At 39.1% G+C, this 144,179-nt stretch overlaps 1 protein-coding gene across 1 annotated transcript; it reads right to left on the bottom strand.

Annotated features, from left to right (window-relative positions):
- Positions 1-75,601: 75,601 nt before the first annotated feature.
- LOC145105523 (uncharacterized) lies at positions 75,602-76,383 on the bottom strand. The gene is made up of 3 exons (XM_079042612.1): positions 75,934-76,383; positions 75,717-75,827; positions 75,602-75,607 (listed from the first exon to the last, which is right to left on the bottom strand). The coding sequence occupies exons 1-3, from the start codon at positions 76,381-76,383 to the stop codon at positions 75,602-75,604; spliced, it is 567 nt and encodes a 188-aa protein (XP_078898738.1).
- Between the last annotated feature and the right edge of the window lie 67,796 nt (positions 76,384-144,179).

The raw sequence follows: 144,179 nt of genomic DNA, 5'->3' as shown, positions 1-144,179 counted from the left end.
GATATTCTTTATATATCCGGAATCCTTCTCACGACAACTACAACTTTGTTAATAGATATCGTATTTATCTAATATTTATTTTCGACGTTCATTTTTATTCTTAGTTAATTAAATCCTAATAATTATGCATAAAACACATAATTCACATAATAATCACATAATTCCTCTTCATTTCTTCAAAATGAGTTACAAAGGTTAACCTAGACTATTATGTCAATATTAATGCCTAGCCTAGAAACACGGGCGTTACAATTCTCTCCCCCTTAGAATGATTCCGTCCACGTAATCACACATCAGCAAACAAATATGGGTAGCGACTCATCATTTTACTCTCCGTTTCGCATGTGAGATTTGGCCCATTCGTATGTTTCCATCGCACAAGCACTAAATTGACCATCTTGCGTCGCAACTTCTTAGTCTTACGGTTAACGATTGCCTCTGGTTCTTCAATTAACCTCTTGTTTTCATCCAACCTTAATTCAGAAATTAGAATTATGTCGGGCACATCTCCCGTGAACTTCCTCAAATAACACACATTTAAGGTGTTATGAATACCCTCTAGTTCTTCTGGTAATTCTAGCTTGTAAGCTTGATTCCCGATCCTCTGAAGAACTTTAAACGGTCTAATAAACCTTGGACTCAACTTTCCCGAACCACGTAACATACCTATCTTAGTCGGACTCAATTTGATATGACCTCTAGGGTCGGAATAACAATCTTCTTCTTAGTCATTACCGAAACGAAGGTAATGAAATACTCGAACAATAACAGAATCAATTTCTAGCTTCTTGGTAACCTTGTGATTTTCCTTGATCCAAGTACGAGTCCTGCGCTTCCGGTAGTATAGGCCTCTACTACCATTCACACCTACTCCTACTCGTCCCAAGTATTGTCTCGCAGTTCTCCAAGTCACCATACAAGAATTTCACATAGTCATTCAATTCATCAGATGACAAAACCAGGCTTTATATTATTTCTTAAAATAATTACACAGAGGTTCGAGTTTACCCTATACTACGCCTCTAATAGGCTACACCACAAGTTACTAACTGCATTACTACTTTATATCTTAGCTTTGGGAATATAAGGTCCTTACTCTTGATCCCTTGTATTTCCATCTGCTTCATTAAGGATCATTTGGAATGCCTTTGGTTTTGGTTTTGGTGGAACATTGGGCCTTGCTGCCTCTTTCTTCTTTGGGAAGTCTTTCAAAATGTGCCCTTCCTCGTTACATCCATAGCACATCCTCTTGTTGGACGGACACTCGTTGGCATAATGCCCAATCTTCCCACACTTGTAGCAGGTCACCTCTTCGCCACATTTCCCGAAGTGCTTCTTTTTGCACTTCTCGCACCATTTTGCTTCGCCTCCTCCTCCTCCAGACTTCGAGAATTTTCTTTTCTCGTTGGACCCTGAAGTCCCTTCAAACTTTCTTTTCTCGCCAACTTCTGCCCTCTCCAGACCCTTCTCTCTGATCTGAGTCTCAACATTCTTAGCAGCCCAGATGGCAACTTTCAAAGTGGTTGCTTGCTTGACCATCGGACCAAAGTCTGCTGGTAATCCGAGGGCAAGCTTGTTGAACTTGGAGAGTTCAATTGGAACTAGGTAAGGAACAAGCTTCATCTTTTCCGTAAAACTAGCAACGTATTCAGTAACGCTCATCTTTCCCTTCTTCAAATTCTGGAACTCATTATTGATTTCCAGAAGATCCTGCTCAGAGCAGTATTGCAATTTCAGTTGCACCACAAAATATTCCCAATACATCTTGCTAGCTTCTCCCTTGGGCATCGAATCAGCTACTAACTTCCACCAGCTCAATACACCAGATTTTAACAGAGGAATTGCAAGTGCAGTCTTCTGTTTGTTGCTGCACTCACAACTTTCAAACATTGTCTCCATTTCGGAGATCTAATTCATGACTTCTACCGGTGTCGGGCTTCCAGATAGACACGGTGGTTTGGATGTCATGAAATCTTTGTATTTGCATCCACGTCAGTCTAACTACCGGTGGGTTGGCTTGGGCTGTTCAACAGGTATCGTAGTTTCTTCCCTATTCTGTTGTAGTAATCGCCTTGTCTCCTCCATTTGGCGATTCAACATCATCTGCATCATTGCTTGTACCCCAGCCATCGTCATTGGCTCAGGTGCATCTCCTGCAACAGGTACTTGCTCAAGTACTTGGGGTTGAGGTTGTTGATTCCTGTTTCCGTTTGCATTTCCAACTCCAGTGCGAGTTCTTGCCATTATAATCTATATACTGAATAAGGCGAATTTAGGTCTTTATCCTCGACAGGTATTTAAATTCTCTTATCACTCCGAAACGTTTACATGTTAGTTCTAATATCGTAATCATACACTTAGAATCCTACACACATAAGGTTTCCAGATCCAGTCGACAACAGACCATAGATCCGAATAAATAATATCATATATGGCAATCATATAGCATTTAGCACTTAAAAGCATTTTAGGCATCTTTCCTAAAATATACTAGTGCTCGTGTCCAAAATATGGTAGACACGCATCTCACCATCATCACTTAGCATTCTAAGTTTAAGTCTAGAAATCCTACAAATTCGTAGTTCGCTTAAACTAATGCTCTGATACCAACTGTGACATCCCCAATTTCACGGCCAGAAAAGACCGATTTCGTTTATGCTTTTTAAAATAAAATCAGAGTAATCCATTTAAAAGATGTTGTGGAATTTGTTCCCAAAACAAAACATGATAAAAAGTTTATCAAAACCTCGAGATTTCATGTTCCGATACATATCAAAAGCATAAACAAGACATTATAAGCCTTACAACGGTTATTTACAACTACTGGCCTATAATCCAAAAATTCTCTCATCATCATCCGACTATGCTCGGGGTCCACTACCTGTAAGATAAAAAGGATGAGTGGGTCAGGCTTGGGAGCCTGGTGAGCATATAGGGTTTTCAACCCACAATAAATAATAAACTTTTTAAGTTCATCAATCAAAAAATAATTTATTAATTTCATCAACCAAAAATAACCCTAATTACCCATTCCCGTTATCCTCACCTTACGTCCCTAAAACAACTATCACAAGGGACCTAGCCTAAAGATTTTCATTAGGGGGACAACATTGTTTCGGGGGTTCCTCAACAATTTATGTCAAATAAGGCAACCATCGGGGTGACAACACTGCTTTCCTCAGCAATTTATGTCAAATAAGGGAACCATCGGGGTCACAACACTGTTTTCCTCAACAATTTATGTCAAATAAGGCGACCAATGGGGTGACAACATTGCTTTCCTCAACAATTTATGTCAAACAAGACAACCAATAGGGTGATAACATGCCTTCCTCAGAAATTTATGTCAAACAAGACAACCAATAGGGTGACAACATTGCTTTCCTCAACAATTTATGTCAAACAAGACAACCATCCGAGTGACAACACTGCTTTTCCTCTGCAATTTATATTAAACAGGCACGAAGTCACATCGTCGCCAAGGTTTATACAATAGGCACTAAGTCCATAGATGCCAATGTACTAAATCCATAGCTACCAACGTACATCTATACTGTACTAAATTTATAGGTACCAACGTACATCTATACAGTACTTTTATCCCTCATTCTTTATCCACCCATGTTTTACCCAACATATTTGAACATAAAATATATATACATTTTAAATCATTTTAAACATGTATAAAACATCCATTCAACATCCATCCCAAGTAACGAAACAACATATATATACATAGCACGTATTTTCTATAAAATACTTCATATCTATGTGTAAGATGAAAGTGACTATACACTCACATGATTTAATGATAATCGGGCAGCACTTCGTTTCCTAAAATGATCGTTTCTAATAAAACCGAGTGTTTTATTGAGAAACCGGGCTCTGCGAGGGTCGGGCTTCAAAACCAAAAAGATAAGTTTTTCGGGCTTCTCGGGAACTTCGGGGCGTGTTCCGGGTGCTAAAATTGATACCGGGGCTTCGGGGGATGTCAAAATAGTGAAAATATTGAAAAAGGGGTGTAAAATGGCAATTTCTCAAAATTACCCGAGAAGGCTCGCAGGCCTTGTATTTATAGGGGTGAAGTCCGAAGATCAGCGGCTGAGAGGACTCCACGCATCAGCAGATGCGAGGCTTGGATCCGAGAAGGGTGAGTCTGCGAAGGCAGGTGGCGGCGAGGAAGAGAGACACGTATTCGAGGTCGAACGCGGGCACCTGTGCGAGGCATGTCGGACGCGCACTGGTCCGTCGTTTGGTCCAATCAGAAGGCGTCAGGTGTGCGACACACGGCGGAGCCAGCTTCGGATGTGTCATGGATCGGACACGGGGCAGGTGACTCACCGAGATCGGACTTATCCATGCGAAATTTCTTGATTTTTGTGCCCCAAACTTCTAAAATCCATAACTTTGGCATACGGGCTCCGTTTTTGACGTTCTTTATATGCACGCGTAGGTAAAATTACGCTCTACAACTTTGTTTAGACTTCGTCGGCTAATTTTGACTTTAATTTTTATATTATTATTTTTAACAAACCGGGACAGGAAATCCGTTAAAAATTCATAACTTCTTCATCTGACGTCCGTTTTCGTCTGTCTTTTTACCGCTGTACTACTATTGACGAGACCTTCGATTCTCGTTTAGGTTGTATCGGCTAAAAATCACTCGATCTAAAATTCGAGTTTTTAGCTGTCTACCGCTAAGCTGAAACTTAAAAAATTATAACTTGCTCATACGAAGTCAGATTTGGGCGTTCTTTTTATACATACTCTCGGTTTAACGAACACTACGACTTTCGTTTAGATCACTCAGGCTAAAAAGTAGTTTATCAAAAACTCACTTTTTACGTCATTCGGCACCGTGCCGGTTTTGTCGCGAAACTTCGACAGGTCATAACTTCTTCGTTATAACTCGGATTTCGGTATTCTTTATATATCCGGAATCCTTGTCACGACCACTACAACTTTGTTAATAGATATCGTATTTATCTAATATTTATTTTCGACGCTCATTTTTATTCTTAGTTAATTAAATCATAATAATTATGCATAAAACACATAATTCACATAATAATCACATAATTCCTCTTCATTTCTTCAAAATGAGTTACAAAGGTTAACCTAGACTATTATGTCAATATTAATGCCTAGCCTAGAAACACGGGCGTTACACCAGGTGTCACCACCTGGTGGCTTGCCTCGGGGAGAAAGCTTTGGCCCATATTCAGCCACGTCACCCGATTTCATACAGCACTCTGCCGACTTCTAAACCCCTTAAATTTCGCATACGAGCTCCGTTTTCAACGTGCTTTATATCCACGCGTAGGTAAGAACAAGATCTACAGCTTTCATTTAGACTTCATCGGCTAATTCTCGACCGATCTTAAATTTAACAGTAGGATGAGATTAGACTGTTAAATGACCGCGAAGAATTCGTAACTCCTTCATACGGACTCCGTTTTTGTCTGTCTGTTTACCGTTGAGTTCCTATTAATGGGATCTTCAACTCTCATTTAGGTCGCGTAAGCCAAAAACCGCTCGAACTAAAATTCGAGTTTCGGACCGTGCACTGCTAAGCCGAATCTTAGAAAAATTGTAACTTCCTCATACGAAGTCAGATTTGGGCGTTCTTTTTATGGATGTTCTTGGTTTAACATATACTACAACTTTTGTTTAGATCACTAAGGCTAAAAAGTTCTCTATCGTAAATTCACTATTTACGTCTCCCGGTGCCGTGTCGGTTTTGCCGAAAAACTTCGACATGCCATAACTTCTTCGTTATAACTCGGATTTCGGCGTTCTTTATATGTACGGAACCCTTGAGACATATTATACAACTTGGTTAAATAATCTTTTGTCGAAAAGTCGTTTTCGACCCCTATTATCTCTAAATTGACTAGCCCGGATCTACGGGCGTTACATCGGGGCCGCTGTGGCAAGTACGGTAGGATGCATGAGGGGGTTTTTAGGGCGGGGATTCGGGCTGTTATATGTGCGGAAATACAGGGCATTTCAACAGGGATTGAACTTCCACCACCACCACTACCCATGCTTCAGGTCTGATTTCCTTTCATTGCAATCACAGAGGCCACAAGAAGGACGATAGCCCAAGTTTGACTGTAGGAGCGGTTGCAACATCCAATCCGGCGACATTGAGAATCATAGAAGGAGGGGAGGGTAAGTCGGCGACCCCTGCAGTGACAAGTAAGGCTTTTCAGCTGACGGATGAGGAGGCGCGTGCGACTCCTGACATAGTTACGGGTATGTTTTCCATTTATTTACGCACTTTTATTATTTTTATGCTTATGTTATATGTTGTAATTTTTAGGGACGTTCTTAGTGAACGAATTGTCTGTTCTGGTTTGTTTTTATTCGGGTGCTACCCGGTCGTTCGTGTCCCTTGCGCTCAGCACGAGATTTGGAGATGCTCCTGGGGATCTTGATTATCCATTGGAGATAGAGACCGTTGATGATCGTTTAGTGAGAGTATCGAGGGTACATCGAGGTTGTACTCTTGAGCTATTCCGTGAGAGATACTGATGGGTTTTGAGCATAACATCATTCCTATGGTGTACATGCAACCCTAATTGCTTTGGATCTAGGTTTTTCTAATTTGAACATACAACTATGAATACCAAAGCAATAACCCTATGACTAGCATACATATATCAAAAATCACATATGATTAGGGTTAGAATCTTTACCTCTCTTGTTATGTAGCAATAACAAGTTTAATCCTTCTTGATCTTGACTTCTAAAAGCCTAGTGCCCCAAGTGTTGCACCTCTAATGGAGTCACAAACACCCAATGCAAGAAGATGACTTGATAGAGAAGGATTTTCGGCTAGGGTTTCTTTTCTAGAATGCATAGGCCGAAAATCCCCTTGTATGGGGTCCTATATATAGTTGTGGCTGCTAGGGTTTTTAGGTGGAAACCCTAATACCTAACTTAGGCAACAAGCAGCCCATGAACTCCTTCCTTAGAGCCCATGGTCGAAATCTATAGGGCTTCCCTATAGGATTTCGTCCACTCCACTCTATGAAGTTCATCAGCCCATTTATGCAACTATCAATGATTTGCATAACAGTCCTCCAATTATTTAATCAGTCTCTTTTGACCACTAAATTAATTCCAAATTAATTTATGATCAATACTAATTAAATAATATGATTTCGAAATAATATATTAATCTTTTAATATATTAACAAAACCATTTTGAGTACAAATTTATTATTCACATAATAAATTCCACTCCATCCTCTTGTTATCCTATCAAGTTGCATAAGTGAAGGCAACCTAAAAGGACCATGCTCATAATCAAATCAAGTACATACCAAGAATAATTATGGGCTTAGACACCTAATCCAACAGTCTCCCACTTGGATAAGTCTAATAACTATTATTGCAAGTACGACTTCAGAATCTTATTAGCAATCATAGCTTTCAAAAGTCGCTGTCGAACTCTAATCTTATCAGCAACACATCCTTTAGATAAGGGATCATATACTCCTTCATTCACAAGATATCGTATAGACATGAGACATGGATTATAATTATTCTCTCTATCTATGTGTTGTTTCCTGATTTCCGATTTAAGATGACTGACAATAGACTTCAGTTGAACACATCAACTTAGTCCAGGCTTGGCCAAGCGCTTAGGTGTCATCACTAAATCATCGAGGGGCCCACATATATCGCTTTTATCCCAATTTGGGTAAAAGGAACAGATAAACATCGACTCATATGCTTGCACTATTTACTCATCAAATCACACACAACAATACGTTTTATAACATCAAGTAGTGCAACCGACTCACAAACAACAACTCACATCTCTCCGTTTCAAGAATATAATATATTATCGTCTCACCAATCACTCGTGATAAAATCCATGAAGTGATTCAGATGAGCGTGGGTTTAATCTAATACTCAAATCTTATTTCAGGAGCACTCATGAACATTGCAGCAAACTTTTGCTATGTCTAAAAGCTTTAGACAGTCTAAAAGCCAATTCATGACAGTCTTGCCTCAATACCTACTTCTAACGTATGATCGACTGTGGATGTTTGAATAATCTTATTATTCGGGAAGTCAAAACATGCGAAGTGAAACACAAGAATAATCGAATCCGATATGGCCTCAACACTTTGAGTATAAATAAAACACCTTTTATTTCATCACTATATCGATTACACATTATTCATTGTATAATGTTTCGGATAATCAACTTTATACTTGAATTGAAACAATAGCCATCCTATGCTCCAAGCATGCACACTATGTTTACCTATGATCCTTACTTTGTGAAATAGATCAATTGAACACATTTCCAATGATGCTCATTTCGCAATTCCCAATCCTTATCACAAGCGTAAGAATACCAAATTCTTGCCACTATTAGAATATGTTAGATTTTAACATTTTACACAATGATCCTTTTGTAATGACATAACACCAAAGTCACAAAGACTTTGCCAATGAAACTACAAAGCGCTCTATTGGAGATTGTTACAAGACAACTCCACAAATATGAAGTCTCACATTCAAAGTACATTCATTTGAACCTCCTTTTTGCATAAAATTGTCTAACCTACACATAGATTCTTAATATCCAACTCCCATTATGGAAACATTTCCATATTTTCCATATGACAACTCATTCTTAATAGAATCCTATCTATTCATAATAATGTCAATATGTTCCATTCAATACTTTACTTCCAACTGCCCACAAGCGACCAATCCTTAGCGAACCTTAGATCGTCCTTGACAGTTGTTTAACTACTTTAGCCATATCCAGTTCTGGTCCTTTTTCCTTCTTAATGCCCTAGGCACTTGGAAAATCAGAACGGTCGAATATTACAACATATGCAATCGATCCTATACCCGAAGCGTATGGGATACGATTCATAATGTCTTACATAAAGACATGATACTTTACCAGTCTCCTGCTATAATATTGCTATATATAGAATTTCCTTATGTTGAACCTTTTCAACATAATGTTCATATATGTCCTTTGACTAAATTTGATTAAAATTTCTCGATCTAAGATTTTAGATTTGAAATGAAGTATAATTTCTTCTCCCTTAATTATAGCAAAACAACATTTCAACTTCTGCAACTTTGCGAATTGAAACTTTTGTTTTCTATAATTAATATTGCTAACTCGCAACACTTAACATAATAATCATGCTCCCACTAACATGATAATTATATCCTTACCAGCATAACACTTATGCTCCCACTAGCTTTGACATGTATTCAGAAATCAGCTGGACTTTCTAGAAATCAATACTTATTGACTTCTTTACCAAAGTTCAGATTTCTAATACGAGATGCTATGAAAAGCTTTATCTAAGCTCATACACCTTTTATTAGAAAGCTCATATGTGTGTCTAAACTATTTCAGAGCTTATAGTAGTAAGTCCCAAATGTTTAAACCTTTTGCTATTTTCTCACAATTCGAACTATGAAGAGGGATGTCGTAATCATAATCGAATTTGAGAATGCAATTTACATAATTGCTATCTCCTTAAAATCTTCTTAGTGAAAGTGTTTCCTCACAATCATTTCCATGAAGTGGAGAGAAACCTTACCACTTAGATTTTATGGTGTATGCGTTCCTATGTGAATTTGTCATCACCATTATCACAAGACAATGTTTGTGACAAATCCAAACTCATATGGACTGAACTTGTCCAATCTTTATTTCTTGCCATCTGGCAGCACAAGCGCCTACCATGTCTTCCAAGTAGTCAAACAACTCACCCATACAGATCAATGAACTTTCACCAATCAAGGTTCGTTGCCTTATACAATCAATTGAGAACTCTTAGGACTCACATGCATAGTTAACTTAACTGGAATGACATGGAAAACAAGAATATGTCAACACGATAGGTTATAAACCTCAAGTCGTGTGCTAGTGATAGACAATAGGTTTATTCTTGATTAGTTCATGAAGCTATTCAAGACCATTAAGACTCCCACTGACCTCATGATATATAAGATTCTCTTGTCAAGAAACTGTTGGATTAATGTCTAAGTCCATAACTATATTTGGTATGTACTTGACCCGACCCGGCATGGTCCATTTGGGTTGCACTTCACCTGCACAATTTATATGGATAGTCTTTTGAGAAAAGTATATTTATGATTTATATTAATATATTATAAGTTCTAATATATTAATATATAATCATATTATTTAATTAGTATTGATCAAGAATTAATTTATAATTAATTAAGTGATCAAAAGGAACTAATTAAATATGGACTCTTAGATATATATGTGTAGTGGGCCAAGTTCATTTAGGTTGGGCTAAGTCTTCATGGATAATCCATGGAGCTTTAACCCATGGATCCTAGGAAATGAAAGGTCATGGGTATTAGGGTTTAACCTTAATCCTCCACACTATATAAAGGGTCTTATGGTTCATGAAATTAGGCTAGTGGCTAGTGTGGATACACTAAAGAGGGCAATAACCGATTTCATAAGTGTGAGCCAAGTATCCATATTCTCTAAAGGTTTTCCAAGGTGTTTTGGTGATTTGTGATTCCACTTGAGGCTTCCACACTATTGGGGCTAAGCTCTTAAAGTTCAAGACTTCAAGCTTCATTAAAAGGTATGTATTCTAACTTGTTATATTACCCAAGTATCAAGGATTGTATGCTAGATAGGGTAATACCTTGGAATATTCATATTTGCATGTATAATAGAGAAAACATAGATCCAAGGTATTTAGGGTTGTATGTACACTTAGGAGTGTTAGAATGCTCAAAAACCCAACAGTGGTATCAGAGCCATGGGTTGTTTTATGTTATATTCATCCAAATGTTTGATTTTCAAAGTTGAAAAAAAAAAGAAAAAAAAACATGAAGTTTGTCAAATTTTAAGATAATTACTTGTTTTGTGAAAAACTAATTATTTGTAAAATTTGAATCATTTGTTATATGAGTTGAGTTAGGTCAAATTTAGTAAAAGATAAAATGATACGATTATTTTATTAGTTTTAAAAGTTTGATCTAAATGTTTTAAGGAGTTACAAATTTTGTCATAAAATTTTGGAGATCAAAAGTTTTTTTAAAGTTGTGATCTTAAGTGTTTTAAAACCTCCATAAGTTATGGATATGAAAAGGTTTTAAAAAAAATTGATTCAAAGTTTTTATGGAGTTACAAAATTTGGTGTTAATGTTTTAAAGAATTCCATAACTTATTCTTAAGTTGTGGAACATGAAAAGTTTCGTCATAAAACAAGCATTTACTCCATAAGTTATGGATTACCAAAAGTGTTTATGTTCCTTGATTTATGAGTTAGTTTAGATTAATGGAAAAAAAAATTGTGTTTTAGTTGTTTTCAATCTTAATTAATCTAGAGGTAGTTCATAACATGTGTTTTTGTAACTTGTCCTCAAGTTATATAAAAGGTCACATTTATGAATCTTAAAACTCATAAAAGTGCCATAGGTTACATAAAAAAAATGAAGAGTCTTTTTCATTAAATAGTATTATTACTCCATAACTTGTCCTCAAGTTATGGATGTTTAAGAGTCACTTCTTTAAAAGTGTTATTAAAGAATAAGAGGTTACATAAAAAATGAAGAGTCTTCATTTTAATGAACCATTAAACTCATAAGTTATGAAATGAAAAGTTTTGAATAGTTTCAAAAACTTGCCCTCAAGTTTTGGAATTTGTAAAGTTTTCACTTATGAATACTTTAATTCCAAGTTAAGCCCTTAGAATTTTAAAAGTTAAAATTCAACCCTTATACTTTATAATATTATAAGTTAATAATATTTATATATATATGTATAAGAGTAAAGTCGTCTTACCATTAGTAGGCCTCATTCACGAAGCCGGTCTATAAGGGGGGGTATAAGGTTACTGCCTATAAAATGGCAGTTTAATGGGTGTCCACTCTCACCCACCGCTTCCTTGACCGGTGGAGGGTCGTTAGCCGAACGGTTAGGACAAGGACTATAATTCTCCCTTCATTAAAAGTATTAATGATAAATACTAAGTAACTAAACTCTTAATAATACCCAATCTTAGTTACTTAGGAAAATGTGAATTTGGTGTTAACCCATGAAATTACACTTTGCACTTTGCTTAAGTCAGTTAGTGGAGCGTGTGTGGTTAACCGGCACACTAGCTTGATTTAACAAGGTAGGCAAAGGGTAACTTAATGTTTATCATAGTATCGGTGGAGCGTGTGTGGTTAACCGACACATCGATTGAGGGGTAAATATTAAGGGTACCAAGTATATTTGCATGGTTATTCACACCTTGTTTTGTGATCCTCGGCATCCCAGTCACAAAACCTGAAGGGCACACTCGAGATTGAAACATGCCTTTGAAAAGTTCAATGAATCTAAAAAGAATATAGGAGTTTCAAAACCAATTAAAACCTAATAATACATTTCGTTTATCTTGGTGGAAATTGGTGAATCGTCATTCACCTACCTTCAAATATTTTATAGCTTGGATTACGGCATCCCTCTTCCAAGTTATAAAATAGTTTGTTGGGTCCTAGCCTTAATATTTCATATTGGGTGTTATATTAAGGACTTTAGATCAACTATCTTGAATATCTCCCAAAAAGATGTCTGGTTCAGACATCTATGATCCTCCCAAATCTCTTGGAACTTCACTTCCTCCACCTCCTCCAATTATTCTCCCTAACCCACAAGTTCAAGGTCACTCAAGCCCTATTGGCAAGCAAGGTCTATGTGTGATCGTATATTTGAGATGAAGTCACATATTGACAAGCCGGGAGAGTTGGGTGTCAAACTCTTGAGAAAGTTGGTGGTTCAATCACTTTCTAAGTCACATAGTGAATTCCTTTGGGACTACTATGAAAGGGATTGACCATAGTCAACTAGGTTGACCAAATGGTAAAGAGAAAGGCTAAGTCTGCGATAGTCCCATGTACCATTCCCAAAGAGTCCCTATGTTTCTCTTGCCAAAGGAAGGGGCATTGATTACGAAGCAGCCTATTTACCTGAAAGATCATAAGGTTGATCAAGTCAAGAAGATTGACTCTACTTCAGGTAAAGTCCACTATCTAACTCTGTTAAATTTCTATTTTGAGATTCTTATTACATGATGTGACTGGGTCACATGTTGATGTTTTAAGAATCAAAGAAAAGTGAAGAAACTTAAAGGAAGTATATGTTGATTCTGATCGTGAAGATGGATCTCGATCGCATGGTTCTGTGATCAGAATTTTGAGCTGTTGCTTAGGAGTTATGATATATTGCTTAGGAATAGATAACAACAAAGTTTTTCATGTGCTTTTGCACTGTAAGGATAGTTTTTCCCGCAAAGTTTTTAAAATAAAAGGAAAAAAAATTTGATTTTATTTATTTTAAAATATCCTTACAATGGCATTTGTGAAAAGGAAAAAAAGTGTTGCTTATATGATTCCATTAATAGCAAGAGTGGAAATATGAATTTGATTCTTTCATTTGTGGTAGTGTCTAAATTTTCCAAATAACGAAAGATTTTCATCACCCAAGTTTCAGTTGGATAGAAACTTGGAATCATGCAAGTTGTATAGTATGATGAATGAGAACTTTCAAGCATTGGAAAATTAAGACTAATTACTTGTTCACATGGATGTATGAGTCAAGTAAAGGACTAAGGGATCGAGTACACATTCTTGTGCACTGATCAAGCCCACCACAAATGTAACTTGAGTGACACATCTTAAAGAAGGTTTATTAACACTAGTGAAATGTAAGAGTAAAAGGTTTTCTACTCTTGTACATTTGAATTTGGTAAGTTGTGATGTTTTGGATAAAACAGAGACCAACTTAGGCCAATTGTGTTAAGTGTTTTTTGTGATTAGAATCCACACTATCTCTTGAATATTTGGCAAGAAAGTCTTATAGGTCAAGGAGACAGTGGGAGTCTAAAAGATCCTGAAAGGGTTTCAAGAAGTAATCAAGAATAAAACCTGTATTTCATCACTAGCACACAACTTGAGATTTATAACCTATCGTGTTGACATTTCTGTGCCCATTCCAGTTAAGTTGGCTATACATTTGAGTTCTACATGTTCTCAATTGTTTGCATAGCTACTTGGAAGCAATGGCAGGCCCTTGAGCGGCCAGGTGGCAAGAAGTTAAGATTGCACAAGTTCAATCCATATGAGTTAGGATTTGTCACTAACCTAGTCTTGTGATTATGGTTTGACAAATTCACATGGATAAGAACACATACACCATAAAATCTAAGTGTCATAAGGTTTCTCTCCGATTCATGAAATTGATGGTGAGGAAATTCTTTCACTAAGTAGATTTTAAGTAGATAGCAATTGTGATATTTTCAGTTCTCAAAGTCGTTAGTGGAGCGTGTGTGGTTAACCGGCACACTAACATGGACTTATAAGAAATGGCAAAAGGTCTAAACAATTGAGACTATGATTATGGCATCCCTTTTCATAGTTCTGAAATTGTTTAGACACACCTGTGATCTATCTAAGATAAGGTGTATGATTTTGATAAAGTTTTATCAAAGCAATCTAGTATCAGAAATCTGAACTTTGGTAAGAATGTCAATAAAGTATTGACTTCTAGAGGTCCAGCTGTTTTCTGGATATATGTCAAAGCTAGTGGAAGCATAAGTGTTATGCTAATAATCATCATGTTAGTGGGAGCATGATAATTATGATAAGTATTGCAAGTTAGCAATGTTAATTATAGAAAACAAAAGTTTCAATTCGTGAGGTTGCAGGGGTTGAAAAAGTTGTTTTGCTATAATTAAGGGAGAGGAAATTATACTTCATTTCAATTCTAAAAAGCTTAGATTGAGTTTATAATCATTCTAAAGAGCTTATATTGAGATTTTAATCACCTTTAGTCAAGAATATATATATGAATTTCATGTTGGATTGGTTCAACTTAAGAAAATTCTATATATTGCGTTCTCAAAATTCGATTATGATTACGGCATCCCTTTTCATAGTCAAATTTTGAGAATATGGCAAACAAAAATTATTATGGAAAAAGACTGGTCTAGAACCATGTCTTTATGTGAAACATCATGAATCGTGTCCCATTTACTTTGGGTACAAGATCGATTACATGTGCTATAATATTTATCCTTTCTGAATTTTCCAAATGCCTTGGGGCATTAAGGGGAACAATGTCTAGAATTGGATATGACTAAAGTGATTAAGCAATTGTCGAGGACAATCTAAGGTTTACCAAAGATTGGTTGCTCAAGGACAGTGGGAAGTATACTGTTAATATTGGAAGGACCATATTGACATAGTCTGAAAAGAGGCAACGCTTGTTCAGAAGTGGTAGTCAAAATGGGAATATAGAGTTGTCTTCATAGGTGGAAGCAATCTGTGTAAGGTTAAAGAAACCTAATGCAAGAAGCATGTTCAAAGAAATGCGCTTTGAATTTGAGACATCGTTTCCATGGAATTGCTCTCCATTGGAATACTCTGTAATGATTGTTGCCAAGTCTTCATGGCTTTGTGCATAATCATTACAAGAGGAACAGTGCATATAAGTTTAAATCTAAACTGATTTCGATAAATGTTAGGAATTCTTACATTTAAGACAAGGATTTGGGAGTGTGAAAAGAGAATCATTGAAATTATGTTTAATTGATCTAGTTCACAAAGAAAAGGATCATAGACAAACATAGAGTGCATACTTGGGGTATGGCAAAGCTATTGTTTAGAAAAACATAGTGTACATGCTTGGAGCATGGGACAACTAGTGTTTTTAATTCAGGTATAAAGTTGATAAAACCGAAACAATGAATAATGAGTAATCAGTATGGTGATAAATAAAAGTGGTCTATTTATATTCATAGGGTTTGATACCATATTTGATTCATTTATTCTCGTGTTTCACTTTGCATGTTTTGACTTCCATAATAACTAGGTTATTCTTCCGGAATGACTAAGTTATTCAAACCATCCACAGTCGGTCATATGTTGGCAGTAGATATGAATCAAGACTATCATGGGTTGGCTTGTAGAGGTCCAAGTTGGTGGACAAACTTGTGCTACAACACTCATGAGTGCTCATAAGTTCTGAGTATTGGATTCAACCCGCGCTCATTTGAATCACTTCATGGATTTTATCACGAGTGATCATGAGACGATAATATCTTATATTCTTCAAACCTAGAGATATGAGTTGTTACTATGAGTTGGTTGTACATTGATTGCACGAAAACACATTCGGTAACTCGATGTTATAAAACATGCCTTTGTGTATGATTCAACAAGTAGTAGAACAAGCCATATGAGTCGAAGTTTATCCATTCCTTTTACCTTCGGGATAAAAGCGATATATGTGGGCCCCTCGATGATTTAGTGATGACACATGTGAGTGCTTGGCCAAGCCAGGACTGATTTGATTTGTTCAATCAGTCAGTCATCATAAATCAGAAATCGGGAAACAACAAATGGACAGAGAGAATGATTGATAATCCATGTCTCAGTCCATATGATATCTAGAATGGAGGAATATATGATCCCTTATCTAATGGACAAGTCATTGACAAAGGTCAGAGTTCGTTGACAAGATCAGAGTTCGACAACGACTTTAAGAGCTACGATTGCCAGTTTGTTTTTGAAGTGATACTCAATAATAGTTTTAGACTTATCCAAGTGGGAGACTGTTGGATTAATGTCTAAGTCCATAACTATATTTGGTATGTACTTGACCCGACCCGACATGGTCCATTTGGGTTGCACTTCACCGGCACAATTTATATGGATAGTCTTTTGAGAATAGTATATTTATGATTTATATTAATATATTATAAGTTCTATTATATTAATATATAATCATATTATTTAATTAGTATTGATCAAGAATTAATTTATAAATAATTAAGTGATCAAAAGGAACTAATTAAATATGGACTCTTAGATATATATGTGTAGTGGGCCAAGTTCATTTAGGTTGGGCTAAGTCTTCATGGATAGTCCATGGAGCTTTAACCCATGGATCCTAGGAAATGAAAGGTCATGGGTATTAGGGTTTAACCCTAATCCTCCACACTATATAAAGGGTCTTATGGTTCATGAAATTAGGCTAGTGGCTAGTGTGGATACACTAAAGCGGGCAATAACCGATTTCATAAGTGTGAGCCAAGTATCCATATTCTCTAAAGGTTTTCCAAGGTGTTTTGGTGATTTGTGATTCCACTTGAGGTTTCCACACTATTGGGGCTAAGCTCTTAAAGTTCAAGAATTCAAGCTTCATTAAAAGGTATGTATTCTAACTTGTTATATTACCCAAGTATCAAGGATTGTATGCTAGATAGGGTAATACCTTGGAATATTCATATTTGCATGTATAATAAAGAAAACATAGATCCAAGGTATTTAGGGTTGCATGTACACTTAGGAGTGTTAGAATGCTCAAAAACCCAACAGAAACATTCCTTGGCAAACAAATATTCAAGAGTTAGTGCGGATTCTTATCAAGACAAACACTTCACACAATTGGTCTTAGTTGGTCTTTGTCTTATTCAAGACATCACAATTTACCAATTTCAAACGTGCAGGAGTAAGAAACGTTTCTACTCCACATTTGATGAGTGTTATAAATCTTCTTAAGATGATGTCACTCAAGTCACAATCTTGGAGTACGATTCTATGACTTGATTTTGGAACGAATTATGATTCACTTTTTGACTTAACCATTTCAACAATTGCCAATTCCTCTTCTTAGCCATACTAGTGCACTAAGGTGTCCTTGGATGATCAATTGTGACACGGTTTCATAATCACTAAGTTAGTCATAAAACACGATACATAAGTACTCTCCCTTCCTTTCAGATTAGAGAAACTTTTATCTTTCTGCCTAATTGATTCTTCTTATTCATTCTACCATACATTAAAACTTTTCAATGATTCATACTTACACTTAATCTTGTAAGCATAACCATATTTACTAAACTTTTAGCAAATCATGACGAATATTCTTATCATTCTTTGTGGTGGACTTGACCTAGTGCACAACAATGTGTCCTAGATCCTTTAGTCCTCCACTTGACTCACATACTTATGTGAACAAGGAATTAGTCTTAATTTCCCAAATATGAAGGTTCTCATTCATCATATGCATGATTCCAAGTTTCTGTCCAATTGAAACTTGGGTGATGAGAATCATTCCTTATTTGGTAAATTTTCAACACTACCACAAACAACGTAACTAAGAATCACATCCATTTTCATTATTGCTAACAATAGAAACATACAAACATCAATTTTCACAAACGCCATTGCAAGGAATATAAAATAAGACAAAATCAAAAAATTTCTTTATTTATAGAATGCGGAAAAACTTGTCCTTACAACGCAATTACAAATGAAAACTATGTTACTATCATAACTCCTATGCAGCAGCTCAAAAATCCAATCATCGAACTATGCGATCGAAATCCATCTCTTCGCGATCAGACTCAACATACTTTTCCTTTAAGCTTCCTTTCTTTTCTTCGATCCTACAAAACATCAAAATGCAATCTTATCACATCATGCATTAAGAATCTACAAATAGGAGCTTAATAAAGTTAGATAGTGGATTTTACCTGAAGCAGAGTCATACATATTGACTCTCCCATCCTTGTGATCTTTCAGGTAAGTATGGAAGCTTCCTAACCAATGCCCCTTCTCTTGGCAGTAGAAGCAAACAGGCTCTTTTGGAATAGCACATGGGACAATCTCAGATTCAGCCTTTTTCTTTACCATCCGGCCAAACGGTTTGACCTTGACCAAACCCTTTCCATTAGGAAGAGAAAACTTTTCTGGACTTCCAATGTTGCCATTATCAATGTCCATGGAAGTTTGGGAGGTTGATCTACCGGTCAAAGTTGCTTTACCAGTGCGCCAAATCATTGCTGATTTAGCAGCAATAAGCAAATAGGTAAGATCAATGAGGGCCACGTCGTGGTCCATCATATAGTAATCTTTAATGAACTCACTATATGATCCAGGAAGTGATTGAGGAACCAAGTCAACAACCAATTTCCTAGAGACATCGACACCCAACATTCCCAATCTATCAATGTGTGACTTCATCTCCAAGACGTGTGCACACATAGACTTTCCATCTACATGTTTTCTTGCCAATAGGGCCTGAGTGACCTGGAAGTTTTCAAGTCTTCGAACATGTGGGTCAGGGAGAACTATTGGAGGAGGTGGAGGAAGTGAAGTATGATTTCCATTTCCATGATCTAATCGTGGAACTGATGGGTTTTATACAAACAATCCTATGTGTGAATGCAACCCTAGAATTGGATCTATGTTTTGCTATTAGATATACAACATTATGAACACATGAAAAACCATAGCATGCTCCTAGTAATTTTGAAATTCACAAAGGAGAAAGGTTTACATACCTCTTGTTGTTATGTTGTAATAACAACTCAAATCTTCAATCTTCTTGTCTTTAAAGCAAGTACCACAAGTGTAGTACCTCTAATGGCTCACAAACACCAAGAGCAAATGGAGAGGCAAGAGAGAGAGAGAGAGAGAGAGAGAGAGAGAGGGGGAGAGGTAGAAAATTGGCTCTGGGACTTCTAGTAATCAAGTGGCTGATTTTCCTAAGCCAGGGGGTCTTTATATAGCTGTAGGGATTAGGGTTTCAGTCCTTATCCTTATCTGGTTGCTTGGCCACCAAGCAGCCCAAGGATAATTCTAGAAGCCCTATCCTTGGACGAATTCTAGGGCCTTATCCCCTTGAATTCGTCCACCCTATCCCTTAGGGAATCCTTGCCCTACTTTCCAACTATCACATAATTGCAGTTCAGTCCCCCTAGTTTAGTTAATTACTTTTGATCACAAAATTAATTCTTAATTAATTCTTGAACAATATCAACTAAACAAATATGATTTATCGTTTAATAAATTATTATTTTAATATATTAATAAACCATAATAACCTCTTTCTCTATTATTTCTCCAATCAAGTTGCTTTGGTGAAGGCAACCCAAAAGGACCATGCACAACCGGGTCAAGTACTTACCAAATATGGTTACGGGCTTAGACACTAATCCAAGAGTCTCCCACTTGGATAAGTCTAGTAACCATAAATGCAAGTAGAATCCGATTAGCAATCGTAGCTCTCAAAGACGCTGTCGAACTCTGATCTTATCAGTAACCTGTCCTTTAGATAAGGGATCGTATGATCCTCTGTTTTAGATATCGTGTGGACAATCACATGGAACATAGTCATACTTATTGTCCAGCAGTTTGTTTCTCGATCTCAGATTCATTTGACATAAAACTTAATTGAACACATCAATTTAGTCCTGACTGGGCCCGACACATAAGTCAAATCAAATCAACGAGGGGCCTTGATATCGCTTTTACCCTCTTAGGATAAAAGGAACAGATAAACTTCGACTTATATGCATTTACTATTCACTAATAAAATCATACACAACAATACGTTTTATAACATCAAGTTACTGATGCGTTTACACATTATCAATGCACAACCAACCAACAAACAATAAACCATATATCTAGGTTTTAAGGCCATATGATATTATCGTCTTGCGATCACTCGTGATGAATTCCATGAAGTGATTCCAGCAAGCGTGGGTTTATTCCAATGCTCAAAACTTGTTTATAAGCACTCATGAACGTTGTAGAAAACTTTTTCTATGTCTAATACACTTTAGACAATCTACACACCAATTCATGACAGTCTTCATTAATACCTACTTCCAACATATGAACGACTGTGGATCGTTTGAACAATCTTATTATTCAGGAAGTCAAAACATGCAAAATGAAACAACAGGTAAACAATTAACAAAAGACAGTAACTTTACTTATAAATAATACTCTTTTATTTAATCATCGAATGTTAATTACAATTTATCTATTACACGTTTCTAAACTATCTAATCTAAACTAATATCGTCCTTCAGCCCTATGCTCCTAGCGTGCTGCAAGTGCTTAAACCTACTCAGTCCCTTCGTAAGGGGATCTGCTGGGTTATCCTCCAACGATACCCTCTTTACTACGAGGAGTCCTTCTTCCACCCGATGTCGAATAAAATGATATTTTCTGTCGATATGTTGAGATCTACCATGATCCATCGGTTCCTTCGTCAAGGCAACCGCTCCTTCATTATCAGATAAAATTTCCATAGGCTCTTGTATGGTCGGCACAACTCCAAGGTCTCCGATGAAGTTCTTCAACCATATCGCCTCGTTTGACGCTTCGCTCGCCGCTATATACTCTGATTCGCACGTTGAATCAGCTACGGTCTCTTTTTTGGAACTTTTCCAAGTCATTGCACCTCCATTAAGTGTAAAGACCCAGCCCGACTGCGAACGGTAGTTGTCCCTGTCGGTCTGAAAACTGGCGTCACTGTACCCTCGCACTTTTAAGTCATCACTCCCTCCGAGGACTATAAACCATTCCTTGGTCTTCCGAAGGTACTTAAGAATGTTCTTGACTGCGGTCCAATGTGCTTTGCCAGGGTTCCCTTGATATCTATTGACCATGCTCAAAGCGAAGGCCACATCAGGGCGAGTACAAAAAATAGCATACATGATCGAGCCAACTGCGGAAGCGTAAGGTACTCGGCTCATCTCTGCTATCTCGACTTCAGTACTCGGACTCTGAGTCTTACTCAACTTGGCATTACTTTGGATTGGTGATGGGAAAAAATCCGAGATGACGAATGCGGAATATCAAGAACAATCAGAATCAATCACCACAATATGCAAGTAATCTGATAAAGGTTTTTGTGTATATTGATTATCTCATGAATGTACAAAGAAAAACCCTAATCGGATAAAACGCTTTCACCAAAAGTAAACCTAATGATTATTTATAGGGAACAATAAATATCTACCATAAATATAAAATAAATGCCTAATATAAAACCAATGCCTTAGAAGAGCTCGATTAAGAACTTCTACTGTAAAGGCACCGTAGGAAATCGTAAAATGATTAACCCTAAAAAGGCTTCCCTAAATAATCAAATATGCCATATCAGTTTCAATATCTCAAATACTCAACAATCTCCCCCTTGATGTTGAAACTGATGAAGATCACGATTTCCGATCTTCTTGGCATTTCTCCCCCTAAATTGTGATACTCATCAGCACATGGGGTCTTCAAAGCGAGAGAAATAGAAATAATCTTCCAAATACGAACTCCCCCTTGAAGAATCATCAATCCCCCTTGAATCTTCAACAAATACCATGGAGAGAATCCGGAAAGTTAAGAAGAATCAGCAACAATCTTCAAAACCCGTCAGATATGATGAAATAAATCCCTTTAGAATAAACCCAATTCTCAAAAATTAAAACCGGAAAAATAACAAAAAAATAATTTTGTATTTTTCGATTTTAAATTTAGACAAAAGAATAGAAAAAGAAGCAATAATTTAGAAGGGTTTAAAAAGAATAAGACATTATAAACTAAAATATTTTGGAAAGAAGGGATAAAAATGGTAAAAATCCGAGAAATTTGAAAAGAATTTCGAATATGGGGTAAAATCTGTGAAGTGCTGAAAGTCAGGGGGCAAAATTTGAAAAAATAAGCCATATTCTTCGTTTTAACTCTAAAATTAAGAGCATCTTCCAAAGGGGGTAGAAACTGTAAAGTTTGTAAATATTTGGGGATTAGAACTATCAAAGCGCTGAAGATTTAGGGACCAAGAATGTAACATGTGTCATCTTCTTCACTGGAACGCAAGAATACCCAGTTTGACTTGGGAAAAGTCAAAATCATATTATCGGATGAAATAACTCCGATCAAACTTCAATTCCGAAAATAAACTTCAATCAACTTTCGATTCTGATTTCAAAATCCAATTCTGATTGAAGATTTCCAAATCCGAGTTCAACAAGTCAATTTCGAGTCCGAATCGATAACAATTTCATTCCGATTACAGTTTGTAAATTCCAATCCCAGACCTCCAAACGACTCTGATTCCTTCATTTTGACTGCGTTCATAATCCATTCCGTCTCGTTCCGATTGTATTCCAAACGAGCCATCACGATTCCAAACATTCAATTTCATCATAATTCAAACAAAATATTCACAATTTCGATTTAGTCTCCAAATCATAAATCAAATCTGATTCCTTTATTGAATCTTGAAAACGTTGGCCATCGGAACTCCATACTTGACAAACACCAAATTGATTTTCACAAATCGATTTCAATATTGAGACTGAAATTCTTAACGATTTGATTAGCCTGTGACTTCCGATTCCAACTAAGTTCGTCAATGGAGTGAATCAAGGTAGCCCCGAATCCATAACCTCTCGCTCCCAATTAATTGTGCATGAACCGAAAGCTCTCTGGTTCGCTTCAATTTCAAATGTATATGGACCGAAAGTGAATTGCAGGTTCGCTCTCAATCCGCCAATTACACATCTAAAGCGAAATAGACCGAACGTTCCGTCTATTTCGGTTCCAATTGAGTTTCGCTTCTTAATCTTGAGTTCGGTTCTTATTCGTGAGGTTCACTTCTTTACTGAGACTTTCGCTTGTGAGTTTTCATGACTTTCGCTTTTGGAAGATAGGTTCGCTTCTTGATTTTTCCACTTCAAGGAACGAAACACTGGAACTAGCAATCAGGCGAAACTAACTTTCGCTTCATTACTTTTTCATATTTGGCAATTGCATCTTGAGTTTCGCATCTTGTTTGTTCGTCATCTCCGTTTCATAAGCTTCGTCGATTTACAGGAACCAATTTAATCAATTGACTAAAATTCCACTAAGAGCCCTTTTCGTTTCAATGAAGTTGCAGTTTGTACCCAAAGCCCGAAACTGATAATCATTTTGTCTTTAAATGCAAATTTAACCCCTATTTGCCAATAAAAGCAAATCGGACCCTCCTGAATGCTGTGAACTGACAACTTGTGTCCTTTTAGCTGAAATGTGTCAGGTGGCAGCTTACTTTATGCAGAAAATGTCACTTTTCACCCCATTATATCAAATTTTTCACCTTTTATCAATTCCAACACTTAAAAAATCAATAAAATTGATTTCTTTAACACAATATCATATCTTTGACTCAAATCCACCAGATTTCACCAAGATTTTGTTCCCATTTTCGTTTTTTTTTTTTGGATAAAGGGCAAAACTTTTTATGGGACTTTTGGTACCCATTTAAGGTTTAACATTGAAGTTGGTTTCTTGCACACCCACTTATTTGAAGAAAATCTATCATCTTCTGAAAATAATACCCTCTTTTTAGGTGGAAAACAAAAATTTCCAAAAACTTCATTGAACCAACCATATACTATTTTCTCTTTTCTCCAACTTTTACCATATTCATCTGAAGAAAAATGTGAATGGAACTTTCTTTGAACATTCTTGACTTCAGCTTTCTGAACTTTTCCACAAGCATTGGGTACTTGTACTTTGGGCATCCAAACTTTCTTCATTTTACCCTTGTTCTTTCTCTTCTTCCTCCTTTTCTTATTTCTAGGCTTCAGAAACAAATTTCGGATCTGAACATCTTTTTCTTCTTTATGAATCTGAACATTTGAAGACTTTGACACACAAACTTTTGGAGTTTGGTAAATCTGAATTTCTTGAAGAATTGGCTTTCTGTAAGGAATCATTCCTTCAAAGATATCATCAGAACAAAAAGAATTATCTGTTTGAGTTCCAATAGAACAGAATGTCTTCACTTTCACGATTTCAGATGAATTTCTTTGAGATTCATCTTCTGAAGTACCTGATTCGGAATGTAACTCTTCTGAAAAAACATAAACCACTTGACTCCCCCTCAACAAGAACATCTGGAGTCATCTTTTCTTCAGAAAGATGAGGAACATTATGAACTTCTTCTTTTTCTTTTTCAGCCCTTTTTATCTTCAACATCTGTTTATGTTCCCGATCTAAATGTTCATAGATAACACAAAATTGTTCTACTATTCTCTCATTCTTTTGCAATTCACGTTCATCAACCCGTGAGTATTGATATATTTTCTTATCAACAAAAGAATTATATAACTCAGTAACATTCCTCAATGTAGAATCACCAAGAACATGAAACAAAGTTGATTTGTTTACACCATAGATTGGTTTAATGACCTTTAATCCAAGTTTTAAAATGGAGTTACAGAATAAAAGATCCATTAGATCTTCAACAAATGATAGAACTTGAAGAGAGAGAAAGTAGATCTGATAAGATTCTAGAGAGAGAAAAACGGATCTGGAAGGGTTTTTAGTGAGAGAAAACAGATCTGGAACGATTTTTAGAGAGATAAAGTAGATCTGAACATGAAAATTCAAATAAACACGAAATTTTCTTCTAATTCTCTTCTAGAACACAATTCAAAAACAAATCAGATGAAATAATGAGTTGAAGAAAACAGATCTGAACAAGATTTTTCAATAAAAACGAGGTAAAGACTTTTTCTTTTCAGAAAACTTACAAAACTTGAAGAACAAGGTGAGATTCTTGATAAAATATCGCCATAAACAAGATCGATTCTTGCAAAAATCGCTGAGATCTACAAGAACCCGCTCTGATACCAATTGATGGGAATAAATCCGAGATGACGAATGCGGAATATCAAGAACAATCAGAATCAATCACCACAATATGCAAGTAATCTGATAAAGGTTTTTGTGTATATTGATTATCTCATGAACGTACAAAGAAAAACCCTAATCGGATAAAAAGATTTCACCAAAAGTAAACCTAATGATTAATTATAGGGAACAATAAATATCTACCATAAATATAAAATAAATGCCTAATATAAAACCAATGCCTTAGAAGAGCTCGATTAAGAACTTCTACTGTAAAGGCACCGTAGGAAATCGTAAAATGATTAACCCTAAAAAGGCTTCCCTAAATAACCAAATATGCCATATCAGTTTCAATATCTCAAATACTCAACAATTGGTAACTCCCTTTTCTTTGAATTCTCCATACTAAAACGTTTTAGTACCTTGTCCAAGTAAGTATTCTGACTAAGTCCTATTAGTCTCTTACTTCTGTCTCTCACCATCCTTATTCCCAGGATATAGGCAGCCTCTCCGAGGTCCTTCATAGCGAAGCACTTCCCGAGCCAGGACTTAACTTCCTGCAGTGTCGGGATGTCGTTTCCTATGAGTAGTATGTCATCGACATACAATACGAGGAAGCTAACTATACTTCCACTGGATTTGACATATACACATGATTCATCCTCGCTTCGCAGCAAACCAAACTCTTTGACCTTCTCATCAAAACAAAGATTCCATCTGCGAGATGCTTGCTTAAGTCCATAAATGGACTTCTCAAGCTTACACACTCTATTGGGATGCTTCGCATTGACAGAACCCTCTGGTTGAGCCATGTAAACATCCTCAGCCAACTTCCCATTAAGGAAAGCGGTTTTGACATCCATCTGCCATATTTCATAGTCATGAAATGCAGCAATGGCCAGCATCACCCTGATAGACTTTATATTTGCAACTGGTGAGAAGGTTTCATCATAGTCAACTCCAGGAGTTTGAGTGAAGCCCTTCGCAACCAATCGCGCCTTATAAGTGTGTACGTTTCCATCCATGTCAGTCTTCTTCTTAAATATCCATTTACACCCGACCGTCTTACGACCTAGTACATTGTCAACCAAATTCCAAACTTGGTTGTCATACGTGGACTGAATCTTGTTGTCCATAGCCTCTTTCCATTTCGCAGACTCCAGGCCTTCCATGGCTTCCTTATAGTTGTTAGGCTCATCTTGATTCACTAGTGTACTATCACTAATGAACGTATCCCCTTCCATTGTAATATGAAAACCATAAAACTGGGGTGGAAAACTAACCCTTTCGGAACGTCTAAGAGGTAAGGACTCGTCAATTGGTTTAACCGGATTTTCCTCCTCAGGTTGAGCGCTAGTGTTAGAGATTCCTTCATCGCTCGACTCTTGAAGCTCTTCAAGATCGATTTGCCTCCCACTGTCTCCTTGTCTTATGAGTTCTCGCTCTCGGAAAACCCCTCTCCTCGCAACGAAGACAACATTGTCACTCGGTCTGTAGAATATATATCCAAAGGATTTTTGCGGATAGCCGATGAAAATACATTGCTCACTACGAGGTTCGAGCTTTTCGTGAGTCTCTCGTCCTACGAAAGCCTCGCAACCCCAAACCTTGATATGTGCCAACGAGGGAGCTTTCCCTATCCACATCTCGTGAGGTGTTTTGGCAACCTTCTTCGTAGGGACTAAGTTAAGGATATGGGCGGCAGTATCTAAGGCATACCCCCAGAATGAGATAGGTAGTGAAGCACGACTCATCATGGAACGAACCATGTCTAGCAAGGTTCGATTATGCCTCTCAGCTACACCATTCAACTGTGGTGTCCTAGGTGGCGTCAATTGCGAAACTATTCCACATTCCTTGAGATAGTCGTGGAATTCAAGACTTAGGTACTCTCCACCTCGATCAGATCGAAGCATCTTAATTTTCCTGCCCAACTGATTCTCCACTTCTTGCTTGAACTCTTTGAACTTTTCAAAGGTTTCTGACTTATGTCTGATTAAGTAGATATAACCATATCTGCTATAATCATCGGTAGAAGTCACATAGAAGCGGTTCGCATCCCTTGTGGTGGATCTAAAGGGTCCACATACATCAGTATGTATGAGATCCAATAAACCCTCACCCCTCGCACAAGTGCCAGTGAAGGGTGACTTGGTCATCTTTCCATGTAAACAAGACTCGCACACGTCATCGTCCCTAAGGTCGAATGAATCCAACACTCCATCCTTTTGGAGTTGGGCTATGCGTTTCTTGTTGACATATCCAAGACGACAATGCCACAAGCATGCTTTATCCATACTATTGGAAGAATCCACACATAATACATCATTTCCTAAGTTATCTACAAACATCACAGTCTCATATATTCCATTACAAGGCAATGCTTCAAAATATAAAACATTATTAAGATAAGCATAAATAGAACCCTTTTCATTATCAAATGAATATCTAAAACCTTGTCTATATAAACCATGAAATGAAATGATGTTTCTTACCATATCTGGCGAATAGCAACAATTGTTTAAATCAAAATCTAATCCATTACTAAGCACTAAGGAATAAACTCCAATCTTGGTCACATGCGACGATCTTCTTTTTCCCATGATCAGATTCATCCTTCCTTGCTCCACATCCCTATTTCCTTTTAGTCCCTGCAAATCAAAACATATGTGAAAACCACATCCTGTATCAAGAACCCAAGAAGTAGCCTGTGATAGACTATTATATTTAATCGTGTAAATACCTGCGAAAGATGGCTTGATCTTCCCATCCTTGATGGCCTGTAGATATTCTGGGCAGCTTCTCTTCCAATGCCCTATCTTGTGGCAGTGGTGGCACTCTGACTCCTTAGGGTTAGAGTTGGGTTTAGCAGAACCAAATTTGGTTCCACTAGAAGAGGTACCATCTTGGGACTTTCCCTTGCGGTGGCTCTTTGAGGGAGCCTTCCTCTTCTTACCCTTCCCTTGTCCTATCGCCAAGACAGGGGCAGCAGCAGGAGTTGGAGTTGGTGCAACAGATTTGTCCTTGAGGTTTCTCTCAGCAGTCCTCAACAAGCCCTAAAGCTTGCTCAAAGAGACCTCCTCCTTGTTCATGTGGTAGGTCATGTGGAACTGGATATAGCAGGGAGGCAAGGAGTGAAGGATGATGTCAATTGCCATCTCTTCATCAAAGTTAACATTTAGCTTTAGTAGGCGATCAACATATCTCTGCATCTTTTGCAGATGGGCAGTAAAGGACTCTCCATCACTCATTTTGGTAGTGATCATCGAAGTGATGATCTCGTACCTCTCTTGCCTGGCGCTCTGGTGGTACCGGTCCAGCAGGTCCTGATGCATTTCATAGGGGTACATGTCCTCATAGGACTTCTGGAGTTCTGCAGTCATAGTCTCTAGCATGATGAAATGAACTTTTGTGGCATCACACTCGTCGGCCTTAAAGGCCGCGATCTCTTCAGCAATGGCAGTGTTGATGTCAATCTCCTTCAGCTTTTCATCGAGGACATACTCTTTGTCCTCGTATCGAGTGATCATGTGAATGTTGCGGATCCAATTGTTGAAATTGGTCCCATCAAATATCACTCCCCCACACAAGTTCATGAGTGAGAATGTGCCAGAGGAGTTTGAACCAGAAGCGTTGTTGTTGTTGATCGACATCTGAAAAGGAAAAGAACAAAGTTTGATTAGAAATGAATCCCCAATTAAACACCCAAATGAGAAATTAGGGCTAGGATCAGACAACATTATTTACAAATTAGAAGAGGGATGCCGTAATCTAATAGGTAAATAATTTGAAGGTAAGTGAATGACGATTCACTAATTCTCCACCATGAAAAACAAATTAAAGCTAAGTTTTAAATGTATTGAAAAACTCCTAGATCCTTTAAGATACATTGAACTTTTCAATGGCATGTTTAAATCTCGATGTGCCCCTCTAGTTTGTGACTGGGATGTCGAGGATCACAAAGTGGGTGTGAATAACCATGCAAATGTACATAGTGCCCTCATTGTTACAGTTACCTATTCGATGTGCCGGTTAACCACACACGCTCCATCTAACTATGACAAACAATGAGTCACCATTTGCCACCTATTCTTAGAAACCAATTAGTGTGCCGGTTAACCACACACGCTCCACTAACGTCTTAGCAAGGGTGCAAAGTGTAATTTCATGGGATTGCACCAATTCACTTTTCCTAAAGTAACTAAGATTGAGAATTGTGTATGAAAACATTTAGTTACTTATATAGTTCATTATAATTTTAATGAGGAAGGGTTTGCCCTATCCTACCCGTTCGGCTAACGACCCTCCACCAATCAAGGAAGCGGTGGGTGAGAGTGGACACCCATTAAACGGCCATTTTATAGGCCATAACCTTATACCCCCTTATAGATTGGCTTCGTGAATGAGGCCTATTAACGGTAAGACTAGCATTTTAAGTTATATATATATATATATATATATATATATATATATATATATATATATATATATATATATATATATATATTAATCTTATAATATTATAATAGTATGGGGTGTATTTTAAACATTTTAAAACACTAGGGTTTTAATTTCAATTTAAAATTTTCGAAATTTAAACCTTTTAATTTAAAATTTTAAATATTAAAACTCTCTTGATTTAATAATTATCCTTGAAATAAACAATTTATTTTAATTATCAAATCTTGAAGGATTATCTTTTAAATTAAACAATTAATTTAACCTAATCCCTTAAATCCCCTAAAATCGAAAATTTTGGGAAGGGATAATTCAAAATCTTTAATTACCATATTTTAAACAGTTAAAAGATAATTACAAGATAAGGTATTATCCTAATCCCTAAAATTTAGGATCTTGTCTTGGGGAGGAGGCTAAATTCGAAATCCTAGGGTTTGCAAACCCTAAATTTCGAAATCTTGGGGGCTAAGGAAAGGGTTTGTAAAACCCTTATCAATTTCGAAATTTACGGTTCAAGAAACCTAATTTCGAAAACCATGCCTCCTAGGGTTTATTGGCCATAAACCCTAATTGTCCAATTCATACTTTTGTATAAACTAATTGAAAACAACAAAACCAAAGGCTCTGATACCACTGATGGGTTTATACAAACAATCCTATGTGTGCATGCAACCCTAGAATTGGATCTATGTTTTGCTATTAGATATACAACATTATGAACACATGAAAAACCCTAGCATGCTCCTAGTAATTTCGAAATTCACAAAGGAGAAAGGTTTACATACCTCTTGTTGTTATGTTGTAATAACAACTCAAATCTTCAATCTTCTTGTCTTGAAAGCAAGTACCACAAGTGTAGTACCTCTAATGCTCACAAACACCAAGAGCAAATGGGGAGGAAAGAAAGAGAGAGGGGAGAGGTATAAAATCGGCTCTGGGAATTCTAGTAATCAAGTGGCCGATTTTCCTAAGCCAGGGGGTCTTTATATAGCTGTAGGGATTAGGATTTCAGTCCTTATCCTTATCTGGTTGCTTAGCCACCAAGCAGCCCAAGGATAATTCTAGAATCCCTATCCTTGGACGAATTCTAGGGCCTTATCCCCTTGAATTCGTCCACCCTATCTCTTAGGGCAACCTTTCCCTACTTTCCAACTATCACATAATTGCAGTTTAGTCCCCCTAGTTTAGTTAATTACTTTTGATCATAAAATTAATTCTTGAACAATATCAACTAAACAAATATGATTTCTCCTTTAATATATTATTCTTTTAATATATTAATAAACCATAATAACCTCTTTCTCTATTATTTCTCCAATCAAGTTTCTTTGGTGAAGGCAACCCAAAAGGACCATGCACAACCGGGTCAAGTACTTACCAAATATGGTTACGGGCTTAGACACTAATCCAACAGGAACATCATCTTCATGTGGAAAGCTTTTTCCAAAATATTTGGGAAGACCATAATTGTTAGAATTAGACATCTAGAGAAAGGGAGAAATTCAAGTTAGTTGATTTAAGTCCTTAATATAACACCCAAATGAAATACTAAGGCTAGGACCCGACACAATAATTCACAATTTGGAAGAGGGATGCCGTAATCCAATTGTAAACTATTTGTCGGTAGGTAAATGACGATTTACCAATTCCACCATGAAAAACGAAATTTTAAACGAATTAGGTTTTTAAATGAAACTCCTTGATCTTTTGAGATTCATTGTACTTTTCAGTGGCATGTTTAATCTTGATTATGCCCTTCAAGTTTGTGACTAGGATACCGAGGATCACAAACAAGGTGTGAATAACCATGCAAATTAGCTTGGTACTCTCAATGTCATTTATCATCTAATCAATGTGTCGGTTAACCACACACGCTCCATTGATCAACGATAATTTACGAGCTACCCATTGCCATCCTTTATTAGTCCCAAATTAGTGTGCCGGTTAACCACACACGCTCCACTAATGACCACTAAGGTGCAATGTGCAATTTCATGGGTTAGCATCAAATTCACTTTTTCCTAAAGTAACTAAGATTGAGAATTTATAAAAGGTTTAGTTACTTTATAATTCATTATACTTTTAATGAGAATTTAGTGTCGTATCCTACTGGTTCGGCTAATGACCCTCCACTAGTCAAGAGTGCGGTGGGTAAGAGTGGATACCCAATGGAGGTCATTTTATAGGCCGCTTCCTTAAACACCCCTTATACACCAGATTCGTGAATGATGCCTACTAACGGTAAGACTGACCTTTTACTTATACATATAATATGTTAAACGTTTAATTTTATATGCTATAAGGGTGTATTTTATACATTTAAAATACTAAGTGGTTTAATCTATTAATAAATTATACTTTTAATTTGATTAAACTTAAACCATATTATTATGGATTTATTAATTCTCACTTTTAATTAAACACTTAATTAATTTAATAAAATCCATAAGGGTGTAATTTGAACTTTTCAAAATATTAGGGTTTTAGAATTTAATATTTCAAAATTAATATCTTTCAATTAAATTTTAAATTCCAAAAATTGAGGACACATTTTGAAACTTTTTCAAAATATTAGGGTTTAACTATTTAAATTTCAAAAACTAAAACTTTTAGTTTCAAATTTAAACTATAAAACCTAAAGGGTGTATATTATCCATATTTAACCAAAATAGTCCTATATTATCCATATTTAACCAAATTACTAGGTTAAATATTTGAATCAAAATAGTCCTATATTATCCATATTTAACCAAATCCACCAATTTTGATAAGGATATCTCATACCAATCATAAAAATCGATTTTAGGCAAGAAAAACGAGTTTTGGTAATTATCCTAATAAAAAACTGGCCAAAAAATCGAAAATCCCGGCAACAGAACCCTAGACTCGTCGAGTCCACTATGGAACTCGTCGAGTTCATGAAAATCGTCAAGTCCATACATGGACTCGTCGAGTAGATCTGTCAGATAGCAAAATTTTCGACTTTTTGATCCTTTGGCAGTTCACTTTTGCATCTATTCAATAGAAAAACAACCTAGGCTTTGATACCACTTATGAGTTTTGAGCATAACATTATTCCTATGGTGTACATGCAACCCTAATTGCTTTGGATCTAGGTTTTTCTAATTTGAACATACAACTATGAATACCAAAGTAATAACCCTATGACTAGCATACATACATCGAAAATCACTTATGATTAGGGTTAGAATCTTTACCTCTCTTATTATGTAGCAAAAACAAGTTTAATCCTTCTTGATCTTGACTTCTGAAAGCCTAGTGCCCCAAGTGTTGCACCTCTAATGGAGTCACAAACACCCAATGCAAGAACATGACTTGAGAGAGAAGGATTTTCGGCTAGGGTTTCTTTTCTAGAATGCATAGGCCGAAAATCCCCTTGTATGGGGTCCTATATATAGTTGTGGCTGCTAGGGTTTTCAGTTGAAAACCCTAATACCTAACTTAGGCAACAAGAAGCCCAGGAACTCCTTCCTTAGAGCCCATGGACGAAATCTATAGGGCTTCCCTATAGGATTTCGTCCACTCCACTCTATGCAGTTCATCAACCCATTTATGCAACTATCAATTATTTGCATAACAGTCCCCTAATTATTTTATCAGTCTCTTTTGACCACTAAATTAATTACAAATTAATTTATGATCAATACTAATTAAATAATATGATTTCGATATAATATATTAATCTTGTAATATATTAACAAAACCATTTTGAGTGCCAATTTATTATGTACATAATAATTCTACTGTCTCTCCTCTTATCATCCTATCAAGTTGCATAAGTGAAGGCAACCCAAAAGGACCATGCTCATAATAAAATCAAGTACATACCAAGAATAGTTATGGGCTTAGACACCTAATCCAACAAATACCTGATTGATTTGGTTCCTATTCCTTTGTGCGAGAGCAAGGTGATCGTGGGGATGGATTGGTTGACTCCTAATGGGGCGATGATTAATTGCGGGCACCAGTTAGTTTGGGTTTGAACCCCAAGTGGGGGAGAACTAGGTATTCATGGTGTAGCGACCCAAATTTTCAAAAGAAATTTTTCATTTTTAATTAATCAAACCATTTCCATAAACCATGAAATCTCAAAACAATTGTTTTCAAATTCACATTCATTACAACTTTATTTTAAAACATCAGAGTGTCCCATAAAATGTCGGTAAGAGAGTGCACGCCGCGCCATCAAGCCTTGCCCTTGCCCTTGCCCTTGGGCTCAGATGTACTTGAAACAAATCCACAAACTGTAAGCTAATGCTTAGTGAGTCCCCCAGAGCATACCCGACACACAAGCCACATAACACATACCATATTAGATATAAAAGCTATCTCTACCACATAACATATCATATTAGCCATAAGCTATCTCTACCATATAACATTAGCTATAGAAGCTATCTCTACCACATATCCCTGTATAAGGAAGCCATGGGCTCCCCCACATGGTCTTACACCTAAGTGTCATGGGCTCTCCCATGGTCTTTCGCTGTCGGACCGCCATGGGCTCCCCTACATGGTCTTACATCCAAGTGTCATGGGCTCCCCCCATGGTCTTTCAGGCAAATATCACAAAATAACTAGCATATAACTTAACATAAGGCTAACTATCATACCACATATCTCTACTATAGATAGTGTACCACATATCATAAAATGGGACGGCCTTGGTACCTTAGACCCATTGGTATGGTGAGAAGACTCACCTCTCTCGAATGTTGTGTTGATAAACTAAAATCAGATATGCCCCACGTGCTGCCCCGACTCAACTGCTTGTAAGCATCATAAGATGGACTTGTCAAAAATCCCAAAATTACCCTCAAGGCCAACCCTGGTCAACCATGGTCAAAGTCAAAGTTAACAGTTCATGTTGACCTCAACTCGTCAAGTGCATCTAGCTACTCGTCGAGCTCCTACTGAGTCCAGACAACCTGATCAAACCCTAGCCAACTCGTCGAGTTGTTTCATCAACTCGTCGAGTTCACTTGATATTTAGAAAGCGGGGAAACTCGATCCGACTCATCGAGTTCCTAAAGCAACTCGTCGATTCCTCCTTCCTTTTGCTTGTTGTGATGATCCACCGAGTCCAGGGACTCCAGGGCTTAGATCTAAAACCCTAAGGTGTCTACAAGGATAAAGTTTCCAACTTTACCTTCTAGAACCGTTCCAAATGGTCTAAGGTCCTTAACAAAGGTTGGAAAGCTCCAAAGCTTTACCATATGGTCCAAAACTCTAGGGATCTGAAATCCCTCCTTTCCACAAAGGTTTCTAATGCTCAAAACGTTCCAAAGATGGAGGCTTTATGGACATGCATGTCCAATACATGTCCCAAGGTCATAGTGGCCAAAAAGAGGAAAATATGCCCTAACACCCTTGCATGGTGCCCTTGCTCAACCAAAGGCCAGATCTAGCTCACCTTGGGACCATTTTGCTCTAGGGATTCATAAAGTTGCAAACTTTATGAATCCCATGCATGGATTCAACAAGAAGGGTAGGAAATGAAGGGTAAACTCAAGATCTAGCCATATTCTTTAATAAAATCGAGTCTTGAAGACTTACAGCAGTCCACAAGATGATTAAGCTCAATGATGGGTGCTTGGTTTGCTGGATATTCTCACTATCTCCTTCTTCTTAAGCTTCAAAGGCCACTCTAGCTCACAAAATGGAAGAGAATGAGGATTAGGGTTAACACATACGTTCTTAGGGTTTGGAGGATGATGGGAGGTCAGCCTCAAGGCTCATAAGGAGATTATATAGGGTGCAAACCCTAAAATTAGGGTTTTATCATTACAGTGCCTACTCGTCGAGTTGGCCTTCCAACTCGTCGAATAGGGTGTAGGTTCTGTGTCCTTGAAATGTTCTCTACTCGTCAAGTTGGACTCCCAAATCGCCGAGTCCACATACCAAAACCCTGAATCTTAATTAAATTAAGTAATACCTGGAACAGGTGTTACAAGTCTCCCCCACTTGAACTAGACTTCTTCCTCGAAGTCTGCTGATCCAAACAATTCCGGGTAGAGTTCCCGCATCTCGTCCTCCGGTTCCCAGGTCCACTCGGAGCCCTTGCAGTGCTGCCATTGCACCTTTACCAACTTCACTTCTTTGTTCTGAAGAACCTTAGTCTTCCTTTCTAAGATGGTAACAGGCCTCTCGATGTAGTTCAGGCTCTCATCCTCCTGGATGTCGTCCAGCGAAACGACTGCGGTCTTATCAGTAACACACTTCCGAAGCTGAGACACATGGAAGGTGTTGTGGATCTGGCTAAGCTCATCTGGCAGGTCTTGTCGATATGCTACCTTGCCCACTCGGGCAGAAATCCTGAATGGGTCGATGAATCGAGGTCCTAGCTTGCCCCTCTTCCGAAACCTGATAACCCCCTTCCATGGCGACACTTTTAGTAACACAAAGTCCCCCACCTGGAACTCAAGGTCCGATCTCCGCCGGTCAGCACAACTTTTCTGACGGCTTTGCGCGTCCCGCAGTCGGTCGCGCACCTGCTGAATCTATCCATATTCTTTAATAAAAATCGAGTCTTGAAGACTTACAATAGTCCACAAGATGATTAAGCTCAATGATGGGTGCTTGGTTTGCTGGATCTTCTCACTATCTCCTTCTTCTTAAGCTTCGAAGGTCACTATAGCTCACAAAATGGAAGAGAATGTGGATTAGGGTTAGCACAGACATTCTTAGGATTTGGAGGCTGATGGGAGGTCAGCCTCAAGGCTCAGAAGGAGATTATATAGGGTGCAAACACTAAAATTAGGGTTTTATCATTACAGCGCCTACTCGTTGAGTCGGCCTTCCAACTAGTCGAGTAGGGTGTAGGTTTCGCATCCTTGAAATGTTCTCTACTCGTCGAGTTGGACTCCCAACTCGCCGAGTCCACATACCAAAACCCTGAATCTTAATTAAATTAAGTAATAATTGGAACATGTGTTACACATGGCGAGGGTGCTCAGCACAGACTAGCTCTCTATTCGGCTGTGTGAGCTAGGAGATATATTCAGCAAGGTTGTTCGGGTTTTGTGGCCTATGTATTGGACACCAGGAAGGAGAGAAAGATAAAGATTGAGGATGTGCCAGTCATTTGGAAGTATTCAGATATGTTCCTAGAGGACTTGCTTGGAGTGCCTCCAGAGAGGCAGGTGAAGTTCTGTATTGATATGGTTCCACGTGCAGCCCCGATAGCCAAGGCACCTTATCGGTTAGAACTATCAGAGATACAGGAGTTGTCTAGACAGTGGCAGGAGCTGTGAGACAAGGGGTTTATCATACCGAGTAGTTTACCCTGGGGAGCGTCAATTTTGCTTATGAGGAAGAAGGATGGACCCTACAGGATGTGTATCGATTATCGGGAGCTGAACAAGTTAACGGTGAAGAACCGTTATCCGCTTCCGAGGATAGATGATTTGTTCGACTAGTTATAGGGTGCGTCTTGGTTCTCCAAGATCGATCTGCATTCAGGCTATCATCAGATGAGAGTCAGGGATGAGGATGTTCAAAAAACAACTTTCAGGACTCGTTATGGTCACTACAAGTTCGTGGTAATGCCTTTTGGGCTCACCAATTGTAACATCCCGATGATGATGTATTTCCAATTTTAACCCTAAGTATGAATACTATTTGCATTTTAGCCCTTGTGTTTGAGAAGTGTTGCAAATTGGCCCACAGTGGCATTTTTTGTAAATTATGGGCGGAGCTCACGTACGCTGGGCATATATAGAGTACATTGGGCGTACGTTCTAGAACCTCAAACCCTAATCTTTAGGCTTTGGAACTTATTTAAGCATCCTTTAGTTCCCACCTTGCCTTCTTTCATCAGCCTCCAACCCACTTTCGTCCCGAAGCAAACCCTAATCCATTTTAGAGCATTCTTGGGCATTTTGTGTGTGTTTTGGTAATATTGAAGGAGATAGGAAGAAGAGAAGATCATCTTGGGGGAGTGGGACTCTTTAGATCAAGAATAACAACATTATTTGGCATCATTTGGAGGTAAAAATCTCTGAACTTGATGAAGCTATGCTTAGATCTAGTTTGGCCATGAAGTTTTTGTTTTTTTGTCCCATTAGTTTGGTATTTTGAGTATGAGCTACTCCAATCAATTTAAGTTGCCTTTTCAGATGTTTTGGAGTGTTTAGAAGCATAAAAATGTGGTTTTGATCATAATTTCCTTTCAATGCATGTCCAAATGGGTTAAGAGGATAGAGTTTTTGATATTTAGCACTTATTGGCAACGCAAGACCATAAAGTTGGAAACTTTATGGACAAGGACAACATTTGGGATCTAGATCAGTAATTTGGATGTAAGGGCTTAAGCATTAAGCTCTTAATGAAATGGAAAAGGAACTTGGCGCGTACGCGGTCAAGCCCCCGTTTTTGGTCAATGCCCATGTACGCCCCGCATACAGGCTGAGTATGTCCAACGTACTCAGCTGAGTTGGCTCGGTTGACTTTTTGAATTTTGGTTGTGACCAGGGTTTGACCAAATTTGTCCTAAGGGCATGGTTGCAGAAATCGAGATTAATCGTGGATTAATTGTGACATCCCCATTTTCACGGCCAGAAAAGACCGATTTTGTTTATGCTTTGTTTAAAAATCAGAGTAACATTTTAAATAAAAGTGTTGCGGAATTTGTTCCCAAAATAAAATATGATAAAGATTTATCAAAGCATTTCCGTAGAAATGTATTTCATTAAAAACCTCGGGATGTCATGTTCGATACAGATCAAAAGCATAAACAGTACAATAAAGCCTTACTACATTTATTCATAATCTCTCATCCCAAACATCATATCTATGCTCGTGCGCCACTACCTGTAATACAAGAAACTGAGTGGGTCAGGCTTGGGAGCCGGGTGAGCACATAGGGTTTTCAACCCACAATAAATAAGTTTATTAATTTCATCAATCAACAATAACCCGATTACCCGTTCCCGTTATCCTCACATTACGTCCCTAAAACACCTATCATAAGGGACCTAGACTAAGGATCAATATCGGGATGGACACTACTGCCAAGGGGTTTCCTTAGCAATAAATGTCCTAAAGGCAACCATGAGGGGGATGGAGTACACCGGTGAACACATCGTTCACAAACACCTACAGGTTGCGAGCCTGCTAGCGTTCCACTGGACTGTCTAGAAGAGTTTGTGGTCGTCATCCATACTCCGCTAGATGACAGAATCAACAACAACGACATCGAGGCCTCTCATCAATTTTTTTTTGCACACATCGTCTTATTACATCTACCCATGTTTTACCCCAACATTTTTGTAGATATAAAATACATATACAGTTTAAATTATTTAAAACATGTATAAAAATCTTTCATCAGCATAGGCAGCAAGTATTCAGATAATATGCCCACATAGCACGTAATTAATATAAAATACTTCATATCTATGTGTAAGATGAAAGTAACTATGCACTCACCTGATTAGGTGGTGACTCGGTATTTGAACAGCACTTCGTTATCTCAAAACAATTTTTCCTTGACCAAAACCTAGTATTAATACCACTAGAGTCTAGTTTTAACGTTAACCGTGACTAATTAATAGTCTAGCTATTATTATTATTATATAAGCATTAAATAACACTCAATATATAAATAATAATAGCCCAAATAATTATTTTAAGGACCTAATAACATTACTATAATTATTTAAAAGTTATATTAAAAATTCCGTAGGCGTACCTTACTTACAACGGGTTTTTCTCAAAACCGGGCTTCGCTGGAGCAGCGTTTCCGAGCCGAAAGGTTCTTTTCTCGGGACTCCGGGAGCCTCGGGACTTCCTTCGGGTGCTAGGGGGTTTACCTAGACTTTAGGGGCTCAAGGGAGCTTAGAGAGAGAAAGTGGAAGAGGAAAGGTGTAAGAAATGAGAGAACCCATCACTTCTATTTATAGTGAGTTGGGGCATGTGGTGGCCTTCTGGTGGTGCCACTTGTCCAAATTCTGGTGGTGTCACATGTCCAATTTCTGGTGGTGCCATGTGTCCAATTTCTGGTGGTGCCACATGTCCAATTTCTGGTGGTGCCATGGTACCCAATATCGCGTATCGGCCTCCCGTCTTAGAAAAATCATAACTCTCGCATACGAGCTCCGTTTTTGACGTTATTTATATCCACGCGAAGGCGGGAACGTAATCTACAACTTTCGTTTAGACTCCGTTGGCTAATTTTGAATTTATTTTAAAAGTTATATTTTTAACAGGCCGGGACAGGATTGGTCCGTTAAAAATTCATAACTTCTTCATCCGACGTCCGTTTTCGTCTGTCTTTTTATTGTTACGCCACAATTAAAGAGCTCTTCGATTCTCGTTTAGGTCGTGTCCGCTAAAAACTCGCTTTATCATAAATTCACTATTCACGCTTCCCGGTATCGTGCCGGTTCCGTCGTGAAACTTCGTCGGGTCATAACTTCTTCGTTATAACTCGGATTTCGGCGTTCTTTATATCTCCGGAATCCTTGTTTTGACCACTACAACTTTATGTAAAGATATCGGGCTTATCTCATATTTTAATTTTGACGCTTATTTTTATTCTTTATTAATTATACATTTATAATTAAATAATAAGCACATAAATTCACAAAATAGTCAAATATTTCATTTTTATTACATCAAAAGAGTTACAATAGTTGACCTAGACTATTACATCGTCTAAAAATGCTTAGCCCCGAAACCCGGGCGTTACAATTCTCTCCCCCTTAGGATGATTCCGTCCCGGAATCATGCGTCAGCAAACAGATGCGGATAGCGACTCATCATGTCATCCTCTGTTTCCCAAGTGAGATTCGGCCCATTCGAATGTTTCCATCAGACTAGCACTAAGTCGACCATCTTGCGTCGTAACTTCTTAATCTTACGGTCAATAATTGCCTCGGGCTCTTCGATTAGCCTCTTATTCTCATCCATTCTTAACTCCGAGATCGGAATTATGTCGGGAACTTCTCCCGTGAATTTCCTCAGATAACATACATGGAAGGTGTTATGAATACCATCGAGTTCTTCGGGCAATTCCAGCTTGTAAGCTTGGTTCCCAATCTTCTGAAGAACTTTGAACGGTCCAATAAACCTTGGACTCAGCTTTCCTCGTTTCCCGAATCGTATAAGTCCTTTCCACGGTGAGACTTTAAGCAAAACGGAATCCCCAACTTCGAAGGTCATCGGTCGTCTTTTCTTGTCAGCATAGCTCTTCTGACGATCCTGAGCTGCTAACATCCTTTCCTTTATCACCTTCAGTTTCTCAGCAGTCTCATGGATTATCTCGGGGCCCATAAACTGCTTTTCTCCAGCCTCAAGCCAACAAGAAGGCGTACGACACTTTTATCCGTACAAAGCTTGATAAGGTGCCATCTTGATGCTCGAGTGGAAACTGTTGTTGTAGGAAAATTCTACCAAAGGTAAGTGCTCATCCCAGTTACCTTGGGACTCGAGGGTACATGCTCTCAACATATCTTCAAGCGTTTGAATCGTTCTTTCACTCTGACCATCAGTCTGCGGATGGTAAGCTGTACTCAGACATAACTTCGTACCAAGTTCCTCTTGTAGACTTCTCCAAAACCTTGACGTGAAACGACTATCACGACCCGATACAATTGTTAGAGGAACACCGTGAAGTCTCACAATTTCCTTCACGTAAGCATTTGCAAGCTTATCCATAGACCACCTTTCATTGGCAGCTATGAAGTGTGCACTCTTTGTGAAACGATCCACGACCACCCAAATCATGTCGTGACCGTTCTTCGTCCTGGGTAGTTTAGTCACAAAATCCATGGTGATGTCTTCCCATTTACCCATGGGTACAGGTAAGGGTTCTAAACTTCCATATGGTTTCTGATGTTGTGCCTTAACTCTTGCACAAGTTACACACTCGGCCACATATTTCGCAACGTCGAGCTTCATCATCGGCCACCAGTAGTAGGGTTTTAGGTCCCTATACATTTTAGTGCTACCGGGATGAATCGAGTACATGGTCTTGTGAGCTTCTTCCATCAGAAGATCTCTTATTCCTCCAGTCTTAGGTACCCAAATCCGATCTTGGAATACCTTTAGTCCTTGACTGTTTGTACCAAACACTAATGTTTTTCCCAAACGTTCTTCTTTTCGGTCACTCTTCTCTGAAGCTTCTTCTTGAGCTTCCCTGATACTTTCCACAATGGTCGAGACAACTTCTATTCTCAACGCTCTTGGCCTTTTTCTTTCAAGGTTGACTTTTCGACTGAGAGCATCAGCGACAACGTTTGCTTTACCGGGGTGGTAAAGTATCTCACAGTCATAGTCCTTGAGTAATTCTAGCCAGCGTCGTTGTCTCATGTTCAATTCTTTCTGATTAAAAAGATATTGGAGACTCTTATGGTCGGTGAAAAGTTTGCACTTCGTACCATAGAGGTAATGCCTCCATATTTTTAGAGCGAAAACTACCGCCGCCAACTCCAAGTCATGAGTAGGGTAGTTCTTTTCATGTTCCTTCAACTGTCGAGACGCATATGCGATCACCTTTTCTCTTTGGGTCAAAACACAACCCAACCCAACACCAGACGCATCGCTATAAACAGCGAAGTCTTCAACTCCATTGGGTAGAGAAAGTATCGGTGCCTCGCATAGTTTCTTCTTTAGCTTCTCGAATGCTTCTTTATGCTTATCACTCCAAGCATAGGTAGCTCCTTTGTGGGTTAACGTTGTTAATGGACTAGCGATTGAAGAAAATCCTTGGATAAACCTTCGGTAATATCCGGCTAATCCCAAAAAGCTTCGGATCTCTGTGGGACTTTTTGGTTGTTCCCACTTCATTACCGCTTCAATCTTTGCTGGATCGACCATTATCCCTTCTTGGTTGACCACGTGACCCAAGAATTGGACTTCTCGAATCCAAAAATCACATTTGGAGAATTTAGCATACAGCTTCTCCTTCTTCAAGACTTCTAACACTTCCCGCAAGTGTCTACCATGCTCTTCTTGGCTTTTTGAGTAAATCAGAATGTCATCTATGAACACTATCAAATATTTATCAAGAAACGGATTACAAACCCTGTTCATTAAATCCATGAATGCTGCTGGAGCATTGGTTAGTCCAAACGACATAACCAGAAACTCGTAGTGTCCATATCGTGTTCTGAATGCAGTCTTCTCTATATCTTGCTCTCTTACCTTCAGCTGATGATATCCTGACCTTAGGTCGATCTTTGAAAATAACTTGAACCTTGCAGTTGATCGAACAGGTCATCAATCCTTGGCAACGGATATCTATTCTTTTTTGTTGCCTTGTTCAGCTCTCTGTAATCAATACACATTCTCATACTTCCATCTTTCTTTTTCACGAATAACACCGGAGCTCCCCAGGGTGATGAACTAGGTCTAATGAAACCTTTGTCCAATAACTCCTGAAGTTGCATCATCAGCTCCTTCATCTCCGTCGGTGCTAATCGGTAAGGTGCTTTTGCTATTGGTGTCGTTCCTGGTAACAAGTCAATACGGAATTCTACTTGTTGATCAGGCGGTAATCCGGGAAGATCTTCGGGAAATACTTCCGGATAATCACACACGACAGGAATGCTCTGTATCACCTTCTTTTCCTTCTTAGCATCGATCACGAATGCTAAATATGATGTACATCCCTTGGTCAAACATTTTCTGGCTTTCATTAGAGAAATGATTCCAGAATTTACCCTGCGTTTGTCCCCATACACCATAAACGACTCTTTCCCAGGCGGGTTTACTTTTACGATCTTCTTTTTGCACAGTATTTCCGCATCATTGGTGCTAAGCCAATCCATTCCCAACACGATGTCGAAACCGTTAAGTTCGATAGGCAATAATTCCTCGTGAAACTTATTCCCGTTCAAATCAATTAAGATGTTTTTCATACGATGGCTAACAGGTACAAACTTGCCACTAGCAACTTCGACTAATAAGGCATTATCTAGTCTATCGATAGGCAAAGCTAGCTTTCTACCAAATTCATGCGAAATAAAGGAGTAGTTGGCTCCAGAATCAAATAAAATTTGGGCAGGCAATTTGTTTACGAGAAAGGTACCTGAAGCAACATCAGCTTCTTCCTTAGCAGCTTCCAGTGTCATCTGGAAGGCTCTAGCCTTCGGCTTTGGTGGAATGTTGGGTCTTCCTGCTTCCTTCTTCTTCGGGCAGTCCCTCGAAATGTGCCCCTCCTCGTTTCACTCATAACAGACCTTCTTAGTGAATGTGCATTCATTGGCATAGTGCCCAGGCTTCCCACATTTGAAACAAGTGACCCCTCCGTCGCACTTCCCAGAGTGCTTCTTCTTGCACTTGTCACACCACTTCACTTCGCCTCCTCCACCTCCTTTCGAACTAGACTTTGAGAATTTACCCTTTTTGCTGGACCCCGAGGGTCCGTCAAACTTCCTCTTCTCACCAACCTCTGACCTTTCCAGACCTTTCTCTCTGATCTGGGTCTCAACATTTCTGGCAGCCCAGATGGCGGCTTTCAACGTGGTTGCTTGCTTAACCATTGGACCATAGTCCGCTGGTAGTCCAAGGGCAAACTTATTGACCTTTGAGAGTTCTGTTGGAACTAGGTATGGGATAAGCTTCATTTTCTCCGTGAAACTTGCAGCGTATTCAGCAACGCTCATCTTTCCCTTCTTCAAATTCTGAAACTCGTTATTGATTTCCAGTAGGTCCTGCTCTGAGCAGTATTGCAGTTTCAGTTGTTCCACAAAATCTTCCCAAGACATTTTACTCGCTTCTCCCTTGGGCATAGAATCAGCTAACAGCTTCCACCAACTCAACACGCCAGATTTCAACAACGGGATCGCAAGAGCGGTCTTCTGCCTGTTGCTACATTCGCAACTTTCAAACATTGTCTCCATTTCGGAGATCCAATCCATAATTTGCACCGGCGTCGGGCTTCCGGATAGACACGGTGGCTTAGACGCCATAAAATCCTTGTATTTACATCCTCTTCCATCATTTCCTCCATTACGATTGCCTTGTCTAACAATTTGTGGGTTGTCTTGACCAACGGTACCACTGAAGTTTCCACCTTCCGATGGCCCTCCTTTCACTTCGGGCTCTTCAACTTGGATTGAAAGTTCTTCACGATTTTGTCGAAGCAGACGTCTAGTTTGTTCCATCTGATTATCCAACATCGCCTGAATCATCAATTGTACACCAGCCAACGTTACTGGCTCAGGTGGTGCAGCTACAACAGGTATTTGCTCAATTACAGGTGGTCGATTCCTGTTTTCGTTTGTGTTTCCAGCTCCACTGCGGGTTCTTGCCATTTTGATCTATACACCGAATAAGGTGAATTTAGATCTTTATTCGGGATAGACGTTTAAATCATCCTTATCTCTCCGAAACGTTTACATGTTAGTTCTAATATCGTAGTCGTACGTTTAGAATCTTAAACACATAAGGTTTCCAGATCCGGTCGGCAACAGACCATAGATCCGAACAAATAACAACATATAAGGCATAAATCATTTAGCACATAAAAGCATTTTAGGCACAATTCCTAAAATAAGCTAGTGCTCACACCTCACAATCATCGCTTAGCATTCTAAGTTTAAGTCTAGAAATCCTACAAATTCCTAGTTCGCTTAAACTAATGCTCTGATACCAACTGTGACATCCCCATTTTCACGGCCAGAAAAGACCGATTTTGTTTATGCTTTGTTTAAAAATCAGAGTAACATTTTAAATAAAAGTGTTGCGGAATTTGTTCCCAAAATAAAATATGATAAAGATTTATCAAAGCATTTCCGTAGAAATGTATTTCATTAAAAACCTCGGGATGTCATGTTCGATACAGATCAAAAGCATAAACAGTACAATAAAGCCTTACTACATTTATTCATAATCTCTCATCCCAAACATCATATCTATGCTCGTGCGCCACTACCTGTAATACAAGAAACTGAGTGGGTCAGGCTTGGGAGCCTGGTGAGCACATAGGGTTTTCAACCCACAGTAAATAAGTTTATTAATTTCATCAATCAACAATAACCCGATTACCCGTTCCCGTTATCCTCACATTACGTCCCTAAAACACCTATCATAAGGGACCTAGACTAAGGATCAATATCGGGATGGACACTACTGCCAAGGGGTTTCCTTAGCAATAAATGTCCTAAAGGCAACCATGAGGGGGATGGAGTACACCGGTGAACACATCGTTCACAAACACCTACAGGTTGCGAGCCTGCTAGCGTTCCACTGGACTGTCTAGAAGAGTCTGTGGTTGTCATCCATACTCCGCTAGATGACAGAATCAACAACAACGACATCGAGGCCTCTCATCAATTTTTTTTTGCACACAACGTCTTATTACATCTACCCATGTTTTACCCCAACATTTTTGTAGATATAAAATACATATACAGTTTAAATTATTTAAAACATGTATAAAAATCTTTCATCAGCATAGGCAGCAAGTATTCAGATAATATGCCCACATAGCACGTAATTAATATAAAATACTTCATATCTATGTGTAAGATGAAAGTAACTATGTACTCACCTGATTAGGTGGTGACTCGGTATTTGAACAGCATTTCGTTATCTCAAAACAATTTTTCCTTGACCAAAACCTAGTATTAATACCACTAGAGTTTAGTTTTAACGTTAACCGTGACTAATTAATAGTCTAGCTATTATTATTATTATATAAGCATTAAATAACAATCAATATATAAATAATAATAGCCCAAATAATTATTTTAAGGACCTAATAACATTACTATAATTATTTAAAAGTTATATTAAAAATTTCGTAGGCGTACATTACTTACAGCGGGTTTTTCTCAAAACCGGGCTTCGCTGGAGCAGCGTTTCCGAGCCGAAAGGTTCTTTTCTCGGGACTCCGGGAGCCTCGGGACTTCCTTCGGGTGCTAGGGGGTTTACCTAGACTTTAGGGGCTCAAGGGAGCTTAGAGAGAGAGTTTAGAGAGAGAAAGTGGAAGAGGAAAGGTGTAAGAAATGAGAGAACCCAGCACTTCTATTTATAGTGAGTTGGGGCATGTGGTGGCCTTCTGGTGGTGCCACTTGTCCAAATTCTGGTGGTGTCACATGTCCAATTTCTGGTGGTGCCATGTGTCCAATTTCTGGTGGTGCCACATGTCCAATTTCTGGTGGTGCCATGTCACCCAATATCGCGTATCGGCCTCCCGTCTTAGAAAAATCATAACTCTCGCATACGAGCTCCGCTTTTGACGTTATTTATATCCACGCGAAGGCGGGAACGTAATCTACAACTTTCGTTTAGACTCTGTTGGCTAATTTTGAATTTATTTTAAAAGTTATATTTTTAACAGGCCGGGACAGGATTGGTCCGTTAAAAATTCATAACTTCTTCATCCGACGTCCGTTTTCGTCTGTCTTTTTATTGTTACGCCACAATTAAAGAGCTCTTCGATTCTCGTTTAGGTCGTGTCCGCTAAAAACTCGCTTTATCATAAATTCACTATTCACGCTTCCCGGTATCGTGCCGGTTCCGTCGTGAAACTTCGTCGGGTCATAACTTCTTCGTTATAACTCGGATTTCGGCGTTCTTTATATCTCCGGAATCCTTGTTTTGACCACTACAACTTTATGTAAAGATATCGGGCTTATCTCATATTTTAATTTTGACGCTTATTTTTATTCTTTATTAATTATACATTTATAATTAAATAATAAGCACATAAATTCACAAAATAGTCAAATATTTCATTTTTATTACATCAAAAGAGTTACAATAGTTGACCTAGACTATTACATCGTCTAAAAATGCTTAGCCCCGAAACCCGGGCGTTACATTAATCGCTTGACATTCTCCAACCGACTAGGATTAGTGTGTTTGATGGAAATTATGGATTAATCGTCTTGGCGGGATTAATCGGTCTTGGCGAGATTAGTCGGTCAACAGAAGTCAACAAAAATTTAAAAAAGTCAAAAAAGTCAAAAAAACATTCAAAAAATTAAACTTTTTTTTTACACCAAAATTTTTTAAATTTTTCAAAATTTCAAATATTATACTAAAATGTTCATATTTTCGTATTTTCAAAATTTTAAATTACAAATTCTCTTATTTTCTAATTTCGAAGTACTTATTTTTCTTAAAATATATTAATCTTTGATTAATTTTAATATTTTATTAATAATCTATGATCCCCGATTAATCCTTTAACACCAGTCGACCGTCGAACGTTTCACAACCTTGCCTGATAGTATTTTGGATATTTTGAGTTATGTTTGAGATTGGTCACTATTTGATTAATAGGTGTCTGGTAGAGCTGATATTCGGAGCAGATACCTATTCAACTATTTTTTCGGACTGAGAGGTGAGTTTTCCCTCACTGTACTTATGGGTCGAAGGCACCAAGGCCGGCCCATTGGATTAGATATCATGTTTTGTTGCATACTGTTATGCTGAGATATGTGTTCACTAGTTATGTAATTAGTCTGGTAGATCTATAGGACTACCTGTGTTTTTTATTATTGTTTGTTATTTTATGTGTTGACATGTTATGGTTTGATGGGTTGAGGCGGGCCAGCTGGTGCTGAAGGCCAAGACTCCCAGGGCGGCCCAAATAGACTAAAGGCCTGTGAGGCGGTCCAATAAGGCCGAAGGCCCAGAGAGCGATCCAGATAGTCTGTAGGCCTGTGAGACGGTCCAGTCATGTTGACGGCTCATGTATACATGTTGTTGTTTGTTATGTTGTGTGGTGGTACCTTGGGGGAACTCACTAAGCATTGGCTTACGGTTTCAGTTTATTGTTTCGGGTACTTGAGAGGATCGTAGGAAAGAAAAGTCGTGATCGTGCACATCTTTTTTTTTATGATATTTGATCTTGAGATACTCTGATTATGATTATACTTTTGAAAGAATGGTTTTTGTACACACTTTATGGTTAATGGGTTGTTTTCGAAATATTTAAATTTACCCTGATTTTTGAGATGTTACAAGTTAGTATCAGAACCTTGGTTTGAGAGAATTGGATCGATATTCGTGTCAATCCAGGCTCAAACTAGGGAATGGTAAAAGCTTTAAAAATGGTTTTCAAAAGTAACCAAGGAAGGATGCAATGTATACGATCAGCTAGAGCAAGAAAGTATACCCCAAGTTACCAAACTGTTATTTTATATGATGTTTATGATAGAACAACATGCTAGTGATAGGCTAGGGATCTTCAGGAATTGACATCATTAATTTAGTTACTTAGTGTATGCATCATAGTTGTACATAACTAAGATTTTATAACCTGAGAATGTTTGGTTTAGCCTTATTTCATGTTCCTTGTTTGGTTGTGGGCTTAGGGTAGAATTAAGTATTCGACTGTCTATAGGATCCAGTGTTATGTATGATTAGCATACACGAGTGTCGCAGGGATGATGGACGTTTCATGGATGAGTATATGTGTGAGAAGCCGTCCAAATGAGGAATGTTTAGCCACTCGAGAGAGAGTGAGGATAGGATGTATGTGTATCCTAGTTTTTGTATTTGTGTTGGGCGGTTGTGATGATCCTTGAGACAAATACGGGTAGGTGTGGAAGATAGTATGGGCCCGCACTACTGAAAGCACAAGACCCATACGCGTAGCAAGGAAGTCACAAACCCCAAGGTTTTAGTCTCGTCTCGTGATTGTAGCAATGTGTATTGTGGCATTTCTGATATATTTTGGTTTATTTTTAGTATGGTGTTTACGAGAGGATTTGGTTCTGGGTCTGGAGCGAGTGGCCAGGATTGGCCAGGGTGAACCGATGAGCAGATTCAGGAGATTATCGCCATTGAGGTGGCTGCTGTTGTCTGGAGGTCTATGTCGTAGATGTTTCTATCAAGACCGCCATGATTGAGCTCTTTGATGATCGGTACATTGCTCTTTCTTATGTGGAGGCTTGTTTCTTCACATGCTCTTGCCCTGATGACCAGAAGGTCAAGTGCACCCTGAACCTTCTCAGGTTGGGGGCGAAGGATTGGTGGAGATGGTGACTAGTGCTTACACTCATGAGCAGAGAGTTTCTGTTACTTGGGAGCAGTTCTCATAGATGTTCCGTGCGAAGTACGTTCCCTCGATGGAGAAGGAGAGGTTGGCTCAGGAATATTTGGATTTGAGGCAGAATACTAAGAAGGTGATGAAGATCACCAAGATGTTTACTAAGAGGGCTCTTTTCTGCTCTGAGTTTGCTATTTCTGAGCAGACTCAGATGACTCGGTACTTGAGCATGCTCAAGACGGATATCTGGCAGTTTGTGTCCACCCAACGTTATGCTACCCTCGCTGAGCTTCAAGATGTTAAAAGGAGGATGGAGATTGAGATAGAGATTCAGAGGAGGGAGTTCAAGCAGGCTCTTGTTTAGTCACAGCCTGCAGCGAAGCAGTTCAAACTCTCTGATTCGAGATCTGGGGGACAAAGGGGCCGCACTTGTGGCAAGTGCAGCAACGTTCATGAGGGTGCTTGCAAATCATCTGCTGGATGCCATAAATGTGACAAGGAGGGGCACTTTGCGAGGGATTGTCTCCAGCCGGCCCAAGTGCCGAGCGCCAAGATTTGCTACCACTGTGATCAGGTTAGCCATATAAAGGTCAATTGTCCACTGCTCGCTGCCAAGTCGGCACAGGCTCCAACACCGGCTACTCTGAGGATCACTGATGGACACCAGGGTATGGCAGAGCCCCCAAGGGCTCGAGGTCGTGCTTTCCAGCTCACTACAGAGGAGGTCAGGGCGGCGCCAAACGTTGTTACTGGTATGTTTCTATTTAGTATTATGTGACTTATTTTATGGTATGTTTATATTTATGATTCCGCTAGGTACCTTCTTAGTGAATTCCTTTCCCGTTCTTCTACTTTTTGGCTCGGTTGTTAGTCGGTCATTTGTATCTCAATCTTTTAGTAGGGGTTTTGATATGACTTTTGGAGAGTTGGAGTGTCCATTACGGATTTCTATTGCCAACAAAAACGGGATATATGCATCGAGCGTTTACCAGGGTTGTGTCCTAGAGATGTTTGGAGTTCCTTATCCGATTGATCTTATTACTGTCCCCATGGGGGATGTGTATGTGATAGTAGAGATGGATTGGCTGAGCAGGTTTGGGGCTATGATTGACTGCCAGGGTCAGTGAGTGGTAGTTTGAACCCCAAGTGTGTGTGTGTGTGGGGGGGGGGGGGAATTAGTTATTTTTGGAGAGGGTAACAGGATTGGGTCAACCTTTTGTTCTGCTTCCAGGGCTCGACAGTATATTCAGCATGGTTGTATGGGCTATCTTGCGTATGTGGTGGACACTCGAGCTGGGAAGCAGGTTTCAGTTTCAGATGTGCTTGTTGTTAGAGAGTTCACGGATGTGTTCCCGGAGGAGTGTTGAGTTCAAGATTGATTTGGTTCTAGGTGCGGCTCTGATTGCCAAGGCGCTGTATCGATTGGTATTGCCTGAGATGCAGGAGTTGTCCTCTCAGCTTCAGGAGTTGTTGGGCAAGCAGTTTATTAGACCGAGCAGCTTGTCGTGGGGAGCACCGATTTTGTTCGTCAAGAAGAAGGATGGTTCACATGGGATGTGCATTGATTACTGGGAGTTAAACAAGTTGACGGTAAAGAACCATTATCCCTTTCTGTGGATTTATATCCTCTTCGATTAGTTGCAGGGTGCATCTTGGTTCTCCAAGATCGATTTGAGGTCGGGGTATCATCAGATGAGGGTTAGAGAGGAGGAAGTGGAGAAGACAACGTTCCAGACTCGTTGTCATTACGAGTTCGTGGTGATGCCATTTTGGCTCACCAATACGCCTATGGAATTTATGGATTTGATGAATCAGGTATGCAGGCTGATGATCGCTTGATTAGTCATCATTTTCATTGATGATATCTTGGTATATTCCAAGATTCGTGAGCACCATGAGGAGCACCTTTGAGAGCTACTGGGAGTTTTGAGGCGAGAACGGTTGTATGCCAAGTTCTCGAAGTGTGAGTTTTTGTTATGATAGGTCCAGTTCTTATGGCATCTAGTCAACCAGAACGATATTTTGGTTGATCCAACCAAGATTGAGGTTATGATATAGTGAGAAGTTCTGAAGTCTCCCTCAAAGATCAAGAGTTTCTTGGGATTAGCAGGGTATTATCGGAGATTTATTCAGGACTTCTCCAAGATTGCGGTACCCCTCACTCGTCTGACGAGGAAGGGCTTGCATTTCCGCTGGGGGCCTGAGCAACAGGCTGCATTCGAGACACTGAGACAGAAGTTGTGTAAGGCCCCATTGTTGACCCTCCCTGAGTGTGTTGAGTGTTCTATGGTATTTTGTGATGCATCCATCACCGGATTGGGGTCAGATATTGTGCAGCGAGGTAGGGTTGTTTCTTTTCCTTCTCCACATCTGAAGCCACATGAGGTCCGACATCCAACTCATGATTTGGAGTTGGGAGCAGTGGTGTTTGCTCTCAATATTTAGCGGCATTACTTGTATGGGGTCTGGTGTACTATTTACACAGATCAAAAAAGTTTGATATATCTCATGGATCAGCCGAATCTGAATATGAGACAACATAGGTGGCTTGACGTGGTCAATGATTATGACTACAAGATTATGTATCATCCAGGGAAAGCGAATGTTGTCGCTGATGGTTCGAGCTGCAAGATAGCTAGTTCTGCTATTGAGAGCCTATGCATGAGGATTTCGATTGATTCGCCATTGTTGGATTTGATTAGGGAAGCTCAGGCTAAGGGAGCCAAGAAGGAAATTTGGAAACAGGAGAGACTCGGGGGAGAGATTGACAGGTTTGCTACTGACAGTCGTGGATTATTGACCCGATATGGACGGGTTTGGGTGCTAGATTTTGGTGGGATCAGGAAGATTGTTTTGGAGGAGGCACACAAGTCCAGATTTTCGATACCCTGGAGCCACCAAGATATATTGGGTTTTGTGTAACATCCCGTTTAAAATTAATTCAATAAATAATAAACTCAAAAGCCCCGAGATGTAATTATTATTATTATTTTACAGCCAAATCAATAATATTTAGCGGAGTGTTGGTTTCGGGGAGCCAAATGATATGGGGGTTAAAGTTTAATTTCAGGATTTATTTTGTAATGATTTTTAGAAGACAGGGGGTGTTTGGTAAGTATTGGACTTATTATGAAAGGAATTTCAGAAGGCAGGGTATAAATGGTAAATTATGGACTTAGATTGAATAGATTCTTTGGGGCAGGGTCTAAAGGGTAAATTTCGGGGCTTAGTTTGAAGAAGATCTGGTGGGGAGGGACTAGATGTGACAAAAGTGAATGGAAGTTTGGAAGGAGCGGGATAAAACGTGCCATCCGTTCCCTCTCGTCGCACCATCTAACCCTAACCCTAAAGCATTTCTCCAGCCGCCACCACTTGAGGAGCCTTCTCAGCCGTCAGCTTTGTTGAGTCCAAGCACCACTAAGTCTGCTGCTACCTGTCGCCGAGCGCCGCCATCCATAACCCCGCTGCCGGACGTCGCGGGCAGCCGGAAGAGCACCGATACCGAAGTTATGGAGCTATGAACGGCGAGTCGTAGGTCGTGAGCATCCAGGAAGTTTCTGGTAGGCCTAACTGCCATCTCTCTCTCTCCTACCCATCGTACCCCTTGGTGTTGGATGTCGTGAACGTCATTGTTGCTGCCGGAGACTATTGCGCTGTTGTGGTCGTCAACTCTGGCGACTTCAGCCGTTTAGGAGATGTTTGGGTGAAGGTACGTTCGATTATTTATGTGCTATCGGTGTTAGTGTGATTGTGTGAACCATATTTGGCCTGGAAACCAAGGAAGACCCGCCACCACCACCGTGAGGTGGTGGCTGCCATCTCTTTTGCCGCCACCACCACCGTGAGGTGGTGGCTTCCATCTCTTTTGCCACCACCAGCCACCGTGGGGGGTGGCTGTGTGCGTGATTTGGTGTGTGTATGAGCATAGGTCGTGATTTTAATGATGTATTGATTTTCTTGGCCAGGACCTGCTGCCGCCATTCTGCCACCTTCTGCCGCTGTTTCGTCACTGCTAGCTACCATCTCGGGTGGCTATGGACTTTTGGGTGCGTTTGGATTGATGTTTCGAGTGCTTTTGGTGTTGTGTTGGCCCAAGAACATGATCAACACCACCATGAGGTGGCGGCTGCCGCCGTGAACCACCGCCAACCACCACTGCCCGAGGTGGTAGTGGGTGGTACTCGACTAGATTAGACTTTAATTAATGTAAAAATTGAACTATTGGATTAATTGGTTTTTGATTTGGTTGGAAACCATAATTAGGGTTTAGAAAACCCTAATTTTGGGAATATGTATTTTGGATTTGTCGGGACCCGCATAGGACCATTGGTTTGGAATTTTGAACTACGCCTGACTAAGTTGGTCTAGTGGAGTAATGGACTTAATAGATTAAGTCCTTAATGGATTAAGTCCTTAATGGGTTAAGTAGGAACACTTAACCCTAATCGTCATTTTATGTGAAAACCCCTAATTGGGTTTGGGTTCTTATTGGGCCATTTATTGGACTAAGCTGATGTGGGCCTTCGTGGGCTAACTGGGAACATACTTATGGACTAAGGAAGTTATTGGGCTTTAGGATAAGGCCCATTGGAAAGGCTTGGGCCTAATTTGGAAAATTGGGCCATAAGTGGGCCATAATTGGGCCTTAAAGATTATGAGATATTGGACCATCGGAATGCCAATTGTTTGGACTAGAATAATTGGTTGAGCCTCGAGATAAGTCCATGTAGAGGTTTGGGCCCAATTTGGAAAATTATGCCATATGTTGGGCCTTGGTTGATTATTGGGCTTTTGGGCCTTCAGAGTGTGAGTTTGGGCCTTGGTTTTGAACCAAGATGGGTTAGGGGTAAAATAGTCCATTTACCCCAAGTGTAGACTTATGGTTATGTATTGGAACCAAATTATTAATTGGGTGCCATTTTGATGATTGACAGTTCGAGAATCTGTTAACCAGCAGCTAGAGCTTTATCCGCGGGACTTCAGCAGTGCGAGGTGAGTCTCCTTACTATATCAATGAGTCTAAAGCACCAAGGCCGACCCATTTTATGATATGTGGTACACTAGTTGATGTGGTGTTATGTTGCATGTTAGCTGGTTATGTGTTAGGAGATATGCTAGTTGTATATGTGTTATACTTGTATTAAAGACCATGGGGGAGCCCATGGCACTTGGATGTAAGACCATGTGGAGAGCCCATGGCTTTCCTATTAAAGACCATGGGGGAGCCCATGGCACTTGGATGTAAGACCATGTGGGGGACCCCATGGATTTTCAGGTCAAGACCATGGGGCGAGCCCATGACACTTGGATGTAAGACCATGTAGAAAGCTTGTGGCTTTCCTATTAAAGACCATGGGGGGAGCCCATGGCACTTAGGTGTAAGATCATGTGGGGAGCCCATGGCATCCTGGAGTAAGACCCTGGGGGGAGCCCACGGCATCCTTATATGTTTATATGCTTGGCTTGTGTATGCTAGTTGATTATGTGACATGTGGTACGATAGTTGTTTATGACAGTATGTGATATTCTAGTTGTCTTTGTGATACTTGCATGGAAGACCCCGGGGGGAGCCCGTGGAAGTTGGATATCAGACCATGTGGGGGAGCCCATGGCAATCCTTATATGTTTATATGATATGGCTATGTGATTGATATGGCTTATGTGATTGATATGGTATATGTAGCTTTTATAGCTAGTATGGATTATGTTGTTATGTGGATTGTGTGGGGTATGCTCTGGGGAACTCACTAAGCTTTATGCTTACGGTTTACAGTTTTGGTTTCAGGTATCATCGATTCGGAAAAGAAGGGTCCGGATTGATCGCAGTGCACACACCTATGATTTTCGCAGTGAATGATTTTGGGATGAACTCTGATAAATGTTTTACTTAATTATGTTTTGAAATGTTTGAAATAAATGGGATCAATGTTTTGGCTATATTAAAAATGAATTTTTTACCCTTGATTTTTGGGTCGTTACAATTTGAGACTTAGTTAGTGGTGGTCATTAATGAAAAGAGAGATATCATTGTATGTTGAGAGGTTCCTGGCCTGTCGGATGGTTAAGGCCGAGCACCAGAGGCCGCATGGGAAGTTGCAGCCATTGGAGGTTCCCATGTGGAAATGGGAACATATTACTATGGATTTCATCACCAAGTTACCTCAGACGACTAAGGGATTCGACGCGATATGGGTTATCGTGGACCGTCTGACCAAGAGCGCTCACTTTCTAGCCATTTGAGAGAGTTCTTCGGCCGAGAAATTGGCCGAATTGTACATGCGCGATATTGTTGCTCGACATGGTATACCAATCTCCATTGTATCTTTTCGAGATGGTCGGTTCATATCTCGTTTTTGGCAGAAGTTCCATGAGGAACTGGGCACGAGTTTGCGTCTTAGCACTGTTTATCATTCGCAGACTAACGGTCAAAGTGAGTGGACCATTCAGACACTCGAGGACATGTTGAGGGCCTGTGTCATAGAATTCAGTGGGAGTTGTGACTCCTACCTTCCATTAGCTAAGTTTTCTTACAACAACAATTATTACTCCTATATTGGTGCGCCGCCATTCGAGCTTCTCTATGGGAGGAAGTGTCGTACCCCAGTTTTTTGGGGAGAGATTGGACATAGGTTCATAGGAAGGACGGAGGTAGTCCTTCAGATGTCAGAGCTCATTCAGCAGATTAGGTAGATCCTACAGACAGCTCAGAGCCGACAGAAGAGTTACGCAGACAAGCGTTGATCCGAGTTGGAGTTCCAGGTTGGCGACATGGTTTTGCTGAAGGTATCACCCTGGAAGGGTGTAATATGCTTCAGGAAGAGTGGAAAGTGGGGATCCCGGTATATCGGACCATATCGGGTGATTTCTAGGGTTGTCAGGGTAACTTATAGGTTGGATTTACATAGGGAGCTCAGTCAGATTCACAACACCTTCCATGTTTCTCACCTCCGGAAGTGTGTGGTTGATGATTCAACGGTTGTTCCTTTGGAGGATAATCAGGTTGATGATCGCCTGAATTATGTGGAGAGACCAGTGATGATTTTCGATCAGAAGACGAAGGCCTTGTGTAACAAGGTGGTGTCTTTGATCAAGGTTCAGTGACAGCATCGGAAGGGTTCCGAATGGACGTGGGAACCCGAGTCTGAGATGCGAGAGCATTACCCTGATTTGTTAAAAACAGGATACTTCGAGGAAGAAGTCTAGTTCAAGTGGGGGAGAATTGTAACATCCCGATGATTAGGTATTTCCAATTTTAAGCCTCAGTATGAATATTATTTGCATTTTAGCCCTTGTGTTTGAGAAGTGTTGAAAAATGGCCCATATTGGCATTTTTTGTAGATTCTGGGTGGAGCTCACGTACGCTAGGCGTACATAGAGTACACTGGGCATACGTTCCAGAACCTCAAACCCTAATTTCTAGGGTTTGGACCCTATTTAAGCATCCTTAAGTCCCCAACCTGCCTTCTTTCATCAGCCTCCAACCCACTTTCGTCCCCAAGCAAATCCTAATCCATTTTAAATCATTCTTGAGCATTTTGTGTGTGTTTTGGTAATCTTGAAGGAGAGATGAAGAAGAGAATATCATCTTGGAGGAGTGGGACTCTTTGTATCCAGAATAGAAACATTATTTGGCATCAATTGGAGGTAAAAATATTTGAACTTGATGAAGCTATGCTTAGATCTAGTTTGTCTATGAAGTTTGTGTTTTTGGTCCCATTAGTTTGGTATTTTGAGTATGAACTACTCCAACCCATGTAAGATGTCCTTTTAGACGTTTTGGAGTGTTTAGAAGCATAAAAATTTGGTATTGATCATTATTTCCCTTCCATGCATGTCCTAATGGGTTAAGAGGATAGAGTTTTTGGTATTTAACACTTAATGGCCATGCAAGACAATAAAGTTGGAAACTTTAGTAATTTAAACGTAAGGGCTTAAGCATTAAGCACTTAATGAGATGGAGAAGGAGACCGTCGCGTACGCTGGACGTACCAAGTAGTATGTTGTGAGTACGCGGTTAAGCCCCCATTTATGCTCAATACCTATGTACACCCCACATACAAGCTGAGTACGCCCAATGTACTCAGCTAAGTTGACTCGGTTGACTTTTTGACTTTTGGCTGTGACCAGGGTTTAGTCAAGTTTAACCTAAGGCTATTTTGGGTATTTTGAGTTATGTTTGAGATTGGTCACTATTTGTTTAATAGGTGACAGGTAGAGCTTAGATTCGGAGCGGAGACTTATTCAACTATTTGTTCGGACTGATAGGTGAGTTTTCCCTCACTGTACTTATGGGTCGAAGGCACCAAGGTCGGCCCATTGGATTAGATATTCTATTTTTTTGCATAATGTTATGTTGAGATATGTGTTCACTGGTTATGTGATTAGACTGGTATATCTGTAGGACTACCTGTGTTTGTTGATTATTGTTTGTTATTGTATATGTCGACATGTTATGGTTTGATGGGTTGAGGCGGGCCAGCTAGTGCTAAAGGCCAAGACACCCAGGGCGGCCCGGATAGACTAAAGACTTGCAAGGCGGTCGAGTCAGGACGAAGGCCCGGAGAGCGGTCCAGATAGTCTGTAGGCTTGCGAGGCAGTCCAGTCATGCTGAAGGCTCATGTATACATGTTGTTGTTTGTTATGTTGTATGGTGGTACCTTGGGGGAACTCACTAAGCATTGGCTTACGGTTTCAGTTTATTATTTCGGGTACTTGAGAGGATCATGGGAAAGCAAAGGCGTAATCGTGCACATCTTCCTGTTTTTATGATATTGGATCTTGGGATACTCTGATTATCATTATAATTTTGAAACAATGGTTTTTGTACACACTTTATGGTTAATGGGTTGTTTTCGAAATATTTTAATTTACCCTGATTCTTGAGATGTTACACCAATGCACCAGCGGCGTTCATGGATCTCATGAACAGGTCTTGCAGAACGATGCTAGATCGTTAGTCATTGTGTTTATTGATAAAATATTTGTCTATTCTAAGACCACAGAGCAGCATGAGGATCATCTACGATAGGTTCTAGAGAATATTAGGAGAGAGAGGTTATATGCCAAATTATCCAGATGTGAGTTCTGGTTGCACGATGTACAGTTTCTGGGGCACCTTGTCAATCAAAAGGGTATATTGGTTGATCCGGCCAAGATCGAGGCAATGATGCAGTGGGAGGTTCCGAGGTCTCCATCTGAGATTCGGAGTTTCCTAGGTCTATTTGGGTATTATCAGAGATTTATTAAGAATTTCTCCAGGATTGCAGTTCCGTTGACCAGGTTGACGAAGAAGTCTGTTACTTTCCATTGGGGGCCTGAGCAGCAGGCGACATTTGAGACTTTGAGACAAAAGTTATGCGAGGCTATATGACAACCGGCAAGCTTCTGGTCAAGTCAAAGTCAAGTCAAGGTCAGCAAGTCAATCTTGTCAACTCAACTAGTGTTTATATATTAGGGATTTCTTTATGTTTACTAATGTATAACTATAAATCCTAATGCAAAGTAACATTTGAAAGTTTCAAATGTTCAAGATTTAAAACCCTAACCTGAGTGAAGGAAGTAACAGCTCTATAAAATACTAGTAAGTGCCCTTCGGGGGTGTATAACACTCAAAATAGGGTGTAACTAAGTCTACGGTCTATGAACTACGAAGAAAAACATTAATAAAGACTTCCAGCAAAGTCTCTCTCAATCTCTTCCACTATATATCTCTCTCTCCCAAGTCTCTCCCAAATCTCTCTATGTACCTTCCTCAGTCGAAAACAGCCCAAAACCGGAGGAGAAAACCCAAAAGGACCCTCTTGGTCTGGAACCCTCTTGGTCCTGAACCTCTCGTCCGGAACCCTCTTGGTCCTGAACCTCTTGTCTGGAACCCTCTTGGTCCTGAACCTCTTGTCCGGAACCCTCTTGGTCCTGAATCTATTGTACGGAACCCTCTAGGTCCTGAACCTCTTGTCTGGAACCCTCTTGGTCCTGAACCTCTTGTCCGGAACCCTCTTGATCCTGAACCTGTCGTCCGGAACCCTCTTGGTCCTGAACCTCTTGTCCGGAACCTTCTTAGTCCGGAATGCCTCCTAAGGAACCAAGAGGAATCGCTTCTTCGGAACCCCCCTAGCTTCGGACAATCTCGCACGTCCGTAAGAAATACTCCGGATGGTCTTGCTTAAGGCGTGCTTCGGAAGATCCCAGCCGACTTCGCACCTCGGTCTGGATCAGCTGGTCTCGCATCCGAAGGAAGTACTCCATAATTTAGGGAGCAGCTTCGAAACCCGCCTGATGACTCCGGAACTCCACTGTTTGCTTCGGAAACCCACCCTTGCTCTGGAATTCGCCTCTAAGCTTCGAATTTTTTATCATTTCCGGACCTTTTTTTTATCATTCTAAGGCATTTTGACGACGGGAACACCTCCAAACTCATATTTTTCATGTCTTAGACCCCTTAAACCACTGTTTTATGCCAAAATTAATTATTTCAAACATATTTAAATAAAATAATACCCAAGGTTTTTAAGGAGATTTTTAGAAGATAAAGGGGTTTGACTTTATGATGTGATGTAAATCCCCTATTTCCCCATGCAAATCTCAGTTAAACATACACTACCCACAAAAAATAAGCTTTACCCACCAGCCCTCCATGCAAATTTCAAGTCACTCCCTTTATTCCCCCCATTTAGAATACGCGAAACCTTTCTCCTCAAGTTCCACTTCCCATTTCTCACTTCTAGTAAACTCCCAAAAGGTGCTCTCCATTTACTCAAGCTTCAAGTCTCATCTTCTTCAAAGAAAATTTCCAGATTTCTTATTGTAAGTGTTTTATCTTCCTTGAATAATAATTCTCCACATTATTCCTAAGATTTCATATTATTTACACATAAATATTTTCCTAGAACATCCTAAGAGTTCAAAAGACCTTCCCAGTTTTGGAGCTTGGAAACTGCTTTACATCCCTTCAAACCACCCAACAAGCTAAGCAAGGTGAGCTTCATACCCCACCTTTTTCTAAGTTTTTATTGTTTTTGGGGGAGAATACACGTCAACTCTTGTTCTAAATCCTTGAATAATTTCATGTACTGTATGTTTGGGGTGTGTGTTGAAATATTATTATTTTATTATAATTTTCCATGAACGTGAGAATTCACAAATCTCATGAAATATAAATAATATTTTAATCACCACATAAAGAACACTTGTTTACAAAAGAGCCTCCCAAGTTTTTGGGTGTGTCCAGTATACTCCCTTTATCCATGCCTTCATATCTAGAAATAAAAAGTTGTTGAAATAGACCTTGAAATGTTAATATTATTTCTAGAATTTTCGAAATTTGGAACCTTATGTTCTATTAAGGACTATTTGCAAACTGTTAGGAATTATTTATAAATAATTGATATAAATAATTTCATTAAGAAAATGTACAAATAGAGCCATTATGACAGAAAAATTTGCATGTCATAAAGCTGCTGTCATAAGTGCACACAAGTCATAGTTTACACAAATCATAAATTGACACCTTCCGACAAATGGGATCTTACTTAGTAATTTATAACGGGAAGAGCCATTTTACCGACTTCTCTAATATTGGGTCGATCGATAAATATGCAAAGCGAATTATTTTCAACAAACGAAACGAAACGAAATATCTAGTCAACGAGTACAACTACTATTATTTAATTAATAAATAATGGATTTCACGATTGTTCAAAAATCTGTTGGTATTCTAGTCAGACAATCTTCATAGTACATATATCTATATATGATAGTGTACGCATAAAGTCCTGAAACAGTTATAACCAGAGTCTCCTGGAGGGGGAACGGGAATTTGTGTATAGATCTATACGAGGTTGACACCCCGCACCTTCGTTGTTCGCTACGCCTGAAGAACGTCATAACGGGCACTCCGTCATATTAGTATGGTTATAACGACTCACTAGAATATATCGTAAATGTATTTGTACGGATTTCACTTTTGGTTACAAACAACTATGTTTTGGTTTGTTCAAATGAAACTTTTCTATACAAGTGCTACGGATTTCAAAGCTACTATTTATATACATCAGAAAATATAGGATTTTCTAGAGGAAACGATTATATACGATTTTTGAAAACAACTAACTAAGACATACATGCAACTATACTCGAGTTGAAGCAATACATACAACCATTTGATAAGAAAATATTAGATTTTCTGGATTTCTAAACTATCATCAAAGTTTTTTTCAAAAATGTTTATGAACTCACCAACATATTTTATTTTGATGTTTTTCAAAAGGCTTGTATTCTCAGGAAACCAATAAGCAGGTTGTGGATCGCGGATTCAAGATTATTTTGCTATATTTTGGATTTGCTTACTGATGTCTCTTTTGTGTAAAATTTGTGAACATGAAAATGATGTAAAACAATGTAAGTTTGTTATATTGATGTATGATGTTTTGATTTGCTATGTTTCAATTATATACAATTGTTATGATACTGCAAAATGACGTCACCCGCCTCCAAACGTTTCCGTTGTTCTGGTCTGGGGGTGTGATAGATTGGTATCAGAGCATTGTTTATAGTGAACTAGTATATCTAGCCATACAAGATATACAACTATAAATACAATGGGACTAAAACACTCTGACTAAAAGTATACATACTTGCTTGGACCGTATCATAAAAAGAACAAAACAAGATAACTTAAAGGTTGAACACTACAGTCAAACCTGGGCAGTTATGTAATCATATCTGGGATAAATATGGCCTGATTAACTATATTTATCCGAGATATGACCAACATGTGTTCAGGAGTGGTAGTGGTGTTGCAACAAGTCTAAAGCTTCCCAACTGGTTACCCAAAAGTTTAAGGAACAAACCTAAAATAATTAAAATACTATAGGAGTATTTTGACATTCTATCTATTTTCTCGTACTTATATAATCTTGCACAGACGACATGGAAGACTTTCACTTCCCCGGAGACCCTTACTTTCCCAATCAGGGGAATGGGGGTTGGATTGAGGAAGACCCAGAAGAAGACCCCGAGGAACCCATGGAGGATCCCGCAAAGAACCGATAGAGTTTGAAGAATAGGATATCGATGAAGAAGTCGAGGAGGATGACGAGGACGAGGTTGAGGAGGACGAGGAATCGGACGCAGAATCTGAAGTTATCAACCCTCCCTACATGGAAAGAGTACCACCACATAGGATGGGCTACAATGGCCCTACACCTCCTTGGGCTGATGATATCGAGAAATGGGGCCTACGCTAGGGTCAGCAACCGCCATTTGGGATGAACCGAGGTTACTACAACCTCCAGCATGGGGGACCAGCGGATCGCGCACTCCCTGTCATGGTCAGACGTATTAGGGACATCGGTGACCAGGCTCAAGTGACCACCGACCGGGTAATGCAGATGCTGGCAGCTATGCAGGTTACAGATGCTCGCACGCGAGACCTAGAGCGAGACTTCTACCCAATGGAATGGCTCATAGAAGATCTTGCCACTGCACGAGCTGAAGTTAGGGAATACCAGAAGAGACACACCAGACTGGAGGAGCATGTACAGATCATTGAACATAGATTAGCCAAACTTCAGGGCGCATCTACCTCATCGTCAGCACCACAAGGCCCTACCCGTTGCGACTAGTATCTGTTTATTTGCTACTGTATCGGTTTTCCTTTGTGCATTTCCCTATGTATTATCGATGACATGATTAAGTGATTACACTACTCATGGAGTCGTTACTCTGTTAGATTTTATTGCACTTCATGTACTTGTATGCCTTATAAAGGCGAATTTTCATGTACGCAAGGAATTATTATCAATGAAAAATGAATGTGTCTATTTTCATATGATGTGTTGCCTGTTAGGATCGATATTATTAAATGTTGATTTTATGCACACACTTGCTTGTATACAAACAACTATTCTATAAAGTCGTGAAATAAAATATTTTGGATACTCATTGTCCTTCTAATCCATGACAGAAAGATGCCGATGAGATCAACCCGTAGGAATAACAACACACCACCACCGCCGCCCCCGCCGGAAATGAACTCTGTGGCCTTCCAAGCGGCAGTCTCAGCCGCAGTAACATCAGCTCTAGCCCACATCCAAGCCGGAAATAAAGGTGGTGGACAAGGCCAAGGGACAGGAAGCTCCCATCACGGGATAAATCAAGGGCCCAAAAAGGCCTGTACCTACAAGGATTTTTCCAATGCAAGACCCCGAACTTTCAACGGGACTGGAGGAGTCATAGCTTTGAAACGATGGATCGAAAAAGTAGAGTCAGTGTTCTAGATATGTGAATGTCCTGAAGGACGTAAGGTCAAATTCGCGGCCTGCACTTTCATCGACCAGGAACTATCATGGTGGAACGGTCATATCAAGGCCATGACACTTCCCGTTGCAAACTCTATGTCCTGGGAAGAACTCAAAGAAATGTTAATTGCCGAGTACTGCCCCCGAGGAGAAATTCAAAAGCTCGAGCAAGAACTGTGGAACCTTACGGTGCAGAACTCGGACATTGACGCCTACATCTCAAGGATTAACGAACTGTCCCTTTTGTGTCCTAGTATGATTACCTCTGAGGGAAAGAAGGTTGAGCGATTCATATGGGGACTGACACCTCCCATTCAAGGCAACGTGATTTCCTCAAAACCTGAGACTTACGACAGTGCAAAACGCCTAGCCAAAAAACTTTATGATCATAGTGATAATAAAAGTACCAAAGCAACAGAGGGAGAAAGCAAACAAGAAAGTGGGAGCAAGAAGAACTCGGGGAACAAGCGAAAGGGACGACAAAATTCAGGGCCATCCAAGAAACCACATACGGTAGCGGTCCATTCTGCTACCGCTCCAACAGCACCAGCCCCAACCGCCCCAGCCTCAACCACAACCGCGCCAACAAATCCATATGCGGGATCCAATCCCAAGTGTGACAAGTGTAAATATCACCACTATGGGGCATGCAAGGATTTCCAATTCACCAACTGCAACCGAAAAGGAGACACTGTCTGGTATTGCAAGATGCCCCCACATCAAAACAAACAACTCAATGACAACAACGTCGAATCCAGCCGCGCATGTTACGGATGCAGGGAAACGGGCCATTTCAAACGCAACTGCCCCAAGAACAACAATCAGAATGCTGGAAGGGTTTAGCCATGGGGCAAGGAGAGGCGGTGCAAGATCCAACAGTGGTGACTGGTACATTTCTCCTCAACAACTCTTATGCGTGCATTTTATTTGATAGTGGAGCTGAGCAAAGCTTCATAAGTCACAACTTCAAACACCTACTCAATCAAAATCCTCAAAAATTGAACGAAACTTATACGGTCGAAATGGCCAACAGTAAAACAGAATCAACCAACGATATTTACGTAGGGTGCACACTAACGTTAAATAATCTCCTTCCCAATCAGTTGGATTCCTGTTAATATTAGGAGCTTTGATGTGATTGTTGGTATGGATTGGTTAAGCCCCCACCATGTTGAAATTATGTGTCACGAGAAGGCCGTTCTCCTTCACCTACCCAACGACGAATCCCTAATAGTGTATGGTGATAAACCCGGTTCAAACCTCCGACTTATTTCTTCCATCCAAGCACAAAAGTTCTTGCATAAAAAGAATCACGCCTTTCTTGCTCATGTCATTGATAAAACAAAGGAGGAAAAGAACCTTAACGATATTCCTGAAGTACGTGACTTTCTTGATGTATTTCCCGAGGATTTTCCAGGAATCCCTCCCGAGCGCCAGGTCGAGTTCCGAATCGATCTTGTACCTGGAGCCACTCCAATCGCCAAATCACCCTACAGATTAGCTCCTGCCGAAATGCAAGAGCTATCAAGCCAGCTAAGCGAGCTTCTCGACAAAGGATTCATCAGGCCGAGCTTTTCACCTTGGGGATCTCCGGTTCTGTTTGTCAAGAAGAAATACGGATCTTTCAGAATGTGCATAGATTACCGAGAACTAAACAAGCTCACTGTTAAGAATCGATACCCACTTCCCCGAATCGATGATCTATTTGATCAGCTCCAAGGAGCCAGTTACTTTTCCAAGATAGATCTGAGGTCCGGATACCACCAGTTAAGAGTCCGAGAGGAGGATATTCCAAAGACTGCTTTCCGAACCCGTTATGGGCATTTCGAGTTCGTAGTCATGCCTTTCGGTCTCACAAACACACCAGTAGCCTTTATGGATCTGATGAACCGAGTCTGTCGGCCGTTTCTCGACAACTTCGTAATCGTTTTCATCGATGATATACTCGTTTACTCTAAGAGAAAGGAAGAGCACAGCCAACATTTACGACAGACTTTGGAAACATTGAGAGCAGAATAGCTTTACGCAAAATTTTCCAAATGCGAGTTCTGGATTTGTAGAGTGGAATTTTTGGGCCATGTAGTCAGTAAAGAGGGAATACATGTGGACCCCACCAAGATCAAAGCTATTGAGGGGTGGGCAACTCCAAGAACCCCAACCGAAATCCGTCAATTTTTGGGCCTTGCTGGTTATTACCGAAGGTTCATCCAAAAATTTCCAATATCGCCAAGCCTCTCACCACTCTCACCCAGAAGGGCATACCTTTTCATTGGGATGACAAACAAGAAGCTGCTTTCCAAACCCTGAAACAAGCCTTATGCACTGCTCTAGTATTGTCCTTGCCAGAAGCAACGTAGGAGTTTGTAGTATACTGCGATGCTTCTAACCAAGGGTTGGGTTGTGTGCTTATGAAATGAGGAAAAGTGATAGCTTACGCATCAAGGCAACTAAAGACCCACGAAGTAAGCTGCACCACCCACGACCTCGAGCTAGGAGCGGTGGTCTTCGCCTTGAAAATTTGGAGGCACTATCTGTATGGTACAAAGTGCACCATTTTCACAGACCACAAGAGCCTCCATCACAAACTGAATCAAAAAGAATTAAACAAGAGGCAACGAAGATGGGTCGAACTGCTAAACGACTACGAGTGCGAAATCAAGTACCATCCAGGCAAAGCAAATGTGGTAGCCGATGCCTTAAGCCGAAAGGAGTACTCGGGTCGCCGTGTAAATACGTTGACAATGACCATCCATTCCCATCTATCCTCACAAATCAAAGAGGCTCAACACGAAGCCTTGAAGCCGGAAAATGTCACCAATGAGGCATTGCGCGGAATGGAAAAGAATTTGACGGTCAAAGAAGACAGAGCCTATTATCTGATGTACCGAATCTGGACACCGAGGTTCGATGGATTTCGGGACGTGGTAATGAATGAGGCTCACAAAACAAGGTACTCTATCCATCCGGGTTCCGACAAGATGTACCTAGATATCAAACAACACTATTGGTGGCCGAATATGAAAGCGGAGATTGCCACTTACGTGGGCAAGTGTCTCACTTGCGCCAACGTTAAAGTGGAGTATCAAAAGCCCTTGAGTCTACTTCAACAACCCAAAATACCTTAGTGGAAATGGGAAAGGATCACAATGGATTTTATAACCAAATTACCCAAGACGGCAGACGGCTTGGATACTATCTGGGTGATCATTGACCGACTAACAAAATCCGCCCATTTCCTGCCAATAAAGGAGATGTACAAAATGGAAAGGCTCACATGGATATACCTGAAAGAGGTGGTGAGACTTCATGGAGTCCCCATATCTATTATCTCGGATCGGGATAGTAGGTTCACCTCTCGTTTTTGGCAGTCGCTCCAAAAAGCGTTGGGAACCCGACTGGATATGAGCACTGCCTACCACCCTCAAACAGATGGCGAAAGTGAGCGAACCATTCAGACTCTGGAATACATGCTCCGAGCATATGTGATAGACTTTGGCAAAGCCTGGGATACCCACCTGCCCCTAGTTGAATTCTTATATAACAACAGCGACCACACCAGCATAGGAGTCGCCCAATTCGAGGCCTTGTATGGTCGGAAGTACAGATCGCCTCTTTGTTGGGCCGAGGTTGGTGACACCCAGCTGGAAAGAGGACAACTACCGGATAGCACCCTCACCGGACCAGATATCATCCGAGAAACAACCGAGAAAATTGTCTAAATCAAGTCACGACTCCAAGCGTCCCGGGATAGACAGAAAAGCTACGCGGACAAAAGACGAAAGCCACTGGAGTTCCAAGTGGGAGACCGCGTGTTACTAAAAGTCTCTCCCTGGAAAGGGACGATTCGCTTCGGGAAACGAGGAAAGTTAAACCCGCGATACATTGGACCATTCGAGATTCGCCCAGTGGACTATAAGCTGCAGCTACCCTCCGAGCTCAGCAATGTGCACTCCGTGTTTCATGTATTGAACTTGAAAAAGTGCTTATCGGATGAAACCTTTGTTATTCCGCTAGAAGAGATTGAGATAAACGAGAATCTTTTGTTCATTGAAGAACCAATCGAAATCATGGACAGAGAAGTGAAGCGTACCAAACAAAGTCGCATCCCAATTGTAAAAGTTCGTTGGAATGCCAAACGCGGGCCTGAATTCACCTGGGAATGTGAAGACCAAATGCTGCAGAAGTACCCCCACCTATTCTCTAACCCTTGAAGGCTACTTCAAAGCAAAATTTCGGGATGAAATTCCCTCAAGCGGGGGATGATGTGATAGCCGGAAAACTTCTGGTCAAGTCAAAGTCAAGTCAAGGTCAACAAGTCAATCTGGTCAACTCAACAAGTGTTTCTATGTTAGTGATTTCTTTATGTTTACTAATGTATAACTATAAATCCTAATGCAAAGTAACATTTGAAAGTTTCAAATGTTCAAGATTTAAAACCCTAACCTGATTGAGGGAAGTAACAACTCTATAAAATACTATTAAGTTCCTTTCGGGGGTGTATAACACTCAAAATAGGGTGTAACTAAGTCTACCATCTTTGAACTATGAAGAAAAACATTAATAAAGATTTTCCGCAAAGTCTCTCTCAATCTCTTCCACTGTATCTCTCTCTCTCTCCCAAGTCTCTCCCAAATCTCTCCAATCATGTGAAATCTCTTCCAAATCTCTCTATGTACCTTCCTCAGTCGAAAACAGCCCAAAACCGGAGGAGAAAACCCAAAAGGACCCTCTTGGTCTGGAACCCTCTTGGTCCTGAACCTCTCGTCCGGAACCCTCTTGGTCCTGAACCTCTTGTCCGGAACCCTCTTGGTCCTGAACCTCTCGTCCGGAACCCTCTTGGTCCGGAACCCTCTTGGTCCTGAACCTCTTGTCCGGAACCCTCTTGGTCCTGAACCTCTCGTCCAGAACCCTCTTGGTCCTGAACCTCTTGTCCGGAACCTTCTTAGTCTGGAATGCCTCCTAAGGAACCAAGAGGACTCGCTTCTTCAGAACCCCCTAGTTTCGGACAATCTCGCACGTCCGGAAGAAGTGATCCGGATGGTCTTGCTTAAGGCGTGCTTCAGAAGCTCCTAGCCGACTTCGCACCTCGGTCCGGATCAGCTGGTCTCGCATCCGAAGGAAGTACTTCGGAATTTAGGGAGCAGCTTCGGAACCCGCCTGATGACTCCGGAACTCCACTGTTTGCTTCGGAAACCCACCCTTGCTCCGGAATTCGCCTCTAAGCTTCGGATTTTTTTATCATTTCCGGACCTTTTTATCATTCTAAGGCATTTTGACGACGGGAACACCTCCAAACTCATATTTTTCATGTCTTAGACCCCTTAAACCACTGTTTTATGCCAAAATTAATTATTTCAAACATATTTAAATAAAATAATACCCAAAGTTTTTAAGGAGATTTTTAGAAGATAAAGGGGTTTGACTTTATGATGTGATGTAAATCCCCTATTTCCCCATGCAAATCTCAGTTAAACATACACTACCCACAAAAAATAAGCTTTACCCACCAGCCCTCCATGCAAATTTCAAGTCACTCCCTTTATTCCCCCCATTTAGAATACGCGAAACCTTTCTCCTCAAGTTCCACTTCCCATTTCTCACTTCTAGTAAACTCCGAAAAGGTGCTCTCCATTTACTCAAGCTTCAAGTCTCATCTTCTTCAAAGAAAATTTCCAGATTTCTTATTGTAAGTGTTTTATCTTCCTTGAATAATAATTCTCCACATTATTCCTAAGATTTCATATTATTTACACATAAATATTTTCCTAGAACATCCTAAGAGTTCAAAAGACCTTCCCAGTTTTGGAGCTTGGAAACTGCTTTACGTCCCTTCAAACCACCCAACAAGCTAAGCAAGGTGAGCTTCATACCCCACCTTTTTCTAAGTTTTTAATTGTTTTTGGGGGAGAATACAAGTCAACTCTTGTTCTAAATCCTTGAATAATTGCATGTACTGTATGTTTGGGGTGTGTGTTAAAATATTATTATTTTATTATAATTTTCCATGAACGTGAGAATTCACAAATCTCATAAAATATAAATAATATTTTAATCACCACATAAAGAACACTTGTTTACAAAAGAGCCTCCTAAGTTTTTGGGTGTGTCCAGTATACTCCCTTTATCCATGCCTTCATATCTAGAAATAAAAAGTTGTTGAAATAGACCTTGAAAAGTTAATATTATTTCTAGAATTTTCGAAAATTGGAACCTTATGTTCTACTAAGGACTATTTGCAAGCTGTTAGGAATTATTTATAAATAATTGATATAAATAATTTCATTAAGAAAATGTACAAATAGAGCCTTTATGACAGAAAAATTTGCATGTCATAAAGCTGCTTTCATAAGTGCACACAAGTCATAGTTTACACAAATCATAAATTGACACCTTCTGACAAATGGGATCTCACTTAGTAATTTATAAGGGGAAGAGCCATTTTACCGACTTCTCTAATATTGGGTCGATCGATAAATATGCAAAGCGAATTATTTTCAACAAACGAAATGAAACAAACGAAACAAAACGAAATATCTAGTCAACGAGTACAACTACTATTATTTAATTAATAAATAATAGATTTCACGATTGTTCAAAAATATGTTGGTATTCTAGTCAGTCAATTTTCACAGTACATATATTTATATATGATAGTGTACGCCTAAAGTTCTGAAAGAGTTATAACCAGAGTCTCCTGGAGGGGGAACGGGAATTTGTGTATAGATCTATACGGGGTTGACACCCCGCACCTTCGATGTTCGCTACAGCTAGACTGCCCAGTCTAGGGTGACAAATGTCTTAAACGAAACCGACGCCTGAAGAACGTCATAACGGGTACTCCGTCATATTAGTATGGTTATAACGACTCACTAGAATATATCGGAAATGTATTTGTACAGATTTCACTTTTGGTTACAAACAACTATGTTTTGGTTTGTTCAAATGAAACTTTTCTATACAAGTGCTACGGATTTCAAAGCTACTATTTTTATACATCAGAAAATATAGGATTTTCTGGAGGAAACGATTATATACGATTTTCGAAAACAACTAACTAAGACACACATGCAACTATACTCGAGTTGAAGCAAGACATACAACCATTTGATAAGAAAATATTGGATTTTCTGGATTTCTAAACTATCATCAAAGTTTTATACAAAAATGCTTATGAACTCACCAACATATTTTATGTTGACGCTTTTCAAACGGCTTGTATGCTCAGGAAACCAATAAGCAGGTTGTGGATCGCGGACTCAAGATTATTTTGCTATATTTTGGATTTGCTTATTGATGTCTCTTTTGTGTAAATTTTGAGAACATGAACATGATGTAAAACAATGTAAGCTTGTTATATTGATTTATGATGTTTGGATTTGCTATGTTTCAATTATATACAATTGTTATGATACTGCACAATGACGTCACCCGCCTCCGGACGTTTCCGCCGTTCTGGTCCGGGGGTGTGACAGGCTCCGATTTTGACCTTACCGGAGGGTGTGGATGATTTTGTGGTATACAGTGATGCGTCGATCACGAGTCTGGGTGCAGTACTAATGCAGAGGGGTCATGTTATTGCTTATGCTTTGAGGCAGCTGAAGCCTCATGAGGCGAACTATCCCACTCATGATGTGGAGCTGGGAGCGGTGATTTTTTCCCTCAAGATTTGGCATCAGTACTTGTATGGGGTTCGTTGTCTCATCTACACGGACCAAAAGAGTTTGAGATATTTGATGGATCAACCAAATCTGAACATGAGGCAGCGGAGGTGGCTCGATGTGGTGAAGGATTATGATTTTGAAATCCTTATGACATTGGGAAGGCCCACGTAGCGGTTGATGCTCTTAGCCGCAAGTCGGATGGTACTCTGATCAGGGATGTATGTTTGAGGATGACGTTGATTACCCCACTCTTGGAGCTAATCCGTGAGGCCCAGGTTGAGGTTATGAAAGAGGAGCACTGGAAGAGTGAGCGTATAGTAGGTCAGGTGTCATCTTTTGATTATGATAGTCGGGGATTATTGACCCTTCATCGTAGAGTTTGGGCTCCATATTTCGGAGGTGCGAAGAAGATTATGATGGAGGAGGCACATAAGTCGAAGTTTTCTATTCATCTGGGTGAAACAAGATGTATACAGACCTCCGACTTGATTATTGGTGGCCCTGCATGAAGCAGGATGTGGCCTTTTATGTGGAGAGGTGCTTGACTTACAGGAAAGTCAAGGCCGAACATCAACGGCCTCACGACAAGATGAAAGCGTTAGGTGTTCCCATTTAGAAATGGGAAGAGATTACTATGGCTTTTATCACGAAGCTACCGCGGACTGCGAGAGGGTAGATTCGATTTGGGTCAGCGTGGATCGATTGACCAAGAGTACGCATTTCGTTCCTATCCAAGAGAGCATCTCTGCAGAGAAATTAACAGATATATCTGTAAGGTGGTGGCACGACATGGGGTCCCAGTCTCTGTAGTTTCTGATCGGGATGTTCGGTTCACTTCCAAATTCTGGAAGAGATTTCATGAGGAGTTCGGTGCGTAACTACACTTCAGTACAACCTTTCATTCGCAGACTGATGAGCAGAGTGAGTGGACTATTCAGACGTTTGAGGATATGCTGAGGGCATGTGTACTGGATTTTGGCGGTAGCTGGGATACGTATCTCCCATTGGATGAGTTTTCTTACAACAACTATCACGCCAGTCATGGGTAGCGAGGTCGGTCAGCGAGTCATGGGTAGCATGGAAGTGGTGCTCCGGACTACCGAGTTGATCCAACAGGTGTATGGGAGGTTGCAAACCATGCAGAGCCGGCAGCAGAGTTCTGCTGATAGGCGCCAATAGGATTTGGAGTTTCAGGTTGGGGATATGGTATTCTTGAAGGTGTCACCTTGGAAATGTGTCATCCAGTTCAGGAAACGGGGAAAACTAGGTCCCAGATATATTGGTCCTTTCAGGGTTATCACCCGGGTGGGCAGGGTAGCATATCATTTGGAGCTACCTAATGAGCTCAGTTAAATTAACAGCACTTTTCATATCTCTCAACTGCGGAAGTGTTTGGTAGATGATTCCGCAGTGGTGTCATTGTGGTGTCATTGGAGAATATTCAAGTAGACGAGCGCCTGAATTACATAGAGAGACCAGTTGTGATCCTCGATAGGAAGACCAAGGCCCTAAGAAAGAAGGTGGTGAACCTGTTGAATGTGCAATGACATCACCAGAAAGGCTCAGAGTGGACTTGAGAATCTGAGGAGGAGATGAAGGAGCGCTACATAGAGCTATTTTCAGCAACGGACTTCGAGGACGAAGTCTGATTCAAATGGAAGAAAATTGTAACATCCGGTTTTTAAGCGGTTTTTAAGGCATATTTACTGATTCAAATGGAAGAAAATTGTAACATCCGGTTTTTAAGCGGTTTTTTAAGGCATATTTTATTTTAATTAAAATGTGATTTTGCGAGTCTTTGGCGGCAGGTCTCTTTTGATTCACCAAATATGTAATTATGTTATGATAATAATGGATTGATTGCATGAATACGTGCGATGTGATGCAGCAAATCATATAATTAAGGTTAAGCGAATCTGTTTGTGATTAAGAGATGGTGCGTGGGACCCAGACCCAACATAATCAAATTAGCACAGCTGGTTGGGTCATGGGTGATTAGGTGAAGCCCACCTAGCAATCTTCATCCATGAATGACTATTGACTATCTAGTGTTTTACATTGTGGTTTTGCAATAAATTCCTTCTTAGATTTCAAATCTTTGATGCATCATGTGTGGGGTTTTCCCTTTTCCCCCAAAATAATTCCGGTTTTGGGATTTCTGATCCATAATCTTTATTATTGGATTAAATAATCAATATCCAAAATTATATATATATATATATATATATATATATATATATATATATATATATATATATATATATATATATAATTCTCTTTCAAACCATTAATACATTAAGTAAAAATGAAAAGAAAAAAAAACAAAGATGGTTTGATATAGATATGCACAAAAGACAGCTAAAACTTTAAACCGAAACCATTTTTTTGAGCAAACCACAATTGTGTTGATCTTACTGCCACTAAAAGAAAAACATATTTTGAAGCTATTTTAAAAGCTTTGGCGTTTAGTGAATCATGCATCATGAGGCTAGAATTGAAAATTACGGTTTATTTTCTTTCTACCATGTCAAAATATCAAGTTTGTTAAATTCATCAACAAAACAAATGTCTACAAAGTTTGATGTCATATAATTTTCAATTCCCTACTCAAGACAAAAATACGTTGGCGTTTATAAAGTTGGCTTTATCATTTGTAGATGATTCTGTGCATATAATCAATATTGGATTACTTGGTTGATGATATTTGGTTGCATAAAAGTGAAATAACTTCTCAAAAGTGTCCTAGAATATAAATTTGTGACTTGCAACAAATCTTGGTTTGAGTTAGGCAATGTTGAAATTTGCGGCAATTTTTGTCATTAATGTTCCCGCCCCTACAATATTTATAGTAGGATTTAGGGCGGAAATACAAGTAAAAAAACAAATGTAACTCCATAAAATATTTCAAAAACTTTAGTTTTATAACATAAGCATGTTGAAAAATATGGTATTATTTGGCATCATGTATTGGCTAATTTTTTTCCTTCTTATAAAATTTGATTGAGAACTATAGACTAATAGACTTGTACGGTAATAACCAAGTGATAATAATATTGTTGCTTCTTTAAAAAGAATATAAAATTTAGGTAATCGTTGAAGTAGATTCTAATTGAAAATGAGGATTGTAATGGATAGCTGTTTTTGCAAAATAAAATAAAAAAAAGAATAAAAAAAAGTGTACAAAAGAAGTGTACAAATTCGTTTATGTTTAATGCGAGTCATGCGAAAATGCGACCAACCAACTCAATACATTTATGCTTGGACCTCCCTTTCCATCACTTATGCCATGTTAGGACGACAATAACATTGATGTTTAGTTCCCACAAAGTTTTTAGATGGAATGAATTTGAAGGAACTAAAATTATCGCACTTAGTAGATATCAAACTAAATAGAACTATTTGACATTTTATGTCTAATTTGATAAAGATTAAGTGAATCGGAATTTAAATCATATAAAATGGCCAAAATACCTTTTATCGATTATTTTATGTAGTGGTTCATTTTATAAAAATTGCATATTAATAATTACTATTTTTATTTAATTGTTTCTAATAGCCAAATGGTTGTATATTGAAAAGGTTAGCAAATGTCTAACAAACAAGTACAAAGAAATAGCCATAAGCAGGGACGGACGCACGAATTGATAGCAGGTATTGCCGAATTTTTTTTTCCGGCCAAACGTAATATAAAACCGAAAAATAATTCATTACCTCTAATAAAAATAACGATCAATTACATAAAAAGTTAAAAACATAACAACGATCAATTACAATTTAAAATTGTCTTTTTCGTGCCGACATCTTTTGAAACCGCTTCATTACTTTTTCATTCTCAACTTTCACAAGTGCTTCGGTCTCAACATAGCAAAGCAATGCGTCGTTCAAAAAGTCATCTCCGATTTTGTTGTGTAAGTCGGTCTTCAAGAGCTTCATCTTCAAAAAACATTTTTATACACTTGCGGTCGCTACGGGTAATATCAAAGTCAACTTTAAGAACTTATAAAACCAAATGATAAGACTAATGTTTCCCCGTACTAACCATCAAATGCGAAAGGTTGGAAATTCCTTTCAAACTAGTGAAGCGCTCATCTTTCATGCAAGAGTGATAAAATATCTCAAATTGTCCTTCAATGTCTATCATATCTGAATCATCAAAGTCATACTTGTACAACTTACCCAACTTCAACAACTTTGATTTTTCAAATTGTGCAAATGAAGCACAAGGGCTCAAAGCACCCATGTATTCCAATAGTTGGGTGGTTGTTTCACGAAATCGATCCCGATATTTTATAAGTTGCATATCTTCCATTGTGTTGAAGATTTCAACCTCAAAATGAAATTTATTAGTCATTGTGGTCTTATGGTTTCTCGCACCAACATACAACTCTTCCATATCCAAAGTGTCAATATTGTGTGTTATACAAAAAGAGGATACCTTTGGTAAAATGCTAGTAAACCCCGTGTTTCTTAAAGATTTCAATGCCTCCATTGTCCCTCTAACCATCGGAGCCGCTTCTTAATAGTCTAGATCCTTTCTTTGAAGTTGCTTTGACAATGTACTCGTGAGGCGTAAAATCTCATACATCATATATAAGTAAAACACGAACGCATATGATTTAAAATATGATAAGATTTCGGACGCTTGTTGACGGTTTGCAAATGACCCTCCCTCATCTTTCACAAAATCTAAAACAACAAGAACACACACAAACAACTTCATCAAACTTTTAAATGTGTTGAAATGTGAACCTCATCTTGTATCTCCCGCTCGAACTAGTGTAGTCTCTTGATTTAACCATTTTCCCATTTCAAGTTCACCACTACACAAGCCTTGTTGCACACTTTCTCTTGCTTATTCCCGTAGTAAGTCTTTTCTTTTACACGAGGCACAAACAACATTAACCCCCAACGAAATTTGCTAAAAAAAGTCACTAACACCATCATGCTTCTTTGTTATAGCCAAAACCACTAATTGAAGTTGGTTTGCAAATCAATGCATATAAAAATTTGTGTCATTCTCTTGTAATATCAAAGCTTTCAAACCATTGAATTCCCCTCACATATTGCTAGCCCCATCGTAACCTTGTCTTCTTATCTATTAAAATTAATATATATATATATATATATATATATATATATATATATATATATATATATATAATATACAACACATAAAGCTAATTAAATTAAATTGAAATATCAAAAAAGTAAAGAATAAATTACCTAATCAAAACTCAACTTATTACTTGTAAGTACTCCACACCAGGCACCTAGTAAAAACCGCACCTGGCCATAAGCAAATTTTTCAACCAATCCACCCACGAAACATTAAACTTTCTGTTCCTATTTACAAACCATGAATAAGAATAATCAACAATTAAATCAACAAGATTATCCCTTGTGATATTGTGGTTACCAAAAGTAATATCATTTTTGAATTTCCTAATGACCCACCACATTGTCATAATGTTGCAGAGCACATAGATGATCTGTCAGAAGCTTTTATGGACAAGTGGGATAAAGAGATACGGGGCCAAAAAAAGTCTTAACTTAAAACAGACATAAATTTTGATCCGTAAGGAATTTGGAGGTGTGCGATATATTGACGGGCCAAAGCTACTAATAGGTAGGCGAAGTCGACACGCCCCACAGTCGACCATCAAGTTTCACTATTTAGGCCCCCAAATCCCAATTTTCCCTAATTTCGAAATAATTTCCGTTTTGATTTTATTCTATTTTAATGATATAATATGCATTTTCTGAAATTTTCTCTCTTATTTAGGAGATTATTTAGTAGAATTTATTGTTGATTTCATTTTTCCAAATTTGGTCGTACCTGCCAAATTTAGTCTCGTCCTTTATAAATGGTCATTTGTAAGCCTTTAGAGGCATCTTCAATTTCAGAAATAAAAATAACTTTGAGTTTCTCTTATTCTTTTGCTTTTATTCTGCGTCACATAATCAACTCCTCATAGATACTTCTTTTGGAAACAAAGACTTGGATATTGTCGATCCAATGTATGACATCCAACAACTCGACAAAAGTAGGCCTATCAAAATCGCACAACTTCATCAAAAACCTCCAAAAAAATCGTGGATACTTCACGTTTGACAAAAATACGCGTCGTGTCTTCTTCACGTAAATCACACACTTCACAAATAGTAGAAGGAATATCAATACCTCTGTTTACTAGATTGGACGAAGTTGAGAGTTTATTCGACCGATATCTCCAATAGAATATGTTGACTTCACATTTGACAAAAATATGGGTCGTGTCTTCTTCAAGTAACCCACACACTTTACAAAGGGTAGAAGGAATATCAATGCATCTATTAACCAGATTAGACGAAGTTGGTGATGGGTTTTCATAACTAAAAACGATATTTTTTATAAAAAAAAATTTAAGAACGACAAACAGAAGAATTTAGAAATAACAAGTTTATTTTTAGATCATTTTAACAAAACCACCAAGAGGATCCAAATTAATGAACTAGAAATATAATAACAATCATAGGAAGTTAAATAGATAACCTTTGAAGCCTTTGATCCCACTTGGAATTGCGGAGTTAATGAAGATAGAAAAAAACTCAAGAATAGGCATTCTCTACAATGTATCCACCATCAAGAATAAGGCACTTGTAATGCTAGTTCTCATCTTGTATAAAATACTTATTAAGCCTTTGAGTGCTTAACACAATTAAGCACTAAAGGATCACTTGTACATCACCAATACTTGCAACTTTTCTTTAAAAGAGAGCAAAGAAGAGGAGAAGATGATGCTATGGTTTTAAGAGAAGAACAAGAGAGAAAAGTTGTCATTTTGCAAGCACCATACACCTTTAAATACTCTTATGCAAAAGCAAAGCCTATACATTATAATACTCTAAAGTAATAACTAGTAAACTAGTAAAGCAAGCATGGGTAATATAGGAGGGAGGTTGACAAGTAACCTCTTGTCAACCTCCCATGCCTTCTTAAAATCGGCCATGGTGAAAGAAAAGGGACAAAATCTTTATCTAGTTTCTCAAACTAGATAAATGTATGACCCTATAGGATCATATGTTATTACCAATATCATTCAATAATGATTATTGAGAATATAGATCAAAAAATCTCCCACTTGCACAAGATTCATTACAGATTGACATAGACAGTAGATGACGTCTAGCAACGGGCTACTGCCCCTAAAAACAAATGAAGGGTTTCATATCATAAACAACCAATTACAAGAGATCAAAACTACAATTGTTACCAAATGTGTGGTATCGATTATTCCTTTGTCTCGGGCATCATGTTGAACATGAGATACGGATCGCGATCAATCCCATGTATTGTTCAACTTTTAGTAAGGCCTTAGATGTCTAACTCTCAACGAATAAGAGGAACAAATCCCATCTTGACTACATATGCCCATCATGTAGTTAAAGTTATACCCAACAGTGACCTTTATAACTGACTTTTACAGAACAACATTAAAGCATGTCAAAGCACAACAATTCCTACATTCAAGTCCCAAATATGCATCTGAGGTCGAAGAATACAAAGATACTACCTTAATCAAAACATCACTTATGAAAACGATCCATAATGTGATTTTGATGCAGGTTGTGTCCAATACTTGTTCTCCAATCAAGTACCTATGAAGTTGGTATCATCTCTAGCTATTTTCATATCTATGAAAATCAACCAATCCATTCATATTAGTCTTACCTCATAGATGCTCCCACAACTATGAACGACTATGGACATTTACAATAACCAAGTTATTCAAGGATTAAACATGCTAATATAGAAAATAATAATTATTTAATGAAAAGACTATATCCAATGTATCAAATCATTACAATATATCTTACTTATACTATTCCAATATCCAAGCACCAAATTTCAATCAAATTTATCCATTTATAACAACAAGGTCATGTAGCACCAACATAACTTTCATGCTTTGGCTAATGAAGGCACCTTGTTAAGTAGGTTTGACAAACTTGATTGTAGAAACTTCATTCTAAACAATCATTTAGGATAGTTTACATAAATGCAATCAGTAGATGCTAGAGTGACTTAAGCTTATTGTCTAACATAAGCTCCATAACTTTATACCTTCAGATAAGGATAGAACATTTCATCCCGAGTCAAATGAAAGTATTTAACCTACTTGTTTGGTTGGATATATATATATATATATATATATATATATATATATATATATATATATATATATATGTGTGTGTGTGTGTGTGTGTGTGTGTTGTAGTGATCATAACTCTAAAAAATATATAAAGGAAATAGTTCTTTAAAACATCATATAGCAGACTGTAAGGTCTGATTTATCCTCTTCAAAAACTTATACTATAGACATTCAGCCAGTGGCCAGGTGGCCCTATCCCACTAGAGAACACGAAAGCTACCTTCAACATCATAAGACAAATCCAAGCGACGATGTGATCCTGTGTCACAAGAACTATACAAATGTCGAGTGAGTGTTTTTAACGGAATGAGTTGTGAACTAATTCCATAACTCTTAAGATGTCCCAAGAAGACTTGGTTTATAAAACTCATTTTCTTTATCACAACAAAAAATCTAATGATGGTCTCATTAAGATGTATTTCAATCTTCACTATGAAACAATTTGCGCAAATCAAAAGTTTCAACAATAACGAATAAATTCGTCAGCGAAATTGACTAAGTACCTTTCATCAAATCTATTCATTGATTGAAACGATTACATACATCAATTTGTGTAATTCTTTATCAAACCTTTTGTTCTTTCACTACTAATAGGGAAAGACACTTGTGAATCATCTTCCCATTTACATAGGATTCACATATATCAAATCAATCAAGCTCATTTTCCTTCAAAATTTCCATCTTTTTGAAGTTGGTATATATGTTTCATATTTATATAGTCATGATAATAATAACATAGATAAGTTTGAATAAAATATAATTTTATTATAGGTGTTATCTTTAGAACTAATTAATGAAAACTTATAGATTTACTTCATAAATAACATTATGAGAAAATATTAATAACATAAAATACATCGTTTCTGAACATGAATGTGAACATCCATTAAAATGATAAGTAAATCTAGATTTATTCCGAAATTTTCAACTGTTACCTGTTCCTATAAGAATAGGTACAAACATCTATTGTTCAAATACAAACTATTTAGTCATCAAAAGTTCCACCAATATTAATAACAACACTTGTTATATCATCAACATGGAATATCATTTGTCTATAATCAGTTGTTTATTTCTTCCAAAACATCAGCACATAATATCAATTATTACTGTCACATGCATTATAACATACTCAAGTGAATGATGTAAAAATAAATAGTTCTATTATATAGATACTTGAAGTGTTGGTCATGTCTACCTTCTTCTGCTTGGTGAGATAAGAGGAGCAGTTCCTCTTCTAGTATCTAGTTTCTTCCACAATAGAAACAACACTAATCATGTGGGTCCTTTCTTTATTTCTTAGGTTTATGTTGTATTCCCCTTAACTGAACTATAGGTCTATTACAGTACACAATCTCTTAGACCTTCTTTGTATTCCCCTTAAAGCATGTTCTACTATTCTGATTGAATATATGATTTACTTGATGAGACATATGATATGTTTCATAATTATCCAAGACCTTCTGCAGGTCAAGGGAAATCATTCCAGTATGATGTGAGACACATCAACATTATTATAATAATGCTTCCATCAAAGCATCATGATAAGACCGACTAGTTGGCAGAGGTTGTTCAAGAATTGGATTTTTCAGTTTATATAATTTATGTTTATCCTTGTGGAAGAACCTTAAGGTATTATACCATTTATAGAAATTATATCCATCAAATGTTACTATCTCTTGAAACTCAACAAGAGAGAGAGAGAGAGAGAGATTTTACAGAGGCGTAAAATATTAATACTTATTTACAAAATTTAACAAAATTTCATTTAATATTTTCAATATTAAGTCTTTAAAAATTGATACATTTTATTGTTTCTAAAACATTAATTTATTAAAGTCCAAGATTCAAGTTACAAAACAAGTAAATGGTTAGGTGACCTTTATCTCATCCACTTAACTCAACTTGGTTTGTAGCGATTACCAGTAACATAAAATATATAATTCCAAGATAATGGGATCCTAAACAACTTTTTTTAACATGGAATGCTTGATCATATCTATGAATTGGGCCTCTCATGCTTAGGTGACCTTTAACACACAAGATTCTCGATCAAGTCATCCTTGATGACACAACTTATGGTATCGACATTCTATTAGTGGTTAGGTGACCCATCGCCCACTAGCAAATCCGAAAAACAACTCACCATTATAATTCAAATCCAAGTGGTTAGGTGACCCATATCCCACAAATACTGTAACACCTGGTTCCTGGTATGTATTTAAATATTAATTATCCACTTTTATATAGAAACTCGACGAGTTGGAGGCCCCAAACTCGTCGAGTAGAGATGAATTGGACCGTGGATTTGGAAACCTACTCGACGAGTTGGGAGGCCTTAACTCGACGAGTAGGCTGGCAGAAATGAAACCCTAATCCCGGGGTTTTTCACCCTATTTAAACACCTTAACCCCAAGGTGTTGGCCTCATCTCCAGCCTCCACTGCCCAAAACCCTAATCTCGAAATCCTAACCCATTTTTGGTGATTGTGAGCTAATCTTGTGTATTCTGGGTGAGTTTGAAGAAGGAGAAGCTGGAAGGAGGAGCAAGAACGTGTGGGAGGAGAGTAGATCCAGAAGTTGGGATTCATTTCTGGTTCACCTGAGGTATAAAGTGTGACAACCCGAAACTTTTCCTGTTATCCTTACCCAGTTTCCGTTAATAAAATTTGGGTTTTTATTTAATTCCATCAAATTTCTTAATTTGGGAAGGACCTTAAGTTTTAAATAAATAATATGAATTTTATACGATTCGGAATAAACCGGGAATCACGCGAAAAACTTGAAACTTCCTCGAGCATCACCGAGTTCACGGTCAGGACGAGTTTATGACCGTAAACTCGTGTAGACCGTAAGCACGTTTACGGTCAGGTGGAACCCTCCTTTGACCGAGAACTCCACCCTATATATATAGAGTATTTGGCCTTTATTTCACACACTAAACAATTCAAAGGCTTTCTCTCTCTACTCTCTCTCTACCTTCATCGAGTTTTCCTCCAAGATCCTCAAGTTAATTTCAAGAATCCTCAAGAACACGGTTGTGTTTTGGACCGAAAACACCTTCTTTGCCTTCAAAAACCATAAGTATCATCTTTCCTTTCATGAATCAAGTTAAAATCCTTCATTTGGACTAAAGATCATCACTCTTTGCTTGAACAAAAGAGTTTACAGTCCTATGAATCTTCATAGACCGTAAACCCTCATAAAGGGTGTTCTTATAGCCTTTACCCTTCCTAAGGCTAAGCATGGTCCCTAGAATCCGATGCCTTTGAATGAAGCCCTTGAAAACCATCATTTGTGCAAGATTGATGAGTTTACGGTCTAGTGTATCTCCTTAGACCGTACACCCTTCAATGACCGTATATTCAAAGACCGTGAACCCATGGAACCGTAAACTCCATGACCGTAAGGTCATTAGACCGTGAACTCCATGACCGTAAGGTCGTGAGACCGTGAACTCCATGACCGTAAGGTCATTAGACCGTGAACCCAAAAACCGTAAACACCTAAGACCGTGAACACTTGGACCGTGAACTCCAATGGTCATACCTCTTTGACCGTAAACTCTATAGGGTGACCATATACCCTAGTTATGCAATCATATGTGATTATATCCCATAAATCTTAGAGTTTACGAGCCAATAAGGGTGTTACCCTTCTTATTTAGTCGTCTATACACTAAATTCATGCACATACATGTCTATATGTGTCTATTAGGATCATTGTGTGCTCAAGGTTACACCTGACACCCTGCAATCCTCTTCCAACCACACGTCAGAACCACTCACTACAGGTGAGTTCATACCCCTATATTTTTACTGGTTTTCAAACGTTTTCAGGGGGAATACAAGCTAAACCATAAATGCTTTTGTTAAATAATACAAAGAGCTTTTAACAAGTATAAAACTCATGCAATTCTCATACTTTAATCCCTTTTGTACTGTGTTGAGCATAAGGGGCATTTTCACTAAAATTGATGGGTTTTAGATAAAACAAATAAACTAGAAAACAATTCCTAAGTTCACATGCAACTACTTTGGATCTATGTTTTAACTATTGAACATACAACTTTGAATTGCAAAACAGGAACTCTAGAGGAGGAGGCTATTTTCGAAAATAGTAAACTAGGGTTTAGGAGTTACATACCTTTCAATTGTTATAGCAAACAATTGATAATTCCCTTGATCTTGATCTTGATCTTCTTGGAAGCTAAGCACCACAAGTGTAATGCCTCTAATGGAATCACACCCAAGAACTAGCAAGAAGGAAAGTAGAAGAAGAGAGAGGGGAGGGAGTATGTAATTTCGGCCAGGGTTTCTTCCAAAGAACAGAGTGGCCTAAAATGTGAGCCAGGAGGCTCCTTAAATAGCTGAGGGATCTAGGGTTTAGAGAAAACCCTAATTATCCTTTGCTTAGGGCCTAAGCAAAACCCAAGGGCCTTATCTGGACCCCTTGGACGAAATCTCTAGGGTTTCCCCTATGGATTTCGTCCACCTCCTTCCAAGGGGGTTCTGGATCCTTCCACTCAACTATTAGTTAATTGCAAACTAGTCCCTGCACTTTATAATTAATTCTTTTAACCCCAAAATTAAGTCTGATTAATTTCTGGCTAACTATTAATTAAACATAATGATTTCTAATTAATATATTAATCTTTTAACATATTAATAAATCATTTATATATATATATATATATATATATATATATATATATATATTAATTTATTAATCTTATAAATTAATATCTCTCCTTTCATAATTTCCTTGTCCGGTTGCTAGGTTGAGGGCAACCCAAAAGGACTGTGCTGCTATCAATTCAAGTATATACCAATTATAGTTATGGGCTTAGACACCTAATCCAACAGTCTCCCACTTGGATAAGTCTGTAACTATAATTGCTAGTATGCCTTCTAAATTTGACCAGCAAATTGTAGCTTCCAAAAGCTGATGCCGAACTCTGACCCAGTCAGTTAGGTGTCCTAAGATAAGTGATCATATAATCCTTCGTTCTGCTAGATATCCCTAGACATAAGACATAGAATGTAATCAATCTCTTTGTCCAGAATCTATGTTTCCCGATTTCTGATTTGTGATGATGTAGGACTTCTAATTGAACACATCAATTTAGTCCTGGCTGGGCCCAGCATATAAGTCAACACCAAATCATCGAGGGGCCCACAGATATCGCTTTTCCGGTTAGGGGAAAAGGAACGAATAAACGTTGACTCATATGCTTGTATCTTTTACTCATCAAATTATACATGACAATACGTTTTATAACACCAAGTTACTGATGCGGTTTCGTATCACCAATGTATAACCGACTTTGTAAATTACAACTCATATATCTTCGTTTCAAGATTATAAGATATTATCGTCTCAGTATTACTCGTGATGAATTCCATGAAGTGATACTCTGAGCGAGGGTTTATCCAATACTCAAATCTCAATTTCTGAGTACTCATTAACGTTGCAGCAATTCTATTGCCATGTCTATCCTTTAGACAATCTACAATCCAGTTCATGACAGTCTTGATTCACTACTTACTTCCAAAAGTACGAGCGACTGTGGAGTTTGAATAATCTTATTATTCGGGAAGTAAAACATGCAAAATATGAAACACAATAATAAACAATCGACAAAGGCAGTAACCAAACTTATAAATAATACTTTATTATTTAATCACCAAAAGTCAATTACATTTACTTTGTTACAAGTTTCAGAACAAAATTAATCTAACTACTAAAACTAATATCATATTTCAGTCCTACGCTCCGAGCATGCTGAATATGCTTAGCCCTACTCAGACCCTTTGTGAGGGGATCTGCTGAGTTATCTTCAGATGACACTCTCTTTACTATAAGATGGCCTTCTTCTACTCTATGTCTGATGAAATGGTACTTTCTGTCGATATGTCTGGTTTTACCATGATCTCTCGGTTCCTTTGTCAAGGCAACCGCTCCTTCATTATCGCAGAACAGTTCCATAGGCTCCTGGATGGTTGGAACAACTCCGAGATCTTCGATGAAGTTCCTCAACCAAGCTGCTTCTTTCGACGCTTCACTCGCTGCTATGTACTCTGATTCACAAGTAGAATCAGCCACCGTATCTTGCTTGGAACTTTTCCAAGTAACTGCTCCTCCATTCAGTAGAAATACCCAGCCTGATTGAGAACGGAAGTTATCTCTATCCGTCTGAAAGCTGCCATCACTGTAACCATCTACTCTCAAAGTATCATTGCCACCAAGTACAAGGACCCAGTCCTTTGTCCTTCGCAAATACTTGAGTATATTCTTTACTGCTATCCAATGAGCTCTACCCAGGTTTCCCTGATAGCGACTGACCATGCTCAAAGCAAATGCCACATCAGGGCGAGTACATGTCATAGCGTACATGATTGATCTGACAGCGGAAGCATAAGGTACACGACTCATGTCATCTATTTCAACATCTGTACTCGGGCATTGAGTCTTACTCAATTTGGTATTGGTCTGGATGGGTAGCTCTCCCTTCTTGGAATTTTCCATACTAAACCTCTTTAGTACCTTATCAAAGTATGTGCTCTGACTAAGTCCAATTAGTCTCTTCTTTCTATCTCTCAATATTCTAATCCCAAGAATATAGGCAGCTTCTCCAAGGTCTTTCATGGCAAAACACTTTCCAAGCCAAGAATATAGGCAGCTTCTCCAAGGTCTTTCATGTCATCGACATATAACACCAGAAAAGTTACTATACTCCCACTAGCCTTGATATACACACAAAACTCATCTTCAATTCTAGAGAAGCCAAACTCTTTGACTTTCTCATGGAAGCAAAGATTCCAGCTGTGAGATGCCTGTTTCAATCCATAAATGGATTTCTCAAGCTTGCACACTCTATTGGGAAACTTTGCATCAACAAAACCCTCTGGCTGATTCATGTAAACATCCTCAGCCAACTTCTCGTTAAGGAAAGTAGTCTTGACATCCATCTGCCAGATTTCATAGTCATGAAAGGCAGTTATGGCGAGCAATATCCTAATAGATTTAATCTTAGCTACTGGCGAAAAGGTCTCATCATAGTCAACCCCTGGGGTTTGAGTGAAACCTTTTGCAACCAGTCGAGCCTTGAATGTATGCACATTCCCATCCATGTCTGTCTTCTTCTTGAAGATCCATTTGCACCCAACTGTCTTACGACCTGGTGTACTATCAACCAAATTCCAAACTTGGTTGTCATACATGGAATTAATCTCGCTGTCCATTGCCTCTTTCCACTTGGAAGCCTCTGGGCCTGCCATTGCTTCCTTATAAGAGACTGGTTCATCTAAGTTTACCAGTGTTCTGTCACATATGAATGTGTCACCATCTGAAGTAATATGAAAACCATACAACTCAGGTGGCACACTCACCCTAGTGGACCTTCGAAGAGGTAATGAGTTATCAACTGGTTCAACAGGAACTGTTTCCTCTGGTTGAGTGATAGTGTCATCTAAGGTTCCTTCATTGGCTGACTCTCGAATTTCTTCAAGGTCAATGGTGCTCCCACTGTCCTCTTTGAATATGAGCTCTCTTTCCAGAAAGACTCCTCTTCGTGCTACAAAGACCACGTTTTCACTAGGCCTGTAGAACAAATATCCAAAAGACTGCTTTGGGTAACCAATGAAAACACATTTCTCACTTCTAGCTGGTAGCTTGTCGTGAGTCTCTCGTCTTACGAAAACTTCACAACCCCAGACTTTAATATGTGCTAACGAGGGAACTTTCCCCGTCCACATTTCGTGAGGTGTTTTGGCAACCTTCTTTGTAGGGACAAGATTGAGAATGTGGGCGGCTGTCTCTAAGGCATACCCCCAGAAGTGAATAGGAAGCGAAGGACGACTCATCATAGAACGAACCATGTCCAACAAGGTTTGATTACGCCTCTCAGCTACACCATTTAACTGTGGTGTCCTAGGAGGAGTCAATTGTGAGACTATCCCACATTCTTTCAGATAGTCGTAGAACTCGATACTAAGATACTCCCCGCCTCTATCGGATCTAAGTATCTTTATCTTTCTGCCCAATTGATTTTAGACCTCATGCTTAAACTCTTTGAACTTTTCAAAGGTTTCTGACTTATGTTTGATCAAGTAGATATAACCATATCTGCTATAATCGTCAGTGAAAGTCACATAGAATCGATTAGCATCCCTTGTGGTTGATCTGAAGGGCCCACACACATCTGTGTGTATGAGATCCAACAGACCTTCACCTCTTTCACAAGACCCTGTTAATGGTGATTTTGTCATCTTTCCCAAAAGACAAGAATCACACATATCATCTGATTTTAGGTCAAATGATTCCAACACTCCATCCTTTTGGAGTTGGGCTATGCGTTTCTTCTTAATGTGTCCAAGACGACAATGCCACAAGCATGCCTTGTCTACACTATTAGACAAGTCAATATTAAGTACACTATTTCCTAAGCTATCAACACAAGTCACTGTTTCATACACACCATCACAAGGTAAAGCTTCAAACATAAAAACACCATTCTTATAAACAGAAATTGAACCATTCAAATCATTAAAAGAATATTTAAAACCTTGTCTGAACAATGCATGAAATGAAATAATGTTTCTCGTCATCTCAGACGAATAGAAACAATTCATCAAATCTAATCTAACATCATTACTAAGCAAAAGCTGATAAACTCCGATCTTGGTTACTGGTGAAGACTTTATGTTTCCCATGATCAAGTTTATCCTTCCTCGCTCTATCTCCTCACTTTCCTTTAGTCCCTGCATATCAGAACAGATATGAAAACCACATCCTGTATCAAGGACCCATGAACGAGAAGATAATGAGTTATTAGCAGAAATAGTGTAAATACCTGCCGAAGATGGCTTCACTTTGCCATCCTTGATATCTTGCAGATATTGTGGGTAAAATCTCTTCCAATGCCCCTTTTGATTGCAGTAAAAGCAAACGGCCTCTTTTGGATCAGAAACATGGGGAGTGGAACCATTGGGCTTAGCCTTTGGGCCATTGCTAGATGACCCAGCTTGAGCCTTGCTCTTCCAGTTTTGCTTGGGAGGACCTTTCCTCTTTTTCCCCTTTCCCTGTCCAATAGCCAAGACAGGGGCACTTGCAGGTGTGGAGGGTATACTTTTACCCTTCATCCCTGCTTTAGCTGTCTGCAACAAGTTATGTAATTGGGCCAAAGTCTGCTCAGTATTGTTCAAATGGTAAGTTAGAATAAACTGACCATAACAATCAGGTAGTGAGTTCAAGACCATGTCAATGGCCAATTCCTCATCAAAGTGAATGTTGAGCTTGACCAAATGCTCTATGTAGCGTTGCATTCTTTGCACATGTGACACAACCGATTCCCCTTCTTTCATCTTGCAAGCCATGAGTGACTTGACTACTTCAAACTTTTCTTGACGAGCTCGCTTATGGTACTTTTCCATAAGGTCCTTGTTCATCTCGAAAGGCCAGTAGTCCTCATACTACCTTTGCAGTTCTGGGGACATGGTTGCCACCATGATGCACGCCACTTTGGTAGCATCATCGTAATGTTTCTTGTAGGCAGCAAGATCTTCAGGAGTAGCTTCAGACTCATCAAGCTCTTTGAGCTCCTTTTCAAGAACATATTCTTTGTTCTCAAAACGAAGCGCCATCTTGATGTTGCGCATCCAATCGTTATAGTTTGAGCCATCCATAACGACTTTGGAGCAGATATTGAGCAAAGAGAAGTTTTGGTTGGAGGAGGATGAAGCAGAAGTGTTTCCAGGAGTAGACATCTGAAAAGAAAGAAAGTTTTAGTTAGATTTCAAGATACCTCAATATAATAACCCAAAGATAAACCATAAATGGTTTTCAAACCACACGTCAGAACCACTCACTACAGGTGAGTTCATACCCCTATATTTTTACTGGTTTTCAAACGTTTTCAAGGGGAATACAAGCTAAACCATAAATGCTTTTGTTAAATAATACAAAGAGCTTTTAACAAGTATAAAACTCATGCAATTCTCATACTTTAATCCCTTTTGTACTGTGTTGAGAATAAGGGGCATTTTCACTAAAATTGATGGGTTTTAGATAAAACAAATAAACTAGAAAACAATTCCTAAGTTCACATGCAACCTACTTTGGATCTATGTTTTAACTATTGAACATACAACTTTGAATTGCAAAACAGGAACCCTAGAGGAGGAGGCTATTTTCAAAAATAGTAAACTAGGGTTTAGGAGTTACATACCTTTCAATTGTTATAGCAAACAATTGATAATTCCCTTGATCTTGATCTTGGTCTTCTTGGAAGCTAAGCACCACAAGTGTAATGCCTCTAATGGAATCACACCCAAGAACTAGCAAGAAGGAAAGTAGAAGAAGAGAGAGGGGAGGGAGTATGCAATTTCGGCGAGGGTTTCTTCCAAAGAACAGAGTGGCCTAAAATGTGAGCCAGGAGGCTCCTTAAATAGCTGAGGGATCTAGGGTTTAGGGAAAACCCTAATTATCCTTTGCTTAGGGCCTAAGCAAAACCCAAGGGCCTTATCTGGACCCCTTGGACGAAATCTCTAGGGTTTCCCCTATGGATTTCGTCCACCTCCTTCCAAGGGGGTTCTGGATCCTTCCACTCAACTATTAGTTAATTGCAAACTAGTCCCTGCACTTTATAATTAATTCTTTTAACCCCAAAATTAATTCTGATTAATTTCTGGCTAACTATTAATTAAACATAATGATTTCTAATTAATATATTAATCTTTTAACATATTAATAAATCATTTATATATATATTAATTTATTAGTCTTATAAATTAATATCTCTCCTTTCATAATTTCCTTGTCTAGTTGCTAGGTTGAGGGCAACCCAAAAGGACTGTGCTGCTATCAATTCAAGTACATACCAATTATAGTTATGGGCTTAGACACCTAATCCAACAAAAATTGCATAGTTTTCCGGACTCGATATTCACTACACTATACATGCAAACTATAATCGGTATAGTTTGGGATTTTCTAAACATAACAAGTACAGAAACTTTCACTACTAAACATATGCACTAAGACAGAAATGGTTTACAGTTTACATCACTACATTATCATGGTATTCATAACTGTAATATTCACTACATACAGTATACATACGAATTTTCACTACGGTAAAATGCTACAAAACTACATGTAAACTAGATTATACGATACTGTGAGGCGCTACTTCAATACTGTACCCTTAGGTGTACAGGGATAAATCCTATCATAGTATAACCAGAGTCTCCTGGAGGGAGAGCGTGAGATTTGTGAATAGATCTATTCGGGACTGACAATCCCACACCTGAACTGCTAGCTACAGTTAGGCAGGCATGCCTGGGGTGACAAATGTCATTTAACTCAACGCCTGAAGAACGTTGGAAAGGTCTCTAGTCATATCAAGCATGGTTATACGACTCACATTATGTATAAATCACCTTTAGTTTACAACCTGGCACTCTTCAACAGTTTTATTTATACTAAATAGAACTAACACACACTACGTATACTGGCTAACGCCAGGGTTTTCAAACAGAATCGTTTATGCAATGGTTTCACATACAGAATACTTATACTTCATGATTAGCCTTAGCTAGTCACATGAAGTAGTATTTTCGCATATCACTACAGTTTTTCAGTAACGAACATGGTTTTATACGGAATTGATAATGCTACATTGTCACTAAAGAAAATATCATATTTTCTTGGAAACATACAGATATTCATGGTTTATTACAGAACTGATAACACTACATTCTCACTAAAGAAAATATCGGATTTTCTTGAAACTATACAAACACTTTTACAAGCTCATCAACAAGTTTTCATTACAAACTACCGCTTATGAACTCACCAACTTTATGCTGATATTTCAAACTGCTTGTATTCTCAGGAAATCAGTAGACAGGTACCTGCTGGATTTTCTAGGAGTTGGAACAATAAGAGTTTTATGCTTTTATTCATACAAAACATTTGATGTAATTCAAAAAAGTTTCAGACAATTCCAAATTGATGTAAACATTTTTATTCAAGTATTCACTGTAATAGTTGTGTTGCTATGATTGCTATTATACATTGGTTGTGATGCTATACATGACGTCCTCCACACCAGAACGATTCCACCATCCCGGTTTTGGGGTGTGACATAAAGCTTTAACCTTGTCTATGGCATGCTTAGATCTAGTTTTAGAATGTTTTGCTTCATGTTTTGGTCCAAGTATGTTGATGGTTGGGATTTGTACGTTCCTTTTGGGCAAACCCTTCAGATATAGGGTCTTGAGGGGACTTCATGGCATAAAGTTGCCAAATTTATGGACATGGAAGTCCCATACAATCTTTAGACCATCATTTTGGTCTTTTCAGCCCTATTAGGTCATGCATGCGAGTAAATATGGGAGCTTTATGTGATCAAATTGTCCCTGGAGTCCAGATCCATGACCTCATGGTCTATCTTGAAGTTTTGATGGCTTTTGGATTCGGATCTAAGCCATTTTGGGTTAGGGTTTGAGTTTATGCCTTGGGGAGAGGTTCTTAATGGGTAAAGTTTGAAACTTTACCCTTCTAGACGTATTTCCAGCTTGGATCCAGAAGATAGGGCCTTGGTTTGAAGAATAAGGACTTAATGAATTAAGAAGGCTTAACAGACTGAAGAACTCGATGAGCTCACAGAGGAACTCGTCGAGTTGATTGAAAGTGTCTCGATTTTGTTATAAGGGACGAACTCGGACAGTTAGGGGAAAACTCGATGAGTCGACCTGAGATATCGTGATGCTGTGAGTTTAGGAGGAACTCGGTGAGTTGGAGGAAAACTCGACGAGTCGAGTCAACTCGGAGCGTTGACTTTGACATTGAATTTGACTTGGACCAAAGTTGACCCTTAAGGGGTTATGAGTATGAAAGTGTAATTAAGGAGATCTTTTATGTATAGGAGCTTGAGTTGGGTTCATATTCGGAGCTGAGGATTTTCAGCTACTTTCTAGTATTCGAGGTGAGTTACCTTCCTATATGAGTGGGTCGAAGGCACCAATGCCGACCCACTAGTAGTTTTTATTAGTAGAGATGATTGTCTTTGTGATAATTTTCTGGTATGCCACTACCTGTTATGATTTATGTGCTTATTGCTATGTTATTATGTGGTAGTGGTAGGGGGTGAAATAGACCCCGTAACCGGTTGGAATACACCGGAGGGTAGGTCGGGCACCCAGATATGTCTGACAGTATGTTTATGCTATGTTATTATGTGGTAGTGGTAGGGGCGAAATTGACCCCATAACCGGTTGAAATATACCGGAGGGTAGGTCGGGCACCCAGATATACCTGACAGGGTAGGTCGAGCACCCAGATATGCTTGACAGGGTAGGTCGGGCACCCAGATATTCCTGACAGTATGTGATTATATGGTATGATGGGGGAACTCACTAAGCTTTGTACTTACGGTTTTTAGTTTTGGTTTCAGGTACTTCTTCTTTGAAAGGAAAGGAGTCGGCATGATTGCAACGCATCACACTATGATTTCCGCACATGAGATCTTTGAGAGTTATACTCTGATGTTGTTTTATTATGACATGTTTTGATTATTGACATATTGGTTTTGACATGGGATGACACTATGGATGTTTTTAGACTATTCGTTTTATAATTACTTAATTAAAAATGAAATTTTTGGCTCTAAATTTTGGGATGTTACAAATACGGCATAAATGACAAGCTAGTGTTCTTCAAAAGGGACAACAATTTAAAAATGTTTTTTTTATATGTTTTACAAATATAGTTATAAAAACATAGTCTCATGAATATTGCACACATCAAATAATTCATGTACCCTTTTGTAAAAAGCATATCTCTTGTTATAAGGTTCTTTAGATTCCAAATAAAACTTCATTTTATTTACCATTAGCCCCGATCAATTATAAACTAAAATCTGATATTTTAAAGTTTAGTTGTAGAGTGCTTTTAAGAACCAATTATAGTCTTTTAATAATATTTCATTTTATACTTAAGACTGGGAATTTTGGATGAGTTCTAAAATCAAAATTTTAAATCTTCTTTTAATAATCAAAATCTTGTGACTTTATGAATTTGTAGAACAAAAATCATTTTATTTAATAAACTCATTTTATACATTTTATGATAAAATGTCATATTTTGATAAATTAAAACTTTGGTGATGATAATTATGTTTTAAATTTCATTTGGCATGCATAAAACATAATATCAACATGTTGTGTTAAGTTTAAAAAATTAATATCATATATTAAGTGAAGTAAAAATAATCACTAGTATTATAATTTGACGTTATAATGCTATAAACTGAATTTTAGTCTTTTTAATAAAATTCTTATTTATTGTGAAAGACATGGAGTTTAGATAAATTTTAAACACTTTTTAAACCATTTTAAGTATTTTAAAGTTGTCTATTTAAAAGTTTTACGATAAAACTATTTTTAACAAAAACTCGATTTTAACCGGTTAAAAATGTTTTAATAAATAGTCATTTATAAACATCTCGTGTTGTCTTTTAAATATTTATTTCTCAAAATCCAAGTGATATTATTTTATAATAAATTTTACTTGACATGTAAAAACATTTTTCATACATAAAACATAACATACAACAATATAAGATAAACACCACAAGCATGCATTAAAATGTGTATAAACCAAACCATAACTAGAAATAATTTATGTGAGACAACACAAGAATTATTTGGACATTCATAAGACTGGAAGGAGTGGGAGGGAAGCTTCCCTCACTTTTTGTGGGTCATACCCTCATTTCCCTCACTTTTCTTTCCCTCACCTAAAACCTAAGGAATGGGTGGGAAGCCCTTCCCTCACTCTTTTTTTTTATTATTAAATAAAATTAATTTTTTTTGTTATGAATTACTCCCTCCGTCCCAAAATTATAGTCCATATTTCCTTTTTCGTTTGTCCCAAAATAATAGTCCACTTATAAAAATAAATAACATTTTTACCAAAATACTCCCTCATTATTACTTAACCAACTAAGCATTTAATGGAACATTAAATACAAAATAAGGACAAAACTGACATTTTATTAAATAAAGTTAGTGGTAATTAATGCTTTTCTTAATATGTGTGTTTTTTGTCTGTGGACAATAATATTGGGACGGAGGGAGTATAATTTTTAAATTAATACTAAACATAAAGTTTAATTAAAAATAAAAAGCATTTCATTAATTAAAATAAAACTTACATTAAACCTAAAATTTAAAAAAGTAGAAAATTAAAAAAAAAACACACACACACAAACTAAAAATCAAACAAACCAACAATGACCAACGGAAAATATTTTTTCAGAATTTTTTCCCTCTTCTTCATCACGAGCTCGAGAGCCGGTCCCGAGAGATGATCGACGTTTTCCATCAAAAACTCCATGTCCTCCATTTCTTGTCTCTCCGCCCGCTCCTTTTTCCTTGTTTCTTCTTTTTCTTTGTCGAAAGTCAAACGTTCGGAGAAATTTAAATTATATCGATCAAACGACGATGTTATCTTCCGCATTTCGTCAATGTCCACGCTAAAATCATATGGACTCGAAGAAGTCCCTTTTCCCTTTCTCTTCGCTTTGTCCCTACCCATTGGGCGGACAATTTCTTCTAGCTCAAGTTCGTCGTCCTAATTTAAATCTAGACCGACCCGAGCATCGGAGGGGGTTGTGTAACCACTAGAGCCCGTTTTCGTTCGCTTTGATTGTTGGACTCCAAAAATAAAATCTTGCTCGTATTTTTTCCTCCTAGGACTTCGGACCAATAATTTCCAACAATTGTGCCACTTGAATGGTTTTCCGACTTCCTCAAGGTAAAACTGCAACGCTTCTTGAAGTATTTCTTCGTCGCCTTGGCCGCTTTTTCGTTGGGTTTTTAGGTTGTTGTACAACCCGTTTATTTTTGAAACCCCCTTTTCTATTTCTCGAAACTTCGAATTAAGTTGATGTTTCGTACGGTAGTCGTCACATTTTCCTAGCTCCTCTCGAAATCTTTCTAAAATGCGAAACCAAAAATGTTCTCCCGGTTGTGCGTTTCCCTGAATCGAATCTTCAGAAATATCAACCCAAGCTTTGACCAAAAATAGCTCTTCGTGTGGAACCCATGTTGTCGGCTTTTGTCTTCCCGGTTGTGCGACACCCTCGCGCGCTTGTTTTTTCCATTTACGTCTTTGTGGTGGTGGTATTGGTTGAGTTTCGGGAACCATGTCTTCTTCTTCCGCATCATCCGATTCATCGACAAGTTGGTGTTGTTTTTGGGTTTGGGTTTGAGTTTCAGTTTGAGTTTGGGGTTGAGCTTGATTTGGCGATTGTTGATCCGGAAACACAACAAAGGTTGAAAACATTTGCGACGGAACATTTGGAACTTGCATCGGGTAATATTGGCCAACATTTTGGTATTGTAATTGTAGTGGGGATTGAATGGGAGCATCGAGTTGGGGGCAGTAAACTCCTTGCGGGGATGAATCGATAGCAAAAATGTTTCGATGAGGGATGTTTATACTCGAACCATGGCTTTTTTTCCTTCGATCGGAAGTTGGGATTTGATTGTCGGGATTCATTTTTTTTGTTGATATAAAGCAGAGAGAATAGAGGGTAGTGTGATGTTTGATGTTATATGTATGTATTTATACGAGTGGAAAAAGGATAAAAAAAAAAACCACAATTAGCCGTTACAGCAAAAAAAAAATTACATTTTTACCGTTGATTAACGGTTCTTTGTCAAAAAAAAAAAAAAAATCCCAGCCAATCGTAGCAAGAGAGAGAGAGAGAGAGAGTGAGAGAGAGAGCGGGAGAGGCTCCCCTCTCCGTTTCTCGCACAACGCTTCCACGCGCCGACGGTGCGGTGTTCCGCCGGGCGGGAAGCTTCCCGCTGCCGTTCCCCGCGCCCGCTCCGTCTGGCCTAAGGGACATAATGGACACTTCTAAAGACTCTTCAAGCTCCCACTTGCCAAAACATCTCCTTCTTGCAAAAGGACTTCAATACTCCATGTGTTGTAGAGGTTGTTGGACTTAAACCATTAAGAGTATAATTAAGCCTAAAACCATAAGTAGAAGCTCAAGGTTAGGATTATAGTCTCAAATGGTTAATTCATCTTCAAAGTGATAATTTATTCAACTTGTTACATTTGGTAAAAAGAATACAACTAGTCCAACTATTTTATTACAACAAATAAACAAATAAAAAATACATATTTATCTATTACATCTTATGAATAAATAAATAATCAACCAACACAACACAAAGGTCCTAATGCCTTGTTTACACACAACAACATATTAAATATAATAATAAACAATTTTGTTTTCCTATGGAAACTTTAAACAACCAAAATGCATGAAAATCTCGGCTTCATAAAAATAACAATTATAAAAGACAAGTTGTCATAGAAAATATATTTGGTCATTTCTTTGCCAAAAGAAATAGAAAACATATTTTATAAAACCAAAGGTTATCAAACACTTAAATAAATCAATCTAAACATGTATATGAGGCTCCGATACCACTGATGGGTTTTGATAACTAAAAACAATTTTTTTCTTATAAAACAAGTTTAAGAATGGAGAACGGAAGAATTTAAAAATAACTAGTTTATTTTTAGATCATTTTAACAAAACCACCAAGAGTATTCAAATAATGAACTAGAAAGATAATAACAACCATAGGAAGTTAAAGAGATAACCTTTGAAGCCTTTGATTACACTTGGAAACCAATACCCTATACTGATTTTTTTTTCAGATTTCTTTGTATACATGAAACCCAATCAAAACAATGCAAAATAGGAATAATTGTAACATCCCAAAAATACTGATAAAAATTTCATTTTTAAAACAGCCAAAATGATACAACCAATTGTTCAAAAATCAAACCCAGTAAAGATATCCTCAACATCAGAGTAAATCAAATAAACATTATGTAGTAAAATCAAGGGAATGTTGTGCGATCACATCGGGCCCTTCCCTTTGGAACCAGAAGTACCTAAAACATTTAAACCACAAAACCGTAAGTACAAAGCTTAGTGTGTTCCCCAAAATACCACATACCATACATAACATCTGGCCCCGCCCATCATAACAGGCACGCCCAATGTAACTGCCCTGCCTATTATACAAACGGACCCCACCCAACACACAATGTAAGAGTCACAAAGACCGCTAGCATCCTACATAGTATAGTAAGAAAACTGACCTCACAACGTAGTCAATAGAAATCGACTTAAATGGTCAATAGTGGGTACTACACACCACCTACCGAATCACACAATGTAAACCCTTAGTCTACCTTCAAAAACTAGCATTTTACTAAAATTCAATCCTGATCAAAAGTCAATGGTCAAAGTCAATGGCAGTTTACCTCCACGTCGTAGCCACCCTTTGGTCACGTCATGGGAACTTCTCGACAAAACTGTCATGATTTCCAAGTGGGAACGGGCTAAAAATAGCTTATTTGGTCAAGCTCTTAATCAGTTAAGTCCTTAGCCCATATTTTACAGAAGGCTTGTAGGGGATCATAAAAATCCAAACTTTATGGATGTGCATGCTCCATGCATGTCCTTCACCAAATTAGGTCAAATTATGAGAAAAAGGGCCTAAAGTTCATACATGATTACCAAAACTACAACTCATCTTATGTCTAAAAGATACAATGTCCAAGAGACTATGGAGAGCCATAAAGTTGCAAACTTCATCTCTTCCAAACCATTCAAAATCCACATATGAGGCAAATCATGACACTAAATCTAGATCTAAGAAGAGAACCTCAAAAAGGTGAAAGTTTGAGAACTTACAATGAGTCCAGAAGATCTACACAAGGATTGAGATGGTTTGTTTGTTGGTTCTAGGCACCAAAATCTTTTCTTCTTCCTTCAAGAACACTACAGCATGCAAAAATAAGCTCCAAAAGCTTCAAGGAGGCTAGGGTTTGCTCAAGGGAATGATTATGAGGTGATGGAGGCTGAGGGTGGAGGAAACCCTAGCCATCACTTTCTTCAGATAGGGCCTAAGCCCGAAAAATTAGGGTTTGCCCATGCCCATATGCCATGTCATGTCGAATATAGTGTCATGTCGTGACATCTAAATGAGATATGTGTCTCATGAGGGCCATGCCACGTCGTGGTGATACCTCCACCACCTCGTGGCCAACCAAAAACTCAGAAATTACTTTAAAATTTGTACCTCAAAGATCTGGATGTTACAACTCTCCCCCACTTGAATCAGACTTCGTCCTTGAAGTCCACTACCGCAAATATTTTGGGGTAATGCTCCCTCATCTCCTCCTCAGTTTCCCAAGTCCACTCGGAACCCTTATGGTGTTGTCATTGCACCTTCACCAAGCTTACTACCTTTTTGCGCAAGGCCTGCGTCTTCATGTCAAGGATCGCAGCTGGTCTCTCTACATAATTCAGGAACTCATCAATCTGAATGTCGTCCAAGGGAACCACTACAGAATCATCAGCCAAACACTTTCGCAGTTGGGAGACATGAAAGGTGTTGTGAATCTGGCTAAGCTCACTACGTAAATCCAATCAGTCCGCAACTCTGCCCACCCAGACGATGACCCTAAAAGGACCAATAAATTTGGAGCTCAACTTGCCCCGCTTCCTGAATCGGATGAGACCCTTCCAAGGTAACACCTTCAGAAGAACTAAGGTCTCCGAACTGAAATTCGAGGTCCAAATGTCACGGATCAACCTAAATCTTCTGGTGAATCTATGTGGTCTACAGCCGACTGTGTACCTATTGCATTAACTAAATATTCTTGAGTACTACCTCAGCACTGCCCTTAACTCGATGTTCGAACTCACCCTAATAAATCAGGATCTGACGCTTTCTCCTATAAAGCATCTCGAAGGGAGGTCGATCAACACTTTCATAATAATTGTTGTTGTATGAGAACTCAATCAATGGAAGATAAGTATCTGAACTCTAGCCAAAATCTACCACCCTGAGCATATCCTCGAGCGTCTGAATAATCCGCTCGCTCTATCTGTCGCTTTGAGGGTGGTATGATGTGTTGAAGTACAGCTGAGTACCCATAAGTTCTTCTCATGTTGTTCCTTGGTCTTGGAGAAGACCAAGATATCATCAATGAAAACAATCACTGATCGGTCCAACATCCGTCTGCAAACCCGCTTCATGAGATCCATGAACACTACTAGTGCGTTAGTGAGACCAAATGGCATCACCATAAACTCGTAATAACCATAACGAGTCCCGAAGGCCATATTTTGCACATCCTCATCCTTGTATCTCATTTTATGATACCCCGATCCCAAGTCAATCTTGGAAAACCAATATGCACCTTGAAGCTGGTCAAACAAGTCGTCGATCCTTGGAATTGGATAATGGTTCTTCATTATCGACTTGTTCAGCACCCTGTAGTCAATGTACATCTTGTGTGAACCGTCCTCCTTTTTCATGAACAAAATCGGTGCTCCCCATGGAGAACTGCTCGACCTGATGAATCCCTTGTCTAACATCTCCTGCATTTGTGTAGACAACCCTTGCATCTTTGAAGGTTCTAAGAGATATGGTGCTTTGGCTATCAGCGTCACACCCGAAATCAGATCAATCTAAAACTCAACGTGCCTCTTAGGAGGTACTCCCGTAAAATCCTTAGAAAATACATCAGAGAACTCCCAAACAATGGGAATGTCATACACGATTTTCTTATCCTCAATTCATGAATCTATCATATAAACCATAAATCTAGAGCACCCCTACTGAAGATACCTCCTAGCTCTCATAGCTGAACAAATAGTCGGTCCATATTGAGCACCCTCGCCATGTATAACCAGTTCAAACTCTCACTAACTGGTGATCACAATCAAGCATAGTCCCATCGGGGATCAACCAGTCCATGCCCACAATAATCTTAGTCCCTCACAGATGAATAGGGACTATATCTATCGGATACTTCTCGCGGAACAACTCGAGAATGCAAACACAATGAAAACATGGAGCACTCATAATATGGTCATCTGGAATCTCCACCTCCAACGGGTAATCTAAAACTCTCAGAGCATCACTAAACTTCTCGCTAAGCGCAAGAGACACAAAAGATCGAGTAGCACCTGAATGGAAAAGAACATAAACAGTCATATCATTGACTAAAAACATCCATATACATGATCAGATAAAACATAAGCATAAAAATGAAAGTAGGAAAACAATGGGATAAAGATACATACTAGTGACAACATTTGGCACTGCGCGGGCCTCCTCGACCGTCAATTGAAAAGATCTACTCTTCACTATAGGAGCCTCTGCCTTACCCTCACGGCCATCAATAATCCTCAGCATAATTGGAGCGGGTGGCCTCGCCGCTCCACCTAATAATCTCCGACAATCAACCTTCTTATGGACTTTCTGATTGTAATGGAAGCATATGAGTACTCCCCGAGTGCAATCCTTGCTGTAATGACCAGTTTGGCCGTAATTGAAGCAGCTTCCTCCCTTCTCATGATATCTCCCCTCATGATACCTCCCACAATTGTCAAAACGTCCTCGGCCCTACTGGTCTCTTGATCACATATCAAAAGTATTGGGCCTATTCAACGGGGCCACAACTGTCTCAACCTGCTCTGGCTTGCACTTCGTCTGAAGCTCCAACTCAATCTCCTGCTCCCGGGATCTAGCAATCATATCCTCTAAGGCCCTACAGCTCGGCATACTCATAAACTATCGAATGTCATCCCTAAACATATCATGGTACCTTGTCTTCTTCATCTCCTCATCCGCAACATACCGCAGAACCAACAAAGCCCTCACCCTGAACATGGAAGTGATCCCGCCACAGTCTCTGTCGTTTGAATATGGTCCTAAAACTCCCTTGTCAGCTGTTGATGTCACACCCCCGACTGGCAACGGAAACACCGGGCGGTGCGACGTGGGGGATAGTGGATCGAGGCATATATGTATGTATATATATATATATATATATATATATATATATATAACATAACACAAAAGTATACCAAAACAATACTTTTAGTTATTATAATTTATTTGGGATTACATTGTTTAAAAGGGTCAAGCACACATCCTAAACATAACTAGAAATGACAAAGAGACGGAACTAAACTCCAAGAAGCTTCCTTGAAAACCTCATCCTTGGCACGACTATCCTCCACACTCATCTCCCTGAGAATACATGTATTTTTGAAAACATCAACATAATGTTGGTGAGTGCACAAGCTTTATAGTTTATTTGGTTGTATTAAATTAAGAATCCTTTTTCTTTTAGAAAAAATTTTCTTAAAATATTTTGTCAACCCTAGCTTACTATCTTTTGAGGATATCTAACGATCTTATCTTATTATCTTTTAGGATGTTTTATTAATCATAATTTACTATCTTTGTATGATATTTAACTAATCCTAACGTATTTTATCTACCATTCTAAGGTGTCCTTAATGATAGTCGGGTCTCTAAGGTGGTTGTAATTTATTACCACGAGCCCATATAATCGACATTGTTTGACTAGTGATTTCCCCGCCACGACGCTTCATCGGATGTCGAATAGTGATTAATAAGAAAGTTATCCTGTCGGGATTGTAGCTAGCAATCACATGTGGGGGTGTCAATCCCCGTATAGATCTATACATATCTATCTAGCTCTTGCACGATTAACGATTACAGGTATCGGGGTAGCCAAATTTAATCAGGCTAAGGATGAATATTAACAGCTCACTAACGCATTAACCTTAGGTATAAATCTTTTATCTTTTATGATTTATCTTTCCTAGTTATTTCCTATAATTATCATAGTATAAACTCTTTTAATTTTATATTTGATAATTATATCTATTATATCTCATAATTAATTTGTATGTATATGTATATATTTTATTTTGCGATACATATATGTACCCTAAGTATGGTTAATTTGATAACTGGGTATTTGGGCAGAGTAACGATTAGGTACAATGCATATCCCTATATTTGATCAACATTAGTTCTAGGTACTAAGTTATCCTAAAGATATGGCCATTATAACATCTAGGTATTATCTCTTCCTAGACTATCGGACGTCATAACTCTTAGGTATAATATCATATTACAACTAGGCATAATATCTATAGCTACATTATCCTAAGGCTTTAAGCTTTATAAAACGATTGATATTTATGGATATAAATATATTTTGATAAAGCAATTTGATAAGCATGTATCCCCCCCCCCGGCGTAAAATATTTAAAATAGTGAAATTGGGGCCATGAACTCATCCTAGTCGCATGAGACCGTTGGTGTAGGGTTGAATCAGGCTCGAGACTCCGAGGACTGCTCCAAAGGCAGCAACTTCGATAATTTCACAGAGAGTTAGAATGGAACGTATGCAGAAGTGATCTGCAGGTCCTTCTATTTATAGTCATGGATTTAGGGTGCGCGTGGCCCAAATATCCGTGCACGTTGCGCATGATAGTCGTGGCTCCATCCAGAGAAGGCCACGTGTCACTTGCCAAATTGGCCACGTCACTCAGAATCTGCTTGAATCTGGTGTCAGGTGTGCGGCGGGCATATACGCACACCTCGCGCTCACGAAACGATTTTGCAAAAATCTTAAGTTTTTCGTGTTAGGTTTTGAGCATTCTAACACTCCTATGGTGTACATGCAACCCTAGAAACCTTGGATCTATGTTTTCTCTAAAATACATGCAAATTTGATTTCCAAGGTTTACAACCTAACTAGCATGTTATGGGGTACTTGTAATACAAAACTTTAAGTAGAATAACATACCTTTCTTTTGTGGTTGATTGCTTGGAGTTTTAGAGCCTAGCACCAATAGTGTGGATGCATCAAGTGGTGTCACAAATCATCCAAAACAACTTGGAAATACTTGATAGAATATAATGCTTTGCTAGAATCGGCCCACCCTTGTTTCTCACACACTCTAGTGCCAATTCTAGAACCAAGGCCCTCTTTATATAGTATGGAGGATTAGAGTTACACCCTAATACCCATGACTCTTCATTGACCTAGGATACATGGGTTAAAAGCTCCATGGACTATCCATGGACTTCCATATACTCTTAGCTCATCCTAAATAAATCTTAGCTCATTCCATATATATGTAAGAGCCCATATTTAATTAGTTCCATTTGATCATTGAATTAATTCCATAAATCAAATCTTGATCAACACTAATTAAATAATATTAATATATTATAACAAATAATATATTAATGGATCATAAACATCTTATTCTCAAAATATATCCATACAAATTGTTAGGTGAAGTGCAACCTAAATGGACCATGTCGGGTTGGGTCAAGTCATACCAAATATAGTTACGGACTTAGACACCTTATGCAACAGTCTCCCACTTGGATAAGTCTGATAACTATAGCTGCAAGTATAACTTCAGGAACCAACCAGCAATTGTAGCTCTTTTAAAACTCTGTTGAACTATGAAGCGCCATTTTAGATAAGTGATCACATAATCCTTTATTCTCAAGATATCAGCCGGACAAATACATGGAACAATGTCGTACTTATTGTCCAGCAGTTGTTTCTCGATCACTAATTTGTTTGACATAGAACTAAACTGAACACATCAATTAGGTTCTGATCGGGCCCGGTACATAGGTCAAAACCAAATCATCGAGGGGCCCAGATATCGCTTCTAATCCTAGAAGGAATAGATAAACTTCGACTCATATGCTTGTACTAACTACTAGCTGAATTATGCACAAAAGCACGTTTTATGACATCATGTTACTGATGTGTTTTCATGCAATCAATGGACAACCAACTGATAGTCAACAACTCATATCTCTAGGTTTGAAGATATATATGATATTACCATCGATCACTCGAGATAAATTCCATCAAGTGATACAAGTGAGCGTGGGTTTAATCCAATACTCAGACCTTATGAGTACTCATGAATGTTGTAGCAACCATTGCAATGTCTAATGCACCTTAGACAAATCATACAAGCCAGATTCATGACAATCTTAATTCAATACCTACTTCCAGAGTGTCACTGACTGTGGAGCGTTTTGAATAAAACAGTTACCCTGGAAGTCAAAACATGCAAAATCGAAACATTAGTAAATGATCAACATAGGATAGTAACACTTTACTCATAAATAAATAACAACTTTTATTTAATCATCAAATGTCAATTACATTTTACAAGTTTCAAAACTATCTGATTATTAAAACTAATATCGTCCCTCAGCCCGATGTTTCTTGCATGCTGCAAATGTCTAACCCTAGTCAGTTCGTGAGGGGATCTGCAGGATTATCTTCTGACGATACCCTCTTTGCCACGAGGAGTCCTTCTTCTATCTTGTGTCTTATGAAGTGATATTTTCTGTCAATGTGTCTGGATCTGCCATGATCTCGTGGTTCCTTGGCTAAGGCAACCGCACTATTGTTGTCACAGAAAATCTCCAAAGGCTCCTGTATAGCTGGTACAACTCCAAGGTCTCTAATGAAGTTCTTCAGCCATATTGCCTCCTTTGCCGCTTCACTTGCTGCTATGTACTCTGATTCACAAGTAGAATCAACTACTGTCTCCTGCTTGAAACTTTTCCAAGTTATTGCTCCTCCATTCAGGGTAAAGACCCAGCCTGACTGAGAGCGGAAATGATCCCTATCAGTGTGAAAACTAGCATCGCTATACCCTACTACTCTCAAGTCATCACTCCCACCGAGGGTAAGAACGCAGTCCTTAGTCCTCCGTAGGTACTTGAGAATGTTCTTTACCGCAGTCCAGTGAGCCTTGCCCGGGTTTCCCTGATATCTGTTGACCATGCTCAAAGCAAAGGCCACATCAGGATGAGTACAAGTTATATCATACATGATCGAGCCAACAGTGGAAGCATATGGTAATCGACTCATGTCAGCTATCTCAGCTTCTATATTCGGACTCTGAGTTTTACTCAGTCTGGCATTGTGTTGGATCGGTAACTCTCCTTTCTTGGAATTCTCCATGTTGAACCTCTTCAACACTTTATCCAAGTAGGTACTCTGACTAAGTCCAATTAGTCTTTTACTCCTGTCTCTCAGTATCCTTATCCCTAGGATATAGGCAGCTTCCCCAAGGTCCTTCATAACGAAACACTTCCCAAGCCAGTACTTAACCTCCTGCAAGGTTGGGATGTCATTTCCTATGAGTAGTATGTCATCCACATACAACACTAAAAATCTAACTATACTCCCACTAGCCCTAACATATACACAGGACTCATCCTCGCTCCTCGAAAAGCCAAGCTCTTTGACTTTCTCATCGAAGCAAAGATTCCATCTGCGAGGTGCTTGTTTTAATCCATAAATGGATTTATCAAGCTTACACACTCTATTAGGGTACTTTGCATCGACAAAACCCTCTGGCTGAGCCATGTAAACATCCTCAGCCAACTTTCCATTAAGGAAAGCGGTTTTGACATCCATTTGCCATATTTCATAATCATGAAATGCAGCAATGGCTAGCATAACCCTAATAAACTTAATCTTTGCCACTGGTGAAAAGGTCTCATCATAATCAACTCCTGGAGTTTGAGAAAAGCCCTTTGCAACCAGTCGCACCTTATAAGTGTGTACATTACCATCCATGTCGGTCTTCTTCTTAAAGATCCATTTGCACCCAACTGTCTTACGACCTAGTACATTGTCAACCAAGTTCCAAACTTGATTGTCATACATGGATTGTATCTCGCTGTCCATAGCCTCTTTCCATTTAGCAGCCTCAGGGCCTGCCATGGCTTCCGTGTAGCTGTTAGGTTCATCCAGACTTACTAGTGTACTATCACTGATAAGTGTATCACCTTCCGCAGTAATATGGAAACCATAGTAATGCTCAGGTGCATTCCTAACTCTCGTGGAACGCCTCAGAGGTATGGGCTCATCTATCGGATCAACAGAAGTTTCCTCCTCAGGTTGGTCGCTAGTGTTTGAGGTTCCTTCACCGCTTGACTCTTGAAGCTCTTCAAGGTCAATTTGCCTCCCACTGTCTCCTTGGCTTATAAATTCTCTCTCACGAAAGACTCTTCTCCTTGCCACAAAGACCACATTGTCACTGGGTCTGTAGAAGAGGTAACCAAAGGATTTCTGTGGGTAGCCAATGAAAATACACCTCTCGCTTCGAGGTTCGAGCTTGTCGTGAGACTCGCGCCTCAGGAAAGCCTCGCAACCCCAAATCTTGATGTGGTCCAGATTGAGAACTTTTCCGGTCCACATCTCATGAGGTGTTTTCAGAACCTTCTTTGTGGGGACTAGATTAAGGATATGGGCGGCAGTCTCTAAGGCATACCCCTAGAATGAGATTGGTAACGAAGCTCGACTCATCATGGAACGAACCATGTCCAACAAGGTTCAATTGCACCTCTCAGCTACACCATTCATCTGTGGTGTCCTAGGAGGTGTCAATTTGTAACTGGTGGATAAGGTGTCTAAGTCCATAACTTATTTGGTATATACTTGACCCGACCCGGCATGGTCCATTTGGGTTGCACTTCACCCGAACTATTTATATGGATAACATTATGAGAAGAGTATATTTGCGGCCTATTAATATATTATAAGTTATAATATATTAATATGAAATTGTATTATTTAATTAGTATTGATCTTAAATTAATTATGAATTAATTTAGTGATCATAAGGTGACTAATTAAATAATGGGCTATTGTACTTATATAGTGTGGGCTAACACTCATTAGGAAATGGGCTAATCTTGAATGGGAGTCCATGGATGATCCATGGAGCTTTTAACCCATGGATCCTTGGAATAGGAAAAGACATGGGTTATTAGGGTTTACATGGTTCATAACCCTAATCATCTACACTATATAAAGAGGCTTATGGTGCTTGAAAAGACACTATGTGTGTGTGCATAAGGTGTGGCCGATTTCTAGAATATTAGAGTGCTCTCTCATAAGTTTTCCAAGTTTGTGGTGATTTGTGATTTCAATTTGAGGCATTCACATTATTGGTGCTTGGATCTCAAACTCCCAAGGAATCAACTCACTAACAAAGGTATGTAATTCTTTTAGTATCTTTTACGTTTAAAAGTACCCCATGTATGCTAGATAGGTTATGAACCTTGGAAAATTATTTTGCATGTATTTTAGACAAACATAGATCCAAGGTTTCTAGGGTTGCATGAACACCTTAGGAGTGTTAGTTTGCTCAAAACCCAACAGTGGTATCAGAGCCTAGGCTTGTTTGTTGATACTTGATGCAAAATTGTGTTAAAAAATCGAAATTGTTTGCTGTCTGAGCAGTGGACTCGCCGAGTCCATGGGGGGACTCGACGAGTCCAAGTGAAAATTCATCCTACTCGTCGAGTAGGTTCGTGCACTCGACGAGTAGAATTAACTGACAACAGATTTTCGACTTTTGCTGCTGGAAATGGACTAGAAACATTACCCTAAATTGTTTTGGTGTTTTAAAACTTGTTTTAGATGGTGTAATGTTTATGCTAATCCATTTACAATGGCTTATATCAAAATTGCATGATTTTATGTGTTCATATGTTCTTGGAATTTTTGATATGATGTTCATGTTCTTATGAATTATTGTTAGATCATAGGAATTATTTGTTAAATTGTTTATTGATAATTCTTGATCATTTATGTGTTTTAATGGAGTCCATAATTTGTCCTCAAGTTATGGATTTCCAAAGGTCACTTTCATTTATGCACACTTAAAACACATAAGTTACATGAAAATGAAGAGTCTTCATTTTTATGAACCTTTAATTAATAAGTTATGAAATGAAAAGTTTTGAATAGTTTCAAAACTTGTCCTCAAGTTTTGGAATTTGTAAAGTTACACACACTTTAATATACTTTAATTCCAAACCCTTAGAGTTTTAAAAGTTAAAATTCAACCCTTATACTATTTATAACATTAATGGTTAATTATTATATATATGCATAGGATTAAGTCGTTTTACCGTTAGTAGGCCTCATTCACGAAGCCGGTCTATAAGGGGGGTATAAGGTTGTTGCCTATAAAATGGCAGCTTAATGGGTGTCTACTCTCACCCACCGCTTCCTTGATCGGTGGAGGGTCGTTAGCCGAACGGGTAGGACAATGACTTTAAATTCTCATTAAAAGTATAATGAATATTATAAAGTAACTAAACCTTTTATAAATTCCCAATCTTAGTTACTTTAGGAAAATGTGAATATGGTGCTAACCCATGAAATTCACACTTTGTACCTTACCAAGTCGTTGGTGGAGCGTGTGTGGTTAACCGGCACACTAACTTGGACTAGTAAGGATCACGAATGGTGACTTAATGTTTATCATAGATCGGTGGAGCATGTGTGGTTAACCGGCACATTGATTAGGTGATAATATTAACGGTACCAAGTGAATTTGCATGGTTATTCACACCTTGTTTTGTGATCCTCGGCATCCCAGTCACAAAACTTGAAGGGCACAATCGAGATTGAAACATGCCATTGAAAAATTCAAGGAATCTCAAAAGAATCTTGGAATTTCAAAACCAATTAAACCTAATAATTCATTTCGTTTTCATGGTGGAAATTGGTGAATCGTCATTCACCTACCTTCAAATATGTTATAGCTTAGATTACGGCATCCCTCTTCTAGGTTATAATATATTGTGTTGGATCCTAGCCTTAATATTACATTTGGGTGTATTATTAAGGATTCGATATATCTAATCTAAACTTGTTTTCTTCTTTTCAGATGTCTTCCAACAACAATGCTTTGGGCTCTAACCCTACTGGCTCTTTTTCCCTCATGAACCTTTATGGGAGGGTCATCTTTGATGGTTCCAACTTCATGGATTGGATCCGGAACATCAGGATGGTCACTCGTTACGAGGACAAGAAATATGTCCTCGATAAGGAGCTAAAGGAGCTTGATGAGTCCACGGCTACTCCTGAGGAGGTCGCTGAGTATCAGGCACATGAAAGAGATGCCACCAAGGTGGCATGCATCATGATGGCCACCATGACAGTTGAACTCCAAAAGTCCTATGAGGACTATTACCCTTTTGAGATGCATTAGGATATGATGGAAAGGTACCATCAGAGTGCTCGTCAAGAGCGGTATGAAATAATCTCCTCCATGATCACTACCCGTATGAAGGATAGCGAACCAATCACGAGCCACATGAAAAAAATGCAAAGGTATGTGGACCGTCTAATGAAACTGAATGTGAACTTCCCTGAGGAGTTGGCAATTGATATCATTTTGCACTCCTTGCCCTCGTGTTATGATCAATTTAAGATGACATACCACATGAACAAAGAGGAAGTCACACTCAGTAAGCTTCAAGGACTTCTGAAGACTGCCGAAAGTGGTCTTAAAAATAAGTCGGTCGCTACTCCTACTCCTACTACTACCCCTATTTTGGCTATCGGACAAGGCAAAGGGAAGAAGAGGAAGCACCCTTCGAAGGGTACCAAGGGAAAGTCCCTTGAAGGCTCCTCATCTGGAACCAAAGGTGGTTCTATCACTCCTTCTGCCATCGCTAAGGATGATGAATGCTTCTACTGTCAAAATAAGGGGCACTGGAAGCGAAACTGCCCAAAGTACTTGCAGGATGTCAAGGATGGGAAAGTGAAACCATCCCATGCAGGTATTTACACTATATTGTCTAATAACTCACCATATTCTAATTCTTGGGTTCTTGATACAGGTTGTGGTATTCACATCTGTTGTGACTTGCAGGGCCTAAGAAGAAGTGAGGATGTGGAGCACGGAAAGATAAACTTAATCATGGGGAACAAGAAGGTTACACCTGTTACCAAGATTGGAGTTTATACTTTGTTGCTAGATAGTGGGTTAAAGTTAGATTTGAATAAATGTGTGTACTCGTCAGAAATGGCGAGGAATATTATTTCCTTTCATGCTTTGTACAAACAAGGTTTTACCTTTTCTTTTGATAATGAAGTTGGTAGTATTAATGCTTTCTTTAATAATGTTCTTTATTTTAAAGCATTACCTTGTGATGGTGTGTATGAAGCTGTATCGGTTGTAGATAATTTAGGAAATAATGTATTATGTATTGATTCTTCTACTAGCTTGGATAAAGCATCTTTGTGGCATTGTCGTCTTGGACATGTAAGCAAGAAACGCATAGGCCAGCTCCAAAAGGATGGAGTCTTAGAGTCGTTCGACCTCAAGTCGGATGATAGTTGTGAGTCTTGTCTACTTGGAAAAATGACAAAATCACCCTTCACTGGTACTTGTTCAAGGGGTGAGGGTTTGTTGGACCTTATACATACTGATGTATGTGGACCATTCAAAACCGCCACAAGGGATGCTAATCGCTATTATGTGACTTTTATTGATGATTTTAGTAGATATGGTTATGTCTACTTAATCAAACATAAGTCAGAAACTTTTGAAAGGTTTAAAGAGTTTAAACAGGAAGTAGAAAATCAATTGAACAGGAACATTAATATGCTTCGATCCGATCGAGGTGGTGAGTATCTTAGTACTGAGTTCCTCGACTATCTTAAGGAGTGTGGGATTGTCTCACAATTGACACCTCCCAGGACACCACAGCTGAATGGTGTAGCTGAGAGGCGTAATCGAACTTTGTTGGACATGGTTCGCTCTATGATGAGTCGAGCTTCACTACCAATCTCTTTTTGGGGGTATGCCTTAGAGACTGCCGCCCACATCCTTAATCTAGTCCCTACAAAGAAGGTTGCCAAAACACCTCATGAAATGTGGACTGGGAAAGTTCCCAATTTGGACCATATCAAGATTTGGGGTTGCGAGGCTTTCGTGAGGCGCGAGACTCGTGACAAGCTCGAACCTCAAAGTGAAAGGTGTATTTTCATCGGCTACCCACAAAAATCCTTTGGTTACCTCTTCTACAGACCCAGTGAGAATGTGGTCTTTGTGGCTAGGAGAGGGGTCTTTTGAGAGAGAGAATTTATAAACCAAGGAGACAGTGGGAGGCAAATTGACCTTGAAGAAATTCAAGAGTCAATTGGTGAAGGAACCTCAGACACTAGCAAGCAACCTGAGGAGGAAATTCCTGTTGATCCAGCTGATGAGTCTATACTTCCGAGGCGTTCCACAAGGGTTAGGAACACACCTGAGTTTTATTATGGATTTCATATTACTACGGAAGGTGATACATTTATCAGTGACAGTACACTGGTAAATCTGGATGAACCTAACAGTGTTAGGGAAGCCATGGCAGGCCCAGAGTCTGCTAAATGGAAGGAGGCTATGGACAGCGAGATACAGTCCATGTATGACAATTAAGTTTGGAACTTGGTTGACAATGTACCAGGCCGTAAGACAGTCGGGTGCAAATGGATCTTCAAGAAGAAGACCGACATGGATGGAAAGGTAGACACTTATAAAGTGCGACTGGTCGCGAAGGGTTTTACTCAGACTCAGGGTATTGATTATGATGAAACCTTTTCACCAGTGGCAAAGATTAAGTCTATTAGGGTTATGCTAGCCATTGCTGCATTTCATGATTATGAAATATGGCAAATGGATGTCAAAACCGCTTTCCTTAACGGAAAGTTGGCTGAGGATGTTTACATGAATCAGCCAGAGGGTTTTGTCAGTGCAGAGTACCCCAATAGAGTGTGCAAGCTTGAGAAATCCATTTATGGATTGAAACAAGCATCTCGAAGTTGGAATCTTTGTTTCGATGAGAAGGTCAAAGAGTTTGGTTTCTCGAGAAGTGAAGATAAGTCCTGCGTGTATGTCAGAGCTAGTGGGAGTATAGTTAGCTTTTTGGTACTGTATGTGGATGACATACTACTCATAGGAAATGACATCCCAACCTTGCAGGAGGTTAAGTCCTGGCTTGGGAAGTGGTTTGCTATGAAGGACCTTGGAGAAGCTGCCTATATCCTAGGGATAAGGATATTAAGAGAAAGAAGTAAAAGACTAATTGGACTTAGTCAGAGTATCTACTTGCATAAGGTGTTGAAAAGGTTCAACATGCAGAATTCCAAGAAAGGAGAATTACCGATCCAAAGCAATGCCAAACTGAGCAAGGCTCAGAGCCCGAGTACAGAAGATGAGATAGCTGAGATGAGTCGATTACCTTATGCTTCCGTTGTTGGCACGATCATGTATGCTATGACTTGTACCCGTCCTGATGTGGCCTTTGCTTTGAGCATGGTCAGCAGATATCAGGGGAACCCTGGCAAGGCTCATTGGACTGCGGTAAAGAATATTCTCAAGTACCTACGGAGGACTAAGGATTGGATCCTTACCCTTGGTGGGAGTGATGACTTGAGAGTAGTAGGGTATAGTGATGCTAGCTTTCAGACTGATAGGGATAACTTCCGCTCTCAGTCGGGCTGGGTCTTTACCCTAAATGGAGGGGCAATCACTTGGAAGCGTTCCAAACAGGAGACTGTAGCTTATTCGACTTGTGAATCAGAGTACATAGCAGCGAGTGAAGCGGCAAAGGAGGCGATATGGCTGAGGAACTTCATCGGAGACCTTGGAGTTGTACCAGCTATTAAGGAGCCTATGGAGATTTTCTGTGACAGCAATAGTGCGGTTGCCTTAGCCAAGGAACCAAGAGATCATGGCAGATCCCGACACATTGACAGAAAATATCACTTCATAAGACACAAGACAGAAGAGGGACTCCTCGTGGCAAAGAGGGTATCGTCAGATGAGAACCCTACGGATCCCCTTACGAAGGGACTGACGAGGGTTAAGCATTTGCAGCATGCGAGACGCATCGGGCTGAGGGACGATATTAGTTTTACAGATTAGATAGTTATTACTGAAACTTGTAAAATGTAATCAACGTTTGATGATGAATAAAAGTTGTGATTTATTTATGAGTAAGGTGTTGCTATCATTGTCAATTATTTACTATTGTTTCAGCTTTGCATGTTTTGACTTCCAGAATAATAAATTTATTCAAATTCTCCACAGTCGGTCATATGTCGGAAGTAGGTATGAATCAAGACTGTCATGAATTGGGATTGTAGATGACTAAAGGTGTTTAGCCATAGCAATGGTTGCTACAACATTCATGAGTACTCATAAGTTATGAGTATTGGAATAAACCCACGCTCACTTGTATCACTTCATGGAATTTATCTCGAGTGATCGTGAGACGGTAATATCATATAAGTCTTCAAACCTAGAGATATGAGTTGTTACCTATGAGTTGGTTGTGCATTGATTGCACGTAAACGCATTAGTAACTTGATGTTATAAAACGTGCCTTTGTGTACAATTCAATAAGTAGTAGAACAAGCATATGAGTCGAAGTTTATCTGTTCCTTCTTAAATTAGAAGCGATATATGGGCCCCTCGATGATTTTGTTTTGACCCATGTACCGGGCCCGGTCAGAACTAAATTGATGTGTTCGATTAAGTTCTTTGTCAAACAAATCGGAAATCGGGAAACAAACTGCTGGACAATAAGTAAGACATTGTTCCATGTATTTGTCCGGCTGATATCATGAGAGCATAGGATTATATGATCACTTATCTAAAATGGCGCTTCATAGTTCAACATAGTTTTCGAGAGCTACGATTGCCGGTTGGTTCCTGAAGCTATATGGGCAAATACAGTTATTAGACTTATCCAAGTGGGAGACTGTTGGATAAGGTGTCTAAGTCCATAACTTATTTGGTATATACTTGACCCGACCCGGCATGGTCCATTTGGGTTGCACTTCACCCGAACTATTTATATGGATAACATTATGAGAAGAGTATATTTGCGGCCTATTAATATATTATAAGTTATAATATATTAATATGAAATTGTATTATTTAATTAGTATTGATCTTAAATTAATTATGAATTAATTTAGTGATCATAAGGTGACTACTTAAATAATGGGCTATTGTACTTATATAGTGTGGGCTAACACTCATTAGGAAATGGGCTAATCTTGAATGGGAGTCCATGGATGATCCATGGAGCTTTTAACCCATGGATCCTTGGAATAGGAAAAGACATGGGTTATTAGGGTTTGCATGGTTCATAACCCTAATCATCTACACTATATAAAGAGGCTTATGGTGCTTGAAAAGACACTATGTGTGTGTGCATAAGGTGTGGCCGATTTCTAGAATATTAGAGTGCTCTCTCATAAGTTTTCCAAGTTTGTGGTGATTTGTGATTTCAATTTGAGGCATTCACATTATTGGTGCTTGGCTCTCAAACTCCCAAGGAATCAACTCACTAACAAAGGTATGTAATTCTTCTAGTATCTTTTATGTTTAAAAGTACCCCATGTATGCTAGATAGGTTATGAACCTTGGAAAATTATTTTGCATGTATTTTAGACAAAGATAGATCCAAGGTTTCTAGGGTTTCATGAACACCTTAGGAATGTTAGTTTGCTCAAAACCCAACAGTAACACCCGGATTTCCAGGTATATTATTTTAATTATTTATTTTTGTGAATCATTGATCTACTCGACGAGTTGGTGCTATAACTCGTCGAGTAGAAGCGGGGTGGTCACGTAAGTTTAATGAACTACTCGACTAGTCCAAGAGTAGACTCGCCGAGTAGGCGCTGTGAGTGGAAAACCTAAATCCCCGGACCTGTGCCCTATTTAAGGGACCTTATGGCCCTCATTTGCGGCCACCATCACCCTTGAGAGCACCAGAGCACCTGAGAGCGTTGTGAGAGAGAGAGAGAGAGAGAGAGAGAGAGAAGGAGTCATTTTCATCATTCTAAGTGTGATTTTTGCAAGAAAGAAGGAAGGAGGGCAAGCAAGGAAGATTGAGGAGCTCAGATCTACCACCATTTGATCAGAAGACGCTGCTAGAGGTATTAATCTGTGCTCAATCTCGTGTATATGGTGATCTACTTGAATCTAGGGTTTTCTTATGCCTTCTTTAGCTTGGATTCGAAGTATGTGAGGTCCCAAGGTGGATTTCTTCTTAGATCTGGACCTTAAGAGGTCCAGAGAGTCCTATCTATCTTGCTTTATGCTATTCCATTAGAGATATGAACCTAGGTTGCCATTTTAGAGGCTATTTCACCAAAAGAAGCTTTATGGACGTTGCATGAGTGTAAAGGTCGGACCTTTACATGATTTTTGGGTATGGTAAGGTCATATCTATAGGTTAGAGAAACAGATCTGACCTCAGAAGGTCATTTGAGTGTTGTCATGGAAGGGACTCGCCGAGTCCATTAGTGCACTCGACGAGTCGAGTCGGGGTTGCCCCGCGATTCATTACCAGTGGTAACCGTCGAGTGAAAAGTTGACTCGACGAGTCGAGTGGAGATCTATGAGGATTTGGAAGACGCCTGGACTCGCCGAGTCAAACGAGTGTACTCGATGAGTCTGGTTAAAGTTTGACTGTTGACTTGAGCTGACTTCAGTTGACCTTAGAGTTTTTGGTCAAGCTGGTTCTAGAGAGAAATCTGGGAGGGGTAGAATGGTCTTTTACCCACTCCTTAGAAATGAGGACAAGAGAAAGTATTGATTATAGATGTTATTATGTTAATAGGAGGAGGCTAGGTCGTGTTATCGAGCACGAGAGGTTATCCGACATCGTACGAGGTGAGTCTTCTCACTATACTTTACCTAGAGTGGTAATTATGTATGACCGGAAGGTCTTATATGCTATGAAGAATGTGTGATGTGTGTTGTTATGTGATATGTATGTGCTATGTTATGAGTAGTATGGTATGGACCGGAAGGTCATTATGATAATGGACCGGAAGGTCAAGATGATGAGGATCGGAAGGTCATTACGGGTAGGACCGGAAGGTCTACCAGGGTTGTGGGACGGAAGTCCTCTGAGACATAGTGACCGGAAGCTCTTATAGCCTTGAGTGGCGTATGTGCGTATGTGGTATTTTGGGGAACTCACTAAGCATTCATGCTTACAATTGTTGTGTTATGTGTTTCAGGTACTAGCAAGGATCGCGGGAAGGCGCCGGCATGATCCGTACACACTCATGGAGTTTATGTTTTGAGATTCTGGGATATGTTTTGTTATGATAACATTGGATACATTATGTTTTGATATTACTTTGTGATTAAAAGTATGTTTTTTTTAAAGTGAAAAATTGTTTTGGAAATTTACGATGTTACAAGTTGGTATCAGAGCCTTGGTTTGAGGGATTCAGATGCACCTTCGGGTGTATTTGAACTCAAACTGAGGATTTGAGAAAGTTTTTCACAAAATAAACAATTTTTCAAAAAAAAAGTAAAAGAATTTGAGAAAAACAGAAGGAAGCAGTGTGTACGATCAGCCAGCGCCTGAACGGTGATTTCCCAAAATACCCTTACATTATGTGTTATGAGTTATTTTATGATATGTTACGCATGCTAGAGTAGGTTAGGTATTCATATTAGGACTAGAGTAGCCTGATTTGTGATGCCTTAGCCTAGGAAGATTACTGCTGCTATGAGATGCTTGAGAGTGAGTAGGTAGCAGTGAGGAGCTTATGAGAGGTCTACTGAAGGGTAGCATGTGCTAGCGTGATGTAGAGTACTTGTGATCTGGGATCCTAGGAGGAGGACTTGGGGTGAATACTGATGCGGTGTGGAAGGTAGTATAGGGCCCGTACTACTGAAGACATCGGATCAGTGCGCTGTCCACGTAGGAATCCTTAGGGTACTAGGGAACAAGTAGGGTTGAGTTATCGAGTGCGAGTATGCTCAAGCGAGTCTCTGATATTTTTATGTTGTATTTCAGAGACATCATGGTTGGGACACGCCACAGACCTGAGATGAGCGGCGTGAGTGACGAGGAGCTTCGTCAGATGATCCACGATGAGGTGGCTGCGGCGATCCGAGCCGAGATTCCGGAGATGTTTGGGTCTATCAAGACCACATTGATTGAGACCTTTGATGAGCAGTACGCAACGGTTACTGAGGCTGCGGCTGCTGCCGCTACTGCAGCTGTTGCTGCTGCTAGACCTCAGGGGGGTGACTCGTTGCTGTTCCGGGAGTTCAGCAACACGAAGCCACCAGAGTTTGATGGGACGCAGGATCCGATTACTGCGATGAGATGGATTTCTGATATCGAGGGATGCTTCTACACCTGCTCGTGTCTGGAGCATCTGAGGGTTCGGTTTGCACTGAACCAGCTTCGCTTGGGGGCGAAGGACTGGTGGAAGTTTGTGACGGCAGACTTCACTACGGCGGAGCTTACTGCGGTGACCTGGGAGAGGTTCACCACGATGTTTCGAGATGAGTATGTTCCCCCTGTGGAGAGGGAACGTTTAGCCCAGGAGTTCTTGTCCATCAAGCAGGGAACTGAGTCTGTGACGGTGATTACGAGGATGTTTCATGAGAGGGCGTTCTTTTTCCCTGAGCACGTGTCGTCTGAGCAGGCACGTATGAGCCGATACTTGAGCATTTTGAGGAGGGATATCAGTAAGTTCATGGCGAACTCATCATATCGGACATTTGCTGAGCTCCAGGCAAATACCCGGAAGAGGGAGATTGAGCTGGAGACTCAGGCCCGGGAGGAGGCCGAGTCTCAGGGGAGGGACCGGCGGCCGGCACAGTCTCAGCCGGCAGCCAAACGGGCAAAGCCCGCCGATTCGAGATCTGGAGGCCAGAAGGGCCGCACTTGTGGGAAGTGCGGCAAGGGACATGATGGGATTTGTCGATCAGGTGCTTGCTACAAATGTGGCAAGGAGGGGCACATAGCCAAGGATTGCCCCAAGGGGTTCATGGTTTGCTTTCATTGCAACCAAACCGGACACCGGAAGGCCGAATGTCCGCAGCTGCGGGGGACAGCACAGGGAGCACCGCAGGGATCTGCCCCTGCTGCCGTGCGAGCTACTGAGGTTCGGCTGATGAAGGCCGAGGCACCGAAGGCTCGCCGGAGAGCCTTCCAATTGACAGCGGAGGAGGTCCGCGTAGCGCCCGATGTCGTGGCTGGTATGTATTCTTTCATTTATTTTATGATGAGATATTGTGCTTATGTTATGATATGCGTAGGTACTTTTCTTGTGAGTTCTGTACCTGCTTTGGTGTTATTTGATTCGGGTGCGAGTCGATCATTTGTGTGGTTAGCATTTAGTCAGCACATCAGTATCCAGCGGCAGGCGTTGAGTCGACCTCTACGAGTTTCCATAGCTGACGAGCGAGCGGTGTATGCTACGGATGTGATTCGAGGATGTGTACTCGAGATCTTCGGTGTTGAGTTTCCGATAGATCTAGTCCCGATTGCGATGGGGGACGTATGTGTCGTAGTGGGCATGGATTGGTTAAGCCGATTTGGGGCTGTTATAGACTGCGAGCGACAGTTGGTGACGATACGAGACCCTAGTGGGGGAGTACTTACGGTGTACGACGAGGGTACCCGTTCTGGGTCAGCGTTCTGTTCGGCTGCTAGAGCGAGGAAGAGTCTACAGCAGGGCTGTAGTGGGTTTGTGGCCTACGTGATGGACACACGAGTAGCAGCGGAGGGGCTGAGATCGGTTAGTGATGTGCCGATAGTGCGTGATTTCCCGGATGTTTTCCCCGAAGAGTTGTCGGGTGTGCCTCCCGAGAGGCAAGTGGAGTTTCGCATCGATTTGGTTCCGGGAGCGGCGTCTATCGCCAAGGCGCCCTATCGCCTTGCGCCACCAGAGATGCAGGAGTTATCCTCACAGCTTCAGGAGCTATTGGGGAAAGGATTTATCAGGCCGAGTAGCTCACCTTGGGGAGCGCCGATCCTTTTTGTCAACAAAAAGGATGGTTCACACCGGATGTGCATTGATTACCGGGAGTTGAACAAGTTAACGGTCAAGAACCGTTACCCACTACCGAGGATCGATGATCTGTTCGATCAGTTGCAGGGAGCATCTTGGTTCTCCAAGATAGATTTGAGGTCTGGATATCACCAGATGAGGGTGCGAGATGAGGATATCCAGAAGACGGCGTTCAGGACTTGTTATGGGCATTACGAGTTCGTGGTGATGCCTTTTGGGCTCACCAACGCACCGACAGCGTTCATGGATCTCATGAACAGGGTATGCAGATCGATGTTGGATCGTTCGGTGATCGTATTCATCGACGATATACTGGTGTATTCGAGATCTAGAGAGCAGCATGAGGAGCATTTGAGAGAGATCCTCGGAGTATTGAGGTCGGAGAGGCTTTACGCCAAATTCTCCAAGTGCGATTTCTGGTTACGAGAGGTCCAGTTCTTGGGGCATCTCGTTAACCAGAATGGCATATTGGTCGATCCGGCCAAGATTGAGGCTGTGATGAGTTGGGAGGTGTCGAGATCCCCCACCGAGATCAGGAGTTTTCTGGGGTTGGCCGGCTACTATCGGAGATTTATTAAGGATTTCTCCAAGATTGTCGTGCCTCTCACCAAGTTGACCCGGAAGGGCGTTGCTTTTTCATGGGGTCCGGAGCAGCAGACCTCGTTTGAGACTCTTCGCCAGAGGTTGTGCGAAGCCCCGATGTTATCCCTTCTAGAGGGAATGGAGGAGTTTGTGGTGTACTACGATGCATCGATATTGGGGTTGGGTGCGGTGCTTATGCAGAGAGGGCATGTGATAGCGTATGCATCGAGGGAGCTGAAGCCTCATGAGATGAGGTATCCCACCCACGACCTGGAGTTAGGGGCAGTGGTGTTCGCCCTCAAGATCTGGCGTCACTATCTGTATGGGGTTCGGTGTACCATATACACGGACCACAAGAGTTTGAAGTATTTGATGGATCAGCCCAACCTGAATATGCGCCAGAGGAGATGGTTGGATGTGATAAAGGATTACGATTGTGAGATCCTATACCACCCGGGCAAAGCTAATGTTGTAGCTGATGCTCTGAGCCGAAGGGCAGAGAGTGCCCCGATTCGAGACACTTGTATGCGATTGAAGGTGATGACTCCGGTGTTGGACACCATTCGGGAGGCCCAGGCAGAGGCTGTGATACCGGAGAACCGCAAGAGAGAGCGGGTGATTGGACAGGTACCTGAGTTCGTTACCGATAGTCGAGGTCTTATGACCTTCCAAGGTCGGATTTGGGTGCTGTATACAGGCGGGGCACATACCATTCTGATGGAGGAGGCGCACAGATCGAGGTTCTCGATCCATCCCGGGGCCACTAAGATGTATTTGGACCTGAAGAGAGAGTATTGGTGGCCCTGTATGAAGAGGGATGTCGCGTGGTTTGTTGAGAGGTGCTTGACCTGTCGCAAGGTTAAGGCCGAGCACCAGCGTCCGCATTGCAAGTTGCAACCACTTAAGGTTCCCCAGTGGAAGTAGGAACAGATTTCTATGGATTTTATCACCAAATTGCCAAGGACTGCGAGGGGCGTCGATGCAATTTGGGTGATCGTTGACCGGCTGATGAAGAGCGCTCACTTCCTTGCTATTAGTGAGAGCTCTTCCGTAGAGAGGCTGGCCGAGTTGTATGTGAGAGAGGTGGTATCGCGTCATGGAGTACCGATCTCGATTGTGTCAGATCGAGATGTACGTTTGACTTCCAGGTTCTAGAAGAAGTTCCATGAGGAGTTGGGTACGAGGCTGTGTTTCAGTACCGCATGCCACTCACAGACGGACGGGCAGAGTGAGCGGACGATTCAGACGCTTGAGGATATGCTTCGAGCATGTGTGTTAGACTTCGGACGAAGTTGGGACACGTACTTGCCATTGGCTAAGTTTTCCTATAACAACAGCCACCAATAGAGTATTGGTATGCCTCCCTTCGAGTTGTTGTATGGGATGAGATGTCGGACTCCCATTTGTTGGGGAGAGGTAGGGCAGCGCGTGATGGGTAGCACCGAGATAGTGCTTCAGACGACTGAGCAGATACAGCAGGTCAGGCAGAGGTTGTTGACAGCTCAGAGTCGCCAGAAGAGTTATGCGGATAGGCGATGATCCGAGCTTGAGTTCCAGGTGGGAGACTTCGTACTCCTGAAGGTGTCTCCTTGGAAAGGAGTGATCCGATTCAGGAAGAGGGGCAAGCTGGGGCCCCGGTATATTGGTCCGTTCAGGGTGACCGCGAGGGTGGGCAGGGTAACGTACCGTTTGGAGCTACCAGCGGAGTTGAGCCAGATTCATGATACCTTTCACGTGTCTCAATTGAGGAAGTGTATAGCCGACGAGTCGGCGGTGGTGCCGCTGGAGGATATTCAGGTGGATGCGAGACTGAATTATGTTGAGAGACCGATCGAGATCCTGGATCGGAAGATCAAGGTCCTGCGAAACAAGGAGGTGCCCCTGGTTCAGGTCTAGTGCCAACATCGTAGAGGGTCCGAGTTGACTTGGGAGCCGGAGGCGGAGATGCGGGAGCAACATCCTGAGTTATTTGCAGAGCGAGACTTCGAGGGCGAAGTCTGATTCTAGTGGGGGAGAATTGTAACACCCGGATTTCCAGGTATATTATTTTAATTATTTATTTTTGTGAATCATTGATCTACTCGATGAGTTGGTGCTATAACTCGTCGAGTAGAAGCGGGGTGGTCACGTAAGTTTAATGAACTACTCGACGAGTCCAAGAGTAGACTCGCCGAGTAGGCGCTGTGGGTGGAAACCCTAAATCCCCGGGCATGTGCCCTATTTAAGGGACCTTATGGCCCTCATTTGCGGCCACCATCACCCTTGAGAGCACCAGAGCACCTGAGAGCGTTGTGAGAGAGAGAAAGAGCCTTTTTCATCATTCTAAGTGTGATTTTTGCAAGAACGAAGGAAGGAGGGCAAGCAAGGAAGATTGAGGAGCTCAGATCTACCACCATTTGATCAGAAGAGGCTGCTAGAGGTATTAATCTGTGCTCAATCTCGTGTATATGGTGATCTACTTGAATCTAGGGTTTTCTTATGCCTTCTTTAGCTTGGATTCGAAGTATGTGAGGTCCCAAGGTGGAGTTCTTCTTAGATCTGGACCTTAAGAGGTCCAGAGAGTCCTATCTATCTTGCTTTATGCTATTCCATTATAGATATGAACCTAGGTTGCCATTTTAGAGGCTATTTCACCAAAAGAAGCTTTATGGACGTTGCATGAGTGTCACGTAAAGGTCGGACCTTTACGTGATTTTTGGGTATGGTAAGGTCAGATCTATAGGTTAGAGAAACAGATCTGACCTCAGAAGGTCATTTGAGTGTTGCCATGGAAGGGACTCGCCGAGTTCATTAGTGCACTCGACGAGTCGAGTCGGGGTTGCCCCGCGATTCATGACCAGTGGTAACCGTCGAGTGAAAAGTTGACTCGACGAGTCGAGTGGAGATCTATGAGGATTCGGAAGACGCCTGGACTCGCCGAGTCATACGAGTGTACTCGACGAGTCTGGTCAAAGTTTGACTGTTGACTTGAGCTGACTTCAGTTGACCTTAGAGTTTTTGGTCAAGCTGGTTCTAGAGAGAAATCTGGGAGGGGTAGAATGGTCTTTTACCCACTCCTTAGAAATGAGGACAAGAGAAAGTATTGATTAGAGATGTTATTATGTTAATAGGAGGAGGCTAGGTCGGGTTATCGAGCACGAGAGGTTATCCGACATCGTACGAGGTGAGTCTTCTCACTATACTTTACCTAGAGTGGTAATTATGTATGACCGGAAGGTCTTATATGCTATGAAGAATGTGTGATGTGTGTTGTTATGTGATATGTATGTGCTATGTTATGAGTAGTATGGTATGGACCGGAAGGTCATTATGATAATGGACCGGAAGGTCAACAGTGAATGGACCGGAAGGTCAAGATGATGAGGACCGGAAGGTCATTACGGGTAGGACCGGAAGGTCTACCAGGGTTGTGGGACAGAAGTCCTCTGAGACACAGTGACCGGAAGGTCTTATAGCCTTGAGTGGCGTATGTGCGTATGTGGTATTTTGGGGAACTCACTAAGCATTCATGCTTACAGTTGTTGTGTTATGTGTTTCACGTACTAGCGAGGATCGCGGGAAGGCGCCGGCATGATCCGTACACACTCATGGAGTTTATGTTTTGAGATTCTGGGATATGTTTTGTTATGATAACATTGGATACATTATGTTTTGATATTACTTTGTGATTAAAAGTATGTTTTTTTTAAAATGAAAAATTGTTTTGGAAATTTACGATGTTACACAATTTTGAGACAATCCCACATTCCTTAAGATAGCCAAGGAACTCAATACTAAGATACTCTCCTCCCCGATTGGATCGGAGCATCTTGATGTTTTTTCCCAGTTGATTCTCCACTTCCTGCTTGAACTCTTTGAACGTTTCAAAGGTTTCTGACTTATGCTTGATTAAGTAGATATATCCATATCTACTGTAATCATCAGTAAAAGTCACATAGTAGCGATTAGCATCCCTAGTGGCGGTTTTTAAGGGTCCACACACATCTGTGTGTATGAGGTCCAACTAAACTTCACCCCTCTCACAAGAACCAGTGAAGGGTAACTTTTTCATTTTTCCAAGTAAACAAGACTCGCAACTATCATCTGACTTTAGGTCAAATGATTCCAAAACTCCAGCCTTTTGGAGTTGGCCTATGCGCTTCTTGTTAACATGTCCAAGACGACAATGCCACAAGGATGCTTTATCTAGACTATTTGAAGAATCAATACATAATACATTATAACCTAGATTATCTACAACCTTCACAACTTCATATACACCATCAAAAGGTAATGTTTTAAAATAAAACACATTATTATAAAAAGCATCAATAGCACTATTTTTATTATCAAATGAAAATGTGAATCCTTGCTTGTACAAACTATCAAAGGAAATAATATTTCTCGCCATTTCTGACGAGTAACAACATTTATTCAAATCTAAAGTTAACCCATTATTGAGCAATAAAGAATAAACTCCAATCTTGGTCACAGGTGATGCTTTCATATTGCCCATGATTAAGTTTATCTTCCTGTGTTCCACTTCTTCACTTCTTCTTAGGCCCTGCAAATCAGTACAAATGTGAATACTACAACCTGTATCAAGTACCCAAGAGAACGCAATGAGTTATTAGACAATATAGTATAGATACCTGCATGGGTGGGTTTAACTTTCCCATCCCTTACATCTTGCAAGTATTTGGGGCAACTTCGTTTCCAGTGCCCCTTTTCCTGGCAGTAGAAGCACTGTGCTTCTTTAGGGTTTGAAGAAGGAGGAATGGAACCTTTCTTGGTTCCACTTGAAGAGGAACCATCAAGGGACTTTCCCTTGGTACCCTTCGAAGGGGTCTTCCTCTTCTTCCCTTTTCCTTGCCCAATTGCCAGAACAGGGGCAGTAGTAGGAGTAGGAGTAACAGCTGATGTACTTTTTAGACCACTCTCAGCGGTCCTTAAAAGTCCTTGAAGCTTTCTTAGTGTGACTTCCTCCTTATTCATATGATAAGTCATGCGAAACTGATCATAACTTGGAGGTAAGGAATGGAGAATGATGTCAATCGCCATGTCCTCAGGGAAGTCCACATTAAGCTTCAATAACCGGTCCACGAACCTTTGCATTTTCTGCAAGTGACCGGTGAGGGATTCTCCCTCCTTCATCCTAGCTGTTATCATGGAGGAAATGATTTCATACCTCTCCTGACGAGCACTCTGATGGTACCTATCCATCAGATCCTGGTGCATCTCAAAAGGGTAGAAATCTTCATAGGATTTCTGGAGTTCTGCTGTCATTGTGGCCAACATGATGCAAGTGGCATCTTTCTCATGGGTAATGTACTCAGCAACCTCCTCAGGAGTAGCAGTCGACTCATCAACAACCTTCAGTTCTCTGTCAAGGACATACTCCTTCCCCTCATAGCGAGTAATCATTCTGATGTTCCTAATCCATTCATTGAAATTTGAACCATCAAAAGTGACTTTCCCACACAAGTTCATTAGGGAAAAGGAGCCTGTAGGGTTTGAGCCAGTAGCAGTGTTGGAAGACATCTGAAAGAAAGAAAGACAAGTTTTATTAGATAAAGAGTCCTTAATAAGTCACCCAAATGAAATATTAAGGCTAGGACCCTACAACCTATTTATAACTAGAAGAGGGATACCGTAATCCAAGTTATAAAATTGTTGAAGGTAGGTAAATGACGATTTACCAATTTCCACCATGGAAAACGAAAAAGATTATTAAGTTTTTAATTGGATTTGAAAATCCTAGATCTTTTGAGATACATCGAACTTTCAATGGCATGTTTGAATCTCGATTGTGCCCTCTCAAGTTTGTGACTGGGATGCCGAGGATCACAAACAAGGTGTGAATAACCATTCAAATTCACTTGGTACCCTCAAATTTATCACCTAATCGATGTGCCGGTTAACCACACGCGCTCCACCGATCTATGATAAAATCAAGTTACCGTTTGCCACTCTTACTAGTCCTTATTAGTGTGTCGGTTGACCACACACGCTCCACTAACGACTTTGTAAGGTACAAAGTGTAATTTCATGGGTTAGCACCTATTTCACATTTTCCTAAAGTAACTAAGATTGGGAATTAATAAAGGTTTAGTTACTTTATAATTTCATTATACTTTTAATGAGAATTAAGGTCCTATCCTACCCGTTCGGCTAACGAACCTCCACCAGTCAAGGAAGCGGTGGGTGAGAGTGGACACCCATTAATCTGCCATTTTATAGGCAACAACCTTATACCCCCCTTATAGACCGACTTTGTGAATGAGGCCTACTAACGGTAAGACTGACTTATTCTTATACATATATATAATAATTAAACTTTTAATATTATAGAAGTATAAGGGTTGAATTTTAAAATTTTAAAACTCTAAGGTACAATTTGGAATTTAAAGTATTAATTGTGTGAGACTTTACAAATTCCAAACTTGAGGGCAAGTGTTGAAACTATTCAAGACTTTTCATTTCATAACTTATGAGTTTAATGGTCCATTAAAGTGAAGACTCTTCACTTTATGTAACCTCTTATTCTTTAATGACAATTTTAAAGAAGAGACTTTTGGTTATCCATAACTTGAGACAAGTTATAGACTCCATCATTAGGCATTAAGATCAAGAATCAATCATCAAACAATTCGGCAAATAATTCCTATGATCTAACCATAACTCATAAGAACATGAATATTCATATCAAAATTTCAAGAATCATATTAACACATATAAAACATGGAATTTTGATATTAGCCATTGTAAATGGATTAGCATAAGCATTACACCAACTAAAACAAGTTTTAAAACACCAAAACAGTTTAGGGTAATGTTTCTAGTCCATTTCCAGCAGCAAAACTCGAAAATCTGCATTCAGGGGCTTCTACTCGTCGAGTGCAAGAACCTACTCGACGAGTAGGATGAATTATCACATGGACTCGTCGAGTCCCCTCATGGACTCGGCGAGTTCATGCTTCAGAATGCAGAAAACTGAGTTTTTTTTAACAAGTTTGCATCAAGTATCACAAAAACAAGCCTAGGCTCTGATACCACTGTTGGGTTTTGAGCATTCTAACACTCCTATGGTGTACATGCAACCCTAGAAACCTTGGATCTATTTTTTCTCTAAAATACATGCAAATTTGATTTCCAAGGTTTACAACCTAACTAGCATGTTATGGGGTACTTGTAATACAAAACTTTAAGTAAAGTAACATACCTTTCTTTTGTGGTTGATTGCTTAGAGTTTTAGAGCCTAGCACCAATAGTGTGGATGCCTCAAGTGGTGTCACAAATCACCCAAAACAACTTGGAAATACTTGAGAGAATATAATGCTTTGCTAGAATCGGCCCACCCTTGTTTCTCACACACTCTACTGCCAATTCTAGAACCAAGGCCCTCTTTATATAGTATGGAGGATTAGGGTTACACCCTAATACCCATGGCTCTTCATTTACCTAGGATCCATGGGTTAAAAGCTCCATGGACTATCCATAGACTTCCATATACTCTTAGCCCATCCTAAATAAATCTTAGCCCATTCCATATATATGCAAGAGTCCATATTTAATTAGTTCCATTTGATCATTGAATTAATTCCATAAATCAAATCTTGATCAACACTAATTAAATAATATTAATATATTATAACAAATAATATATTAATGGATCATAAACATCTTATTCTCAAAATATATCAATACAAAATTGTTAGGTGAAGTGCAACCCAAATGGACCATGCCGGGTCGGGTCAAGTCATACCAAATATAGTTACGGACTTAGACACCTTATCCAACACTTCGTGCAAGCTATGATCTAAGCCCACTTTGTATCTATCTGATGTTCTCAATGGGTACTATAAATCTCTTTTAGATTGCTTTAGCTAGTTTTGACTTTCATTTTTGTGCCTAACGGGGGTAAAAGTATTCGATTTTACAAAAATCATATCTCTCTCATACGGATCCCGTTTTCGGCACTCTTTGTCCTAAAGTTTATATCTTAAGGAGTACTATGAATCTCCTTTTTGCACTTTTAGTCAAAACTCAACCAATATATAAGTATCATTTTGATGTAATTAATTTTAATTACATGGTGATTTCTATTTTTATAAAATCCATAACTCTTTCCTTTGGAGTCGGATTTTTACGAATCTTATATCCTTGAGATCACGTTAATGAGTACTTTCCAAGTATGTTAACCAACTTAGAAAATGGTACAACTTTTTGGTCGCTAATTTTTAAGCCTAATAGTCGTTTTAGAAAATAAATGTAATGGCACATTTGATTTTTATTATCTTAAAATCAATTTTACAATACTAATCTATTACATATATTTTCTTACTCTTTCCTAATGATGATCATTGACGAAACCTCTCGGTTTTCACAGCTGCACCTCAATAGCAGGTGTGAACTCTTCCTAAATCTGGTCAGAAAGTTATCCTAAGTCATCTCCTCAATGGCCTCTGCTCCCAAGGCATGGCCTACCTCCTCCCACCAATTACGAGCTCTATCCTTCAGTAGACATGATGCAAACCTGATCTTCGACCCTGCAGGGCAGAAGCTCGTCCGAACGGAATTCGCGATATCTTCAGTTCCCTTCCTGCTAACAATGGGTTCCTTCTTCCCGAAGAACTCAGGAGCCTCACATGCACAAAACTTTCGAAAAGTAAGAGTGCCTGCTGCCACAGTAGCCAAAATCTCAATACGGAAAGTTCCCAGACACTCATCTAGCAACTCAATGATCCCCTCCTTGATGGTATCAAACATCATAGGAGTCACATCCAGAATACTGTGAGTGGTCTCTGACGTAATAACTCACGTATCCTCTCATCAATCGACTCAACACCAGAGCCTGAACCAGAACCTCCTCCTCGAGTGCTCACCACCATACTGAAAGGAAAACATACAAACAATCAAAACATACCCAAGGGAAATCTTACACTACAAGCTCCTTAGGATCTCCACGACTCTCCTTGATTCGAGTACGAATCATGTGCTTCCAGTAGTACGGACCCAATACTACCTTCCACACCTATCCGTACTCTCCTTAAGAATTATACTGAATCTTCTAAGTCACTTCACTATGGCAGTTCAAATGAATCCCTATGATAATCAACATACACATCATACTACATTGCTCCCTAGGCTCTCCTAGGAATCCTCATCTCACTTATGTCTGCATTACTAGGAACCTCTACCAACACCATTGGTTGTCTTATGCATGCAAATTATACACAATATTGGATCAAATAGATTATCGAACAAATGATTATACCCTAAGCCCAAAACCAAACAAGGAATAGGAAATAAGGCTAAATCAATCATTCTAAGGCTATATAATCCTAATCGTATACAGTTTTTAAACATACACTTAGCAATTAACTTTGTCAATCTAGACTCCAAGTAGCACATAATATTCACTTCCTCCTAGGCTATCAGGAATCACATATATCAAAAAATTCTATCATGTTATTCCTGAAGGAATCCTTAGCCCTATTCTAGCATGCAACTCACATAATAGCACACCAACACATAATACTCATGTATGAGTATTTTGGGAATCACTAACTTGAGCTCATCGCACCCCTTTCTTTGTAAAACTCTTTTTAGAAAATTTATTTTTTTAAAAAAAGATTTATCAACTCATCAGTTTGAGTTCAGACATACCCGAGAGTGTTATTGAATCTCTCAAAACAAGGCTCTGATACCAACTTGTAACATCCCAAAAATACTGATACAAATTTCATTTTTAAAACACCCAAAATGATACACTCAATTGTTCCAAAATCAAACCCAGTAAAATATCCTCAACATCATAGTAAATAAAAACTCATAAATTACTTTAAAAAACATACCTCAAAGATCCGGATGTTACAAAAATATTAAGAATATTTTTCCTATTCCACTCTCCTAGAACACCACGTCATCTATGTAAAACAAGTGAGAAATATGCATCCCATCACTATCCAAATCTTCCCTTTAGAATATATTAGCATCCTTTGCAGCCTTAATAGCCACATGTAACCCTTATATGGCTAGATTGAATAAAAAAAGAGAATGGATTTCCATGTCTTAACCCAAGTTTGATATCAAAATTTTCAATTGGGATGCCATTCATCAAAACATAAGATTTAACCGCCCTCAAAAACCTACGAATCAAGTTACACCATATTTGAGAAAACCCCATAAAACTCATTATCGTGATAAGATAGTCCCAAGACAAATAGTTATACGCCTTTCTAAAATTAATCTTGAAAATCATTAACTTCTTTTTCTTTTTCTTGAACCAATCAATAATTTCATTAACAACTAGTGGTCCATCTAAAACATGTCTTCCTTTTACAAAGGCAAAATGTTCCATACTCACAACCAAAGCCACAAATTTAGTTAGTCTGAGAGCTAAAAGTTTTGATATAAATTTGTACTGAATCCCAGTCAACGTTATAGGTCTGAAATCTTTTATGTCAATCGGATTTGAAACCTTATCTATCAAAGTGATGAAGGAAGAATTATAGCCTGAAGGAATACTACACATGTCAAAAAATGTTTCATGAAGTTAAAGACATCAATTTGTAGTAAGTACCAGTACCTTTTAATAAAAAGGAAGGTGAAACCATACGCTCCTAGAGCCTCATCACTACCACATGTCAACACAGCCTGTCGCACCAGCTCTAAAGTAGGTTGCATTTCAAGACCAAGATCTGAAAGGGATCTAATTCGCTAAATTGCTCACTTATGTTGGTAATCCGACCACCATGACCTTTTTGGAATTTTTTCTTGTATAACTTCAAAAAATCATATTTTAAAATATAAAAATAAATAATCCAATCCTTAATTACTTCACACCTTTAATACTTATTTGTGTTCTTTTCTTCCTAAGAATCCTATGGTAATACTTAGAATTCTCATTACCCTCGATGACCCATTTTATCTTTTCTTAGTGAGCCATGTCAAGCGCCTCAACTTTATCAAGAACACTTAAAAGCCTAATCAATGACTTTTTTTTTCCTCGGTCATGGTACAAGAACTAAACCCATCACCTTCCAACTCGTATGTGGCCAACAATATACTTTGAATCATATTCTTCTCTTCATGTTTATTTTTTATTGTAATCTACATTCCAACTTTTGATCTTCCCTTTTAACATCTTAAGTTTATCTTTGAAAAAGATTAACGTATTATCATTATCGCAAGGTTGAACATCATTCCAAGTCTCACGAACCATTTCATAAAACCCTCCAAGTCAATCCAAGAGTCGAAAAGTTTAAATGGATAAGGAATATAATCCCAATTCTTATTTCTTTATATAGAAGAATAGGGCGATGATAAGAGATTCTCATTTCCATAACTATGACATTCATATCTGTGAAGACATCCAAAAGATGGTCAAACACAAGAAAAACAATCCAATTTACTCATCTCGTCCTTAGTTTTTTTTATTCTAGTAAAACTTAAATCCACCCATAGGAACACCCACCAACTCAACAATATCATTAAGTCAATTGTTGAAGTGATCTGTTGAATTCAAGAAAAACATATAACCCTTTCTTTCTTCAGCGCTTGTAACTGCATTTAAGTCACCAAACAATACATAATTTCTTGGGTAGCAATTCATAAAAGGTAAGATATGACACCATAAATTCTGTGTTGTATGAATGTCTTAAGGAGCTTAAACATTTACTATGTAGGAACAAAGTGTTGTAATTAAGCCCAACACCCTCTACAATAACCAAATGATCCATAAAGTACACCTTTTTATTCATAAAAATTGTTGGATCCATATTAAGAGAATACTACTCAATCTATCATGAGCCAAACTAACTCTAAAGTCAAAATTATAGTTACCCTTAACATTCCTGATTTCCTAGTCTTAAAAAAATGTTCATTCTAGTGAGTAAGGTTTCATGTAAAATTAAAACAATTAACTCCATTGTTTAAACATAACCTACTAATCCCATCCATCTTCTTCTTGATGCCAATACCACACACATTTAATGAAAGAATATTCATTTGTTAATCATGTTCACACCCATTCTAATTAGTAATTTCTTGAGATCATTTCTACAACCCCTTATTTCATACTGGAGAGCCTTTGTAATTTCCAGGGCCGGTCCATTGGTTTTCCATGCCCCGGACGAGATAGTAAAATAATGCCCCTTTATATCATAAAATAGATCAAGCACATAAAAATCACTTATAAAGCAAAAGAGTAATAAATCTCACAATAAACTAAAATCCATATTAATACAAATATAATCATGTGCTGATTTTAGCACTCAATTTAGTTAAGGCAGCTGACTAATTTGATCTACTTAATGCATCATCATAAGTTTCATCCTGGGCTTCTGCTTTTTGTCCTTCAAACCTTCTATATGTATTGGAAACTCTCAATGTTAACTAAAAGATGAAAAATATCACTAATCGGGCAACAAAATATATATCACAAACATGAACCTGAGTTTTGCTCTTGGTGTTAGCCATAAATTTTAACCTGGAAATGAGAACATAAGCTGATAAGAAGCATTGTATTAAAAAAAACCCATAACATGTAATATAAATAAATGTAGTAATAATTTCAAATGGTAACATGTAAAATTATGCCATGGAATGGCAATGAAAGTGGGGCAGCTAATCTTGAACTTTTAGAGTATTATGAAGTAACGACAGTTACCCCCTAATAATGCCAACTCAAACATACCCCTATAACAAAATACACCACGCAATCCTCAATTAAAAATATAAAACTGTCACCACACAATCCTTGGTAATTCTATTAAGTACTTAGAATGCATCATTTGGTGTTTAAATCACAAAAGAAAATTCACACATGTCTAGTCATTTTTACCAAAAACGTAACATGATATAAATACAAAAACCTCAAATTATCAATTTCAGCCAAAATTAATATCAAATTTAACCCAAAGTGTGTGCAGATTTACAGGACAGAAGATGTAAAATGGGAAAAAAAAAACTTATAGATCAATAAAATGTTATAATTATGAAAGAATACAAGAAATAAAAGGAAAAGAATAAAACCGAAACACGAACTATACCTGATAAATGAGTATCCATTTTTCTTGTCGGTAGCATGTAACAATCCCTTGGCATTTTCTGTAGCAACTGAGCCATATGACCATGTCAAATGCTTGATCTTAGAAAACCATAATTATCAATAAATTAATCAATCAAAAAGATAAGTATTAGGGCAAATGCAACGACTCCTCTATTTTTGATAATATCTTTAACCCTAAGATTTTGATTTACACTTGAACTTGAAAGCAAAGAAGAATAAAGGGTTTTTTTAATAATCATTGCAATGAAATTGATATCCGAAAGAAATCAGATAATCGATGTAACGTCTGATCAATATTGACTCCTCGTCTTCTGCTCTTCGGCGATGAGTTTTGATTTTGCCGCCTTGCACACTTTTCAGTTTTACAAACTTTTTCTTGTGAGCCAATGCCTAGTCTAATTCCCAACTAGGGGTGAACAAACCGGTTTTTTTTCAAACCAAACCGGTTCAGTAAACCGGTTCGGTTCAGATTCGTGAATAGTAAAACCGGTTCAACCATAAACCGGTTCGGTTCAAACCGGTTCCGTCATAGAAAATCTCGAACCTGTCTAAACCGGTTACACCAGTTCTAAACCGGTTCAATCGGTTCTGAATCGGTTCGATCGGTTTGACTACCGGTTCACGGTTATTAAACCGGTTCTAAACCGGTTTCAATATCTAAAGTCTCGAACGGGTGCGAACCGGCGGTTCGGTTCTTGAATCGGTTCGGTTCATAGTGGACCGGTTCGTAGTGAACCGATTTACCGGTTCAATGACCGGTTCGGATCCTGAACCGGTTTTTTTGTGCAAGCCTATTCCCAACAACCTAATATGGATCAATATTGAAGGCCAAACTATGTTATACTCATAACAGAAAAATTAAATATTATGCCCCCTCCATGTTGATGCCCTGGGTTGTGGCCCATCTCGCCCAGCCTTTGGCCCGGCCTTAGCAATTTCAATATATCTAATCGTCTTTTTGGTTAAAGAAAACCTTGTTATTTACTTATCGTCACATATATTATAAATCTTTTAAGAAAACCACAGTGCGTTTCAAAATTACTTTTTAATCTAAAGATTAATAAATTATAATAAATATTTAATAACAATGTTCATACCTTGAACACAAACCACATCCTTCGTAACTCAAAAATTGTGCATCACTAGTCACAAAGATGATTATGGTATCTATATTTACGTAGAAGCAACATTGTTCAAATCATGATCCTGATCGTATAGTCATACAATCTTCTGATCCGACCTATGTAATTCGACCTCATCGTACGTGACTCGTTTTTTGGTAAGATCATAATAGGATTGTATGATTGGATATTTAGCTCATAGGATCCTAACTATTTATATTTTATAATTTTTTTACTACTTTTTCTTGGACTAACTAATTACATTGAATATGAACTCCAGAAAACCTCTTTTGAATTGTTTATTGTTAAATCATGTATTGGTATGTATTTTTTTTTCATGTTTTAAACTATTTATTTTTAAGTGATTGATGAAAATGTATGTTTTAAAATGTTTTTGATAGGATCTTACGATCCTGCTTCGATCTTACGATCACAATCTTGCAAAACAGAAAACGATCATATATAGGATGACGACCTTGACAACCTTGTATAGAAGAAATAGGTTTTAAAAAGAGAACAGAGAAGAAGCAGATTTGGGAACGAGTATCATTGGCCATTATGAAAATTTATTTGTTTGTTTTAAGGAGTTAAGTAATCTAACCACTTTTTGCTGGGTTTTTTTTAAAAGATAACCATTTTTACACATGTTTTGCCAAATAATCCTTTTATCCGAAATGGGACATTACGGAGTCTTCTTCATGCTATATGGATCAGGCCCGACCTAATCAACATGTTCTGGAATGCCCATTACGTTCCATTCCGACATGTTCCGGAGGAAAGTGCATATCCTTTATTCCAGATTTTATTCCAACATATCTACACATTTCGGAGATCTACACATTTTGGAGTAGAGAAACAAAAAAGATATAGCATAAGATTCTGATGATTTGGTAGTTTTACGGGTTAGTTTTTCAGTCATACACTTTTATATGTTTAATTATAAGATTAGTAGTGTAAAATAGTTACTTTGGAACATGAAAAACATGTGTAGAATACGAAGAACACGTTCCGAACAGTGTTGTATTGTTCAATTTTTAGTTAATTTAGTATTAGGAACAACCCAAAACTAGTTTAGTTATTGTTTAGGCTATTATACATTAAAATTTGGTATTTCGGAACACAATAGATATTCCTAACTAGTCTGGAATGTCCAAAAAGCGAAGAATTGCTCCGAAATGCAAAGAACATGTTTGGAATGCCCATAATAGTTAAAGAATGTTCACCACATGTGGTTCCGGGATACCATTTGAACTTCTTAATTACATTAAAATTGGTTATTATTGGTTTTATTTTCACCATCACAAGATTTTTGATGCATCAATTACACTATCTTTCAAACCCACAATTGGTGTGGATATTCTTGTGAGATCAGGAAAAGACATGTTGGATTAGGAGTCTAAGCCCATAACTATATTTGGTATGTACTTGATTTGATTATGAGCATGGTCCTTTTGGGTTGCCTTCACTCATGCAACTTGATGGGATGACTAGTGGAGAGATAGTGTAGGATTTATTATATGAATAATAAATTGGTACTCATAATGATTTTATTAATATATTATAAGATTAATATATTATTTGGAAATCATATTATTAATTAGTGATTAATCAGAAATTAATCTAGTATTAATTTTGGGATTAAAGGAACTGATTAATAATAGAGGGACTGGTTTTGCAAATCATTGATAGTTGCAAAATTGGGCTGATGGACTCCTATGGGAGGACTGGACGAAATCTATAGGAGGCCCTATATAATTCATCCAAGGATTCTATTGTGGAGGTCCATGGGTTGCTTAAGCCTTAAGCAAAAATTAGGGTTTCCTCTAGAAACCCTAGCAGCCACACATCTATATAAGGAACCCTCCACTATGGGATTTTCGGCCCCTAAGCTTATGAAACCTTAGAGTAGCTGATTTTCCACCTCTGTCCAAGTCTTCCTTTGCATTGGTTGTTTGTGACTCCATTAGAGGCGCAACACTTGGGGCACTAGGCTTTCAGAAGTCAAGATCAAGCAAGGATTGTTCTTATTATTACAATATAACAAGTAAGGTAATGATCAAACCCTATTTTCATATGTGAATTTCGAATTGTATATGCTAGATCTAGGGTTATTGCTTTGGAGTTCATATTTTTATGTTCAATAGAGAAAAACTTAGATCCAAAGAAATTAGGGTTGCATGGTCACATAGGAATGCAGGTATGCTCAAAACCCATCAGTGGTATCAGAGTCTAGGATGTTTTTGATGGGTTTTAGGTACAACAAATAAACTAGAAAACAATTCCTAAGTTCACATGCAACCTACTTTGGATCTATGTTTTAACTATTGAACATACAACTTTGAATTGCAAAACAAGAACCCTAGAGGAGAGAGGCTAATTTCGAAATTAACAAACTAGGGTTTAGGGTTTACATACCTTTCAATTGTTATAGCAAACAATTGATATTCCCTTGATCTTGATCTTGATCTTCTTGGAAGCTTTAGCACCACAAGTGTAATGCCTCTAATGGAATCACACCCAAACTAGCAAGAAGGAAAGTAGAAGAGAGAGGGGAGAGAGTATGCAAAATCTCGGCCTTAGGGTTTCTTCAAAAGAAAGAGTGACCAAAACATGAACCAGGAGGCTCCTTATATAGCTGAGGGATCTAGGGTTTAAGGGAAACCCTAGTTATCCTTTGCTTAGGGCCTAAGCAAACCCAAGGGCCTTATCCAAGCCCCTATGGACGAAATTATTAGGGTTTCCCCTAAAGATTTCGTCCACCCTCTTCCAAGGGGGTTCTAGAGCCTTCCACTCAACTATTAGATAATTGCAAACTAGTCCCTGCACCTTATAATTAATTCTTTTAACCCCAAAATCAATTCTGATTAATTTCTGGCTAACAATTAATTAAACATAATGATTTCTTATTAATATATTAATCTTTTAACATATCAATAAATCATTTATATTAATTCATTAATCTTATAAATTAATATCTCTCCTTTCATAATTTCCTTGTCTAGTTGCTAGGTTGAGGGCAACCCAAAAGGACTGTGCTGCTATCAATTCAAGTACATACCAATTATAGTTATGGGCTTAGACACCTAATTCAACAGTCTCCCACTTGGATAAGTCTGTAACTATAATTGCTAGTATGCCTTCTAAATTTGACCAGCAAATTGTAGCTTCCAAAAGCTGCTGCCGAACTCTGACCCAGTCAGTTACGTGTCCTAAGATAAGTGATCATATAATCCTTCGTTCTGCTGGATATCCCTAGACATAAGACATGGAATGTAATCAATCTCTTTGTCCAGAATTTATGTTTCCCGATTCCTGATTTGTGATGATGTAGGACTTCTAATTGAACACATCAATTTAGTCGTGGCTGGGCCCAGCACATAAGTCAACACCAAATCATCGAGGGGTCCACAGATATCGCTTTTCCGGTTAGGGCAAAAGGAACGAATAAACATTGACTCATATGCTTGTATCTTTTACTCATCAAATTATACATGACAATACGTTTTATAACACCAAGTTACTGATGCGTTTTCGTATCACCAATGTATTACCGACTTTGTAAATTACAACTCATATATCTTCGTTTCAAGATTATAAGATATTATCGTCTCAGTATTACTCGTGATGAATTCCATGAAGTGATACTCTGAGCGAGGGTTTATCCAATACTCAAATCTCAATTTCTGAGTACTCATGAACATTGCAGCAATTCTATTGCCATGTCTATCCTTAGACAATCTGCAATCCTATTCATGACAGTCTTAATTCACTACTTACTTCCAAGAGTACGAGCGACTGTGGAATTTGAATGATCTCATTATTCAGGAAGTAAAACATGCAAAAATGAAACACAATAATAAACAATTGACAAAAGGCAGAAATCAAACTTATAAATAATACTTTATTATTTAATCACCAAAAGTCAATTACATTTACTTTGTTACAAGTTTCAGAATAAAACTAATCTAACTACTAAAACTAATATCATCTTTCAGTCCTATGCTCCGAGCATGCTGAATATGCTTAGCCCTACTCAGACCCTTTGTGAGGGGATCTGCTGGGTTATCTTCAGATGACACCCTCTTTACTATAAGATGGCCTTCTTCTACTCTATGTCTGATGAAATGGTACTTTCTGTCGATATGTCTGGTCTTACCATGATCTCTCGGTTCCTTTGTCAAGGCAACCGCTCCTTCATTATCGCAAAACAGTTCCATAGGCTCCTGGATGGTTGGAACAACTCCGAGATCCCCGATGAAGTTCCTCAACCAAGCTGCTTCTTTCGACGCTTCACTTGCTGCTATGTACTCTGATTCACAAGTAGAATCAGTCACCGTATTTTGCTTGGAACTCTTCCAAGTAACAGCTCCTCCATTCAGTAAAAACACCCAGCCCGACTGAGAACGGAAGTTATCTCCATCCGTCTGAAAGCTGGCATCACTGTAACCATCTACTCTTAAAGTATCACTGCCACCAAGCACAAGGACCCAGTCCTTTGTCCTTCGCAAATACTTGAGTATATTCTTAACTGCTATCCAATGAGCTCTACCTGGGTTTCCCTGATAGCGACTGACCATGCTCAAATCAAATGCCACATCAGGGCGAGTACATGTCATAGCGTACATGATCGATCCGACAGCGGAAGCATAAGGTACACGACTCATGTCATCTATTTCAACATCTGTACTCGGGCATTAAGTCTTACTCAATTTGGTATTGCTCTGGATAGGTAGCTCTCCCTTCTTGGAATTTTCCATACTAAACCTCTTTAGTACCTTATCCAAGTATGTGCTCTGACTAAGTCCAATTAGTCTCTTCTTTCTATCTCTCAATATTCTAATCCCAAGAATATAGGCAGCTTCTCCAAGGTCTTTCATGGCAAAACACTTTCCAAGCCAAGAGTTAACTTCTTTCAAGGTTGGAACGTCGTTACCAATGAGTAATATGTCATCGACATACAACACCAGAAAAGTTACTATACTCCCACTAGCCTTGATATACACACAGAACTCATCTTCACTTCTAGAGAAACCAAACTCTTTGACTTTCTCATGGAAGCAAAGATTCCAACTGTGAGATGCTTGTTTCAATCCATAAATGGATTTCTCAAGCTTGCACACTCTATTAGGGAACTTTGCATCAACAAAACCCTCTGGCTGACTCATGTAAACATCTTCAGCCAACTTCCCATTAAGGAAAGCAGTTTTGACATCCATCTGCCAGATTTCATAATCATGAAAGGCAGCTATGGCGAGCAATATCCTAATAGATTTAATCTTAGCTACTGGTGAGAAGGTCTCATCATAGTCAACCCCTGGGGTTTGAGTGAAACCTTTTGCAACCAGTCGAGCCTTGAATGTGTGCACATTTCCATCCATGTCTGTCTTCTTCTTGAAGATCCATTTGCACCCAACTGTCTTACGACCTGGTGCACTATCAACCAAATTCCAAACTTGGTTGTCATACATGGACTTAATCTCGCTGTCCATTGCCTCTTTCCACTTGGAAGCCTCTGGGCCTGCCATTGCTTCCTTATAAGTGACTGGTTCATCTAAGTTTGCCAGTGTTCTGTCACTTATGAATGTGTCACCATCTGAAGTAATATGAAAACCATACAACTCAGGTGGCACACTCACCCTAGTGGATCTTCTAAGAGGTAATGAGTTATCGATTGGTTCAACAGGAACTGTTTCCTCTGGTTGAGTGCTAGTGTCATCTAAGGTTCCTTCATTGGCTGAATCTTGAATTTCTTCAAGGTCAATAGTGCTCCCACTGTCCTCTTTGAATATGAGCTCTCTTTCAAGAAAGACTCCTCTTCGTGCTACAAAGACCACGTTCTCACTAGGCCTATAGAACAAATATCCAAAAGACTGCTTTGGGTAACCAATGAAAACACATTTCTCACTTCTAGCTGCTAGCTTGTCGTGAGTCTCTCGTCTTACGAAAGCTTCACAACCCCAGACTTTAATATGTGCTAACGAGGGAACTTTCCCTGTCCACATTTCGTGAGGTGTTTTGGCAACCTTCTTTGTAGGGACAAGATTGAGGATGTGGGCGGCTGTCTCTAAGGCATACCCCCAGAAGTGAATGGGAAGCGAAGCCCGACTCATCATAGAACGAACCATGTCTAACAAGGTTCGATTACGCCTCTCAGCTACACCATTTAACTGTGGTGTCCTAGGAGGAGTCAATTGTGAGACTATCCCACATTCTTTCAGATAGTCGTTAAACTCGATACTAAGATACTCCCCGCCTCTATCAGATCTAAGTATCTTTATCTTTCTGCCTAATTGATTTTCGACTTCATGCTTAAACTCTTTGAACTTTTCAAAAGTTTCTGACTTATGCTTGATCAAGTAGATATATCCATATCTGCTATAATCGTCAGTGAAAGTCACATAGAATCGATTAGCATCTCTTGTAGTTGATCTGAAGGGCCCACACAAATCCGTGTGTATGAGATCCAACAGACCTTCACCTCTTTCACAAGACCCTGTGAATGGTGATTTTGTCATCTTTCCCAAAAGACAAGATTCACACATGTCATCTGACTTTAGGTCAAATGATTCCAACACTCCATCCTTTTGGAGTTGGGCTATGCGTTTCTTGTTGATGTGTCCAAGACGACAATGCCACAAGCATGCCTTGTCTACACTATTAGACAAGTCAATATTAAGTACACTATTTCCTAGGCTATCAACACAAGTCACTGTTTCATACACACCATTACAAGGTAAAGCTTCAAACATAAAAACACCATTCTTATAAACAGAAATTGAACCATTCAAATCATTAAAAGAATATGTAAAACCTTGTCTGAACAATGCATGAAATGAAATAATGTTTCTTGTCATCTCAGACGAATAGCAACAATTTATTAAATCTAATCTAACATCATTACTAAGCAGAAGCTGATAAACTCCGATCTTGGTTACTGGTGAAGACTTTCTGTTTCCCATGATCAGGTTTATCCTTCCTCGCTCTATCTCCTCACTTTCCTTTAGACCCTGCAAATCAGAACAGATATGAAAACCACATCCTGTATCAAGGACCCATGAACGAGAAGATAATGAGTTATTAGCAGAAATAGTGTAAATACCTGCCGAAGATGGCTTCACTTTGCCATCCTTGATATCTTGCAGATATTGTGGGCAAGATCTCTTCCAATGCCCCTTTTGGTTGCAGTAAAAGCAAACTGCCTCTTTTGGATCAGAAACATGGGGAGTGGAACCATTGGGCTTAGCCTTTGGGCCATTACTAGATGACCCAGCTTGAGCCTTGCTCTTCCAGTTTTGTTTGGGAGGACCTTTCCTCTTTTTCCCCTTTCCCTGTCCAATAGCCAAAACAGGGGCACTCGTAGGTGTGGAGGGTATACTGTTACCCTTCATCCCTGCCTCAGCTGTCTGCAACAAGTTGTGCAATTGGGCCAAGGTCTGCTATGTATTGTTCAAATGGTAAGTTAGAATAAACTGACCATAACATTCAGGAAGTGAGTTCAAAACCATGTCAATGGCCAATTCCTCATCAAAGTGAATATTGAGCTTGACCAAACGCTCTATGTAGCGTTGCATTCTTTGCACATGTGACACAACTGACTCCCCATCTTTCATCTTGCAAGCCATGAGTGACTTGACTACTTCGAACTTTTCTTGACGAGCTCGCTTATGGTACTTTTCCATAAGGTCCTTGTTCATCTCGAAAGGCCAGTAGTCCTCATAGTACCTCTGCAGTTCTGGGGACATAGTTGCCACCATGATGCATGCCACTTTGGTAGCATCATCGTAATGTTTCTTGTAGCCAGCAAGATCTTCAGGAGTAGCTTCATTCTCATCAAGCTCTTTGAGCTCCTTTTCAAGAACATATTCTTTGTTCTCGAAACGAAGAGCCATCTTGATGTTGCGCATCCAATCGTTATAGTTTGAGCCATCCATAACGACTTTGGAGCATATATTGAGCAAGGAGAAGTTCTGGTTGGAGGAGGATGAAGTAGAAGTGTTTGTAGGAGTAGACATCTGAAAAGAAAGAAAGTTTTAGTTAGATTTCAAGATACCTTAATAGAATAACCCAAAGATATAATATCAAGGTTAGGATCCAACTATGAAGATTCACAACTCAGAAATGGGATGCCGAGATCCAAGTGCAAATTTCATAAAGGTAGGCGAATGACGATTCACCAATTCCACCATTAGACGAAACAAACGAAGTGAAATTCCTAATTCTTTTGAGATACATTAAAACTATTCAATGGCATGTTTTAATCTCAGATTATGCTCTTCTATTTGTGACTGGGATGCCGAGGATCACAAACAAGATGTGAATAACCATGCAAATGTGCTTGGTAACCTCATTGTCTTTATCATTAACTATTGATGTGCTGGTAAACCACACACGCTCCATCAAAATGACAATTATGAGATACCCATTACTACTATTTATTGGTGCCTTTTAGTGCGCTGGTTAACCACACACGCTCCACTAACGACCAATAAAGCATAATGTGCAATTTCATGGATTAGCATACTTTTCACATTTTTCCTAAAGTAACTAGAGTTGGGATTTTGAAAATAATGTTCTAGTACTTTTAATATCATTATACTTTTAATGAGAAGTAGTTGTCCTATCAAATCCGTTCTGCTAACGACCCTCCACTAATCAAGGAAGCGGTGGGTGAGAGTGGACACCCATTCAACTACCATTTTATAGGCAGTTTCCTTATACCCCCCTTATAGATTAGCTTCGTGAATGAGGCATACTAGCGATTTGACTGACCATATTCTTATACATATAATATTAAACCTTTAATTATAATATATATATAAGGTGTGTTTTAAAACTTTTTAAAACTTCAAGGGTTTATATAAATTTCGAAATTTAAGCTATTAAATTCAAATTTAAATAAACCAATTAACTAGATTTAATATTTATCTATTAATTAACTATTAATCAAATTATTAAATCTTGTAAGGATTATCTAATTAAATTAATCAATTAATTTAATCCTAATCCTTATCCCTCTAATTTCGAAAAATAGGGTAAGGATAATTATCCAATTAATCTAATTAAGTAACAATTATCCAAAAACAAGAAACCCTAGTTATCCTCTTAGCATATTTCGAAATTCATAAGGGAGGAGGCTAGGGTTTTCAAAACCCTAACCCTAATTTCGATTAGGGTTCTTTGGAGGCTAGGGTTTTCGAAAAAACCCTTTGATCCAAAACCCTAGAAATCGAAAAATTGGCCTTTAGGGTTTAATAGCTATAAACCCTAATTTGCAATTCAACAATTGTAGCAATTCAATTTAAAACAACAATGGCTCTGATACCACTGATGGGTTTTAGGTACAACAAATAAACTAGAAAACAATTCCTAAGTTCACATGCAACCTACTTTGGATCTATGTTTTAACTATTGAACATACAACTTTGAATTGCAAAACAAGAACCCTAGAGGAGAGAGGCTAATTTTGAAATTAACAAACTAGGGTTTAGGGTTTACATACCTTTCAATTGTTATAGCAAACAATTGATATTCCCTTGATCTTGATCTTGATCTTCTTGGAAGCTTTAGCACCACAAGTGTAATGCCTCTAATGGAATCACACCCAAACTAGCAAGAAGGAAAGTAGAAGAGAGAGGGGAGAGAGTATGCAAAATCTCGGCCTTAGGGTTTCTTCAAAAGAAAGAGTGACCAAAACATGAACC

This window comes from Lactuca virosa, chromosome 4 (assembly GCF_052849685.1).
Source record: "Lactuca virosa cultivar CGN04683 chromosome 4, Lactuca_virosa_CGN04683_v6, whole genome shotgun sequence".
Classification (NCBI taxonomy): domain Eukaryota; kingdom Viridiplantae; phylum Streptophyta; class Magnoliopsida; order Asterales; family Asteraceae; genus Lactuca; species Lactuca virosa.
The sequence above is the reverse complement of the archived record's forward strand: the minus strand, read 5'-3'. Positions and strand labels throughout refer to the sequence as shown.

Excerpts from the sequence above, each read along its gene's own strand:
- LOC145105523 (XM_079042612.1), bottom strand. The coding sequence starts at position 76,383 with ATGGAGGCATTGAAATCTTTAAGAAACACGGGGTTTACTAGCATTTTA. Across the intron at positions 75,828-75,933 it reads CCAACCTTTCGCATTTGATG|ATGAAGCTCTTGAAGACCGA; the intron begins GTTAGTACGGGG and ends TGTTTTTTGAAG.